The sequence below is a fragment of the Rhinoderma darwinii genome, unplaced genomic scaffold (assembly GCF_050947455.1).
Source record: "Rhinoderma darwinii isolate aRhiDar2 unplaced genomic scaffold, aRhiDar2.hap1 Scaffold_558, whole genome shotgun sequence".
Lineage (NCBI taxonomy): Eukaryota > Metazoa > Chordata > Amphibia > Anura > Rhinodermatidae > Rhinoderma > Rhinoderma darwinii.
In genome coordinates this window covers 1-109,234 of record NW_027464109.1, presented here as the reverse complement: position 1 = coordinate 109,234, position 109,234 = coordinate 1, and the positions used below count along the sequence as shown (strand labels likewise).

General features: G+C 47.4%; 3 protein-coding genes and 1 long non-coding RNA gene across 6 annotated transcripts in view; 2 read left to right on the top strand and 2 right to left on the bottom strand.

Moving 5' to 3' along the window:
* The window catches only part of GAREM2 (GRB2 associated regulator of MAPK1 subtype 2), an 81,292-nt gene extending 56,134 nt beyond the window's left edge, over positions 1-25,158 (top strand). The window contains exons 3-7 of one of the 3 annotated variants that reach the window (XM_075848940.1): positions 17,185-17,315; positions 21,800-22,960; positions 23,337-23,390; positions 23,483-23,655; positions 23,918-25,158. In XM_075848940.1, coding sequence (XP_075705055.1) covers positions 17,185-17,315; positions 21,800-22,960; positions 23,337-23,390; positions 23,483-23,655; positions 23,918-24,914 — 2,516 coding nt within the window. In that variant the 3' untranslated portion in view covers positions 24,915-25,158. Of the gene's footprint in view, positions 1-17,184; positions 17,316-21,799; positions 22,961-23,333; positions 23,391-23,482; positions 23,656-23,917 lie in introns of all 3 variants that reach the window. The other 2 variants (XM_075848939.1, XM_075848941.1) reach the window with 2 other exon arrangements.
* A 3,874-nt stretch (positions 25,159-29,032) lies between these two features.
* Positions 29,033-44,824, bottom strand: HADHA (hydroxyacyl-CoA dehydrogenase trifunctional multienzyme complex subunit alpha). The gene is made up of 20 exons (XM_075848938.1): positions 44,700-44,824; positions 39,798-39,839; positions 37,687-37,757; positions 36,666-36,799; positions 35,367-35,505; positions 34,571-34,690; positions 34,391-34,493; positions 34,052-34,174; positions 33,628-33,746; positions 33,473-33,529; positions 32,720-32,829; positions 32,231-32,365; positions 31,627-31,798; positions 31,460-31,546; positions 31,195-31,335; positions 30,951-31,019; positions 30,676-30,871; positions 30,245-30,359; positions 29,880-30,025; positions 29,033-29,443 (listed from the first exon to the last, which is right to left on the bottom strand). Exons 1-20 carry the CDS (start codon positions 44,749-44,751, stop codon positions 29,298-29,300), a joined length of 2,277 nt encoding a protein of 758 aa, XP_075705053.1. The 5' UTR covers positions 44,752-44,824; the 3' UTR covers positions 29,033-29,297.
* Positions 44,825-45,007: 183 nt separating this feature from the next.
* On the top strand, positions 45,008-90,421 carry HADHB (hydroxyacyl-CoA dehydrogenase trifunctional multienzyme complex subunit beta). The gene is made up of 16 exons (XM_075848937.1): positions 45,008-45,115; positions 74,273-74,335; positions 75,414-75,455; positions 79,234-79,333; positions 79,808-79,852; positions 80,781-80,880; positions 80,955-81,042; positions 81,118-81,305; positions 81,948-82,128; positions 83,300-83,421; positions 83,522-83,601; positions 83,678-83,725; positions 84,099-84,186; positions 86,492-86,566; positions 86,916-87,080; positions 89,980-90,421. The coding sequence occupies exons 2-16, from the start codon at positions 74,281-74,283 to the stop codon at positions 90,013-90,015; spliced, it is 1,413 nt and encodes a 470-aa protein (XP_075705052.1). The 5' UTR covers positions 45,008-45,115; positions 74,273-74,280; the 3' UTR covers positions 90,016-90,421.
* A 499-nt stretch (positions 90,422-90,920) lies between these two features.
* LOC142723845 (uncharacterized) lies at positions 90,921-93,415 on the bottom strand. The gene is made up of 3 exons (XR_012875708.1): positions 93,371-93,415; positions 93,187-93,273; positions 90,921-91,057 (listed from the first exon to the last, which is right to left on the bottom strand). It is a non-coding gene; the product is annotated as an uncharacterized LOC142723845 (long non-coding RNA).
* Positions 93,416-109,234: the final 15,819 nt, after the last annotated feature.

The window sequence follows — 109,234 nt, the reverse complement described above, 5'->3', positions numbered from 1 at the left end:
TACATTATCTGTAATCAGAGAGTTATCTCTGTGTTATCTGTGGTGTTACATAGGACTGCAGGTAACATCTACTACATTATCTGTACTCAGAGAGTTATCACTGTGTTATCTGTGGTGTTACATAGGACTGCAGGTAACATCTACTACATTATCTGTACTCAGAGAGTTATCACTGTGTTATCTGTGGTGTTACATGGGACTGCAGGTAACATCTACTACATTATCTGTACTCAGAGTTATCACTGTGTTATCTGTGGTGTTACATAGGACTGCAGGTAACATCTACTACATTATCTGTACTCAGAGTTATCACTGTGTTATCTGTGGTGTTACATAGGACTGCAGGTAACATCTACATTATCTGTACTCAGAGAGTTGTCACTGTGTTATCTGTGGTGTTACATAGGACTGTAGGTAACATCTACATTATCTGTACTCAGAGAGTTGTCACTGTGTTATCTGTGGTGTTACATAGGACTGCAGGTAACATCTACTACATTATCTGTACTCAGAGAGTTATCACTGTGTTATCTGTGGTGTTACATAGGACTGCAGGTAATATCTACCACATTATCTGTACTCAGAGAGTTAGAGAGTTATCACTGTGTTATCTGTGGTGTTACATAGGACTGCAGGTAACATCTACATTATCTGTACTCAGAGTGTTAGAGAGTTATTACTATGTTATCTGTGGTGTTACATAGGACTGCAGGTAGAATTTACTACATTATCTGTACTCAGAGAGTTATCACTGTGTTATCTGTGGTGTTACATAGGACTGCAGGTAACACTACTACATTATCTGTACTCAGAGAGTTATCACTGTGTTATCTGTGGTGTTACATAGGACTGCAGGTAACACTACTACATTATCTGTACTCAGTGTTATCACTGTGTTATCTGTGGTGTTACATAGGACTGCAGGTAACACTACTACATTATCTGTAATCAGAGAGCTATCACTGTGTGTTATCTGTGGTGTTACATAGGACTGCAGGTAACATCTACTACATTATCTGTACTCAGAGAGTTATCACTGTGTTATCTGTGGTGTTACATAGGACTGCAGGTAACATCTACTACATTATCTGTACTCAGAGACGTATCACTGTGTTATCTGTGGTGTTACATAGGACTGCAGGTAACACTACTACATTATCTGTACTCAGAGAGTTGTCACTGTGTTATCTGTGGTGTTACATAGGACTGCAGGTAACATCTACTACATTATCTGTACTCAGAGAGTTATCACTGTGTTATCTGTGATGTTACATAGGACTGCAGGTAACATCTACTACATTATCTGTACTCAGAGAGTTATCACTGTGTTATCTGTGGTGTTACATAGGACTGCAGGTAACATCTACTACATTATCTGTACTCAGAGTTATCACTGTGTTATCTGTGGTGTTACATAGGACTGCAGGTAACATCTACTACATTATCTGTACTCAGAGTTATCACTGTGTTATCTGTGGTGTTACATAGGACTGCAGGTAACATCTACTACATTATCTGTACTCAGAGAGTTATCACTGTGTTATCTGTGGTGTTACATAGGACTGCAGGTAACATCTACTACATTATCTGTACTCAGAGTTATCACTGTGTTATCTGTGGTGTTACATAGGACTGCAGGTAACATCTACTACATTATCTGTACTCAGAGTTATCACTGTGTTATCTGTGGTGTTACATAGGACTGCAGGTAACATCTACATTATCTGTACTCAGAGAGTTATCACTGTGTTATCTGTGGTGTTACATAGGACTGCAGGTAACATCTACATTATCTGTACTCAGAGAGTTGTCACTGTGTTATCTGTGGTGTTACATAGGACTGCAGGTAACGCTACTACATTATCTGTACTCAGAGTGTTAGAGAGTTATCACTGTGTTATCTGTGGTGTTACATAGGACTGCAGGTAACATCTACATTATCTGTACTCAGAGTGTTAGAGAGTTATTACTATGTTATCTGTGGTGTTACATAGGACTGCAGGTAGAATTTACTACATTATCTGTACTCAGAGAGTTATCACTGTGTTATCTGTGGTGTTACATAGGACTGCAGGTAACACTACTACATTATCTGTACTCAGAGAGTTATCACTGTGTTATCTGTGGTGTTACATAGGACTGCAGGTAACACTACTACATTATCTGTACTCAGTGTTATCACTGTGTTATCTGTGGTGTTACATAGGACTGCAGGTAACACTACTACATTATCTGTAATCAGAGAGCTATCACTGTGTGTTATCTGTGGTGTTACATAGGACTGCAGGTAACATCTACTACATTATCTGTACTCAGAGAGTTATCACTGTGTTATCTGTGGTGTTACATAGGACTGCAGGTAACATCTACTACATTATCTGTACTCAGAGTTATCACTGTGTTATCTGTGGTGTTACATAGGACTGCAGGTAACATCTACTACATTATCTGTACTCAGAGAGTTATCACTGTGTTATCTGTGGTGTTACATAGGACTGCAGGTAACATCTACTACATTATCTGTACTCAGAGTTATCACTGTGTTATCTGTGGTGTTACATAGGACTGCAGGTAACATCTACTACATTATCTGTACTCAGAGTTATCACTGTGTTATCTGTGGTGTTACATAGGACTGCAGGTAACATCTACTACATTATCTGTACTCAGAGAGTTATCACTGTGTTATCTGTGGTGTTACATAGGACTGCAGGTAACATCTACTACATTATCTGTACTCAGAGTTATCACTGTGTTATCTGTGGTGTTACATAGGACTGCAGGTAACATCTACTACATTATCTGTACTCAGAGTTATCACTGTGTTATCTGTGGTGTTACATAGGACTGCAGGTAACATCTACATTATCTGTACTCAGAGAGTTATCACTGTGTTATCTGTGGTGTTACATAGGACTGCAGGTAACATCTACATTATCTGTACTCAGAGAGTTGTCACTGTGTTATCTGTGGTGTTACATAGGACTGCAGGTAACGCTACTACATTATCTGTACTCAGAGTGTTAGAGAGTTATCACTGTGTTATCTGTGGTGTTACATAGGACTGCAGGTAACATCTACATTATCTGTACTCAGAGAGTTATCACTGTGTTATCTGTGGTGTTACATAGGACTGCAGGTAACATCTACATTATCTGTACTCAGAGAGTTGTCACTGTGTTATCTGTGGTGTTACATAGGACTGCAGGTAACGCTACTACATTATCTGTACTCAGAGTGTTAGAGAGTTATTACTATGTTATCTGTGGTGTTACATAGGACTGCAGGTGACACTACTACATTATCTGTACTCAGAGTTATCACTGTGTTATCTGTGGTGTTACATAGAACTGCAGGTAACATCTACTACATTATCTGTACTCAGAGAGTTATCACTGTGTTATCTGTGGTGTTACATAGGACTGCAGGTAACACTACTACATTATCTGTACTCAGAGAGTTATCACTGTGTTATCTGTGGTGTTACATAGGACTGCAGGTAACACTACTACATTATCTGTACTCAGAGAGTTATCACTGTGTTATCTGTGGTGTTACATAGGACTGCAGGTAACACTACTACATTATCTGTGCTCAGACAGTTATCTCTGTGTTATCTGTGGTGTTACATAGGACTGCAGCTAACATCTACTACATTATCTGTACTCAGAGAGCTATCACTGTGTTATCTGTGGTGTTACATAGGACTGCAGGTAACATCTACTACATTATCTGTAATCAGAGAGTTATCACTGTGTTATCTGTGGTGTTACATAGGACTGCAGGTAACATCTACTACATTATCTGTACTCAGAGAGTTATCACTGTGTTATCTGTGGTGTTACATAGGACTGCAGGTAACATCTACTACATTATCTGTACTCAGAGAGTTATCACTGTGTTATCTGTGGTGTTACATAGGACTGCAGGTAACATCTACTACATTATCTGTACTCAGAGAGTTATCACTGTGTTATCTGTGGTGTTACATAGGACTGCAGGTAACATCTACTACATTATCTGTACTCAGAGACGTATCACTGTGTTATCTGTGGTGTTACATAGGACTGCAAATAACATCTACTACATTATCTGTACTCAGAGAGTTATCACTGTGTGTTATCTGTGGTGTTACATAGGACTGCAGGTAACATCTCAGACATTATCTGTACTCAGAGAGTTATCACTGTGTTATCTGTGGTGTTACATAGGACTGCAGGTAACATCTACTACATTATCTGTACTCAGAGAGTTATCACTGTGTTATCTGTGGTGTTACATAGGACTGCAGGTAACATCTACTACATTATCTGTACTCAGAGACGTATCACTGTGTTATCTGTGGTGTTACATAGGACTGCAGCTAACATCTACTACATTATCTGTACTCAGAGAGTTATCACTGTGTTATCTGTGGTGTTACATAGGACTGCAGGTAACATCTACTACATTATCTGTTCTCAGACAGTTATCACTGTTATCTGTGGTGTTACATAGGACTGCAGGTAACATCTACATTATCTGTACTCAGAGTGTTAGAGAGTTATCACTGTGTGTTATCTGTGGTGTTACATAGGACTGCAGTTAACATCTACTACATTATCTGTACTCAGAGTTATCACTGTGTTATCTGTGGTGTTACATAGGACTGCAGGTAACATCTACATTATCTGTACTCAGAGAGTTATCACTGTGTTATCTGTGGTGTTACATAGGACTGCAGGTAACATCTACATTATCTGTACTCAGAGAGTTGTCACTGTGTTATCTGTGGTGTTACATAGGACTGCAGGTAACGCTACTACATTATCTGTACTCAGAGTGTTAGAGAGTTATCACTGTGTTATCTGTGGTGTTACATAGGACTGCAGGTAACATCTACATTATCTGTACTCAGAGAGTTATCACTGTGTTATCTGTGGTGTTACATAGGACTGCAGGTAACATCTACATTATCTGTACTCAGAGAGTTGTCACTGTGTTATCTGTGGTGTTACATAGGACTGCAGGTAACGCTACTACATTATCTGTACTCAGAGTGTTAGAGAGTTATTACTATGTTATCTGTGGTGTTACATAGGACTGCAGGTGACACTACTACATTATCTGTACTCAGAGTTATCACTGTGTTATCTGTGGTGTTACATAGAACTGCAGGTAACATCTACTACATTATCTGTACTCAGAGAGTTATCACTGTGTTATCTGTGGTGTTACATAGGACTGCAGGTAACACTACTACATTATCTGTACTCAGAGAGTTATCACTGTGTTATCTGTGGTGTTACATAGGACTGCAGGTAACACTACTACATTATCTGTACTCAGAGAGTTATCACTGTGTTATCTGTGGTGTTACATAGGACTGCAGGTAACACTACTACATTATCTGTGCTCAGACAGTTATCTCTGTGTTATCTGTGGTGTTACATAGGACTGCAGCTAACATCTACTACATTATCTGTACTCAGAGAGCTATCACTGTGTTATCTGTGGTGTTACATAGGACTGCAGGTAACATCTACTACATTATCTGTAATCAGAGAGTTATCACTGTGTTATCTGTGGTGTTACATAGGACTGCAGGTAACATCTACTACATTATCTGTACTCAGAGAGTTATCACTGTGTTATCTGTGGTGTTACATAGGACTGCAGGTAACATCTACTACATTATCTGTACTCAGAGAGTTATCACTGTGTTATCTGTGGTGTTACATAGGACTGCAGGTAACATCTACTACATTATCTGTACTCAGAGAGTTATCACTGTGTTATCTGTGGTGTTACATAGGACTGCAGGTAACATCTACTACATTATCTGTACTCAGAGACGTATCACTGTGTTATCTGTGGTGTTACATAGGACTGCAAATAACATCTACTACATTATCTGTACTCAGAGAGTTATCACTGTGTGTTATCTGTGGTGTTACATAGGACTGCAGGTAACATCTCAGACATTATCTGTACTCAGAGAGTTATCACTGTGTTATCTGTGGTGTTACATAGGACTGCAGGTAACATCTACTACATTATCTGTACTCAGAGAGTTATCACTGTGTTATCTGTGGTGTTACATAGGACTGCAGGTAACATCTACTACATTATCTGTACTCAGAGACGTATCACTGTGTTATCTGTGGTGTTACATAGGACTGCAGCTAACATCTACTACATTATCTGTACTCAGAGAGTTATCACTGTGTTATCTGTGGTGTTACATAGGACTGCAGGTAACATCTACTACATTATCTGTTCTCAGACAGTTATCACTGTTATCTGTGGTGTTACATAGGACTGCAGGTAACATCTACATTATCTGTACTCAGAGTGTTAGAGAGTTATCACTGTGTGTTATCTGTGGTGTTACATAGGACTGCAGTTAACATCTACTACATTATCTGTACTCAGAGGGTTATCACTGTGTTATCTGTGGTGTTACATAGGACTGCAGGTAACATCTACTACATTATCTGTACTCAGAGAGTTATCACTGTGTTATCTGTGGTGTTACATAGGACTGCAGGTAACATCTACTACATTATCTGTTCTCAGACAGTTATCACTGTTATCTGTGGTGTTACATAGGACTGCAGGTAACATCTACATTATCTGTACTCAGAGTGTTAGAGAGTTGTCACTGTGTTATCTGTGGTGTTACATAGGACTGCAGGTAACATCTACATTATCTGTACTCAGAGAGTTATCACTGTGTTATCTGTGGTGTTACATAGGACTGCAGGTAACACTACTACATTATCTGTACTCAGAGAGTTATCACTGTGTTATCTGTGGTGTTACATAGGACTGCAGGTAACACTACTACATTATCTGTACTCAGTGTTATCACTGTGTTATCTGTGGTGTTACATAGGACTGCAGGTAACACTACTACATTATCTGTAATCAGAGAGCTATCACTGTGTGTTATCTGTGGTGTTACATAGGACTGCAGGTAACATCTACTACATTATCTGTACTCAGAGAGTTATCACTGTGTTATCTGTGGTGTTACATAGGACTGCAGGTAACATCTACTACATTATCTGTACTCAGAGTTATCACTGTGTTATCTGTGGTGTTACATAGGACTGCAGGTAACATCTACTACATTATCTGTACTCAGAGAGTTATCACTGTGTTATCTGTGGTGTTACATAGGACTGCAGGTAACATCTACTACATTATCTGTACTCAGAGTTATCACTGTGTTATCTGTGGTGTTACATAGGACTGCAGGTAACATCTACTACATTATCTGTACTCAGAGTTATCACTGTGTTATCTGTGGTGTTACATAGGACTGCAGGTAACATCTACTACATTATCTGTACTCAGAGAGTTATCACTGTGTTATCTGTGGTGTTACATAGGACTGCAGGTAACATCTACTACATTATCTGTACTCAGAGAGTTATCACTGTGTTATCTGTGGTGTTACATAGGACTGCAGGTAACATCTACTACATTATCTGTACTCAGAGTTATCACTGTGTTATCTGTGGTGTTACATAGGACTGCAGGTAACATCTACTACATTATCTGTACTCAGAGTTATCACTGTGTTATCTGTGGTGTTACATAGGACTGCAGGTAACATCTACATTATCTGTACTCAGAGAGTTATCACTGTGTTATCTGTGGTGTTACATAGGACTGCAGGTAACATCTACATTATCTGTACTCAGAGAGTTGTCACTGTGTTATCTGTGGTGTTACATAGGACTGCAGGTAACGCTACTACATTATCTTTACTCAGAGTGTTAGAGAGTTATCACTGTGTTATCTGTGGTGTTACATAGGACTGCAGGTAACATCTACATTATCTGTACTCAGAGAGTTATCACTGTGTTATCTGTGGTGTTACATAGGACTGCAGGTAACATCTACATTATCTGTACTCAGAGAGTTGTCACTGTGTTATCTGTGGTGTTACATAGGACTGCAGGTAACGCTACTACATTATCTGTACTCAGAGTGTTAGAGAGTTATTACTATGTTATCTGTGGTGTTACATAGGACTGCAGGTGACACTACTACATTATCTGTACTCAGAGTTATCACTGTGTTATCTGTGGTGTTACATAGAACTGCAGGTAACATCTACTACATTATCTGTACTCAGAGAGTTATCACTGTGTTATCTGTGGTGTTACATAGGACTGCAGGTAACACTACTACATTATCTGTACTCAGAGAGTTATCACTGTGTTATCTGTGGTGTTACATAGGACTGCAGGTAACACTACTACATTATCTGTACTCAGAGAGTTATCACTGTGTTATCTGTGGTGTTACATAGGACTGCAGGTAACATCTCAGACATTATCTGTACTCAGAGAGTTATCACTGTGTTATCTGTGGTGTTACATAGGATTGCAGGTAACATCTACTACATTATCTGTACTCAGAGAGTTATCACTGTGTTATCTGTGGTGTTACATAGGACTGCAGGTAACATCTACTACATTATCTGTACTCAGAGACGTATCACTGTGTTATCTGTGGTGTTACATAGGACTGCAGCTAACATCTACTACATTATCTGTACTCAGAGAGTTATCACTGTGTTATCTGTGGTGTTACATAGGACTGCAGGTAACATCTACTACATTATCTGTTCTCAGACAGTTATCACTGTTATCTGTGGTGTTACATAGGACTGCAGGTAACATCTACATTATCTGTACTCAGAGTGTTAGAGAGTTATCACTGTGTGTTATCTGTGGTGTTACATAGGACTGCAGTTAACATCTACTACATTATCTGTACTCAGAGGGTTATCACTGTGTTATCTGTGGTGTTACATAGGACTGCAGGTAACATCTACTACATTATCTGTACTCAGAGAGTTATCACTGTGTTATCTGTGGTGTTACATAGGACTGCAGGTAACATCTACTACATTATCTGTTCTCAGACAGTTATCACTGTTATCTGTGGTGTTACATAGGACTGCAGGTAACATCTACATTATCTGTACTCAGAGTGTTAGAGAGTTGTCACTGTGTTATCTGTGGTGTTACATAGGACTGCAGGTAACATCTACATTATCTGTACTCAGAGAGTTATCACTGTGTTATCTGTGGTGTTACATAGGACTGCAGGTAACACTACTACATTATCTGTACTCAGAGAGTTATCACTGTGTTATCTGTGGTGTTACATAGGACTGCAGGTAACACTACTACATTATCTGTACTCAGTGTTATCACTGTGTTATCTGTGGTGTTACATAGGACTGCAGGTAACACTACTACATTATCTGTAATCAGAGAGCTATCACTGTGTGTTATCTGTGGTGTTACATAGGACTGCAGGTAACATCTACTACATTATCTGTACTCAGAGAGTTATCACTGTGTTATCTGTGGTGTTACATAGGACTGCAGGTAACATCTACTACATTATCTGTACTCAGAGTTATCACTGTGTTATCTGTGGTGTTACATAGGACTGCAGGTAACATCTACTACATTATCTGTACTCAGAGAGTTATCACTGTGTTATCTGTGGTGTTACATAGGACTGCAGGTAACATCTACTACATTATCTGTACTCAGAGTTATCACTGTGTTATCTGTGGTGTTACATAGGACTGCAGGTAACATCTACTACATTATCTGTACTCAGAGTTATCACTGTGTTATCTGTGGTGTTACATAGGACTGCAGGTAACATCTACTACATTATCTGTACTCAGAGAGTTATCACTGTGTTATCTGTGGTGTTACATAGGACTGCAGGTAACATCTACTACATTATCTGTACTCAGAGAGTTATCACTGTGTTATCTGTGGTGTTACATAGGACTGCAGGTAACATCTACTACATTATCTGTACTCAGAGTTATCACTGTGTTATCTGTGGTGTTACATAGGACTGCAGGTAACATCTACTACATTATCTGTACTCAGAGTTATCACTGTGTTATCTGTGGTGTTACATAGGACTGCAGGTAACATCTACATTATCTGTACTCAGAGAGTTATCACTGTGTTATCTGTGGTGTTACATAGGACTGCAGGTAACATCTACATTATCTGTACTCAGAGAGTTGTCACTGTGTTATCTGTGGTGTTACATAGGACTGCAGGTAACGCTACTACATTATCTTTACTCAGAGTGTTAGAGAGTTATCACTGTGTTATCTGTGGTGTTACATAGGACTGCAGGTAACATCTACATTATCTGTACTCAGAGAGTTATCACTGTGTTATCTGTGGTGTTACATAGGACTGCAGGTAACATCTACATTATCTGTACTCAGAGAGTTGTCACTGTGTTATCTGTGGTGTTACATAGGACTGCAGGTAACGCTACTACATTATCTGTACTCAGAGTGTTAGAGAGTTATTACTATGTTATCTGTGGTGTTACATAGGACTGCAGGTGACACTACTACATTATCTGTACTCAGAGTTATCACTGTGTTATCTGTGGTGTTACATAGGACTGCAGGTAACATCTACTACATTATCTGTACTCAGAGAGTTATCACTGTGTTATCTGTGGTGTTACATAGGACTGCAGGTAACACTACTACATTATCTGTACTCAGAGAGTTATCACTGTGTTATCTGTGGTGTTACATAGGACTGCAGGTAACACTACTACATTATCTGTACTCAGAGAGTTATCACTGTGTTATCTGTGGTGTTACATAGGACTGCAGGTAACACTACTACATTATCTGTGCTCAGACAGTTATCTCTGTGTTATCTGTGGTGTTACATAGGACTGCAGCTAACATCTACTACATTATCTGTACTCAGAGAGCTATCACTGTGTTATCTGTGGTGTTACATAGGACTGCAGGTAACATCTACTACATTATCTGTAATCAGAGAGTTATCACTGTGTTATCTGTGGTGTTACATAGGACTGCAGGTAACATCTACTACATTATCTGTACTCAGAGAGTTATCACTGTGTTATCTGTGGTGTTACATAGGACTGCAGGTAACATCTACTACATTATCTGTACTCAGAGAGTTATCACTGTGTTATCTGTGGTGTTACATAGGACTGCAGGTAACATCTACTACATTATCTGTACTCAGAGAGTTATCACTGTGTTATCTGTGGTGTTACATAGGACTGCAAATAACATCTACTACATTATCTGTACTCAGAGAGTTATCACTGTGTGTTATCTGTGGTGTTACATAGGACTGCAGGTAACATCTCAGACATTATCTGTACTCAGAGAGTTATCACTGTGTTATCTGTGGTGTTACATAGGACTGCAGGTAACATCTACTACATTATCTGTACTCAGACAGTTATCACTGTGTTATCTGTGGTGTTACATAGGACTGCAGGTAACATCTACTACATTATCTGTACTCAGAGACGTATCACTGTGTTATCTGTGGTGTTACATAGGACTGCAAATAACATCTACTACATTATCTGTACTCAGAGAGTTATCACTGTGTGTTATCTGTGGTGTTACATAGGACTGCAGGTAACATCTCAGACATTATCTGTACTCAGAGAGTTATCACTGTGTTATCTGTGGTGTTACATAGGACTGCAGCTAACATCTACTACATTATCTGTACTCAGAGAGTTATCACTGTGTTATCTGTGGTGTTACATAGGACTGCAGGTAACATCTACTACATTATCTGTACTCAGAGAGTTATCACTGTGTTATCTGTGGTGTTACATAGGACTGCAGCTAACATCTACTACATTATCTGTACTCAGAGAGTTATCACTGTGTTATCTGTGGTGTTACATAGGACTGCAGGTAACATCTACTACATTATCTGTTCTCAGACAGTTATCACTGTTATCTGTGGTGTTACATAGGACTGCAGGTAACATCTACTACATTATCTGTTCTCAGACAGTTATCACTGTTATCTGTGGTGTTACATAGGACTGCAGGTAACATCTACATTATCTGTACTCAGAGTGTTAGAGAGTTATCACTGTGTGTTATCTGTGGTGTTACATAGGACTGCAGTTAACATCTACTACATTATCTGTACTCAGAGGGTTATCACTGTGTTATCTGTGGTGTTACATAGGACTGCAGGTAACATCTACTACATTATCTGTACTCAGAGAGTTATCACTGTGTTATCTGTGGTGTTACATAGGACTGCAGGTAACATCTACTACATTATCTGTTCTCAGACAGTTATCACTGTTATCTGTGGTGTTACATAGGACTGCAGGTAACATCTACATTATCTGTACTCAGAGTGTTAGAGAGTTGTCACTGTGTTATCTGTGGTGTTACATAGGACTGCAGGTAACATCTACTACATTATCTGTACTCAGAGTGTTAGAGAGTTGTCACTGTGTTATCTGTGGTGTTACATAGGACTGCAGGTAACATCTACATTATCTGTACTCAGAGAGTTGTCACTGTGTTATCTGTGGTGTTACATAGGACTGCAGGTAACATCTACATTATCTGTACTCAGAGAGTTATCACTGTGTTATCTGTGGTGTTACATAGGACTGCAGGTAACATCTACATTATCTGTACTCAGAGTGTTAGAGTTGTCACTGTGTTATCTGTGGTGTTACATAGGACTGCAGGTAACATCTACATTATCTGTACTCAGAGTGTTAGAGTTGTCACTGTGTTATCTGTGGTGTTACATAGGACTGCAGGTAACATCTACATTATCTGTACTCAGAGTGTTAGAGAGTTGTCACTGTGTGTTATCTATTTTTGTGGTTGCCGCGTTTTCTCAGCTGGGGATATAAATATTGCGCTGCTGATTTTGAGAACATATTATTACTAGTGGGGGAGGGGACGGCTGCTATTTTGTAGGATTTCGGGGGGTTAACCCTTGTAGATCTCTGCGGGGGATGGGGAAGGACTGCTGATTTTTTTGTTCTTTTCATTTCTTTGATCAGTTACTGCCGGAGGGGAGCAGCGTCTTTTTGTTGGTCATTTTCTTTGCATCACACCTTTTTTTTAGATATTTTCTTTCTTTTTCAAAATCTCTGCATGCTGTCAGTGATTGGACACCTGTTTACCTTATACGGTTTAGGATCCGGTACTAACTTAGTCCTGCTGGCAGAAACATGTAAGAAGTAGGGGACTGCAGTATGACACCTTGGGTTGTTTCTAGTCTGTAACCATGGAGACACTGTGGTCTGCACAGGACCTGTATACACCAAACGGCAGATTTATTTCTAAGCCTCTTTGCAGAACTGCGTTATATTTTTATTTTAGATGCCTTACAGCAATAATGAATGGTTGCAAATATGGACATATCCTTTAAGAACCGATACAGGCAGCGGGGGGAAAGAAATAAGAATTGTTATACATAAGCCGCTCCCTGTGCTCCTCCCCCTTTTTAGGCTCCTCCTACTCGATCTATGTGCGGCCGTTTCCTGATAAATATTACTATTGGTTTAGTTGCTGGCAATTTATAATTGTTCTTTTCTTCCTGTAACGGAAATGATCTCTCCATGAGAAAACAGTAGCCAAAGGAAACAAGCAGAGCTGCAGTGTAAAGCATGGGAGAGTGACCGAGCAGCTGTCTAAGCCTGTCATGAGTCAGGAGGTGGATTTCAGACTATTTCATACTCCGATAGACAAAGCAGCTAAGCTGGAGTCACCTAGCCGTGCCCTAATGGAGCAAAGCTTCAGTGTAAAGCATGTGGATATACACGGCAGAAGACTGAGCCTCGTGAGTGGTATTTGGACCTGCGACCTCCATTGGACTCCATGGATTTATTTAGACACCATGTAATCCGGTTCTCCAGCAAATAATTGTAGAGTGACCCTAATAATGATAGCCGGCCCTGCCCCGCCCCGGGGTCACCCCCAGCAGCAGTATATATGGGGTTAATAATATGTATTTATACAGCAGGGGGGGGGGGGATAATGTGTCTGATAATTTGCCTTCCTGATCCGGGACTCCATTAACGTCGGCCTCGAGGGTCTCCCTGGGACCTGCCCCGCGACTGATCGGAAACAGATTGATGGAGCGGCGTCTCCTCTCCAGGTGGTGGATCCACAACGTTACGTTCATTCGCCGCAGGGGGGGGGGGGGGCATTATTCCTGGAAATCTTCTCATCGGTTTTATGGTTGTAATCGTCCTCGGGGGACAAGGAAGTGACCACTTAGTGTTATTGAGAGCTGCCCCCCCCCCCATATCTGCTGATCTGCGGAGTGATGAGTGCCGGCGGACAGAACATGGCGAGAGCACATTGTCAGGACCCCACGGCTCTCAGGTCCACGGCTGAAGGATCCGTCGTATTTAAGGAAAAATAATAAAAAAAATAGCGCAGGGTGAACGCTTTGCGTTGGTTGTGACAGTCCGGTTACTACATTGTAGCAATTTGTGGTTCTTTCTTTCCATGACAACTATTTTCCCACACCAGTAATTAGAAACCAGTAGGTGTAATCTCCCTTTTTTCTGCATTATTTGGCAGGTGCATACAGTCATGTGACAACCAAGCTCCACCCAGCAGGATGGGAAAGATTTTTGTCAGTAGGACCTGAAGGGATCCTGTTAGTGAATTATATACCTGTAGCTGCTGTGCGCTGCCCGTGCAGGGTCTTATATATGTGACAGGTATTACTGGATTGGTCCAACTTGATCTGGATCTTAAAGGAACCGTCTATACATTGCGTATTGTAACCCCCGGAGACTGAAGAATAAAATGTAGAAGTCTTTTTTGTTATCTCCCATCATGCTTCATTTCCTACTGCCATTTAAAAATATTTCCCATTGTAGGCGGAGCTTGGTAGTTGTGTCATCTGACCAATTTACTCCTAAATATAGAGAATTACATGGGTTTTTTTTGCCACGGGAAAATAGTTGTCAAGGAGAAAATTTTTATTAACTAATGGTGTACTTATCTTAGAGGGGGGCACATGACTGCTATAAGGTGCGAGGGGGCATGGCACTGAAGGGATTGCCCTGCCCATATAAACCTGAAAGTTTTTAACAGAGATTCAGTTTGTACCCCCCCCCCCCTCCCGCTCCCTTGTGGTGATTTTACAGGGTCCATCCAAATTTCTGAGTTCAGGAAGGAGTCAGCGGAGACTAATTATCCCAATAAATGAGGTGACTCTGCCGTCGCCCCTCACACCGAGACGCCTGGGGCTGTAAACGTCTCGCCTTGAAGAATTATCTTCCCTAGGGGTGACAGGAGTGGCATTGTGCCCGCTGCCGTGCCCGCTGATATACAGAGCTGGCTGGTATATAATAGTTATACGGGTTCAAGGTGGTAATGACAGTGGGAACTTCCATAAACTGGAATTTAATCCGGATGACCGAGCCGATGTCTTAGTTATTAACCCCAAAGGGGCAACTGACGGATGAAAGGTCCATTCCCCGTAGATCAGACCCATAAATACAATGTTACTGATGAGAACTGCAAATTATATCATGTCTCAATGTCTGAGAGGAATCTATTCACCCTGAATAGAATGCAAGAACTGCAGTGAAGACTGACACATAAGTAGAACAATAGGAAAAAGGATGCAGGGGGCATAGAGCTGTATATAACAAAGCATTGTGGATCCTGTGGGTTCTGGGTAAAACTGTATACTGTCCTGCCCGCAGTGTATTATATGGATTGATCGGGGGAGGGGCACTTGGCTGGGCAATGGTTGGAGGGCGCTGGGACTTGGAGCTATGGTGACCTGAAGATCACCGTCCTTGTCACTCAGACAAGTTCCCAGACGCCTCTCCAGCTTGTAATAACTTTCCCGGCTCAGCGCCATTGTTCTCAGGACGATCCCAGGACTCGGCCATTGTCTGCTGCGGCATCTGAGGGTAGGCCTCAAACAATGTCCCATTCAGGCCGCAGTGAATCCAGTCCTAAACCCGACCGTGCGGCCCGGGCTACAGCAAGGCCTGAGGGGCAGCAGAACAGGAACTGCGGAGCTGCTGCAGAACATCACAAACGGCGTTGTTGAGACTTGTAGTTCTACAGCTGATGGGTGCGATCATCCATCACCACTAACCGAGACTATACAACATACAAAAGGGAAATAACATCAGGGCGTGCAGATAGACACCTATTTGCTGGCGTGGGAAAATAGTTTTCACGTAGATAATAGCCAAGTATTGCTACAATGTAGAAACCATACTGTAACAGGGAATACAGGGAGCACAAAACCTTTACACTGTGCAGGGGAGGGACAGTTTGGTCCTTGGTGTCAGTCTTCACTGATTCTCTTGAATTTTATTCATGAACCAGGAGGTGCAGGATGAGCAGTGCGTGGAATGAATTGTGGCTTTGTGGAGTGACTTGTATGTCGTTGTATAATGAGGGGTTTGCTCAATACCTGCTCCAAGTGCGGAGGAACCTTCCCAGCTCCAAGTGTGAATGGTGAGGAAGTAGGAGGAATAATAATGACAATGAGGCCCCTTGTCCGGCGGCTGAATACCGGAGACGGCCAGTGATTTGCAGCCGTGGCTTCCAGAAGATGGATGAGCGCTGCTCCTCATGTCACATCCACCCCGACCTCAGACACAAACATCTTACACCCCAATATTCAGCCCTTTATGGTCAGACTTTACTGGAGTGACTGGTGCTGAAGGACAGCGACAACCTGAGCACAGTTACAAATGACCGGTGCGCCCTCAAGTGGTCACCAAGGGGAAATGCACTTAAAGGGCTTATCCAGTTTTATGTAAATAAAAATAATCATTATATCATGAAAAGTTCTGCAATTTTCTAACATAGTTTGTGTTTCAATTCCTAATCATTTTCAAGACCCCTGCTTGCTGGCAGTGAATTGGAACCTTCATAGCATTGTAGCCATCAGATTAGAGATGGTTACAATGTATCAGTCTGGACAGTGAAGTAAACGCAGCGTCAGCACCAATCATCTCTCTCCTGATCTGACTCTAGGCTGGTCGCTCTTACCTGCACTGATATATTGTAACAAACCCTCCCATGTGAGAGCAGGAATAGGTCGGGATGGATTTTCTTTCTCTGAATGTAAATGATGAATGTTTCTGTTCACTGACAACAAGCAGAAGACTGGAAAATGATGAGGAATTGAAACACAGTCTATTTGAAAATTGCAGAACTTTACAGAAGACTGGACGGGCCCTTTAAGTCTCGTAGTTTGGTGTGGTTGGTCAGTAGATAAATAATGCCGCCTCCTGTGTGACCCGATGACCGCAGCCACGTTACTAGTCATCCGTTACTATATCGTCTCTTCTTTTATTCCCCAGGAAAGTTTAAGCTTCTGGATCAGGACCGGGACGTGCGGGAGCCGGTGCAGTATTTCAGCAGCGTAGAGGAGGTGGCGAGCGTCTTTCCTGACCGGGTCTTCGTCATGGAAGCAATCACATTCAGCGTCAAGGTCAGCGCTTCTGGGGTCTGTCATGGGGAGGGGGACTAGGATATATAAAGGACCACTGGTGATATGAAGAGGGCCGGCTCCAGGTTTATTTGGGCTCTTGGGCGACACAGACTTAGTGGGCCCCTTTGCGGGGGAACTCACGGCAGCAGTAAAATGCCACTTTGTGCCCCCATATAGTAGTTAGGCCCTGTTTATGCCTCCATAAAGAAGTTAGGCCCCCAGTTTGTACCCCCATAAATTTAGTGCCCACTGTAGATAGTGCCGCACAGCCACCCTTCCTGGTAGTGCCACACAGCCCCCCCTTCACGTAGTGCCACACAGCCCCCTCCCTGGTGGTGCCACGCAGCCCCCCCCCCTCCATGGTGGTGCCACGCAGCCCTCTCCCTCTAGGTAGCGCCTTTGGGGCTCCCTCTAAGAGTGGAATCCCCATCCAGAGCATTGGCAATGCTCTGGCCGGGGATTCCACTTCAGGAGGAGCCCGTGATGTCACTGTCCATATATGGACAGTGATGTCAGGGGCAACCCCAGAGCCATAGTCCCGGGCAGAGCGCTATTAGCACTCTGCCTGGGAGTCTGTAGCATAGTAAATGGCAGAGCAGGGAGAAACCTCCCTGCTCTGCTGTAGAGTTCAATAGTATCTGCATCCTAAGGACACAGATACTGTTGAATGTGACATCGCTACCTCTGTAGCAGCCATCGCAGCTGCTCTCAACACTACTGGGCATGGGGGGGCTCGTGACGGGGGGCAGCATGGGTCCTCTCATGCCGCAGGCCACGTAGCAGCCGCTATGGCTGCTACAGCGGTAGCTATGCCACCTCCCGGACAGGCACTCCCTCTAGAAGCGGAATCCCATCGGCAACACATTGGCCGGAGATTCCACTCCTGTAGAGCCATGACGGCAGCGTTAGCACCCGGCGGCCGAGTGGGCCCCCCCGAAGTGTAGTGAGAGGAATCTATTGCCCGGGTTCGCTGGGCGCTGACGTCAGCCCTGGGTATGAACCTGCAGGGATCAGTAAGGTTAGCAAACAAGATCTGGGGGAACGTTGCTGTTCTCTCCTACAAGGTATAAAAGGGGGTCCCAGGCCTAAGATGGGGCAGTGGTAGTATGAACCCGCATCTGGAAAGGGCTCCTCTCTTTTATAGTTTCATCATGAGGGAGGGGGTCTCCAACTGGGAACCCCAACCCCCAATGAGCTGATGAAGCAATGTTTATGCTCGGCCAATGTGCACTCCTGCCCTCAGCTTTCCCTAACAGAGGGGGGAACACGCAGTACTATGGGAAAATGACTGTCTTCATAGAGCTCAGAAAATCCCATCTGATATTTTGGGATTGTGACTCCTCAATGTCCAGCCTTAACACCCATTTGTTTTTTTTTCTAAATAGTTCTAAAATTCTGTTCTGAATAATTTCACAAAATATGTTTATAGCGTTCGGAGTTCCATTATTCTTATACAGAGCTCCCAATCCCCTACATAGATATAGAATTACATGAAAATCTGCTGCCTGCAGTCACCACTAGGGAGAGCTCTCTGCATACTGTGTTATTATTGAGTTCAATGTACAAACAGAATGCAATAAGCTCATCCGCTCCCCCTAGTGGTGACTGCAGACAGTAGAATCTTATCATGTAACGCTATGGGAGCTATATATATATATATATATATATATATATATATATATATATATATATATATATATATACACACACAGTGAAGGAAATAAGTATTTGATCCCTTGCTGATTTTGTAAGTTTGCCCGCTGTCAAAGACATGAACAGTCTAGAATTTCTAGGCTAGGTTAATTTTACCAGTGAGAGATAGATTCTATAAAAAAAAACAGAAAATCACATTGTCAAAATTATATATATTTATTTGCATTGTGCGCAGAGAAATAAGTATGTGACCCCCGACCAACCATTAAGAGTTCAGCCTCCTCCAGACCAGTTACACGCTCCAAATCACCTTGGTGCCTGCATTATAGACAGCTCTTACATGGTCACCTGTATAAAAGATTCCTGTCCACAGACTCAATGATCAGTCTGACTCTAACCTCTACAACATGGGCAAGACCAAAGAGCTTTCTAAGGATGTCAGGGACCAGATCATAGACCTGCACAAGGCTGGAATGGGCTACAAAACCATAAGTAAGACGCTGGGTGAGAAGGAGACAACTGTTGGTGCAATAGTAAGAAAATGGAAGACATACAAAATGACTGTCAGTCGACATCGATCTGGGGCTCCATGCAAAATCTCACCTCGTGGGGTATCCTTGATCCTGAGGAAGGTGAGAGCTCAGCCGAAAACTACACGGGGGGAACTTGTTAATGATCTCAAGGCAGCTGGGACCACAGTCACCAAGAAAACCATTGGTAACACATTACGCCGTAATGTATTAAAATCTTGCAGTGCCCGCAAGGTCCCCCTGCTCAAGAAGGCACATGTACAGGCCTGTCTGAAGTTTGCAAATAAACATCTGGATGATTCTGAGAGTGATTGGAGAAGGTGCTGTGGTCAGATGAGACTAAAATTGAGCTCTTTGGCATTAACTCAACTCGCCGTTTTTGGAGGAAGAGAAATGCTGCCTATGACCCAAAGAACACCGTCCCCACTGTCAAGCATGGAGGTGGAAACATTATGTTTTGGGGGTGTTTCTCTGCTAAGGGCACAGGACTACTTCACCGCATCAATGGGAGAATGGATGGAGCCATGTACCGTCAAATCCTGAGTGACAACCTCCTTCCCTCCACCAGGACATTAAAAATGGCCCGTGGCTGGGTCTTCCAGCACGACAATGACCCGAAACATACAGCCAAGGCAACAAAGGAGTGGCTCAAAAAGAAGCACATTAAGGTCATGGAGTGGCCTAGCCAGTCTCCAGACCTTAATCCCATCGAAAACTTATGGAGGGAGCTGAAGATCCGAGTTGCCAAGCGACAGCCTCGAAATCTTAATGATTTACAGATGATCTGCAAAGAGGAGTGGGCCAAAATTCCTCTAACATGTGTGCAAACCTCATCATCAACTACAAAAAACGTCTGACTGCTGTGCTTGCCAACAAGGGTTTTGCCACCAAGTATTAAGTCTTGTTTGCCAAAGGGATCAAATACTTATTTCTCTGTGCACAATGCAAATAAATATATATAATTTTGACAATGTGATTTTCTGTTTTTCTTTTTATATAATCTATCTCTCACTGGTAAAATTAACCTAGCCTAAAAATTCTAGACTGTTCATGACTTTGACAGTGGGCAAACTTACAAAATCAGCAAGGGATCAAATATTTATTTACTTCACTGTATATATATATATATATATGTATGTAGTGAGCTCCCCTAGTGGTGGCTACAGGGAGACAGAACGTTATCATGTAACTCTTTGGGAGCTGTATATATCTGTATGTACTTAGCTCCCCCTAGTGGTGACTGCAGGCAGCAGAATCTTATCATGTAACTCTATGGGAGCTGTATATATCTGTATGTAGTGAGCTCCCTCTAGTGGTGACTGCAGGCAGCAGAATGTTATCATGTAACTCTATGTGAAGTTTATATATCTGTACGTAGTGAGCTCCCCCTAGTGGTGGCTGCAGGCAGCAGACAAATATCATGTAACCCATCTATGCAGGTGATTTGGAGCTTTGTATCAGAAAAATGTGGTATGTGGACCCACTAGGCCGGTCCGCCGTAGCGGAGTAGCAGCTGGCCAAACAATAGTCAATGATAGTCTTTAGAACAAGAGTACCTGTATAGGAGATTTGGCAGACGGTTGGCACAGATGACACTTGGCACAGATGGTGAACTCGACTCCGACACTGGAACAAACACAATTACAGGACACGGGAACACAGGACACAGCTAAGGGACCATTTGCAAATGAACATGGGAAGACACAACACCGCTCAGGCAAGGAGGAAGAGGGCAGAGTCCTTTTTATAGAGCAGGGTGCGTAGGAATGGGGTAGGGACTGTATTACAGGTGTGCACGCTGGCCCTTTAAGACCTGGAATGGGCGCGCGCACGCTAGGGGAAGCAGTGGAGCATTGCAACCGCGTGTGCTGGCGTCTCCGGGGAGGGAGACGCTGACAAACTCCAAGTGTCCTGCGATTGCGGGCTGCCGGTGAGTATAAAGTGCCGGCGATCAGCGACCGCGGGCTCAAAAGTATGAAAACCAGATCAGACAACTGGAGGTGTGGCCTTTAAAAACCAATCAGATCACAGCTTTTATCATCACACGCTCATTGATCTACTTGGCTGTCAAGGTCTAGTCCACCAGCTCTTGTCATACGCGGTTACATTGATCTACGGCCAGTTTTACGTTCCAAATCATAGAACACAACGAGAGACTCGATTCGCTTATTATTCATAAATCTCATTTATCAAATGCGAATCTTCAACCTGGCGATATAATTTGGCGCTGCTAATGGCACCGATACGTAATGGTGAGGAAAGTGGGATGTGATATTTTAGTAACGCTCTTCTTTATTCTAGGTGGTCTCGGGGGAGTTCAGTGAGGACAGCGAGGTTTACAACTTTACCCTTCATACAGGGGACGAATTAACCCTTATGGGTCAGGCAGAGATCCTCTGCGCCAAGACGGTAAAGGAGAAGTCTCGTTTTAACACCATCTTGAGAAAACTGGGCAAAACCGGCACCATGGGCAAACAGGTGAAGGGTAAAATGCCCTGTCTCATCTGCATGAACCACCGCACCAACGAGAGTTTAAGCCTCCCGTTCCAGTGCAAGGGCAGCTTCAGTACCCGCAGCCCCCTGGAGCTACAGATGCAGGAGGGAGAACATACCATCCGAAGCATCATCGAGAAGGTGCGGCTACCCGTCAATGTCGTGGTCCCCACTCGTCCTCCTCGTAACCCGTGCGACCTCCACATTATCCGCGAAGGTCATCGGTACAAGTTGGTCAGTATAATTTCGAAGACTGTGGTTCTGTGTTGTCTACTGCGTAAACAGGAGGTGAACCCCTTCCACTTCCTGCTGTTGACGGACATGCCTCGATTTTCTCTTCCCGAGGGTCTTCTCTGTGGAGACCCTCATTTTGACAAGTTGGTGAGAGACTGTGCTCATTCCTGCCAAGAGCAAAGGTTTAACCCGGATGAGTATTCCAAGGCCGTCCGGGAGACCAAGACAGACTTTGCGGAGGAGTGCGCCAGTCCACGGAAAATCCGTGTCTGCCTGCAAGGCTTCTCCGCTGGATCCATCAACTACACCCGAGAAGAGCTCAGTCAAGGTCTACAGCGCCTTTCCTTATGTGTTTACAGTGGGACGATCCCGGGGGACACGAGCCCCCAAGATTGCCGGGAGGTTCCAAACCAAGTCTTGGGGTCTTCTTCTGACAACTCGGACTTAGACAGAGAGTACATGACCCCAGATTGGGTAGAACATGATTTTAGGACTCAGGAACAACTAGAGATACCGTACGAAGAACTTTGGACAAACCAGAATATTGAGAATTATTCGGAGCCCAGCAGCAAGCCTGTCGGCTTAGAAAGTGGCAACAAGACTCAACAAGACCTTATCTGCTTTGCCACTTCTCCGGCTCTCTTGGAGGGGAAGTCATGTTCACCTCCTCCAGCCTTAAATGTTGAAGAAGCAAAGACGGACACACCGCCACCGGTACCGCCCAAATCAGACGCAGTAAGTAAGAACATTTTCTAAGGGTACCCAGGTCGGAGCTAAAATAATGAGATTAAGCAGGTATTGGGTTGGGCCCCAGACCTGGCACCTCCAAGGGAGCTGTTTCTTTCGTAGAGTGGGGGTGGAGTTCTTAAGGTCTCACGACTTGTGATTCAGATTAGGGATTGGTGGGAAGAAATGAGTTCTGAGGAGATTGATTTGGAAAGTTGCCCTCGCCCATCACCAGCAAAACCATCTGTGAGTCCAAACACACCAGGGCCCATGATACCTCTTGTGGGCCCGGGTACCCCAGTCCGACCCGGGATGGAGGATGAGGGAGATCTATGTAAGATGTCAGTGGAGCAGTAAGTAATGAACCCCCTGTCCCTTCCAGCAGTGGTACAGAGCAAGATGTATGGGACCGGTGAGTTCTGGACACATGGACTACGAGGTATCTATACAAATAGCCCGGTGACTCGATGATTGACGACTGCCCGACTCCGGATGATGGTGGTTGGTAAGATCTTCTCTTATGTTTTACAGGTGAGGGAAGAATGTCGTCATCTCAATGCCCCTCCTGTTCCCCCCCGTGGTGGCAGATTCTTTTCTTCATCCTCCAGCCCACCGGTCCCACCTCGCCTCCCGAAATCCCAGCTCCCGCAGACCCACTCCCCAAGTCCAGGCCTGTCCTACTACTCATCGGGGCTCCATAACATGTAAGTAACGGCCCGGCCATCGGTCTTTGAAAATAGTGAGGAAAAGTCTATTAGAAAGTGTCAGAACTTTTTATAACACCGAGATGAAGACTGGACGAGCTGGTGAATCGTAATCATGAGAATGACCATGCGGTTAATCTCCCTGGTGGCAGGAGGCACAGGGACTACAACCCCAGTAGTAGCAGCATATGAGATGGCCGTAGGTACGATCGTCTTCAATGAGTCTGAAATCTTCTCCGTCTTCTTTTTGTCTTCCTTATAGATCAGGGACCCGCAGTGGGAGCTGCTCTCCATCCCCGGACTCCTATTCGTTATATTGCTATCCTTGTACATGGGGAGACTGCAAGTCCGGAGATGCATCGAACCACCAGATGTCCAGCAGCATGGCCGCCACGGCTCAGCCCAGCCAGACCTCTTGGTCAGATTCTTGGGTCTATGCAGATACCGGGCCAAGTGTGGCCAGCGGTCGCTCTACTCCTCTTCTCAGCACAGACACCACTATTAAGACCTATTACAGTTGTCCCAGGTTGAAGCCTCCTCATGTCCAAAAACGATTTGCTCCATTTGGAGCCTTGAATCCATTTGCCAACCCGGCCTTCGCTACAACTCCCTCATCTTCCGGGGAATGGTTAGACCCAGTGGAGCATCCGAAATCAACATGTTCTTCCGTCTCTGATGCCCTTGACCCCTTTGATGTAAGTAATAGTCAAAGCACCTCTCCAGATTCCTCCTCCATTGGGTCTGAGCTACGTTTCATGCCAGAGTCCGTATTCAAAAGCGGTGGAGGGACAGGAACATGTCCGGCCCCTCCGCCCAGGCCGGCCAAAGGGTTTGAGGCGGAGAATATTGTAATCAGGAGCACAACCCCATTATCGCCAACCATTGTAAGGGGGGCAGAAGGAGGCATCACAAGAGTGTACCTTACCCAAGGAGTCATCGAGGTACCACCAATGTCATCCAGAAGCACAATGGACGCATCTTCTCCTCACACACCAGGGATGCCAAGAGGGCTTGCGGGAGACCCTGTTACATGGCACCCACCTCCCGATCTATCAGCTCTGTCTGTAGAGGAGGTGTCAAGGTGTCTCAGGTTCATCGGCCTTTCCGAAGACGTTGTGAGCTTCTTCGTAAGGGAACGTATAGACGGCAGCATCTTTGTGCAGTTGACGGAGGAGATCCTTTCGGATGATTTCAAGCTGACGAAGCTACAAGTGAAAAAGATTATGCAATTCATAAAAGGTTGGAGGCCGAAGATTTAAGGAACGGGGGCCACCAAGCCCCAACTTTTTAATGCTGTCAGGTCACATACGATGAGCCCCGGGCCTTAGACTAAGGACTATTTTTTATCAGTGAACTCCTTGGACGCTCCTTATTTTGTGGACTCCGTTTTTAATTATGAATAGATCCTTTCGACAGTTCACGTAGCACAATTTGCACAAAAATATAACACAAAGGTCAAGCCAGCCGCTGGAAAGTTTAATATTAAAGGCGTGTATTAAAAAATTTAAAATCGACACAGAGCTTTGGGTTGACTTTATGGTTTCCACTCACCATACATTGATTATTAGGTATAAAGGCCTCCAGACTGGCGCAGCTTTTACATGAATCCTCCCCCTCTGTTAAAGGCGGTGTCCACCTTGGAACCCAAATGGTCCCAATTGATTAAAAATGAGAAATTAGGCAACTTTGCAAATAGTCTTAATTAAAAATGTCCTACGGTTTCATTTCTACAAACAAGGGCTGACTATGCGTCTCCATAGTAACAGACTACAAACAAACCCTGTGTAGTCTGATCCTGCCTTCTTACTCCCTTTTTACTTCCCTAATGTACTTTTACCATAAAATAGGGGACAAATAGAAAGAAATACAACAGCAGGACCAGCATTTTTTTTTCAATTAGGACCTATTGCAAACTGGTCTGATTTCTCATTTTTGAGGCTTGGGGCAATGAACAAAAATGTGATTGCGAAGTTGTACATAAGTCCAAAGATAACATTGGGGAGCTGAGCACCCACAATTCCTCTTGGTCCCTGTATAAGTATTCCCCCACCCACCATATGCCACCTCTGACTTGCTTTATAGAACAGCCCAGCTTCTATCTGCCCTCTTTATTGTAGAAATCTGATGTCCCCCTGATGCCTTTGCCCTGGCATCATTCAGTGGCCACATCACACCTATCAGATTATAGTTGAATTCCAAAATGTGAATAGGAAGCTGGAAAGAGACACAAGTGCAGGAAAAGGCCCAGGAGAGGCTGGAGACTGTACCTGGTGCAGCAGCACTCAGCCTGTCACAAGCAGTAAGTAAACTATCCTACTGCAGGAAGGGGCAGAGATGATTGGTTGCTAATAGTCTTACTGAGTGTAATACACACCATGGTGTATCTCCTGATGTGGCAGAGGGGCAGCTTTGTTAGTGTTCGCCCACATGGGGCAGTAATGGAGGAAAATTTTAACAATGGGGGAATGGGGTTACAATGCCCGCCGTTATTTTTTTGTCCACATTGTGTGAATGGATTTTGGTAAAACCCCCATTACCTCTAATGTTACCTCCAATCATCATCTACAGCTGAAGATCACGAGCAGCGCCTCTCGGAGGCCGTTTATATTTTCTTCAAACAATAAGAACAGACGCAAAGAACCCACGTCGTGGTAAGTGAGCGATTTGTCCTGCTCGTTCAGCCTTCAAGTGGAGGTTTCCAATTTCATATAAATACAGCTTAAAGAAGCACTCCTGCACTTTTTTTTGCCTATGTAGTGCAGCCTAGTCTATTATAAAGAAATAATGTAGAGCAGGGGTAGTCAACTACTTTTATCAAAGGTCCACATACCGGGCTAGGGCCACGCACGGATGTCATGGTGCCGACCTGCTCGGTCCCAGTGTCTTACAGACTGCAGGCCTAACGTGGCCTGTAGCCTAATCAATGACAGAGCAGGGAGCGGATAGTTCTCTGCTCCACCATAGCATTCAATTGTATCGACGTCCTGAGGAAGGCAATACAATATAGGCCCCATGCACACAATCGTGTTCGGTCCGTGATATACGATCCGCATGTCCCGGACCGAACACAGTGCATGGAGCCGGGCTCCTAGCATCATACTTATCTATGACGCTAGGTGCCACTGCCTGTCCCGTACTGTAATCATGTTTTCAGTACGGGACAGTAGTTCCGTCAATAGGCAGTGACACCTAGCGTCATAGAGAAGTATGATGCTAGGAGTCCGGCTCCCTGCACTGGGTTCTGTCCGGGACACGCGGATCGTATATCAAGGACCGAACACGGGTTGTGTGCATGGGGCCTAAATGTGGCAGTCGTCCGAGGATCTGGAGCACCAGGCCAAAAATCCAAGGCTTCTGCCCCGGATAGCCGATGCCACTGGTACGGACAACTGCCGCTTTCAGTCCAGACGGCAGCCCGCAAGTGGAGGGACCCTGATGTAGAGGATCCTGTGTATACCTGTCGTGCTGTTTATGGGTTTGATGTCATCTTGTTTCCTTCTTCCCCCCTCCGATATGGTTCACCAAATGCAGCCTACATTTCCCAGCATATTTCTGGCTTTGCATAGGCACAGAGTCTCAGCCCACTGCACTTGCTCTACTCTGAGTCCTCTCTAAGTGCAGCAAGTGATCAGCGACCTAGAACTTCTGACCTCACAATGCAGTCAGTGTAATCCTATATGATGCAGCTTGAGCCTGTCTCCGGCTAGTAAAACATCAGTGACACAGAAGTTCAGGGACTCACATTGTAGTCTGTGTAGCCCATGTGACGCAGCTCAACCTGCCTCCTGCTTGTGATAGGTTTCCTTTTACACGGGAGACAGTGAGGAGCAGCATCTCACAGAAATACACTTGACTCTGCACACAGCACTCAGATAGTTTAGACAGTCCATGTAAGTCAGAGGAGTTTATATAACTCTGCAGATAATCATTGTACAGACTCCTATTATATCACTGCTCCCTCAGATAGGGCAGAAATGATCTCTACAGCAGCAATATATGCGTAGGGGACATACAGAAGAACATGGAGGGTGGAGTTTGGAAGGGACTCAGAGCTGTCAGGAGGGATTTGATTGGTGATTATGTAAACCTGTAGTTCACAGGAAGCCATCTACCCAGGGAAGAGTGACCTGCCTACACATGACAGCATGGTCTATTCTGGTGGTCATACCTAAAAAGAGAAACCAAGCGATGCACAGCGCCACCTAGTGCAAGATAAACCGGATAGGTTAGATGAATAAATTACAAGGAGAAGCTCTTGCACTCACCTATGTAAGTTGTACAGTTCAGGCACAACAGTGGTGTAAGCATGTATAATTACTGGAGTCAGCCGCAAAATCCAAAAACCGGTAGCATAAGAACGGCACCGCATAGAGCGAAGGCTAGAACAAAAAATTGATGGATATAGATGAAAGCGCTACGGATAAAGGAGTAGATCCAATATTTTTAATTTTGAGGATATTTCATCCATGGCTACGCGTTTCAACACAGTACTGTACCAGTAATAAAAATGCTGCCATTAAAAAGTACAACTAATCCCGCAAAAAACAAGTCCTCACACAGCGATGTCGATGGAATAAAAAAAAACGTTATAGCTCTTTGAATGGGACTATAGAAAAACGAAAAAAATAAATAAATAGCCGGTCATTAGGGCCTAAAATACGCAGGTCACTAAGGGGTTACGCAGGATTGGGGAAAAAAAAATAAAATAAAAAAATGGCTCCGGCCTTCTAAAAACAGGGCCATAGCGGTCCACAGAATTGCAGCTCCGGCCCATTCACTTCAAACCAGACAAGCCATAGACAGGGGTGGACGCAAAGCGCTATGTATTTCCAAATCTGACAACCTCTCTAAAAAGAAGCCCTCCGGCATAAGCGCAGCCAGCAATAGATTAGTGACCGACTCTGCATTGTGAGGACAGAAGTTCTACGTGTATTCCTATATGATGCAGCTTCAGCCTGTCTATACCGTGCTGCCCCGGTTTTAAATCACAGTCGTCCACAATATTCCATAGTTAAATAAAATGCCTACCTCCCCACCATATGCCAAAAAGACGCTCTTGGCTTACGTAGGGGTAATTGAGCTTCATAGCTACAGGTTAGGAGCTTTCCCCATGCAATGTTCTCTATGTGAATACTGCCCAAGTCAGATTTATCAACAGGTGGTGTGCCATTGACGCATTGGGTGCACGCAGCGCTGGAGTGGTCACCGGTGCTCCCCTCGTAGGGTGCGCCGGTATGAATATATCACGTAGTGTCGCTTTAAAAGGAAAACCAAAAATGAGGTTTCACCCCACTTTCGGGGAGGATTTAATATTACAAAGGTTTTCTAGCACATTAGGTGTAGCGTTATCAATCGGAGGAAAGAAAGTGACACCGACCTCTGAAAACGGTTTATTAATGGCGTCCGTCCACATGACATGGAATGAATGTGCGGCTGCAGCGCCGTCCTCTGCCACTGGGGACATCACGAGTTAAAAAGTCTTAGGATTAAGTGCAAAAAATATTCAACTCTTCTGAAAAGCGCCAAACATGGCAGGAACATGGAGTGACCACTTAGATGTAAGGCACGTGCGGCGCCGGTACCTCCTCCATACATTCACCGGTCTACTAGATGCTCAGACACTAGGGGGCGCTCTAGGGGGGCTAGTGGTGGAACTTCTTGCTAGGGTCCTTGGCGTGGTCGAGCAGCAGCTGGCAGGGCGTGAAGTGGCTCCCGTACACGTTCTCGTACTTCCTCATCTTCTCCACAAGGTTATTTGCCCCATAAGCGTCGGCGTATCTGAAGGGACCTACAGGAGACGAGCGGCATTAGTCACCGAGAAACCGCAGATCCTCTACAGAACCATCAGATAGTGGAGCACAAAGACGACAGATATTCTAAGACCACTTACGCAAATCATGGTTGTATAATAACGAGAGACTACGCAGCTTTCTGATACACAAAGAGGTTGTGCAGCGCCTCGCTCTTCCGCCGGATCGGACATCGGGTGTAGAAAAACGCTGCTGCGCGCCGGACGCCTCCGCCACGGTCCCGCCTGGCGTGCAGCAGCGCCTCCCCATGCTGGAAGTCATATCCGGCAGGAGAGACTTTAAAGTTTCAATTCCATAGCATTTTTCAAAATCGACTTGCTGTCAGTGAATTGAAACACTGGTTTACATCAAAATATCGAATTTAGAGACGGAAGTGAAATTTTACCGAGAGCTGCGACTCCTTCACCCACTCACCTCCGAGACACGGTGGGAAACCAAGTCCAAACACGGCTCCGATGTCTCCCTCCACCGGGTTGCTGAGGATCCCCTCCTGCAGGCACAGGACGGCTTCATTCACAAAGCGGGTGACCAGGCGCAGCTGGATGTCCTCGTCCGAGGAGCTGCAGAGCACAAGAATACAGTCACGTGACTCGCAGCCTATAGACGGGGGCATAGCCACCAGTACAGGCGGTAACCGGTCACAGACACCAAATAACTGGAGTGTAAAATGACAGAAAGCATGTACTAGATGCTCTACTGCTCATCCACCTGAACTTCCACTAGGGGGTGCACTTTCAAATTCCATAAAGGCACGCGCGGAGACTCCTGCAGTCACTTACACGTCGGGTCTGGCCTGCAGCTTGTATTTCTCCAGGATCTCCTCGACTCCGGAGTTCACGGATCTTTCCTTCACCCCCTGCTGGTACACGTAGAAGCCTTTCCCGGACTTACGACCTGAAAAAGGGAGGAATATAAGAAATGTAGAGGTTTCTGGCGGTCGTTACCAGGACCAGGCACAGACCACGTATAAACAAGACATCAGTACAGGTGGCGGATACGATCCCTGTAGATCTAGTAATGATCAAGGCTAATTTCTTCCAAAAACCGCGCCACTGGTTGAGCGCTTCTCGGTTATGAAGACGTCCCAGACTACGGGCAGGACATGGTGAGCGGGCACCGGGCTCATCTCGCTCGTGGCATCTTCTCCAGCTGGTGGTTCGGCCACATTACATCTGACGTTACAATCCTGACCGGAGGGCCGGACACTTACCCAGGAATCCTTTCTGCACCATGGCTTTGAGAAAGTCAACATTGCCACCGCCAAACCGCTCGCCGAAAGCCTTGCCCAGGTCCTCTGCTACATGGGCAGCCACGTCAATGCCCACCTCGTCAGCCAGAGTGGAGGCGCCCACCGGAAAACCAAAGCCGGTGGTGAGGGCATCCAGCTTCTTGGGTGACACCCCTTCCTAGTAGAGAGAAGAGAGGCCAGTGACACACGGCTCACCCCACAGGGGACAATATATCCTAGCGGGTGACGCCACTGACCTGCAGGACACGCACCACCTCCGCCATCATAGGAGCCAAGCACCTGGTGGTGTAAAAGCCGGGCCCGTCCTGAAAGAGGAGAAACGGGAGGTTCGTAAACCCAACAATAGAAGGAATCCCTCAGCACGCCCGTGTGGCGAGTGGTCTATTCAGCCCGCACAATGCTAGCACTGCCTGGTCTGGTCTTTCATGGACCCCCCGAGGTGTGCGGTTATACCTGTGAACGGTCACTAGGGGCACCCACCTTCACTACGATGATGACCTTCCCCTGCTTGAGGCCGACGGCTACGGCGGAGGCCGCTGTGTCCTGGGACGTCTTCTCCGTAGTGATGATTTCCAGCAGCTGCATCTTATCCACGGGAGAGAAGTAATGCATGCCGACCACCTGGGCAGAAGAGCTGACAGTTATTCTCCGTATTCCCAGCAGGAAACGACGGCGCACAGCGATGAGAGACTGAACCCTCCCCAGTTACTGAGTGATTCCTGGGGGGGGGGGGGGGGTCACTCACCTTGTCGGGTCTCTTACTGACTGCAGCGATCTGAGAGATGGGGAGCGCGGACGTGTTGCTGGCGAATATACAGTGCGGGGGCACGACCTGGAATAGCAGAGCTGGGTCAGCGAGGGTTGTGTTATACAGTATTAGCGCAGGGTACGGGCAGCGGAGGGGACACTCACCGCTTCCACCTCCTGCAGGACTTTGTGCTTAATCTTGCGGTCCTCGAACACGGCCTCTATCACCATGTCAGCGCCCTCAAACCCCCGGTAATCCAGCTGCCCCGTCAGGTTACTCATGATGGTGTCCCGCTCAAACGAGGTCACGCTCCTCTTCTTCACCTTGTCATTGAGGCTGCGGGAGACGGCACAGGATCACAGCAAGAGGAAAATCAACACTTCTCACAGCGGAGGTTTTGTTACAGTTATATCTAACGGCCTGAGAGGCAAATAAAGCAGTAGAACCGCTCTCCGGTCCTCATAGTGTTCTACATTGCATCAGCCTGGAGTCCATGTTTAGCTCACAAAGCTTCATCTAGACTGGATTGATTTGTAACAAACCCTCAGCTGTGAGAAGTCTTAGGTCACTACGACTCTGGCCCTGCGTTACCTTACAGACGTTACTCTGTAGGGAGCGGGATTATATATGTGTGCGCAGGTACACTTAATGTTTCCACTCTCTGACAGCAAGCAGAGCTCTTCAAACATGGTGAGGAACGGAGACCGTGTAGAAGAAGCATATCAGAATCTATCAGGCTGGTGCTGCCCGGGCGCCTCCGGCTCTCACCCTTTGAACACCTGCTGTTGTCCTCGGCCCAGTCCCTCCACGGTGCTGTCCTTCAGGATGGTCTTCACGCCTTTATCCACGGTGACCTGTGCGATGCCGGCGCCCATCAGCCCCGCCCCCAGGATGGCCAGGTTCCTGCAGAGAGGGGACGTGAGAACAAGCAGCACATAGCAGAGGTGATCGAGAACCATGACCCGGCTGTTTAACCCTGTAGATGCCACAGGCAAGAGTGACCGCGGCACCCAAGTAGTTGTACAGGAGGGGGTTCCCCGTGTAAGCCGATCAGTGACCCCACAAAGTGATCACAGGGGGCGATCGCTTGGTAAGGCCCTCAGGTCTGCCATGTAGGGGAGATTATTAGACCCTGCTGGGGGGGAGGGGGCTGGCGGACACATCTGAATGGCCGATACGGTATCACCCCTGCGGCGGGCCGTGGCTTCCCGGATGATCCCCCCGGCACATATTATCTGATTGTCACGATTCACTTACTTGACTTCTTTCTGTGGAGTCCCAAACTTGTTCTTTTTGCACTGGACTTGGCCGTGGTAGAGACCGATGAGCGCTCTGGACTCGCTGGTCATGGCCAGTTCAGCAAAACCCTGCCAGGAAGAAAACGGAGGACTCAATGACAGGATGAGTAATGAATGACGGCCGGGTCATACACAAACCCAAATATTCATCATCATCATCATCATCATCATCGGGTCATGAAGAGATCGGAAACCTTCGAATAGACTGTTTCATGCCTCAACATTCTCAAAATCTCTGCTTGCAGTCAAGTGAATGCAAACATTTACGTAGACACTGAATACTTGCCCTGACCTTCTAGTTCTCGCAGTGGGTTTGTCACAATGTATTAGTATAAGGAATTCTCTACGAGCAGCACAAATCTCTCTCCTCTGCCAGAGGCGCTGCCGGAGACATTTACAGCCGGGGGCCCAGGACAAGAGATTTGTACACGCTGGATGCAATTGTAGCAAATCTTCAGATGTGAGAAGTATTAGGTCTGCAGGTTTTCAGCTTCCGGATGTAAATATTAAGGTTGCCATTCACTGACAGCAGGCAGAACTTGAGGCATTGAAACAAATATATTAGAAAGTTACAAGATTTGCGCTAAAAATGAATGTTTTATCCACAACCGGGCCGAATGCTACAAATAATAGAACTCCACTGTAACAGCTGTAATACTACAATGTCACCATTAGGTGGCGATCCCTATCCTTAGATCACACATCTCCATACCTGAGACTCCGCCAGGTACCCGGCCTCCGAGCCCTGCTCCACTCCAGTCTTCACCACCTGTCAGAGAACAACACGGAGGTCGTCAGGAGAGAACACGTTACCCGCTATTCATTAGGAGTGACGGCGTCCGACCACAGCCGCCCTATATGCAGTACCTCGATAATCTTCAGGGGGGCTGGATACAGTCCCTTCGTCTGCCCCCTCACTTTCTTCTCTACCATCTTGTAGATTTGCTGCCTTACGAACGAGACGGACATGATGTAGTCTGTGATCTCTGGAATTGTAAAGGAGGACGGGTGAGAAGGGGAGCGATCCGCAGGTGGTGGTGGTGGGGGGACCACCGTTCATTTCTCTAGAGACTATGGTGGTCATGTATGTGTGGGGTTATAGGGCGTTCAGGTGGGGTCCGGGATCCAGAGCTCTCCCCCCACCACTGCTTTGGACAACTTTGATGTGACGTGTATGACTATATAGTGAAATGTTGCCTTCTGCACACTGACCACTAGAGGGCAGCACATACAGATGGGATTCTCTGTAGAATGTGGAGACCCCCGGGAATGAGGGGGCGCTGCTGCTTACTTGCTATCATCCCCTTGTGCTTCTTCAGGGAGATTCTCTTGTCGGCGATTCCTCTGGCGTAGTCCACGGCCACTTCTTCCAGATACTCCATGGTGCGCTCCTCAGGACTGGCCAGGCCGGGACCTGTCACAGACAGAACATTAGTGACGTCCATATTGTGCGGTGTGAATATTCCAGACATCTCCACAGCTCCCATACGACTGGTCACCCAGCTTTCCCAGACTTCTGAGCGGCACTGAGTCTGGGTATACAGCGCCCTCTACAGAACCGCGGCAGAACTAGGGAGCTCAGTGACCATAGATCATGATAAAGGAGGTGACCGGGGACCGCTCTACACACCCAGGGGGTCCACCAGCTGATCCACCAGACCCATCCTCTTGGCTCGGTCAGCGCGGATGTTCCGGCCGGTCAGCATCATGTCAAAGGAGGTCGGAAGCCCCAACTGCAGGAGGAACGAGGAGAGAAGATCAGACGGATCCATAACCTGCGGAGCGAGGGGTCCCACGAGCGGCCACGCACCATCTGAGGGAGTCTCTGAGTCCCCCCAGCACCGGGCAGGAGTCCCAGCAGAACCTCAGGGGTCCCCAGGACGGTCTTCTTGTCTTTCGTAGCCACGCGATACTGGCAGGCGACGGCCACCTGCAAAAGACGAGCACAGACGTCAGACAAGGACGCGACATCTACCCGCGCCACGTCATCTCCTCATACCTGGGGGAGGGGAATCTGTGCGCACCGGGGCGGAGCACCCCCACTGTTATTATCTGGTATTACCCAAGTAAACGTTTAATCATTGCATAGATTACAAGCTCTGCAACTTCCCGATTCAATTCAATCTCTTTCCATTTTCAAGATCTCTGCCGGCTTTCAGTGAATAGAAACAAGCAGAGGGTGAAAACTCATTCTGTATCACTGTATGGTAGTAATCAGAACTAGGTCTTGGTTATGTGATGGACATCTGATAACTGCACTGTAACGAGCCCTGCACCTGTGTGTCCATCACATGACCAGGACAGAGCTGCACTGTAACGAGCGTGGCACCTGTGTGTCCATCATGTGACCAGGACAGATTTTCATAAAGTTTTCCACTAAATGACAACAAGCAGAGATCTTGAAAACAGCAAGGAATTGATACAGAAAAGTATATTGTAAAACCTTCCACCGATATACTTTGTAATCCTTATTTGATAAAACTGGAATACCCCATTAACTTCAGGGGCGCTACTGAACAAAAAGGGGTTCTCCAAACCAGTGAGAGCCCCAATAACAACATATGAACAAGACCACAGCGCCCCTAGTGTCCAGGTAAGGTACATACCTCCAGGCCTCCTCCCAGGCAGGAGCCGTTGATTGCAGCCACTATGGGTTTTGGGGACTTTTCAAGTTTTTCAAACATCTTCTGTCCGGCCTCCGACAACTGAGAGACTTCCTGAGAACTCCGACACGACTCGATCATACTGCAGACGACACGTCAGGGGAGGAGTCAGAGCTGCCGGCCCTCACACAGGCCGCCCCTCCCCCTGCAGATATCCCATTATGACCGCAGGCCGCCCCTCCCCCTGCAGATATCCCATAATGACCGCAGGCCGCCCCTCCCCCTGCAGATATCCCATAATGACCGCAGGCCGCCCCTCCCCCTGCAGATATCCCATAATGACCGCAGGCCGCCCCTCCCCCTGCAGATATCCCATAATGACCGCAGGCCGCCCCTCCCCCTGCAGATATCCCATAATGTCCGCAGGCCGCCCCTCCCCCTGCAGATATCCCATAATGTCCGCAGGCCGCCCCTCCCCCTGCAGATATCCCATAATGACCGCAGAAAGCCCCTCCCCCTGCAGATATCCCATAATGACCGCAGAAAGCCCCTCCCCCTGCAGATATCCCATAATGACCGCAGAAAGCCCCTCCCCCTGCAGATATCCCATAATGTCCGCAGGCCTCCCCTCCCCCTGCAGATATCCCATAATGACCGCAGGCCGCCCCTCCCCCTGCAGATATCCCATAATGACCGCAGGTCGCCACTCCCCCTGCAGATATCCCATAATGACCGCAGGCCGCCCCTCCCCCTGCAGATATCCCATAATGACCGCAGGCCGCCCCTCCCCCTGCAGATATCCCATAATGACCGCGGAAAGCCCCTCCCCCTGCAGATATCCCATAATGTCCGCAGGCCTCCCCTCCCCCTGCAGATATCCCATAATGACCGCAGGCCGCCCCTCCCCCTGCAGATATCCCATAAAGACCGCAGAAAGCCCCTCCCCCTGCAGATATCCCATAATGACCGCAGGCCGCCCCTCCCCCTGCAGATATCCCATAATGACCGCAGGCCTCCCCTCCCCCTGCAGATATCCCATAATGACCGCAGGCCGCCCCTCCCCCTGCAGATATCCCATAATGACCGCAGGCCGCCCCTCCCCCTGCAGATATCCCATAATGACCGCAGGCCGCCCCTCCCCCTGTAGATATCCCATCATGACCGCAGGCCGCCCCTCCCCCTGCAGATATCCCATAATGACCTCAGTCTATAAGGGGTTAAGTAGCGGAGGGTCTCTGATCTCTGCACTTACAGGGCAGGAATGTGTTAACGTCTATTATAGGACTCGTTATAATGACTCACTTGATGTCGGCCCCAGCGATGAAGCAGCCGGGTTTGGCGGAGATGAGGACGGCGCTTCTCACCGCGTCATTGGCCCAGATCTCATTCATCACATCACTGAACTCACCTTGGAGCTGCCTGGACAGCGTGTTCACCTGCGGGAGACAGAGCGAGAGGGTCAGGTGAGCGGGCGATGCATAAATATACACACCCTGAGGACGAGAGGGTCAGGTGAGCGGGCGATGCATAAATATACACACCCTGAGGACGAGAGGGTCAGGTGAGCGGGCGATGCATAAATATACACACCCTGAGGACGAGAGGGTCAGGTGAGCGGGCGATGCATAAATATACACACCCTGAGGACGAGAGGGTCAGGTGAGCGGGCGATGCATAAATATACACACCCTGAGGACGAGAGGGTCAGGTGAGCGGGCGATGCATAAATATACACACCCTGAGGACGAGAGCGTCAGGTGAGCGGGCGATGCATAAATATACACACCCTGAGGACGAGAGGGTCATGTGAGCGGGCGATGCATAAATATACACACCCTGAGGACGAGAGGGTCATGTGAGCGGGCGATGCATAAATATACACACCCTGAGGACGAGAGGGTCAGGTGAGCGGGCGATGCATAAATATACACACCCTAAGGATAAGGTGGTCCTGTGTTTGTGTCTGAAGAAACGCCTTCTAATACGCAACATTAAAAAACATTGCGCCTCAAACAGTGAAATTCCTTTAATCCGGCATCTGATAATCCAGCACGGAACTGGTACATAGTCTGGATTTCTACAAGACCAGGAACAATGAGGGGGAAACCACGCCGGCAGCACACTGGAGTCATTTTGGGTCCCTGATCTTCCACCTATAGTTTTATTCGTTTTTCTAGGACCATCCAATTGTCCAGAATTTCTGATAATCCGACAACTATCACGTCCCATTGATGACAGAATTAAAGGAATTTCACTGCCCAGATCTTATTATAGCGTCTTGTCCAACTGAGAAAACCACCCCCACCCTCTATAAGAACCCGACCTTGGAATTTGGGGTGTTGAAACGGACAACGGCGACATCTTTTTTGACCTCATAGTTTACGTGTGTCCTCGCTGCAAAGATATAGAAGAAAAATATCACATGTTATAATGGTTAGTCCTAAATCAATCACCACGGATCACATATAGAATAATCCGCATACTTATCCTGTATTATACTCCAGAGCTGCACTCACTATTCTGCTGGTGGAGTCACTGTGTACATACATTACATTCCTTATCCTGTACTGATCCTGAGTTACATCCTGTATTATACTCCAGAGCTGCAGTCACTATTCTGCTGGTGGAGTCACTGTGTAAATACATTACATTACTTATCCTGTACTGATCCTGAGTTACATCCTGTATTATACTCCAGAGCTGCACTCACTATTCTGCTGGTGGAGTCACTGTGTACATACATTACATTACTTATCCTGTACTGATCCTGAGTTATATCCTGTATTATACTCCAGAGCTGCACTCACTATTCTGCTGGTGGAGTCACTGTGTACATACATTACATTACTTATCCTGTACTGATCCTGAGTTACATCCTGTATTATACTCCAGAGCTGCACTCACTATTCTGCTGGTGGAGTCACTGTGTACATACATTACATTACTTATCCTGTACTGATCCTGAGTTACATCCTGTATTATACTCCAGAGCTGCAGTCACTATTCTGCTGGTGGAGTCACTGTGTACATACATTACATTCCTTATCCTGTACTGATCCTGAGTTACATCCTGTATTATACTCCAGAGCTGCACTCACTATTCTGCTGGTGGAGTCACTGTGTACATACATTACATTACTTATCCTGTACTGATCCTGAGTTATATCCTGTATTATACTCCAGAGCTGCACTCACTATTCTGCTGGTGGAGTCACTGTGTACATACATTACTTATCCTGTCCTGATCCGGAGTTACATCCTGTATTATACTCCAGAGCTGCACTCACTATTCTGCTGGTGGAGTCACTGTGTACATACATTACTTATCCTGTCCTGATCCGGAGTTACATCCTGTATTATACTCCAGAGCTGCACTCACTATTCTGCTGGTGGGGTCACTGTGTACATACATACATTACATTCCTTATCCTGTACTGATCCTGAGTTACATCCTGTATTATACTCCAGAGCTGCACTCACTATTCTGCTGGTGGAGTCACTGTGTACATACATTACATTACTTATCCTGTACTGATCCTGAGTTATATCCTGTATTATACTCCAGAGCTGCACTCACTATTCTGCTGGTGGAGTCACTGTGTACATACATTACTTATCCTGTCCTGATCCGGAGTTACATCCTGTATTATACTCCAGAGCTGCACTCACTATTCTGCTGGTGGAGTCACTGTGTACATACATTACTTATCCTGAGTTACATCCTGTATTATACTCCAGAGCTGCACTCTCTATTCTGCTGGTGGAGTCACTGTGTACATACATTACATTACTTATCCTGTACTGATCCTGAGTTATATCCTGTATTATACTCCAGAGCTGCACTCACTATTCTGCTGGTGGAGTCACTGTGTACATACATTACATTACTTATCCTGTACTGATCCTGAGTTATATCCTGTATTATACTCCAGAGCTGCACTCACTATTCTGCTGGTGGAGTCACTGTGTACATACATTACATTACTTATCCTGTACTGATCCTGAGTTACATCCTGTATTATACTCCAGAGCTGCACTCACTATTCTGCTGGTGGGGTCACTGTGTACATACATTACTTATCCTGTACTGATCCTGAGTTACATCCTGTATTATACTCCAGAGCTGCACTCACTATTCTGCTGGTGAAGTCACTGTGTACATACATTACATTACTTATCCTGTACTGATCCTGAGTTACATCATGTATTATACTCCAGAGCTGCACTCACTATTCTGCTGGTGGGGTCACTGTGTACATACATTACTTATCCTGTACTGATCCTGAGTTACATCCTGTATTATACTCCAGAGCTGCACTCACTATTCTGCTGGTGGAGTCACTGTGTACATACATTGTGTGTGTAGGTGGGCAAGTGTATAACATACATATATATATATATGTGTGTGTGTGTAGAGAAGTCGCGGTCACTTACACTGCAGGGCAGGAGACATGGATAAAGATCTGGAGGTAAAACCTGTAAAATAGAGAAACCTGGTGATTATCTAGAAGCTTCTGTGCAGTAACGCGGGGTCTGGTACTGGAAACAAAGTATTATAGAGGTGGGGGCTGGAGGTTTAGTATTATACAGCCAGCAGGGGGCGCTCACCAGATGTCAGGTCAGTGGTTATAATGAGGCCTGTACATCACACACGAGCTGCCCCCGGCCCCTGCTGTACTTTGCCCCGTCCCGTCACCCTCTGGCACGTACACACCTGCACTATGCGCCACTGCACGGTCACCACGCTGACACAGCAGAGGCGGTAACACTGCGGCTCCAGGACTGACACGCCATCTAGTGGCCACTGCCCAGAATATTGTGCACAAGTAATTCCATTCTACGGGGCCCCCCACCTTGTTACCGTATTAAGTGGGTTCTCCTCTCCATTATTACAGAGGTTCTCATCAGATCCCCCCCCATCAGATAGAAGCCGCCGCGGCTGTGATCAGATGATTGCCGCAGGCCCCGCTCCTCCTCCTAGCGGTAATAAGAAGCATTGGCCAATGAAGTAACATTGTGGCCGGGCTCTCCGATCACAACCAATGGAAGCGAATAGGGGTGTCATTCTGACAAGTAGCACCCCCTCCCCCACATCCCTGTATCGGTTTCAGGTTTGGCCCCACATCCAGGATCAGATGCCACCGCCGGGCACGCTGCCAGAAGAACGCCCGCTACAGAGCATCATTTTAGAGATCTCTGCTTGCGGTCAGTGAAAAGGAACATTCTCCTTTACAAAGAGGTTGAAAGTCTGACCGGATACTTCACAGCTGAGGCTTTGTTACAATGGATTTGTAGCCGTCACCTGTATAAGGAATGTAAATACGAGCGACACAAGACGCTGAAACTCCACATTGCCGACAACCTTTCCCCTACATCCAGGAGAAGACGCCAACGCCGGGCACGCTGCCAGGAGAACGCCCTCTACAGAGCAGGCGCGTAATACCAGCGCACGCTCCACACTGCTACACCAGCACAGCAGTAACGAGGGAGACACTAGATCACAGGTTCTAATAGAAGCAGCAGTGCAGGGGTCAGCGATGAGGGGGAGGGGGAGACCAGTAATCAGAGGGGGAGGGGTTTTCCACAGATCTCGTCTGTCGGCATCCGTCATGAAATCAGCGCTGACAGACGAGTCCAAAGCGGAGACTATTTTATTATACACACCGGACTGGGCGAGTTTTAGGCGGTTGTGGGAAAACGCTGCAAAGTAAGAACGAGACCAAAAGTAGAAGTGTTAATGGATCTAAAAAAAAACAAAATAACAAAAAACTAACAAGCTGCAAAGTGAATGAACAGAAGAGAAATCTAAACCTTATCAATATTCGTTATGACCGCCCTTTGCCTTCATACAGTATCACTTCTAGGTTCTTGTACAGTTTTTGCAGGAACTCTGCCGGGAAGTTGTTGCAGATCTTCTGTGGTTGTCGCCTCCTCACATCCTTCTCTTCATGTGATCCCAGACAGACTCCATGATGTAGAGATCAGGGCTCTGGGGGCCAAATCATCACTTCCAAGGCTCCTCGTTCTTTACACTGGAGATATTTCTTAATGACATTGGCTGGATGTTGGGGGTCGTTGTCCTGCTGCAGAAGAAATTTGGAGCCAATCAGACGCCTACCTGATGTTATTACATGATCGATAATTATCTGCCTGTATTTCTCAGCATTGAGGACACCAAATCCAGATCTCCATATACTGAAATGCAGCACCAGCAAGAACCCTCCACCAGACCCTCCACCGAGCTACACTGCTGCCTGCAGACCCTCATTATTGAACCGCTCTCCAGGACCCTCCACCGAGCTACACTGCTGCCTGCAGACCCTCATTATTGAACCGCTCTCCAGGACCCTCCACCGAGCTACACTGCTGCCTGCAGACCCTCATTATTGTACCGCTCTCCAGGACCCTCCACCGAGCTACACTGCTGCCTGCAGACCCTCATTATTGTACCGCTCTCCAGGACCCTCCACCAGACCCTCCACCGAGCTACACTGCTGCCTGCAGACCCTCATTATTATACCGCTCTCCAGGACCCTCCACCGAGCTACACTGCTGCCTGCAGACCCTCATTATTGTACCGCTCTCCAGGACCCTCCACCGAGCTACACTGCTGCCTGCAGACCCTCATTATTATACCGCTCTCCAGGACCCTCCACCAGACCCTCCACCGAGCTACACTGCTGCCTGCAGACCCTCATTATTATACCGCTCTCCAGGACCCTCCACCATCTTCACTGCTGCCTGCAGACCCTCATTATTGTACCGCTCTCCAGGACCCTCCACCATGCTTCACTGCTGCCTGCAGACCCTCATTATTGTACCGCTCTCCAGGACCCTCCACCATGCTTCACTGCTGCCTGCAGACCCTCATTATTGTACCGCTCTGCAGGACCCTCCACCATGCTTCACTGCTGCCTGCAGACCCTCATTATTATACCGATCTCCAGGACCCTCCACCATCTTCACTGCTGCCTGCAGACCCTCATTATTGTACCGCTCTCCAGGACCCTCCACCATGCTTTACTGCTGCCTGCAGACCCTCATTATTGTACCACTCTCCAGGACCCTCCACCATGCTTCACTGCTGCCTGCAGACCCTCATTATTGTACCGCTCTGCAGGACCCTCCACCGTGCTTCACTGCTGCCTGCAGACCCTCATTATTGTACCGCTCTGCAGGACCCTCCACCGTGCTTCACTGCTGCCTGCAGACCCTCATTATTGTACCGCTCTGCAGGACCCTCCACCATGCTTCACTGCTGCCTGCAGACCCTCATTATTGTACTGTCTCCAGGACCCTCCACCATGCTTCACTGCTGCCTGCAGACCCTCATTATTGTACTGTCTGCAGGACCCTCCACCATGCTTCACTGCTGCCTGCAGACCCTCATTATTGTACCGCTCTCCTTCACCTTCTGTTACACCAAATATATCACATGTCCAGAGCACCTGCTGACATTTTTCTGCACCCCTGTTCCTGTGTTTTCGTGCAGAGTTGAGTCGTTGGCCTTGTTTCTATGTAGAAGGTTTGGCTTTTTATCCTCAATTCTCCCATGAAGACATTTCTGGGCAGACTTCTCAGAACAGTAGACGGGCGTATCTGGGTCCCACTGATTTCTGCCAGTTCTGAGCTGATGGCACTGCTGGACATCTTCCGATTTTGAAGGGAAGTTAGCATGATGTGTCTGATCTGCTGCACGGTTTCGTTGGCCGACGACCGCGTCTACGTTGCCCGTTTCTTTGTATTTCTTCAAAAGAGCATGAACAGCACATCATGAAACCCCAGTCTTTGCCTGGGAGAGACCTTACTGATGCAGTATAACTACCTTGTGCTTAGTTGCTGCGCTCAGTCTTGCCATGGTGGACATGTGACATGAAACGGTCTTCCACAACCTCACCTCTGTAGCAGAGCTTGGCTGTTCCTTACCCAGTTTTAAGCCTCCTACACAGCTGTTTCTGTTAATGATTGTATTTTAACCTACGTATGAAAACGATCATGACTTTGTGCAAGTGTACCTAGAGGAATTGAAGCGGTTTTGAAGGCAAAGGGTGGTCACACCGAATATTGATTTGAACTTTTGTTGTTTTAAATAAAATACAAATAAAAACTAACATTTCTGCTTTTGGAATCGTTCTTACGTTGCAGTTACCCCACAACTTCATATATATACACACACACACACAGCTGTGTAATATCAATAACCTGCAGGGGGCAGCACAGCTCACCCCACCCAAGGTCACAGGAGTGGTGGGAGATTCAGGTGTGAAGAGGGCACCAGCCCCTCCCCCATCACTGCAGCCTCCTCTGACCTGTGATTACAGCTCTAAGGATGCTGGGAGTTGTAGTCGGCACACAGCTGGCGATCATTCACTATAAGGGCTCGTCCACACGTAGCGGGTGATATTTAACTAATGTCATCCGGACACCGCGTAAATATTCCGACCAGAAACTGACCTGCGGTGCGTCCACGAGGAAAACGGACGGAATTGCTGCGTTTTTCAGACTTGCCACCATCCCCCAACATTGAGAAAAACGCAGCAAAATCCGCACCATTATCTGCAGCCAAAGACGCAGGAGACGGTGCGGTTTTTCCGCGGAACGATTCCGTTACGTGTGGACAAGTCCTAATCCGCCAGCATCTCTCCGGAGGTAAATTACGGGGGACCTCAGTGCCCGTACCCCCCCCCAGATCACGAGTCTAGACTGAATCCTCAGATCCTATGATAACACTTCCTGTCCGGAAACCTCCTTGACACAGGGACTGATATAACCGGGCGGAGCGGCTGGGACTTGTATCCACATGTCCGTATAACTATGCTGGACAGGACACACCAGGAAGGGTTGTCATAGGGAGAACGGAGCTACAGATGGGGGAGGGGCACTCACCCCAATTCCATACTACAGTCTATAGGGACGGGGCGTGCGACTATACACCCGCCCTGCACACCCCACAACACCCAAAGCTCAGCCAGATAAGGGGGCACTGCCAGAAATAAACCTCACGTGTGCGATATACGTGGCGATGAATGGACGGTGACGCAGAATGGCGATTTTTTCTGCACCGTATTGGCCATACATTGGGTCACATGACTGAGATTTATATATTGGGTCACATGACTGAGATTTCTGATTCTAGACGCAGCCACGAGGGATTTCCGAGCAGTTGTAGAAATATCCATGGGTGCGAATACTTTTGCACATATAGAGCGGTCTGTCCGCAGCCCCTAGTCATATCCCCTGTGCGCATGCTCAGTGTATGAGGGGGATGCAAGAACTTTCCCTCTGAGTGTCACTAGTACCGAGCTCTCACCCCGCTCGCTGCCCCCCTCCCGGTACCTGTCTTCCCGCCCAGTCGGGCCAGCGCTCCGATACTCCTCACAGCCGCCATGTTGTCCGGGGTGACACTGACAGGCCGCAGCTGCCGCCGGGTGTCCTCCTAACAGGGGTTGGGCTGTCCACGACAGTGCCTGACGCCAAATAACTGAAGATGACTGGACAAACAGAGAAAAAAACAGCTATAATATCATCGTAATGACTGGTAGAAATCACTCCCGGTCACGTCTTCTTCTCACGGGAGATTATAACGTGTTCGGAGGTGGTGAGAAGAAACAGGCGCGCACAGGACAGCCCCAAGAGGAGGTGACGCGGGGGCCTTAGGCTGGATGACGTCACGCACCGCTGACAGAACCCTGACACCTCCGGAGACGGTTGAGAAGAGCGCGGCGCCGGTGATATCACGTGACAAGCACCCGGTAATTATAACTGTGTATGGTAAATGGGGGTGTAGCATTGTGCAGCATATACAGTGAGGCGGGGCCCCTGAGGCAGCCCCGTGTAGGGGCCCCTATTAATCCCTGCGACCCTGACGATGATTGGCCTTCTGTTTTTGTAATTTTCTCTGTATTTTTTCCACTATAACCCCCAACATGTTCCTACTGGTAATCCGCACCCCCTTTTGCAGGCACCCTTGATGCCCGGGTTGTCCGTGGTGGGGGAGGGGTCATCATCAATTTGGCGTTCACAATGAACGAGACTTTATGCGACTTTTGACCTATTTACGACTTTCCTACGCCATTCCCCCTAAGTATTAGGAAGGCTCTATTGGTGCAGCTTTGGCTGCGATTGGAGTTGGGGTGAGCTGTATATGGAGGGTGACCACCGCCTCCTCTCTGCTGGGATCAGGGGGGACTGGGCACACCCATTCTCCGCATTGCTGGGGGTCCCAGTCCTCCCCGCTCAGACATTGATGGTACGGCCCCCCCCCATAACGCCGCTTCCTGTCGGTGGCAGCCGCTGGCCATTTAATACGTATGGGGGCAGCCGACCTCCCCGACATTTACCTGGCTGACCTCTGCACTGCTGCTTATATTAGAACATGTGACATAGTGTCACCCCTTATCTGCTGTGCTGGTGTAGCAGTGTGGAGCGTGCGCTGGTATTATGTGGCTGCTCTGTAGAGGGCGTTCTAGCAGCGTGCCCGGCGGCGGCGTCTTCTCCCGGCAGCGTGCCCGGCGGCGGCGCCTTCTCCCGGCGGCGGCGTCTTCTCCCGGCAGCGTGCCCGGCGGCGTCTTCTCCCGGCGGCGTCGGCGTCGTCTCCCGGCGGCGGCGTCTTCTCCCGGCAGCGTGCCCGGCGGCGGCGTCTTCTCCTGGATGTAGGGGAAAGGTTGTCGATAATGTGGAGCTTCAGCGTCTTGTGTCGCCCGTATTTACATTCCTTATACAGGTGACGGCTACAAACCCTCAGCTGTGAGAAGTCATGTCAGGACAGGGGAGGTTTGTTTACATGGTTGTCTAAACTGGATCCAGTGTAACAAACCCTCAGCAGTGAGAAGTATTAGATCAGGTTTTCGAACTCTGTCAAAAAAAAAAAAATCCTTTTCACTGCCAGCAAGCAGAGGTCTTAAAAATAATGAAGAACCAATCTATAAAGTATATTGCAGTTGCAAAACATGCCATTGATTTACTTGTCACGTGAACCCCTTTCAGGACCCGCCCCGTGCCGTATAAAGCTGGCACCATGCCGCCTGATATTTCTGCTTCTGCCCATCACTACTCAGAGATTTCAACGTGGAAATACCCCCACCACACAGCCGGGTGCTGGGTATCTCAGCTCCTGGTTCTGTGTTGGGTACAGGGGGCGCTGGGTATCTCAGCTCCTGGTTCTGTGTTGGGTACAGGGGGTGCTGGGTATCTCGGCTCCTGGTTCTGTGTTGGGTACAGGGGGTGCTGGGTATCTCGGCTCCTGGTTCTGTGTTTGTACAGGGGGTGCTGGGTATCTCGGCTCCTGGTTCTGTGTTTGTACAGGGGGTGCTGGGTATCTCAGCTCCTGGTTCTGTGTTGGGTACAGGGGTTGCTGGGTATCTCAGCTCCTGGTTCTGTGTTGGGTACAGGGGTTGCTGGGTATCTCAGCTCCTGGTTCTGTGTTGGGTACAGGGGTTGCTGGGTATCTCAGCTCCTGGTTCTGTGTTGGGTATCTCAGCTCCTGGTTCTGTGTTGGGTACAGGGGTTGCTGGGTATCTCAGCTCCTGGTTCTGTGTTGGGTACAGGGGTTGCTGGGTATCTCAGCTCCTGGTTCTGTGTTGGGTACAGGGGTTGCTGGGTATCTCAGCTCCTGGATCTGTGTTGGGTACAGGGGGTGCTGGGTATCTCAGCTCCTGGTTCTGTGTTGGGTACAGGGGGTGCTGGGTATCTCAGCTCCTGGATCTGTGTTGGGTACAGGGGTTGCTGGGTATCTCAGCTCCTGGTTCTGTGTTGGGTACAGGGGTTGCTGGGTATCTCAGCTCCTGGTTCTGTGTTGGGTACAGGGGGTGCTGGGTATTTCAGCTCCTGGATCTGTGTTGGGTACAGGGGGTGCTGGGTATCTCAGCTCCTGGTTCAGTGTTGGGTACAGGGGGTGCTGGGTATCTCAGCTCCTGGTTCTGTGTTGGGTACAGGGGTTGCTGGGTATCTCAGCTCCTGGTTCTGTGTTGGGTACAGGGGTTGCTGGGTATCTCAGCTCCTGGTTCTGTGTTGGGTACAGGGGTTGCTGGGTATCTCAGCTCCTGGATCTGTGTTGGGTACAGGGGGTGCTGGGTATCTCAGCTCCTGGTTCTGTGTTGGGTACAGGGGGTGCTGGGTATCTCAGCTCCTGGATCTGTGTTGGGTACAGGGGGTGCTGGGTATCTCAGCTCCTGGTTCTGTGTTGGGTACAGGGGGTGCTGGGTATCTCAGCTCCTGGTTCTGTGTTGGGTACAGGGGGTGCTGGGTATCTCGGCTCCTGGTTCTGTGTTGGGTACAGGGGGTGCTGGGTATTTCAGCTCCTGGATCTGTGTTTGGTACAGGGGTTGCTGGGTATCTCAGCTCCTGGTTCTGTGTTGGGTACAGGGGTTGCTGGGTATCTCAGCTCCTGGTTCTGTGTTGGGTATAGGGGTTGCTGGGTATCTCAGCTCCTGGTTCTGTGTTGGGTATAGGGGTTGCTGGGTATCTCAGCTCCTGGTTCTGTGTTGGGTACAGGGGGTGCTGGGTATCTCAGCTCCTGGTTCTGTGTTGGGTACAGGGAGTGCTGGGTATCTCAGCTCCTGGTTCTGTGTTGGGTACAGGGAGTGCTGGGTATCTCAGCTCCTGGTTCTGTGTTGGGTACAGGGGTTGCTGGGTATCTCAGCTCCTGGTTCTGTGTTGGGTACAGGGGTTGCTGGGTATCTCAGCTCCTGGTTCTGTGTTTGGTACAGGGGGTGCTGGGTATCTCAGCTCCTGGTTCTGTGTTGGGTACAGGGGGTGCTGGGTATCTCAGCTCCTGGTTCTGTGTTGGGTACAGGGGGTGCTGGGTATCTCAGCTCCTGGATCTGTGTTGGGTACAGGGGTTGCTGGGTATCTCAGCTCCTGGTTCTGTGTTGGGTACAGGGGTTGCTGGGTATCTCAGCTCCTGGTTCTGTGTTGGGTACAGGGGTTGCTGGGTATCTCAGCTCCTGGTTCTGTGTTGAGTACAGGGGTTGCTGGGTATCTCAGCTCCTGGTTCTGTGTTGGGTACAGGGGGTGCTGGGTATCTCAGCTCCTGGTTCTGTGTTGGGTACAGGGGGTGCTGGGTATCTCAGCTCCTGGTTCTGTGTTGGGTACAGGGGTTGCTGGGTATCTCAGCTCCTGGTTCTGTGTTGGGTACAGGGGTTGCTGGGTATCTCAGCTCCTGGTTCTGTGTTGGGTACAGGGGGTGCTGGGTATCTCAGCTCCTGGTTCTGTGTTGGGTACAGGGGGTGCTGGGTATCTCAGCTCCTGGTTCTGTGTTGGGTATCTCAGCACATGTTCTGTGACCTTGACTTGCTGTGACCTTGTATTGTTAATGCCACACGTGGTGCCCGTCCTGGAACTGGGGGAAAGGTGACCGGCATCTGAATCACCCGCCGGGGGAGGGGAGGAATGTCAGTGTTAACCCCTTCTCTGCTCCTGGATGTGATAGGAGGCCATGCTGGAGGAGAATAAAGATGTGGCCCCCTCCCCCCCATGTCTAATATTAGGGCGCTGGTCACACCAAGCAGATTTATTGCAGCCACTTCTGAGACTGAAAATTCGTTGTATTCATGTGAACGAGGTCCAAACACCCGACACCCGGAGATCAGAACAAACCTCCACGTTCTGCTGAACATCTCCCGCACGGGATCGGGGACGCTGCAGGTCCTCACCTCCGCACGGGATCGGGGACGCTGCAGGTCCTCACCTCCGCACGGGATCGGGGACGCTGCAGGTCCTCACCTCCGCACGGGATCGGGGACGCTGCAGGTCTTCACCTCCGCACGGGATCGGGGACGCAGCAGGGCCTCACATCCGCGCCGCGCACCTCCTACTCTGGAATGTAGAAGAGGGGAAATGCGCACGGGGCCCCCGGCGGTTCACTGGGGAAATCCACAATGTGTGCGTCCCCCATAGGAACAACCGACCCTGTTCAGCAGAGGTGTCCATGTGATCAGCATCCGTTGCGTGGCGCCATCTGCTGGGGGATGGGAGATTCATCACAACGACCCGGTTCCTCATTAAAGGGGTATTCCCAACTCAGACATTTATGGCTCCGCTGTTTTCGGAACTTTTATTGAACAGAATGGAGAGAACCACGCAGCCCCCTCTCCACCGGACCCCCGCCTGGTGTGATCAGCGTCCTCCTCCATAGATTGTAAGCTCTTGTGATCAGCGTCCTCACTCCTCTCCTCATAGATTGTAAGCTCTTGTGATCAGCGTCCTCACTCCTCCTCTCCTCATAGATTGTAAGCTCTTGTGATCAGCGTCCTCACTCCTCCTCTCCTCATAGATTGTAAGCTCTTGTGATCAGCGTCCTCACTCCTCCTCATAGATTGTAAGCTCTTGTGATCAGCGTCCTCTCTCCTCCTCATAGATTGTAAGCTCTTGTGATCAGCGTCCTCACTCCTCTCCTCATAGATTGTAAGCTCTTGTGATCAGCGTCCTCACTCCTCCTCATAGATTGTAAGCTCTTGTGATCAGCGTCCTCACTCCTTCTCCTCATAGATTGTAAGCTCTTGTGATCAGCGTCCTCACTCCTCCTCTCCTCATAGATTGTAAGCTCTTGTGATCAGCGTCCTCACTCCTCCTCATAGATTGTAAGCTCTTGTGATCAGCGTCCTCACTCCTCCCCTCCTCATAGATTGTAAGCTCTTGTGATCAGCGTCCTCACTCCTCCTCTCCTCATAGATTGTAAGCTCTTGTGATCAGCGTCCTCACTCCTCCTCTTCTCATAGATTGTAAGCTCTTGTGATCAGCGTCCTCACTCCTCCTCTCCTCATAGATTGTAAGCTCTTGTGATCAGCGTCCTCACTCCTCCTCTCCTCATAGATTGTAAGCTCTTGTGATCAGTGTCCTCACTCCTCCTCTCCTCATAGATTGTAAGCTCTTGTGATCAGCGTCCTCACTCCTCTCCTCATAGATTGTAAGCTCTTGTGATCAGCGTCCTCACTCCTCCTCTCCTCATAGATTGTAAGCTCTTGTGATCAGCGTCCTCACTCCTCTCCTCATAGATTGTAAGCTCTTGTGATCAGTGTCCTCACTCCTCCTCTCCTCATAGATTGTAAGCTCTTGTGATCAGCGTCCTCACTCCTCTCCTCATAGATTGTAAGCTCTTGTGATCAGCGTCCTCACTTCTCCTCATAGATTGTAAGCTCTTGTGATCAGCGTCCTCTCCTCTCCTCATAGATTGTAAGCTCTTGTGATCAGCGTCCTCACTCCTCTCCTCATAGATTGTAAGCTCTTGTGATCAGCGTCCTCACTCCTCTCCTCATAGATTGTAAGCTCTTGTGATCAGCGTCCTCACTCCTCTCCTCATAGATTGTAAGCTCTTGTGATCAGCGTCCTCACTCCTCCTCTCTCATAGATTGTAAGCTCTTGTGATCAGCGTCCTCACTCCTCTCCTCATAGATTGTAAGCTCTTGTGATCAGCGTCCTCACTCCTCCTCTCCTCATAGATTGTAAGCTCTTGTGATCAGCGTCCTCACTCCTCTCCTCATAGATTGTAAGCTCTTGTGATCAGCGTCCTCACTCCTCCTCCATAGATTGTAAGCTCTTGTGATCAGCGTCCTCACTCCTCCTCTCCTCATAGATTGTAAGCTCTTGTGATCAGCGTCCTCACTCCTCCTCTCCTCATAGATTGTAAGCTCTTGTGATCAGCGTCCTCACTCCTCCTCTCCTCATAGATTGTAAGCTCTTGTGATCAGCGTCCTCTCTCCTCCTCATAGATTGTAAGCTCTTGTGATCAGCGTCCTCACTCCTCCTCATAGATTGTAAGCTCTTGTGATCAGCGTCCTCACTCCTCCTCTCCTCATAGATTGTAAGCTCTTGTGATCAGCGTCCTCTCTCCTCCTCATAGATTGTAAGCTCTTGTGATCAGCGTCCTCTCTCCTCCTCATAGATTGTAAGCTCTTGTGATCAGCGTCCTCACTCCTCCTCTCCTCATAGATTGTAAGCTCTTGTGATCAGTGTCCTCCTCTCCTCATAGATTGTAAGCTCTTGTGATCAGCGTCCTCACTCCTCCTCATAGATTGTAAGCTCTTGTGATCAGCGTCCTCACTCCTCCTCTCCTCATAGATTGTAAGCTCTTGTGATCAGCGTCCTCACTCCTCCCCTCCTCATAGATTGTAAGCTCTTGTGATCAGCGTCCTCACTCCTCCTCTCCTCATAGATTGTAAGCTCTTGTGATCAGCGTCCTCACTCCTCCTCTCCTCATAGATTGTAAGCTCTTGTGATCAGCGTCCTCACTCCTCCTCTCCTCATAGATTGTAAGCTCTTGTGATCAGTGTCCTCACTCCTCCTCTCCTCATAGATTGTAAGCTCTTGTGATCAGCGTCCTCACTCCTCCTCCTCATAGATTGTAAGCTCTTGTGATCAGCGTCCTCACTCCTCCCCTCCTCATAGATTGTAAGCTCTTGTGATCAGCGTCCTCACTCCTCTCCTCATAGATTGTAAGCTCTTGTGATCAGCGTCCTCACTCCTCCTCTCCTCATAGATTGTAAGCTCTTGTGATCAGCGTCCTCACTCCTCCTCTCCTCATAGATTGTAAGCTCTTGTGATCAGCGTCCTCACTCCTCCTCTCCTCATAGATTGTAAGCTCTTGTGATCAGCGTCCTCACTCCTCTCCTCATAGATTGTAAGCTCTTGTGATCAGCGTCCTCACTCCTCCTCTCCTCATAGATTGTAAGCTCTTGTGATCAGCGTCCTCACTCCTCTCCTCATAGATTGTAAGCTCTTGTGATCAGCGTCCTCACTCCTCTCCTCATAGATTGTAAGCTCTTGTGATCAGCGTCCTCACTCCTCTCCTCATAGATTGTAAGCTCTTGTGATCAGCGTCCTCACTCCTCTCCTCATAGATTGTAAGCTCTTGTGATCAGCGTCCTCACTCCTCTCCTCCTCATAGATTGTAAGCTCTTGTGATCAGCGTCCTCACTCCTCTCCTCCTCATAGATTGTAAGCTCTTGTGATCAGCGTCCTCACTCCTCCTCTCCTCATAGATTGTAAGCTCTTGTGATCAGCGTCCTCTCTCCTCCTCATAGATTGTAAGCTCTTGTGATCAGCGTCCTCACTCCTCCTCTCCTCATAGATTGTAAGCTCTTGTGATCAGCATCCTCACTCCTCTCCTCCTCATAGATTGTAAGCTCTTGTGATCAGCGTCCTCCTCTCCTCATAGATTGTAAGCTCTTGTGATCAGCGTCCTCCTCTCCTCATAGATTGTAAGCTCTTGTGATCAGCGTCCTCCTCTCCTCATAGATTGTAAGCTCTTGTGATCAGCGTCCTCCTCTCCTCATAGATTGTAAGCTCTTGTGATCAGCGTCCTCACTCCTCCTCCTCATAGATTGTAAGCTCTTGTGATCAGCGTCCTCACTCCTCTTCTCCTCATAGATTGTAAGCTCTTGTGATCAGCGTCCTCACTCCTCCTCTCCTCATAGATTGTAAGCTCTTGTGATCAGCGTCCTCACTCCTCCTCTCCTCATAGATTGTAAGCTCTTGTGATCAGCGTCCTCACTCCTCCTCTCCTCATAGATTGTAAGCTCTTGTGATCAGCGTCCTCCTCTCCTCATAGATTGTAAGCTCTTGTGATCAGCGTCCTCCTCTCCTCATAGATTGTAAGCTCTTGTGATCAGCGTCCTCCTCTCCTCATAGATTGTAAGCTCTTGTGATCAGCGTCCTCCTCTCCTCATAGATTGTAAGCTCTTGTGATCAGCGTCCTCACTCCTCCTCCTCATAGATTGTAAGCTCTTGTGATCAGCGTCCTCACTCCTCTTCTCCTCATAGATTGTAAGCTCTTGTGATCAGCGTCCTCACTCCTCTCCTCATAGATTGTAAGCTCTTGTGATCAGCGTCCTCACTCCTCCTCTCCTCATAGATTGTAAGCTCTTGTGATCAGCGTCCTCACTCCTCCTCTCCTCATAGATTGTAAGCTCTTGTGATCAGCGTCCTCACTCCTCCTCTCCTCATAGATTGTAAGCTCTTGTGATCAGCGTCCTCACTCCTCCTCTCCTCATAGATTGTAAGCTCTTGTGATCAGCGTCCTCTCTCCTCCTCATAGATTGTAAGCTCTTGTGATCAGCGTCCTCACTCCTCCTCATAGATTGTAAGCTCTTGTGATCAGCGTCCTCACTCCTCCTCTCCTCATAGATTGTAAGCTCTTGTGATCAGCGTCCTCACTCCTCTCCTCCTCATAGATTGTAAGCTCTTGTGATCAGCGTCCTCACTCCTCCTCTCCTCATAGATTGTAAGCTCTTGTGATCAGCGTCCTCACTCCTCTCCTCCTCATAGATTGTAAGCTCTTGTGATCAGCGTCCTCACTCCTCCTCTCCTCATAGATTGTAAGCTCTTGTGATCAGCGTCCTCACTCCTCCTCTCTCATAGATTGTAAGCTCTTGTGATCAGCGTCCTCTCTCCTCTCCTCATAGATTGTAAGCTCTTGTGATCAGCGTCCTCCTCTCCTCATAGATTGTAAGCTCTTGTGATCAGCGTCCTCACTCCTCCTCCTCATAGATTGTAAGCTCTTGTGATCAGCGTCCTCTCTCCTGTCCTCCTCATAGATTGTAAGCTCTTGTGATCAGCGTCCTCACTCCTCTTCTCCTCATAGATTGTAAGCTCTTGTGATCAGCGTCCTCACTCCTCTCCTCCTCATAGATTGTAAGCTCTTGTGATCAGCGTCCTCACTCCTCCTCTCCTCATAGATTGTAAGCTCTTGTGATCAGCGTCCTCACTCCTCCTCTCCTCATAGATTGTAAGCTCTTGTGATCAGCGTCCTCACTCCTCCTCTCCTCATAGATTGTAAGCTCTTGTGATCAGTGTCCTCCTCTCCTCATAGATTGTAAACTCTTGTGATCAGTGTCCTCTCTCCTCTCCTCATAGATTGTAAGCTCTTGTGATCAGCGTCCTCCTCTCCTCATAGATTGTAAGCTCTTGTGATCAGCGTCCTCACTCCTCTTCTCATAGATTGTAAGCTCTTGTGATCAGCGTCCTCACTCCTCTCCTCATAGATTGTAAGCTCTTGTGATCAGCGTCCTCTCCTCTCCTCCTCATAGATTGTAAGCTCTTGTGATCAGCGTCCTCACTCCTCCTCTCCTCATAGATTGTAAGCTCTTGTGATCAGCGTCCTCACTCCTCCTCTCCTCATAGATTGTAAGCTCTTGTGATCAGCGTCCTCACTCCTCCTCTCCTCATAGATTGTAAGCTCTTGTGATCAGCGTCCTCTCTCCTCCTCTCCTAATAGATTGTAAGCTCTTGTGATCAGCGTCCTCTCCTCATAGATTGTAAGCTCTTGTGATCAGCGTCCTCCTCTCCTCATAGATTGTAAGCTCTTGTGATCAGCGTCCTCTCTCTTCCTCATAGATTGTAAGCTCTTGTGATCAGCGTCCTCACTCCTCTCCTCATAGATTGTAAGCTCTTGTGATCAGCGTCCTCACTCCTCCGCTCCTCATAGATTGTAAGCTCTTGTGATCAGCGTCCTCACTCCTCCTCTCCTCATAGATTGTAAGCTCTTGTGATCAGCGTCCTCACTCCTCCCCTCATAGATTGTAAGCTCTTGTGATCAGCGTCCTCACTCCTCTCCTCCTCATAGATTGTAAGCTCTTGTGATCAGCGTCCTCACTCCTCCTCATAGATTGTAAGCTCTTGTGATCAGCGTCCTCTCTCCTCCTCATAGATTGTAAGCTCTTGTGATCAGCGTCCTCTCTCCTCCTCATAGATTGTAAGCTCTTGTGATCAGCGTCCTCACTCCTCCTCTCTCATAGATTGTAAGCTCTTGTGATCAGCGTCCTCACTCCTCCTCTCTCATAGATTGTAAGCTCTTGTGATCAGCGTCCTCACTCCTCTCCTCCTCATAGATTGTAAGCTCTTGTGATCAGCGTCCTCACTCCTCCTCTCCTCATAGATTGTAAGCTCTTGTGATCAGCGTCCTCACTCTTCTCCTCCTAGATTGTAAGCTCTTGTGATCAGCGTCCTCACTCCTCTCCTCATAGATTGTAAGCTCTTGTGATCAGCGTCCTCTCCTCTCCTCCTCATAGATTGTAAGCTCTTGTGATCAGCGTCCTCACTCCTCCTCTCCTCATAGATTGTAAACTCTTGTGATCAGCGTCCTCACTCCTCTCCTCCTCATAGATTGTAAGCTCTTGTGATCAGCGTCCTCACTCCTCTCCTTCTCATAGATTGTAAGCTCTTGTGATCAGTGTCCTCACTCCTCTCCTCATAGATTGTAAGCTCTTGTGATCAGCGTCCTCACTCCTCCCCTCCTCATAGATTGTAAGCTCTTGTGATCAGCGTCCTCACTCCTCCTCTCTCATAGATTGTAAGCTCTTGTGATCAGCGTCCTCACTCCTCTCCTCCTCATAGATTGTAAGCTCTTGTGATCAGCGTCCTCACTCCTCCTCTCCTCATAGATTGTAAGCTCTTGTGATCAGCGTCCTCACTCTTCTCCTCCTAGATTGTAAGCTCTTGTGATCAGCGTCCTCACTCCTCTCCTCATAGATTGTAAGCTCTTGTGATCAGCGTCCTCTCCTCTCCTCCTCATAGATTGTAAGCTCTTGTGATCAGCGTCCTCACTCCTCCTCTCCTCATAGATTGTAAACTCTTGTGATCAGCGTCCTCACTCCTCTCCTCCTCATAGATTGTAAGCTCTTGTGATCAGCGTCCTCACTCCTCTCCTTCTCATAGATTGTAAGCTCTTGTGATCAGTGTCCTCACTCCTCTCCTCATAGATTGTAAGCTCTTGTGATCAGCGTCCTCACTCCTCTCCTCATAGATTGTAAGCTCTTGTGATCAGCGTCCTCTCTCCTCCTCATAGATTGTAAGCTCTTGTGATCAGCGTCCTCACTCCTCCTCTCTCATAGATTGTAAGCTCTTGTGATCAGCGTCCTCACTCCTCCTCTCCTCATAGATTGTAAGCTCTTGTGATCAGCGTCCTCACGCCTCTCCTCCTCATAGATTGTAAGCTCTTGTGATCAGCGTCCTCTCCTCTCCTCCTCATAGATTGTAAGCTCTTGTGATCAGCGTCCTCACTCCTCCTCTCCTCATAGATTGTAAGCTCTTGTGATCAGCGTCCTCCTCTCCTCATAGATTGTAAGCTCTTGTGATCAGCGTCCTCCTCTCCTCATAGATTGTAAGCTCTTGTGATCAGCGTCCTCACTCCTCCTCTCCTCATAGATTGTAAGCTCTTGTGATCAGCGTCCTCACTCCTCTCCTTCTCATAGATTGTAAGCTCTTGTGATCAGCGTCCTCACTCCTCCTCCTCTCCTCATAGATTGTAAGCTCTTGTGATCAGCGTCCTCACTCCTCCTCTCTCATAGATTGTAAGCTCTTGTGATCAGCGTCCTCTCTCCTCTCCTCATAGATTGTAAGCTCTTGTGATCAGCGTCCTCCTCTCCTCATAGATTGTAAGCTCTTGTGATCAGCGTCCTCACTCCTCCTCCTCTCCTCATAGATTGTAAGCTCTTGTGATCAGCGTCCTCACTCCTCTCCTTCTCATAGATTGTAAGCTCTTGTGATCAGCGTCCTCTCTCCTGTCCTCCTCATAGATTGTAAGCTCTTGTGATCAGCGTCCTCACTCCTCTTCTCCTCATAGATTGTAAGCTCTTGTGATCAGCGTCCTCACTCCTCTCCTCCTCATAGATTGTAAGCTCTTGTGATCAGCGTCCTCACTCCTCCTCTCCTCATAGATTGTAAGCTCTTGTGATCAGCGTCCTCACTCCTCCTCTCCTCATAGATTGTAAGCTCTTGTGATCAGCGTCCTCACTCCTCCTCTCCTCATAGATTGTAAGCTCTTGTGATCAGTGTCCTCCTCTCCTCATAGATTGTAAGCTCTTGTGATCAGTGTCCTCTCTCCTCTCCTCATAGATTGTAAGCTCTTGTGATCAGCGTCCTCCTCTCCTCATAGATTGTAAGCTCTTGTGATCAGCGTCCTCTCTCCTCCTCATAGATTGTAAGCTCTTGTGATCAGCGTCCTCACTCCTCCTCTCCTCATAGATTGTAAGCTCTTGTGATCAGCGTCCTCACTCCTCCTCTCCTCATAGATTGTAAACTCTTGTGATCAGCGTCCTCACTCCTCCTCTCCTCATAGATTGTAAGCTCTTGTGATCAGCCTCCTCTCCTCCTCATAGATTGTAAGCTCTTGTGATCAGCGTCCTCACTCCTCTCCTTCTCAGATTGTAAGCTCTTGTGATCAGCGTCCTCCTCCTCATAGATTGTAAGCTCTTGTGATCAGCGTCCTCACTCCTCCTCTCCTCATAGATTGTAAGCTCTTGTGATCAGCGTCCTCCTCTCCTCATAGATTGTAAGCTCTTGTGATCAGCATCCTCCTCTCCTCATAGATTGTAAGCTCTTGTGATCAGCGTCCTCACTCCTCCTCTCCTCATAGATTGTAAGCTCTTGTGATCAGCGTCCTCACTCCTCTCCTTCTCATAGATTGTAAGCTCTTGTGATCAGCGTCCTCACTCCTCTCCTCATAGATTGTAAGCTCTTGTGATCAGCGTCCTCACTCCTCCTCCTCTCCTCATAGATTGTAAGCTCTTGTGATCAGCATCCTCACTCCTCTCCTCCTAGATTGTAAGCTCTTGTGATCAGCGTCCTCCTCTCCTCATAGATTGTAAGCTCTTGTGATCAGCGTCCTCCTCTCCTCATAGATTGTAAGCTCTTGTGATCAGCGTCCTCACTCCTCCTCTCCTCATAGATTGTAAGCTCTTGTGATCAGCGTCTTCTCTCCTCCTCATAGATTGTAAGCTCTTGTGATCAGCGTCCTCACTCCTCCTCATAGATTGTAAGCTCTTGTGATCAGCGTCCTCACTCCTCCTCTCCTCATAGATTGTAAGCTCTTGTGATCAGCGTCCTCACTCCTCTCCTCCTCATAGATTGTAAGCTCTTGTGATCAGCGTCCTCACTCCTCCTCTCCTCATAGATTGTAAGCTCTTGTGATCAGCGTCCTCTCTCCTCTCCTCATAGATTGTAAGCTCTTGTGATCAGCGTCCTCACTCCTCCTCTCCTCATAGATTGTAAGCTCTTGTGATCAGTGTCCTCACTCCTCCTCTCCTCATAGATTGTAAGCTCTTGTGATCAGCGTCCTCACTCCTCCTCTCTCATAGATTGTAAGCTCTTGTGATCAGCGTCCTCTCTCCTCTCCTCATAGATTGTAAGCTCTTGTGATCAGCGTCCTCCTCTCCTCATAGATTGTAAGCTCTTGTGATCAGCGTCCTCACTCCTCCTCCTCATAGATTGTAAGCTCTTGTGATCAGCGTCCTCTCTCCTGTCCTCCTCATAGATTGTAAGCTCTTGTGATCAGCGTCCTCACTCCTCTCCTCCTCATAGATTGTAAGCTCTTGTGATCAGCGTCCTCACTCCTCCTCCTCATAGATTGTAAGCTCTTGTGATCAGCGTCCTCACTCCTCTCCTCCTCATAGATTGTAAGCTCTTGTGATCAGCGTCCTCACTCCTCTCCTCCTCATAGATTGTAAGCTCTTGTGATCAGCGTCCTCACTCCTCTTCTCCTCATAGATTGTAAGCTCTTGTGATCAGCGTCCTCACTCCTCTCCTCCTCATAGATTGTAAGCTCTTGTGATCAGCGTCCTCACTCCTCCTCTCCTCATAGATTGTAAGCTCTTGTGATCAGCGTCCTCACTCCTCTCCTCATAGATTGTAAGCTCTTGTGATCAGCGTCCTCACTCCTCTCCTCCTCATAGATTGTAAGCTCCTGTGATCAGCGTCCTCACTCCTCCTCTCCTCATAGATTGTAAGCTCTTGTGATCAGCGTCCTCACTCCTCCTCTCCTCATAGATTGTAAGCTCCTGTGATCAGTGTCCTCCTCTCCTCATAGATTGTAAGCTCTTGTGATCAGCGTCCTCCTCTCCTCATAGATTGTAAACTCTTGTGATCAGTGTCCTCTCTCCTCTCCTCATAGATTGTAAGCTCTTGTGATCAGCGTCCTCCTCTCCTCATAGATTGTAAGCTCTTGTGATCAGCGTCCTCACTCCTCTTCTCATAGATTGTAAGCTCTTGTGATCAGCGTCCTCACTCCTCCGCTCCTCATAGATTGTAAGCTCTTGTGATCAGCGTCCTCACTCCTCCTCTCCTCATAGATTGTAAGCTCTTGTGATCAGCGTCCTCACTCCTCCCCTCATAGATTGTAAGCTCTTGTGATCAGCGTCCTCACTCCTCTCCTCCTCATAGATTGTAAGCTCTTGTGATCAGCGTCCTCACTCCTCCTCATAGATTGTAAGCTCTTGTGATCAGCGTCCTCTCTCCTCCTCATAGATTGTAAGCTCTTGTGATCAGCGTCCTCTCTCCTCCTCATAGATTGTAAGCTCTTGTGATCAGCGTCCTCTCTCCTCCTCATAGATTGTAAGCTCTTGTGATCAGCGTCCTCACTCCTCTTCTCATAGATTGTAAGCTCTTGTGATCAGCGTCCTCACTCCTCCGCTCCTCATAGATTGTAAGCTCTTGTGATCAGCGTCCTCACTCCTCCTCTCCTCATAGATTGTAAGCTCTTGTGATCAGCGTCCTCACTCCTCCCCTCATAGATTGTAAGCTCTTGTGATCAGCGTCCTCACTCCTCTCCTCCTCATAGATTGTAAGCTCTTGTGATCAGCGTCCTCACTCCTCCTCATAGATTGTAAGCTCTTGTGATCAGCGTCCTCTCTCCTCCTCATAGATTGTAAGCTCTTGTGATCAGCGTCCTCACTCCTCCTCTCTCATAGATTGTAAGCTCTTGTGATCAGCGTCCTCACTCCTCTCCTCCTCATAGATTGTAAGCTCTTGTGATCAGCGTCCTCACTCCTCCTCTCCTCATAGATTGTAAGCTCTTGTGATCAGCGTCCTCACTCTTCTCCTCCTAGATTGTAAGCTCTTGTGATCAGCGTCCTCACTCCTCTCCTCATAGATTGTAAGCTCTTGTGATCAGCGTCCTCTCCTCTCCTCCTCATAGATTGTAAGCTCTTGTGATCAGCGTCCTCACTCCTCTCCTCATAGATTGTAAGCTCTTGTGATCAGCGTCCTCACTCCTCTCCTCCTCATAGATTGTAAGCTCTTGTGATCAGCGTCCTCACTCCTCTCCTTCTCATAGATTGTAAGCTCTTGTGATCAGTGTCCTCACTCCTCTCCTCATAGATTGTAAGCTCTTGTGATCAGCGTCCTCCTCTCCTCATAGATTGTAAGCTCTTGTGATCAGCGTCCTCACTCCTCCTCTCCTCATAGATTGTAAGCTCTTGTGATCAGCGTCCTCTCCTCTCCTCCTCATAGATTGTAAGCTCTTGTGATCAGCGTCCTCACTCCTCTCCTTCTCAGATTGTAAGCTCTTGTGATCAGCGTCCTCCTCCTCATAGATTGTAAGCTCTTGTGATCAGCGTCCTCACTCCTCCTCTCCTCATAGATTGTAAGCTCTTGTGATCAGCGTCCTCCTCTCCTCATAGATTGTAAGCTCTTGTGATCAGCGTCCTCCTCTCCTCATAGATTGTAAGCTCTTGTGATCAGCGTCCTCACTCCTCTCCTCCTCATAGATTGTAAGCTCTTGTGATCAGCGTCCTCACTCCTCCTCTCCTCATAGATTGTAAGCTCTTGTGATCAGCGTCCTCACTCCTCTCCTTCTCATAGATTGTAAGCTCTTGTGATCAGCGTCCTCACTCCTCTCCTCATAGATTGTAAGCTCTTGTGATCAGCGTCCTCACTCCTCCTCCTCTCCTCATAGATTGTAAGCTCTTGTGATCAGCATCCTCACTCCTCTCCTCCTAGATTGTAAGCTCTTGTGATCAGCGTCCTCCTCTCCTCATAGATTGTAAGCTCTTGTGATCAGCGTCCTCCTCTCCTCATAGATTGTAAGCTCTTGTGATCAGCGTCCTCACTCCTCCTCTCCTCATAGATTGTAAGCTCTTGTGATCAGCGTCTTCTCTCCTCCTCATAGATTGTAAGCTCTTGTGATCAGCGTCCTCACTCCTCCTCATAGATTGTAAGCTCTTGTGATCAGCGTCCTCACTCCTCCTCTCCTCATAGATTGTAAGCTCTTGTGATCAGCGTCCTCACTCCTCTCCTCCTCATAGATTGTAAGCTCTTGTGATCAGCGTCCTCACTCCTCCTCTCCTCATAGATTGTAAGCTCTTGTGATCAGCGTCCTCTCTCCTCTCCTCATAGATTGTAAGCTCTTGTGATCAGCGTCCTCACTCCTCCTCTCCTCATAGATTGTAAGCTCTTGTGATCAGTGTCCTCACTCCTCCTCTCCTCATAGATTGTAAGCTCTTGTGATCAGCGTCCTCACTCCTCCTCTCTCATAGATTGTAAGCTCTTGTGATCAGCGTCCTCTCTCCTCTCCTCATAGATTGTAAGCTCTTGTGATCAGCGTCCTCCTCTCCTCATAGATTGTAAGCTCTTGTGATCAGCGTCCTCACTCCTCCTCCTCATAGATTGTAAGCTCTTGTGATCAGCGTCCTCTCTCCTGTCCTCCTCATAGATTGTAAGCTCTTGTGATCAGCGTCCTCACTCCTCCTCTCCTCATAGATTGTAAGCTCTTGTGATCAGCGTCCTCACTCCTCCTCTCCTCATAGATTGTAAGCTCTTGTGATCAGCGTCCTCACTCCTCTCCTCCTCATAGATTGTAAGCTCTTGTGATCAGCGTCCTCACTCCTCCTCTCCTCATAGATTGTAAGCTCTTGTGATCAGCGTCCTCACTCCTTCTCTCCTCATAGATTGTAAGCTCTTGTGATCAGCGTCCTCACTCCTCCTCTCCTCATAGATTGTAAGCTCTTGTGATCAGTGTCCTCCTCTCCTCATAGATTGTAAGCTCTTGTGATCAGCGTCCTCCTCTCCTCATAGATTGTAAACTCTTGTGATCAGTGTCCTCTCTCCTCTCCTCATAGATTGTAAGCTCTTGTGATCAGCGTCCTCCTCTCCTCATAGATTGTAAGCTCTTGTGATCAGCGTCCTCACTCCTCTTCTCATAGATTGTAAGCTCTTGTGATCAGCGTCCTCACTCCTCTCCTCCTCATAGATTGTAAGCTCTTGTGATCAGCGTCCTCACTCCTCCTCTCCTCATAGATTGTAAGCTCTTGTGATCAGCGTCCTCACTCCTCCTCTCCTCATAGATTGTAAGCTCTTGTGATCAGCGTCCTCTCTCCTCCTCATAGATTGTAAGCTCTTGTGATCAGCGTCCTCTCTCCTCCTCATAGATTGTAAGCTCTTGTGATCAGCGTCCTCTCTCCTCCTCATAGATTGTAAGCTCTTGTGATCAGCGTCCTCACTCCTCCTCTCCTCCTCATAGATTGTAAGCTCTTGTGATCAGCGTCCTCACTCCTCTCCTCCTCATAGATTGTAAGCTCTTGTGATCAGCGTCCTCACTCCTCCTCTCCTCCTAGATTGTAAGCTCTTGTGATCAGCGTCCTCACTCTTCTCCTCCTAGATTGTAAGCTCTTGTGATCAGCGTCCTCACTCCTCTCCTCATAGATTGTAAGCTCTTGTGATCAGCGTCCTCTCCTCTCCTCCTCATAGATTGTAAGCTCTTGTGATCAGCGTCCTCACTCCTCCTCTCCTCATAGATTGTAAACTCTTGTGATCAGCGTCCTCACTCCTCTCCTCCTCATAGATTGTAAGCTCTTGTGATCAGCGTCCTCACTCCTCTCCTTCTCATAGATTGTAAGCTCTTGTGATCAGTGTCCTCACTCCTCTCCTCATAGATTGTAAGCTCTTGTGATCAGCGTCCTCACTCCTCCTCTCCTCATAGATTGTAAGCTCTTGTGATCAGCGTCCTCACTCCTCCTCTCCTCATAGATTGTAAACTCTTGTGATCAGCGTCCTCTCCTCTCCTCCTCATAGATTGTAAGCTCTTGTGATCAGCGTCCTCACTCCTCTCCTCCTCATAGATTGTAAACTCTTGTGATCAGCGTCCTCTCCTCTCCTCCTCATAGATTGTAAGCTCTTGTGATCAGCGTCCTCACTCCTCTCCTCCTCATAGATTGTAAGCTCTTGTGATCAGCGTCCTCACTCCTCTCCTTCTCATAGATTGTAAGCTCTTGTGATCAGTGTCCTCACTCCTCTCCTCATAGATTGTAAGCTCTTGTGATCAGCGTCCTCACTCCTCCTCTCCTCATAGATTGTAAGCTCTTGTGATCAGCGTCCTCACTCCTCCTCTCCTCATAGATTGTAAGCTCTTGTGATCAGCGTCCTCTCCTCTCCTCCTCAGAGATTGTAAGCTCTTGTGATCAGCGTCGTCCTCCTCATAGATTGTAAGCTCTTGTGATCAGCGTCCTCACTCCTCCTCTCCTCATAGATTGTAAGCTCTTGTGATCAGCGTCCTCCTCTCCTCATAGATTGTAAGCTCTTGTGATCAGCGTCCTCCTCTCCTCATAGATTGTAAGCTCTTGTGATCAGCGTCCTCACTCCTCCTCTCCTCATAGATTGTAAGCTCTTGTGATCAGCGTCCTCCTCTCCTCATAGATTGTAAGCTCTTGTGATCAGCGTCCTCCTCTCCTCATAGATTGTAAGCTCTTGTGATCAGCGTCCTCACTCCTCCTCTCCTCATAGATTGTAAGCTCTTGTGATCAGCGTCCTCACTCCTCCGCTCCTCATAGATTGTAAGCTCTTGTGATCAGCGTCCTCACTCCTCCTCTCCTCATAGATTGTAAGCTCTTGTGATCAGCGTCCTCACTCCTCCCCTCATAGATTGTAAGCTCTTGTGATCAGCGTCCTCACTCCTCTCCTCCTCATAGATTGTAAGCTCTTGTGATCAGCGTCCTCACTCCTCCTCATAGATTGTAAGCTCTTGTGATCAGCGTCCTCTCTCCTCCTCATAGATTGTAAGCTCTTGTGATCAGCGTCCTCTCTCCTCCTCATAGATTGTAAGCTCTTGTGATCAGCGTCCTCTCTCCTCCTCATAGATTGTAAGCTCTTGTGATCAGCGTCCTCACTCCTCCTCTCCTCATAGATTGTAAGCTCTTGTGATCAGCGTCCTCACTCCTCTCCTCATAGATTGTAAGCTCTTGTGATCAGCGTCCTCACTCCTCTCCTCCTCATAGATTGTAAGCTCTTGTGATCAGCGTCCTCACTCCTCCTCTCCTCATAGATTGTAAGCTCTTGTGATCAGCGTCCTCACTCTTCTCCTCCTAGATTGTAAGCTCTTGTGATCAGCGTCCTCACTCCTCTCCTCATAGATTGTAAGCTCTTGTGATCAGCGTCCTCTCCTCTCCTCCTCATAGATTGTAAGCTCTTGTGATCAGCGTCCTCACTCCTCTCCTCCTCATAGATTGTAAGCTCTTGTGATCAGCGTCCTCCTCTCATAGATTGTAAGCGCTTGTGATCAGCGTCCTCACTCCTCCTCCTCTCCTCATAGATTGTAAGCGCTTGTGATCAGCGTCCTCACTCCTCCTCTCCTCATAGATTGTAAACTCTTGTGATCAGCGTCCTCACTCCTCTCCTCCTCATAGATTGTAAGCTCTTGTGATCAGCGTCCTCACTCCTCTCCTTCTCATAGATTGTAAGCTCTTGTGATCAGTGTCCTCACTCCTCTCCTCATAGATTGTAAGCTCTTGTGATCAGCGTCCTCACTCCTCCTCTCCTCATAGATTGTAAGCTCTTGTGATCAGCGTCCTCACTCCTCCTCTCCTCATAGATTGTAAGCTCTTGTGATCAGCGTCCTCACTCCTCCTCTCCTCATAGATTGTAAGCTCTTGTGATCAGCGTCCTCTCCTCTCCTCCTCATAGATTGTAAGCTCTTGTGATCAGCGTCCTCACTCCTCTCCTTCTCAGATTGTAAGCTCTTGTGATCAGCGTCCTCCTCCTCATAGATTGTAAGCTCTTGTGATCAGCGTCCTCACTCCTCCTCTCCTCTCCTCCTCATAGATTGTAAGCTCTTGTGATGAGCGTCCTCCTCTCCTCATAGATTGTAAGCTCTTGTGATCAGCGTCCTCACTCCTCTCCTCCTCATAGATTGTAAGCTCTTGTGATCAGCGTCCTCCTCTCCTCATAGATTGTAAGCTCTTGTGATCAGCGTCCTCACTCCTCTCCTCCTCATAGATTGTAAGCTCTTGTGATCAGCGTCCTCACTCCTCCTCTCCTCATAGATTGTAAGCTCTTGTGATCAGCGTCCTCTCTCCTCATAGATTGTAAGCTCTTGTGATCAGCGTCCTCTCTCCTCATAGATTGTAAGCTCTTGTGATCAGCGTCCTCACTCCTCCTCATAGATTGTAAGCTCTTGTGATCAGCGTCCTCACTCCTCCTCATAGATTGTAAGCTCTTGTGATCAGCGTCCTCACTCCTCCTCATAGATTGTAAGCTCTTGTGATCAGCGTCCTCACTCCTCCTCTCCTCATAGATTGTAAGCTCTTGTGATCAGCGTCCTCACTCCTCTCCTCCTCATAGATTGTAAGCTCTTGTGATCAGCGTCCTCACTCCTCTCCTCATAGATTGTAAGCTCTTGTGATCAGCGTCCTCACTCCTCCTCATAGATTGTAAGCTCTTGTGATCAGCGTCCTCACTCCTCTCCTCCTCATAGATTGTAAGCTCTTGTGATCAGCGTCCTCACTCCTCCTCATAGATTGTAAGCTCTTGTGATCAGTGTCCTCACTCCTCTCCTCATAGATTGTAAGCTCTTGTGATCAGCGTCCTCACTCCTCTCCTCATAGATTGTAAGCTCTTGTGATCAGCGTCCTCTCTCCTCATAGATTGTAAGCTCTTGTGATCAGCGTCCTCTCCTCATAGATTGTAAGCTCTTGTGATCAGCGTCCTCACTCCTCCTCTCCTCATAGATTGTAAGCTCTTGTGATCAGCGTCCTCACTCCTCCTCTCCTCATAGATTGTAAGCTCTTGTGATCAGCGTCCTCACTCCTCTCTCCTCATAGATTGTAAGCTCTTGTGATCAGCGTCCTCACTCCTCTCCTCCTCATAGATTGTAAGCTCTTGTGATCAGCGTCCTCCTCTCCTCATAGATTGTAAGCTCTTGTGATCAGCGTCCTCACTCCTCCTCTCCTCATAGATTGTAAGCTCTTGTGATCAGCGTCCTTACTCCTCTCCTCATAGATTGTAAGCTCTTGTGATCAGCGTCCTCACTCCTCCCCTCCTCATAGATTGTAAGCTCTTGTGATCAGCGTCCTCACTCCTCCTCTCCTCATAGATTGTAAGCTCTTGTGATCGGCGTCCTCACTCCTCCTCTCCTCCTCATAGATTGTAAGCTCTTGTGATCAGCGTCCTCCTCTCCTCATAGATTGTAAGCTCTTGTGATCAGCGTCCTCACTCCTCCTCTCCTCATAGATTGTAAGCTCTTGTGATCAGCGTCCTCTCTCCTCATAGATTGTAAGCTCTTGTGATCAGCGTCCTCACTCCTCTCTCCTCATAGATTGTAAGCTCTTGTGATCAGCGTCCTCACTCCTCTCCTTCTCATAGATTGTAAGCTCTTGTGATCAGCGTCCTCACTCCTCCTCTCCTCATAGATTGTAAGCTCTTGTGATCAGTGTCCTCACTCCTCTCCTCCTCATAGATTGTAAGCTCTTGTGATCAGCGTCCTCCTCTCCTCATAGATTGTAAGCTCTTGTGATCAGCGTCCTCACTCCTCTCCTCCTCATAGATTGTAAGCTCTTGTGATCAGCGTCCTCACTCCTCTCCTTCTCATAGATTGTAAGCTCTTGTGATCAGCGTCCTCACTCCTCCTCTCCTCATAGATTGTAAGCTCTTGTGATCAGTGTCCTCACTCCTCTCCTCATAGATTGTAAGCTCTTGTGATCAGCGTCCTCACTCCTCTCCTCCTCATAGATTGTAAGCTCTTGTGATCAGCGTCCTCACTCCTCCTCTCCTCATAGATTGTAAGCTCTTGTGATCAGCGTCCTCACTCCTCCTCTCCTCATAGATTGTAAGCTCTTGTGATCAGCGTCCTCACTCCTCTCCTCATAGATTGTAAGCTCTTGTGATCAGTGTCCTCACTCCTCTTCTCCTCATAGATTGTAAGCTCTTGTGATCAGTGTCCTCACTCCTCTCCTTCTCATAGATTGTAAGCTCTTGTGATCAGCGTCCTCCTCTCCTCATAGATTGTAAGCTCTTGTGATCAGCGTCCTCCTCTCCTCATAGATTGTAAGCTCTTGTGATCAGCGTCCTCACTCCTCCCCTCCTCATAGATTGTAAGCTCTTGTGATCAGCGTCCTCACTCCTCTCTCCTCATAGATTGTAAGCTCTTGTGATCAGCGTCCTCACTCCTCTCCTCCTCATAGATTGTAAGCTCTTGTGATCAGCGTCCTCACTCCTCCTCTCCTCATAGATTGTAAGCTCTTGTGATCAGCGTCCTCACTCCTCCTCTCCTCATAGATTGTAAGCTCTTGTGATCAGCGTCCTCACTCCTCTCCTCATAGATTGTAAGCTCTTGTGATCAGCGTCCTCTCCTCCTCATAGATTGTAAGCTCTTGTGATCAGCGTCCTCACTCCTCCTCTCCTCATAGATTGTAAGCTCTTGTGATCAGCGTCCTCGCTCCTCTCCTCATAGATTGTAAGCTCTTGTGATCAGCGTCCTCTCCTCCTCATAGATTGTAAGCTCTTGTGATCAGCGTCCTCACTCCTCTCCTCCTCATAGATTGTAAGCTCTTGTGATCAGCGTCCTCACTCCTCCTCTCCTCATAGATTGTAAGCTCTTGTGATCAGCGTCCTCACTCCTCCTCTCCTCATAGATTGTAAGCTCTTGTGATCAGCGTCCTCACTCCTCCTCTCCTCATAGATTGTAATCTCTTGTGATCAGCGTCCTCACTCCTCCTCTCCTCATAGATTGTAAGCTCTTGTGATCAGCGTCCTCACTCCTCCTCTCCTCATAGATTGTAAGCTCTTGTGATCAGCGTCCTCACTCCTCTCCTCATAGATTGTAAGCTCTTGTGATCAGCGTCCTCACTCCTCCTCTCCTCATAGATTGTAAGCTCTTGTGATCAGCGTCCTCTCTTCTCCTCATAGATTGTAAGCTCTTGTGATCAGCGTCCTCACTCCTCTCCTCATAGATTGTAAGCTCTTGTGATCAGCGTCCTCACTCCTCTCCTCATAGATTGTAAGCTCTTGTGATCAGTGTCCTCACTCCTCTCCTCCTCATAGATTGTAAGCTCTTGTGATCAGCGTCCTCACTCCTCTCCTCCTAGATTGTAAGCTCTTGTGATCAGCGTCCTCACTCCTCTCCTCCTCATAGATTGTAAGCTCTTGTGATCAGCGTCCTCACTCCTCTCCTCCTCATAGATTGTAAGCTCTTGTGATCAGCGTCCTCACTCCTCCTCTCCTCATAGATTGTAAGCTCTTGTGATCAGTGTCCTCACTCCTCTCCTCCTCATAGATTGTAAGCTCTTGTGATCAGCGTCCTCACTCCTCTCCTCCTCATAGATTGTAAGCTCTTGTGATCAGCGTCCTCACTCCTCTCCTTCTCATAGATTGTAAGCTCTTGTGATCAGCGTCCTCACTCCTCCTCTCCTCATAGATTGTAAGCTCTTGTGATCAGCGTCCTCACTCCTCCTCCTCTCCTCATAGATTGTAAGCTCTTGTGATCAGCATCCTCACTCCTCTCCTCCTGATAGATTGTAAGCTCTTGTGATCAGCGTCCTCACTCCTCTCCTCCTGATAGATTGTAAGCTCTTGTGATCAGTGTCCTCACTCCTCCTCTCCTCATAGATTGTAAGCTCTTGTGATCAGCGTCCTCACTCCTCCTCTCCTCATAGATTGTAAGCTCTTGTGATCAGCGTCCTCACTCCTCCTCTCCTCATAGATTGTAAGCTCTTGTGATCAGCGTCCTCACTCCTCTCCTCATAGATTGTAAGCTCTTGTGATCAGCGTCCTCACTCCTCCTCTCCTCATAGATTGTAAGCTCTTGTGATCAGCGTCCTCTCTCCTCCTCATAGATTGTAAGCTCTTGTGATCAGCATCCTCACTCCTCCTCTCCTCATAGATTGTAAGCTCTTGTGATCAGCGTCCTCACTCCTCCTCTCCTCATAGATTGTAAGCTCTTGTGATCAGCGTCCTCACTCCTCCTCTCCTCATAGATTGTAAGCTCTTGTGATCAGCGTCCTCTCTCCTCCTCATAGATTGTAAGCTCTTGTGATCAGCATCCTCACTCCTCCTCTCCTCATAGATTGTAAGCTCTTGTGATCAGCGTCCTCACTCCTCCTCTCCTCATAGATTGTAAGCTCTTGTGATCAGCATCCTCACTCCTCCTCTCCTCATAGATTGTAAGCTCTTGTGATCAGCGTCCTCACTCCTCCTCATAGATTGTAAGCTCTTTTGATCAGCGTCCTCACTCCTCTCCTCCTCATAGATTGTAAGCTCTTGTGATCAGCGTCCTCACTCCTCTCCTCCTCATAGATTGTAAGCTCTTGTGATCAGCGTCCTCACTCATCTCCTCATAGATTGTAAGCTCTTGTGATCAGTGTCCTCCTCTCCTCATAGATTGTAAGCTCTTGTGATCAGCGTCCTCACTCCTCCTCTCCTCATAGATTGTAAGCTCTTGTGATCAGCATCCTCCTCCTCATAGATTGTAAGCTCTTGTGATCAGCGTCCTCACTCCTCTCCTCATAGATTGTAAGCTCTTGTGATCAGCGTCCTCTCTCCTCCTCATAGATTGTAAGCTCTTGTGATCAGCGTCCTCACTCCTCCTCTCCTCATAGATTGTAAGCTCTTGTGATCAGTGTCCTCACTCCTCTCCTTCTCATAGATTGTAAGCTCTTGTGATCAGCGTCCTCTCTCCTCATAGATTGTAAGCTCTTGTGATCAGCGTCCTCACTCCTCTCCTTCTCATAGATTGTAAGCTCTTGTGATCAGCGTCCTCACTCCTCCTCTCCTCATAGATTGTAAGCTCTTGTGATCAGCGTCCTCACTCCTCCTCTCCTCATAGATTGTAAGCTCTTGTGATCAGCGTCCTCACTCCTCCTCCTCATAGATTGTAAGCTCTTGTGATCAGCGTCCTCACTCCTCCCCTCCTCATAGATTGTAAGCTCTTGTGATCAGCGTCCTCACTCCTCCTCTCCTCATAGATTGTAAGCTCTTGTGATCAGCGTCCTCACTCCTCCTCTCCTCATAGATTGTAAGCTCTTGTGATCAGCGTCCTCACTCCTCCCCTCCTCATAGATTGTAAGCTCTTGTGATCAGCGTCCTCACTCCTCTCCTTCTCATAGATTGTAAGCTCTTGTGATCAGCGTCCTCACTCCTCTCCTCATAGATTGTAAGCTCTTGTGATCAGCGTCCTCACTCCTCTCCTTCTCATAGATTGTAAGCTCTTGTGATCAGCGTCCTCACTCCTCTCCTCCTCATAGATTGTAAGCTCTTGTGATCAGCGTCCGCACTCCTCCTCTCCTCATAGATTGTAAGCTCTTGTGATCAGCGTCCTCACTCCTCCTCTCCTCATAGATTGTAAGCTCTTGTGATCAGCGTCCTCACTCCTCTCCTCCTAGATTGTAAGCTCTTGTGATCAGCGTCCTCACTCCTCTCCTCCTCATAGATTGTAAGCTCTTGTTATCAGCGTCCTCACTCCTCCTCTCCTCATAGATTGTAAGCTCTTGTGATCAGCGTCCTCTCCTCTCCTCCTCATAGATTGTAAGCTCTTGTGATCAGCATCCTCACTCCTCTCCTCCTAGATTGTAAGCTCTTGTGATCAGTGTCCTCACTCCTCTCCTCATAGATTGTAAGCTCTTGTGATCAGCGTCCTCACTCCTCTCCTTCTCATAGATTGTAAGCTCTTGTGATCAGCGTCCTCACTCCTCTCCTCCTCATAGATTGTAAGCTCTTGTGATCAGCGTCCTCACTCCTCCTCTCCTCATAGATTGTAAGCTCTTGTGATCAGCGTCCTCACTCCTCCTCTCCTCATAGATTGTAAGCTCTTGTGATCAGCGTCCTCACTCCTCCTCTCCTCATAGATTGTAAGCTCTTGTGATCAGCGTCCTCACTCCTCCTCTCCTCATAGATTGTAAGCTCTTGTGATCAGCGTCCTCTCTCCTCCTCTCCTAATAGATTGTAAGCTCTTGTGATCAGCGTCCTCTCTCCTCTCCTCCTCATAGATTGTAAGCTCTTGTGATCAGCGTCCTCCTCTCCTCATAGATTGTAAGCTCTTGTGATCAGCGTCCTCCTCTCCTCATAGATTGTAAGCTCTTGTGATCAGCGTCCTCTCTCTTCCTCATAGATTGTAAGCTCTTGTGATTAGCGTCCTCACTCCTCTCCTCATAGATTGTAAGCTCTTGTGATCAGCGTCCTCACTCCTCCTCTCCTCATAGATTGTAAGCTCTTGTGATCAGCGTCCTCACTCCTCTCCTCATAGATTGTAAGCTCTTGTGATCAGCGTCCTCACTCCTCTCCTTCTCATAGATTGTAAGCTCTTGTGATCAGCGTCCTCACTCCTCCTCTCCTCATAGATTGTAAGCTCTTGTGATCAGCGTCCTCACTCCTCCTCTCCTCATAGATTGTAAGCTCTTGTGATCAGCGTCCTCACTCCTCTCCTTCTCATAGATTGTAAGCTCTTGTGATCAGCGTCCTCTCCTCTCCTCCTCATAGATTGTAAGCTCTTGTGATCAGCGTCCTCTCTCCTCCTCATAGATTGTAAGCTCTTGTGATCAGCGTCCTCACTCCTCCTCCTCTCCTCATAGATTGTAAGCTCTTGTGATCAGTGTCCTCACTCCTCCTCTCCTCATAGATTGTAAGCTCTTGTGATCAGCGTCCTCACTCCTCCTCTCCTCAGATTGTAAGCTCTTGTGATCAGTGTTCTCACTCCTCCTCCTCATAGATTGTAAGCTCTTGTGATCAGCGTCCTCACTCCTCTCCTCCTCATAGATTGTAAGCTCTTGTGATCAGTGTCCTCACTCCTTCTCCTCATAGATTGTAAGCTCTTGTGATCAGCGTCCTCACTCCTCCTCTCCTCATAGATTGTAAGCTCTTGTAATCAGCGTCCTCTCTCCTCATAGATTGTAAGCTCTTGTGATCAGCGTCCTCTCTCCTCATAGATTGTAAGCTCTTGTGATCAGCGTCCTCACTCCTCATAGATTGTAAGCTCTTGTGATCAGCGTCCTCACTCCTCCTCTCATAGATTGTAAGCTCTTGTGATCAGCGTCCTCACTCCTCTCCTCATAGATTGTAAGCTCTTGTGATCAGCGTCCTCACTCCTCTCCTCATAGATTGTAAGCTCTTGTGATCAGCGTCCTCCTCTCCTCATAGATTGTAAGCTCTTGTGATCAGCGTCCTCTCTCCTCCTCATAGATTGTAAGCTCTTGTGATCAGCGTCCTCACTCCTCTCCTCATAGATTGTAAGCTCTTGTGATCAGCGTCCTCACTCCTCCTCTCCTCATAGATTGTAAGCTCTTGTGATCAGCGTCCTCACTCCTCCTCTCCTCAGATTGTAGGCTCTTGTGATCAGCGTCCTCTCTCCTCCTCTCCTCATAGATTGTAAGCTCTTGTGATCAGTGTCCTCTCTCCTCCTAGATTGTAAGCTCTTGTGATCAGCGTCCTCACTCCTCCTCTCCTCATAGATTGTAAGCTCTTGTGATCAGCGTCCTCTCTCCTCATAGATTGTAAGCTCTTGTGATCAGCGTCCTCTCTCCTCATAGATTGTAAGCTCTTGTGATCAGCGTCCTCACTCCTCTCCTCCTCATAGATTGTAAGCTCTTGTGATCAGCGTCCTCACTCCTCCTCCTCTCATAGATTGTAAGCTCTTGTGATCAGCGTCCTCACTCCTCTCCTCATAGATTGTAAGCTCTTGTGATCAGCGTCCTCTCTCCTCTCCTCATAGATTGTAAGCTCTTGTGATCAGCGTCCTCACTCCTCTCCTCATAGATTGTAAGCTCTTGTGATCAGCGTCCTCACTCCTCTCCTCATAGATTGTAAGCTCTTGTGATCAGTGTCCTCACTCCTCCTCTCCTCATAGATTGTAAGCTCTTGTGATCAGCGTCCTCACTCCTCCTCTCCTCATAGATTGTAAGCTCTTGTGATCAGTGTTCTCACTCCTCCTCCTCATAGATTGTAAGCTCTTGTGATCAGCGTCCTCACTCCTCCTCTCCTCATAGATTGTAAGCTCTTGTGATCAGCGTCCTCACTCCTCCTCTCCTCATAGATTGTAAGCTCTTGTGATCAGCGTCCTCACTCCTCCTCTCCTCATAGATTGTAAGCTCTTGTGATCAGTGTCCTCACTCCTCCTCTCCTCATAGATTGTAAGCTCTTGTGATCAGCGTCCTCTCTCCTCCTCTCCTCATAGATTGTAAGCTCTTGTGATCAGCGTCCTCACTCCTCCTCTCCTCATAGATTGTAAGCTCTTGTGATCAGCGTCCTCACTCCTCCTCTCCTCATAGATTGTAAGCTCTTGTGATCAGCGTCCTCTCTCCTCCTCTTCTCATAGATTGTAAGCTCTTGTGATCAGCGTCCTCTCTCCTCATAGATTGTAAGCTCTTGTGATCAGCGTCCTCACTCCTCCTCTCCTCATAGATTGTAAGCTCTTGTGATCAGCGTCCTCTCTCCTCATAGATTGTAAGCTCTTGTGATCAGCGTCCTCTCCTCATAGATTGTAAGCTCTTGTGATCAGCGTCCTCACTCCTCCTCTCCTCATAGATTGTAAGCTCTTGTGATCAGCGTCCTCACTCCTCCTCTCATAGATTGTAAGCTCTTGTGATCAGCGTCCTCACTCCTCCTCATAGATTGTAAGCTCTTGTGATCAGCGTCCTCACTCCTCCTCTTCTCATAGATTGTAAGCTCTTGTGATCAGCGTCCTTACTCCTCTCCTCATAGATTGTAAGCTCTTGTGATCAGCGTCCTCACTCCTCCTCTTCTCATAGATTGTAAGCTCTTGTGATCAGCGTCCTCACTCCTCTCCTCATAGATTGTAAGCTCTTGTGATCAGCGTCCTCACTCCTCTCCTCCTCATAGATTGTAAGCTCTTGTGATCAGCGTCCTCACTCCTCCTCTCCTCATAGATTGTAAGCTCTTGTGATCAGCGTCCTCTCTCCTCTCTCACGCTTCTCTCCTTCTTCTTGCAGGATCTAGGATGGCGTTCATGTTGAGAGAAAGCTCCCGGTTCCTGCCGGCCACGTCCAGACTGGGTAGGATTTCTTGTATAGAAACGTCACAATCCGTCATATTCCTGTTCTCGCTGTCAGATGACTGAGCTGGTTTTAATGTTTTGAATTTGCTTAACCCCTTAATGGCCGTGGATCATTCGGTTTGTGGCCGCTGTATCTGCCGGGAATTCTGCGCAAGTATTGGCACCAAATTGTGGTGCAGTCTTTTTGCCAGGATCGCGCGCTGCGCAAATTTGCCGATCATCGCGGGATGATGTTTTATCCCAGGATAGCGCGGCAGCCCGTGATTGGCCCGTGATCGGCTGCAGCGGCGGTCACATGGGATGAAACCTCCTCCCAGGATGAAGAAACCGACTCTTGAGTTGCGATTTTTGTGGCGGAATCCAGAACTGGATCCAGGAGAGCCGACCTAGAAGGCTTTTCTTTATAGATTTCTTCTTTAAGACGCAAAAAAAAAGTTCTGGCGACGATGGAAAAATGAAATCAAAACCTTTGGTCGTTCACTTTTTCCCGCGCCACGACGTGCTATTGGTGGGGGAGGTGGTAATCGGAGTGGGCTCAAGCCCCCCGGGTGGACTAATAAAATGTGCTAAAAAAAAAGTTTTGATAGAGTTTTTAATATTGAAAAAAACAAAAAAAAAAAACCTTTTCCCACTTTTCATCTGAAGTAATGTCAAAAATAAAATGGTTATTGCCGCGTCCGTGAAAGGCAAACTATTCCAATATGACGTTATTTAACATGCACTGAATGCTAAAAAAAATATATGAAATACCAGAATGTCACTTCATATCCCATAAAAAATGATCACAAAGTCTCATGTAGAAACCATAGAAACTACAACTCACCCCACAAACAAAACAAAAACAGCCCTCGTATCCTCACCGGAAAATAAAAAGAAGTTATAGCTATTATTTTAATTTTTAAAACGAAAATCAATAAAATTGCTGGATCCTGAAGGGGTTAAGGCCCAAAATAGGCCGGTCACTGAAGGGTTAACATAAGTTACCGCAGAACTTCAGTAAGTGGGTTGAGCGCAGGACGTGACGGCCTCCCTGTAAACGAGCAGCGATTCCTAATTCTCCTGTGTTTGTATTTCAGCGATCCGATCCGTCAGCTGCTCCGCCCCCCTCCAGTCTCCAGGTAACCCCGCCCCCTCCTACATATTCTGAGGCGTGTACAGATCTCTGGGACTTGTAGTTCTGCACAGCGATGCCCCCGTGTTACACACTGACCAGAACGTCCTACCTCCGCTCCATAGAAGTGAATAGAAACGTCCTGCATGTACATCAGGAGATTCTTTCTATACCGGTGCTGATGCTCCTCCTGTAAACTATTATCCCCCTGACCAGGCAGAAATGTCCACAACATCGTTGCAGCTTTATAAACGCTGGAGGACCTGCCAGTTCTACCTGGACGACAGCCGCCTGTGGGTAATAGTGTACGGCAGGATGACAGGCGCCGGTGGGTAATAGTGTACGGCAGGACGACAGGCGCCGGTGGATAATAGTGTACGGCAGGATGACAGGCGCCGGTGGGTAATAGTGTACGGCAGGACGACAGGCTCCGGTGGGTAATAGTGTACGGCAGGATGACAGGCGCCGGTGGGTAATAGTGTACGGCAGGATGACAGGCGCCGGTGGGTAATAGTGTACGGCAGGATGACAGGCGCCGGTGGGTAATAGTGTACGGCAGGACGACAGGCGCCGGTGGGTAATAGTGTACGGCAGGATGACAGGCGCCGGTGGATAATAGTGTACGGCAGGATGACAGGCGCCGGTGGATAATAGTGTACGGCAGGACGACAGGCGCCGGTGGATAATAGTGTACGGCAGGACGACAGGCGCCGGTGGATAATAGTGTACGGCAGGACGACAGGCGCCGGTGGATAATAGTGTACGGCAGGACGACAGGCGCCGGTGGATAATAGTGTACGGCAGGATGATAGGCGCCGGTGGGTAATAGTGTACGGCAGGATGACAGGCGCCGGTGGATAATAGTGTACGGCAGGATGACAGGCGCCGGTGGATAATAGTGTACGGCAGGATGATAGGCACCGGTGGGTAATAGTGTACGGCAGGATGACAGGCGCCGGTGGATAATAGTGTACGGCAGGATGACAGGCGCCGGTGGATAATAGTGTACGGCAGGACGACAGGTGCCGGTGGATAATAGTGTACGGCAGGATGATAGGCACCGGTGGGTAATAGTGTACGGCAGGATGACAGGCGCCGGTGGATAATAGTGTACGGCAGGATGACAGGCGCCGGTGGATAATAGTGTACGGCAGGATGACAGGCGCCGGTGGATAATAGTGTACGGCAGGATGACAGGCGCCGGTGGATAATAGTGTACGGCAGGATGACAGGCGCCGGTGGATAATAGTGTACGGCAGGATGACAGGCGCCGGTGGATAATAGTGTACGGCAGGATGACAGGCGCCGGTGGATAATAGTGTACGGCAGGACGACAGGCGCCGGTGGGTAATAGTGTACGGCAGGCTGACAGGCGCCGGTGGGTAATAGTGTACGGCAGGACGACAGGCGCCGGTGGGTAATAGTGTACGGCAGGACGACAGGCGCCGGTGGGTAATAGTGTACGGCAGGACGACAGGCGCCGGTGGGTAATAGTGTACGGCAGGACGACAGGCGCCGGTGGATAATAGTGTACGGCAGGACGACAGGCGCCGGTGGGTAATAGTGTACGGCAGGATGACAGGCGCCGGTGGATAATAGTGTACGACAGGCGCCGGTGGGTAATAGTGTACGGCAGGACGACAGGCGCCGGTGCGTAATAGTGTACGGCAGGACGACAGGCGCCGGTGGATAATTGTGTACGGCAGGACGACAGGCGCCGGTGGATAATGGTGTACGGCAGGACGACAGGCGCCGGTGGATAATGGTGTACGGCAGGACGACAGGCGCCGGTGGATAATGGTGTACGGCAGGACGACAGGCGCCGGTGGATAATGGTGTACGGCAGGACGACAGGCGCCGGTGGGTAATGGTGGACGACAGGCGCCGGTGGGTAATGGTGGACGACAGGCGCCGGTGGGTAATGGTGGACGACAGGCGCCGGTGGGTAATGGTGGACGACAGGCGCCGGTGGGTAATGGTGGACGACAGGCGCCGGTGGGTAATGGTGGACGACAGGCGCCGGTGGGTAATGGTGTACGGCAGGATGACAGGCGCCGGTGGATTATAGTGTACGGCAGGATGACAGGCGCCGGTGGATTATAGTGTACGGCAGGATGACAGGCGCCGGTGGGTAATAGTGTACGGCAGGCTGACAGGCGCCGGTGGGTAATAGTGTACGGCAGGCTGACAGGCGCCGGTGGGTAATAGTGTACAGCAGGCTGACAGGCGCCGGTGGGTAATAGTGTACGGCAGGCTGACAGGCGCCGGTGGGTAATAGTGTACGGCAGGCTGACAGGCGCCGGTGGGTAATAGTGTACGGCAGGCTGACAGGCGCCGGTGGGTAATAGTGTACGGCAGGCTGACAGGCGCCGGTGGGTAATAGTGTACGGCAGGCTGACAGGCGCCGGTGGGTAATGGTGTACGGCAGGCTGACAGGCGCCGGTGGGTAATGGTGTACGGCAGGCTGGCAGGCGCCGGTGGGTAATGGTGTACGGCAGGCTGACAGGCGCCGGTGGATAATGGTGTACGGCAGGACGACAGGCGCCGGTGGATAATGGTGTACGGCAGGACGACAGGCGCCGGTGGATAATGGTGTACGGCAGGACGACAGGCGCCGGTGGATAATGGTGTACGGCAGGACGACAGGCGCCGGTGGATAATGGTGTACGGCAGGACGACAGGCGCCGGTGGATAATGGTGTACGGCAGGACGACAGGCGCCGGTGGATAATGGTGTACGGCAGGACGACAGGCGCCGGTGGATAATGGTGTACGGCAGGACGACAGGCGCCGGTGGATAATGGTGTACGGCAGGACGACAGGCGCCGGTGGATAATGGTGTACGGCAGGACGACAGGCGCCGGTGGATAATGGTGTACGGCAGGACGACAGGCGCCGGTGGATAATGGTGTACGGCAGGACGACAGGCGCCGGTGGATAATGGTGTACGGCAGGACGACAGGCGCCGGTGGGTAATGGTGGACGACAGGCGCCGGTGGGTAATGGTGGACGACAGGCGCCGGTGGGTAATGGTGGACGACAGGCGCCGGTGGGTAATGGTGGACGACAGGCGCCGGTGGGTAATGGTGGACGACAGGCGCCGGTGGGTAATGGTGGACGACAGGCGCCGGTGGGTAATAGTGTACGGCAGGCTGACAGGCGCCGGTGGGTAATAGTGTACGGCAGGCTGACAGGCGCCGGTGGGTAATAGTGTACGGCAGGCTGACAGGCGCCGGTGGGTAATAGTGTACGGCAGGCTGACAGGCGCCGGTGGGTAATAGTGTACGGCAGGCTGACAGGCGGCGGTGGGTAATAGTGTACGGCAGGATGACAGGCGGCGGTGGGTAATAGTGTACGGCAGGCTGACAGGCGCCGGTGGGTAATAGTGTACGGCAGGCTGACAGGCGCCGGTGGGTAATAGTGTACGGCAGGCTGACAGGCGCCGGTGGGTAATAGTGTACGGCAGGCTGACAGGCGCCGGTGGGTAATAGTGTACGGCAGGCTGACAGGCGCCGGTGGGTAATAGTGTACGGCAGGCTGACAGGCGCCGGTGGGTAATAGTGTACGGCAGGCTGACAGGCGCCGGTGGGTAATAGTGTACGGCAGGATGACAGGCGGCGGTGGGTAATAGTGTACGGCAGGATGACCGCTGGGAGGGAGTGCTGCCTGGTGGGTGATCTGCGGTTCTCAGTCTTGGCCGGTGGTCCGCCGTCTCCCGTGTGACCGGAGAACCTCCTGTACGTATCCGGTTTATTTATTCGCCTCTTTGTGTCTTTCATGTTCCAGCCGTCCAGACAAAGACTAAGAAGACCCTGTCCAGGCCGGGCGTGAAAAACGTGGTGGTGGTGGATGGAGTCCGCACCCCGTTCCTGCTCTCCGGAACCACGTAAGTCCGCGAGGTGTCGGCTGCTCCCCTCAACCCTAGAGAGGATTCCCCTCCGCGGCAGCTGATGCTGGAGCGGCACAACCTCATCCGGGTCAGGGCGGGTCCTCTCCATCTCAAGCATTATACAGGTCACCGGCTGCACGTCATAAAGCGGTGGTGCGGCTCTCCAGATGTTGATGAACTACAAGTCCCAGCAGGCTGTCAGGGCTTGCTGGGAGTTGTAGTTTCACATCAGCTGGAGAGCGGCAGCGTGCACACCTGTCATAAAGGAATCTGCTGAAAAATGAATGCACCTGCAGCTGTCGGGTCAGGCCCTGGTCATCCAGCAGGGGGCGGTGTCTGTCACATGTCCAGTTATTGGATGCCGGATTAGAGGACTTTTATTGTATATTGGGGTGATGGGTAGAGCCTGACTGACTGTGTGATAACCCCGACTGCTCATGCGGTATTAACCCTTGCCTTTCCTGCCCGCAGATACACGGACCTGATGCCCCATGACTTGGCCAGGGCAGCGCTGCAGTAAGTGGACCCCCCCCCGCACCCGCAGATTATCACGCAGCCCCCTGCTAATCATTGATCCAGGTCTGAAGGGGTTACATGTACACTGCACTTTCTGCGGAGACTGAAGCAGAGATGAAATCTTCTGTCACCCTGTGCTCTAGTGCGTTGCATTGTAGGAGATGTATTTATAACAGGACAATATTTAAACACTACATCTCCCACAATGCACCTCAGCAAAGTACGCGGTGTACAGACCAGACCAGCGGAAAGGTGTGAGAGTCCGCAGCCCGAGAGCAGAATTGTGACCGCAGCTCTGGATGCGACCAGAGGATTTTGACTAAGGCCTTGTTCACACGGCAAACGCTAGCGTTTTTGTAAAGCGCTTATTAATTAGAGGCGGTTTTGTTGCGTTTTTCAGCGCGTTTCCTCCTTCAGGAATTTTGAGGCAGATTTTGACCTGCCTACGCTCTGAGCGCCGCGGGCGAAAAACGCTTTCTCTGCCTCCCATTGTTGTCAATTGGATGTCCGAGGCGGAAAACGCCTGAAGAAAGGGCATGACGCTTCTTTTTCCTGCGAGCGTTTTTTTCCGCTGAAGAAAAAAAACCTGTCTCGCATTAAAATCGATGGGAGGCGTTTTTTGGCGCGGTTTTCACGTCAAAAAGTGCGCTAAAAAACTCAAAGGCCTATTTAGGACTCCCATTGAGAATTGGGCGCGTTTTACGTGCCAGGAATTGACCTAATGCTGTTTTTTGAACGCGACGCGTTTCCATGCGCTACAATTGAGGTCAATGGGAAGCTCAAAGCGCGTGTTTTCAGGCAGGTAAAACGCGTCATATACACTCCGTGTGAACACTGCCTTAACCTCCCGTGTAGATGTAACCCGTTCAGCGCTGGAGCTGCGGTGATTTCTCTGCTCGGCGTAACGTGGTCTCCTTGCTATAATCAGGGGTTTGCTGAACCGGACGAGCGTCCCCCGCGAGCTGGTGGATTACGTGGTGTACGGCACCGTCATCCAGGAGGTGAAGACCAGCAATGTGGCTCGGGAGGTGAGTATCCGGGCGGTGGACGCTGAGCTGCGTGCCCGGCTGCCGGCTGATGTACTGCGTCCTGTCTCCTCCAGGCTGCGCTCGGCGCCGGCTTCTCCGATAAAACCCCGGCTCACACCGTAACCATGGCCTGCATCTCCTCCAACCAGGCCATGACGACAGGTGAGTGCCCGCCGCCGCAGGAAAGGGTTAACCTCGCTGGCGGGTGGAGTAACGTTCCAGTTGTCTCGTGCGCAGCTTTCGGCCTGATCGCCTCGGGTCAGTGTGACGTGGTGGTGGCCGGCGGCGTGGAGTTCATGTCCGACGTCCCCATTCGTCACAGCAGGAAGATGAGGAAGACCATGCTGAGTCTGAACAAGGCCAAGACCCTGGGACAGAGGCTGTCAGTCATCTCCGGGATCCGGCCCGACTACTTTGCTCCAGAAGTAAGTGGGCGAAGATTAATAAAGACTTTTTACAGGGGGTTTACCAATTTATTTATTTTTTTTTAAAGGTCTGTTTGCTGTCAGTGAATGGAATCATTCATTCAATCATCCGTCCTAGTCCTGCTAACATCGCACAATCACAGCAGCAGTACCTATTCCCGCTGTCCTGAAGGTTTGGCACAGCCTGGAGACCAGACCGTTACATTACCTGGACTGGATACAATTGTAGCAAACCCTCAGCTGTGAAGTATTTTACACGTCTTTTGGATAGAAACTAAAATGTTTTCCATTCACTGACCGCAAGCAGAAGTGTTAAAAATGCATGGTTTTTGAGGAAATGCTAAGTATATTAGGAAGTTGCTGAGGTTTTTATTATACAGTCATTAAGTGATCTCGACCCCCGGACTGGACGAGAGCTCGCACACAAATGATTGGGATCGGGGATGCAGGGTGGGATTTCCTTCGTTAAACTTAGAAGGAATGGGGAGGTGTAAGTGTCAGTGTTTACTGCAGCTCTTGCATTCTATTCGTGCACCAGGAATGTCAGGATGAACAGAGCTATAGGTCTAAGTATAAGTAATCAGCTGGAGGTGCTAGTATTATGTATGTATGTGATATATTGGGAAGCTTCGCTCTCCTCAGCTCCCGGCCGTGGCTGAATTTTCTACCAGCGAGACGATGGGACACTCCGCAGACCGACTGGCCGCCGCCTTCGCCGTGTCCCGTGTAGAACAAGATGAATACGCCCTGCGCTCGCACACCCTGGCCAAGAAAGCACAAGACGCCGGTCACCTGTCGGACGTCATCCCCGTTAAAGTGCCAGGTAACGGTCCCTCCTCATGGTGCAGTAAAGTGAGACCCTCCGCCGCTGCGTCTGGCCCTGCAGGTACTGGGTGTCCCACACACGGCATCCGTGTCCGGCCGGCCTCCCGTTATAGGAACACGACCTACAATCTGTCCAGGTTCCAGGGATTTCTAGTCTTGTTTTTCCGCTTCCTCGCTTTACGGTAGAAGTCGTAAAGATCTTCTACGTCCGTCCTATACGCACGGGTTTTAGGTTTTCCATTATGATATCAGCTTAATTCTGTGCCCGAGTGAGGCCTCTTCCCTATGTGTCGATCACTTAAAGGGGTCATCCAGTTTAGAAATCCCATTGTCATCCACCCTATTAGAGAATTCTGGGTAATAGCGGGGGGGGTCCTCGTCTCTTGGTCACAGTGGAGAGCGGTTACATAGAGCGTCTCTGGAGGACCTGTCCTGTAGTCTACAGATCACACATTGCTATGAATGGCCACTGTGTAATACTTCATTTCCCCTGTGGTGGCGCTGCAGGGAAACTGAACGTTTACTACCAGGATTCCCCACAGATCACAGCTGATCGCTGGAGGATTGGGATTGTCCAAAGCCAACAAGTTTAAAAATACTCAGAGCGAGGACTCCAGGTGTATAAAAGCCTGATTAACGACGTTTGGCGGTCGTACGTGACCAGACGTTTGGCGTGCGGCACATTCTCCACGTGTTTCCCGAGTCGCCTCGCTCTCCGCCGGTCAGGCCGTTCCTTAACGCTGCGCACGAGAACTGAGGGAGCGGAATATGAGCCGCAGCTCCTACCGTGGCCCGGGCAGTAATCCAGCGGGCGCTGCGCCCGTTATCAGCTCAAGTGACAGAGAAGGGGGAGAGTTAAAGGGAAAGTGTCCGTGTGGCTGATGCCTGAGGACCGGGCTGGCGCTGTATAAGGCCGGATTCACACCAGTATATCACGGACCAAACACGCTCGTGTGCATGAGGCCTAAGAGATGTGACGGGGTTGTTGCCTAGCAACAGACAATACAAGCCTCGGGTGACCACCGCTGATCGCCCTCTTCCTGTGTGACCTTCTGTTGTCATTGACAAAAGACCCTCATTATAGTAACTCTGCTTCCTGACTAATACGGAAGGGCGGGCTCCCCTTCATGACATCCATATACCCAAGTAGGCGACTTCTCTGATTCCAGGTAAAGAAACCATTGAAAAAGATAATGGGATCCGTCCGTCCTCCATGGAGCAGATGGGGAAGCTGAAGCCGGCGTTCGTCAAACCTCACGGCACCGTGACCGCGGCCAACTCCTCGTTTTTGGTAAGAGTTTTGTCGGCTTCAGGTGTGAGACGCTGCGCCGCTGTTGGGGAGGGATTTAGTGCAGCAGTCATGTGACGTGTGCTTTACTTCCTGCGGTTAGACTGACGGAGCCTCCGCCGTGTTGATTATGTCTGAGGAGAAGGCCCTGGCCCTGGGGTACAAGCCTAAAGCCTATCTGCGGTGAGTGCACCCCTCTGTGACCGGGGAGACATAACACCCCACAACCGGAGACTGACACTGTGTTTCCTCTTCACAGGGACTTTGTGTATGTGTCACAGGACCCCAAAGATCAGCTCCTGCTGGGGTGAGTACCCACAATGCACAGGGTGAGGCTCCGAGCTGAGAGCCACGGTCCGTCTCTGTGACTCTCCATAACCGGGGTCCTGTCTAGTGACGGCCGATGCGTCCAGACAGAGAATCAATGGCGAGGCGGTGCGCGCGCGGTTCTTTCTATTACATCCTATGGGAGTCGTGGAAACAGCTGAGCGAGCCGTGGCCTCTCCATACGTTCCCCACCAATATACAATTAGATCACCTATGGGGTCAACTCTAAGGCTGAATTCGCACCTCGCAGATTTTACCCTTAGCGAGATCTGCGACGTGTGAACTCCGCCTAGGATAGCGGCAGCCGCAGTATAAAGGGGGTCACTGATCTGTATCTTGTTTTTGTATCTCAGCCCGACCTACGCGACCCCCAAAGTGCTGGAGAAGGCCGGCCTCACCGTGGCTGACATCGACGTCTTCGAGTTCCATGAAGCCTTTGCCGTAAGATAAAACTCCGTCTTCTAGATCTGTGTGTATGTAGACTGGCGGGCGCGGGTGCTGCGTCGTTGACTGGCGGGTGCTGCGTCGTTGACTGGCGGGTGCTGCGTCGTTGACTGGCGGGTGCTGCGTCGTTGACTGGCGGCCGCGGGTGCTGCGTCGTTGACTGGCGGGTGCTGCGTCGTTGACTGGCGGGTGCTGCGTCGTTGACTGGCGGCCAGTGGATGGGAAAACCGTGAGAAATAGAGATTTAAAGAAACAGCGTGCCCTGAAAAAGGTGCAGTGTGGACTGGATTTTCTAGAATTGCGTTCGTTCTAGTCCCCAGATCCACTTTCTATAACCCCGCTGGAGAGTTCCTCCATCTGTCCTCCTCCACTACCCCTGCATGAAGTTACACGGTGGAGCTTCCTGATATCTGTCTGTGAATAGAACTCTCCCGGCTTCTCTGCGGCGTTTGGTCTGGACGGGAGGTGTCGGTGTTACTATATAAAGAACTCGTCCAGTCTGATGTCAGTCAAGCTGGATCAGAGACGTTCTGCAGCTTTTCAACTCCGTACATTTTTTTATTTTTTTTTTAAGATCTCTGCTAGCTGTTAGTGAATGAGAACTTATTTTACTTTCAGAGGTTAAAAAAATCATCCTGAACTAATGTTTCACAGCTGAGGGTTTGTATCCGGTCCAGACAATCCCCCGTGAGCTGAATAGCCTGGACTCCAGACCGAAATGTGTTCAGCTCACAGAAGATTGTCTAGACTGATACATTGCAACAAACCCTCAGCTATTAGAAATATTAGGTCAGGACAGGTATTCTAGCGCCTGAATATAAAAAAATAATAATTTTAATTCACTGACAGCAAAAAAAAAAAAAAAAAAAAAATATCCTGAGGAATTGAAACACAAAGTCTATTCGGAGGCTGAAGAAGCTTTTTATTGCGCGATGTCCGTAGTTTCCACGAGCGGAGCGGCCCTTCAGGTGATTTCCATGTGCCGGGTGCGGGTCGGGGCTCTGTGTGGGTGAGATTTTGGCAGGATCGAGGGGTCGAGTCCTTTCCTGTGCTTGTATTTACTGATCCTGCACTCAGCGCAGCACATCAGACACCTGCATTTATTTTGTAGTATCTCTGTTTGCTCAGGGTAATTCAATGCAAAAACGGAGCCATCTGCCGGGTCCTGCCTGGTATAGTAGAAAGACCTTTAAAGAGACAGGCGCACATTAGTGTTATCCTGGCATGGACTATATATAACCTGGGGACTGACCGTACAATCCTGGCATGGACTATATATAACCTGGGGACTGACCGTACAGTCCTGGCATGGACTATATATAACCTGGGGACTAACCGTACAGTCCTGGCATGGGCTATATATAACCTGGGGACTGACCGTACAGTCCTGGCATGGACTATATATAACCTGGGGACAGACCGTACAGTCCTGGCATGGACTATATATAACCTGGGGACTAACCGTGCAGTCCTGGCATGGGCTATATATAACCTGGGGACTGACCGTACAGTCCTGGCATGGACTATATATAACCTGGGGACAGACCGTACAGTCCTGCCATGGACTATATATAACCTGTAGACTGACCGTACAGTCCTGCCATGGACTATATATAACCTGTAGACTGACCGTACAATCCTGGCATGGACTATATATAACCTGTAGACTGACCGTACAGTCCTGGCATGGACTATATATAACCTGGGGACTGACCGTGCAGTCCTGCCATGGACTATATATAACCTGTAGACTGACCGTACAGTCCTGGCATGGACTATATATAACCTGTAGACTGACCGTACAGTCCTGCCATGGACTATATATAACCTGTAGACTGACCGTACAATCCTGGCATGGACTATATATAACCTGTAGACTGACCGTACAGTCCTGGCATGGACTATATATAACCTGGGGACTGACCGTGCAGTCCTGCCATGGACTATATATAACCTGTAGACTGACCGTACAGTCCTGGCATGGACTATATATAACCTGGGGACTGACCGTACAGTCCTGGCATGGACTATATATAACCTGGGGACTGACCGTACAGTCCTGGCATGGACTATATATAACTTGGGGACTGACCGTGCAGTCCTGCCATGGACTATATATAACTTGGGGACTGACCGTACAGTCCTGGCATGGACTATATATAACCTGGGGACTGACCAGTGACGCCAGGCTGCCCGCCTGTCTGTAATGTATACGTAGCTCAGAGCTCTGCTCTCATTGGCTGAATATTCTGTGTATTTTCTGCGCTCATCATAATAATAAATCCGTCCTCTCCTTCCGCAGGGACAGATCATCGCCAATCTCAAAGCAATGGAGTCTGACTGGTTTGCACAGAACTGTATGGGACGAAAGACCAAGGTGAGGCTATGACGTGTATATACCGGAGTAACGTTCCTCTATACTGGCATGGGACTGCTGCTAATCTGGCATGGGACTGCTGCATGCCGGATTAGCAGGAATTTCCTTGTATAGGGGACCACAGCAGATCTGTGAGTGTTGGATCACGGGGCGGTCTGTGACGTGGACGTCGGTATAGTGATATTGGTGATATCCTGCCGACGCGTTTCCAACCTGTCTGTGATCCTCAGATGTGGAGGCTCCTGCTCTATAATGGTCTCGAGTGCCGGATTATTGGAATTTTTGCTGTGGTGATTATTCGCAGGCTGATATCCGTTTCTGGATCATAATGAGATCTGCTGCGTTTCAGGTCGGAGCTCCCGCCTTGGAGAAGCTTAACGTTTGGGGTGGTTCGCTGTCCTTGGGTCACCCGTTTGGAGCTACGGGCTGCCGGCTCGTCATGGCAGCCGCCCACCGGCTGAAGAAGGAGGGAGGACAGTACGGACTGGTGGCAGCGTGTGCAGCCGGAGGACAGGTGAGCTCTGCTACATTATATAGCATGTTCTTATACGTCACTATACCGGGGCGAGCGGTTCAGAGGGTGAGGACTGATCGTCCGAGTACCTGGTCTGTTCACACGTAGAAATCCAGTCCTGTCTAGACAATGCTCTGTGAGCAAAACAGCCGGGACTATAGACTGACACATTGTAGCAAACTATTGCTGCAGCTGCTCCTGTGTGTTCATCTCACAGCATTACCTGGACTGATACAATTCTATCCATCAGCTGAGAGCAGGTCTAGATATGTAGGGGTTTGCTGTCAGTGAATGAACTCTCGTTTACATTCACAGGTAGCAAACCAATATATTAAAAATGGTGAGAACTTTGAAATACAAAGTATATTAGAAAGTTTTAAAACTTTTCATTCCCTGACTAGGACTTTTGTCGTGTCCGGCCCCTCACTAGGACTTTTCTCGTGTCCGGCCCCTCACTAGGACTTTTCTCGTGTCCGGCCCCTCACTAGGACTTTTCTCGTGTCCGGCCCCTCACTAGGACTTTTCTCGTGTCCGGCCCCTCACTAGGACTTTTCTCGTGTCCGGCCCCTCACTAGGACTTCTCTCGTGTCCGGCCCCTCACTAGGACTTTTCTCGTGTCCGGCCCCTCACTAGGACTTTTCTCGTGTCCGGCCCCTCACTAGGACTTTTCTCGTGTCCGGCCCCTCACTAGGACTTTTCTCGTGTCCGGCCCCTCACTAGGACTTTTCTCGTGTCCGGCCCCTCACTAGGACTTTTCTCGTGTCCGGCCCCTCACTAGGACTTTTCTCGTGTCCGGCCCCTCACTAGGACTTTTCTCGTGTCCGGCCCCTCACTAGGACTTTTCTCGTGTCCGGCCCCTCACTAGGACTTTTCTCGTGTCCGGCCCCTCACTAGGACTTTTCTCGTGTCCGGCCCCTCACTAGGACTTTTCTCGTGTCCGGCCCCTCACTAGGACTTTTCTCGTGTCCGGCCCCTCACTAGGACTTTTCTCGTGTCCGGCCCCTCACTAGGACTTTTCTCGTGTCCGGCCCCTCACTAGGACTTTTCTCGTGTCCGGCCCCTCACTAGGACTTTTCTCGTGTCCGGCCCCTCACTAGGACTTTTCTCGTGTCCGGCCCCTCACTAGGACTTTTCTCGTGTCCGGCCCCTCACTAGGACTTTTCTCGTGTCCGGCCCCTCACTAGGACTTTTCTTTGCTCTTGTCAGAGCTGCTTGGATTGTTCTGACCTCCTTATGTCCTGATATTATCCTTGGTTTGACTAATAATGGGACTGACATAAAACTGTACGGCTGGGGGTTAATAATTGTCAGGACTGTAAATCCCTGTACAGAGTCCTACACCATAAAAAGTCAAAGGGGGTAAATACTTTTCTATTTTGATATGTTGTGTGATACAGAATTATCCGTGAGCGGTTCTGGTCATCCCGATATGAGGAAGTGTCTGGTGTATACGGCTCTCTCTCTAACCTGGGCCGGTGTATACGGCTCTCTCTCTAACCTGGGCCGGTGTATACGGCTCTCTCTCTCTAACCTGGGCCGGTGTATACGGCTCTCTCTCTCTAACCTGGGCCGGTGTATACGGCTCTCTCTCTCTAACCTGGGCCGGTGTATACGGCTCTCTCTCTAACCTGGGCCGGTGTATACGGCTCTCTATAACCTGGGCCGGTGTATACGGCTCTCTCTCTATAACCTGGGCCGGTGTATACGGCTCTCTCTCTATAACCTGGGCCGGTGTATACGGCTCTCTCTCTATAACCTGGGCCGGTGTATACGGCTCTCTCTCTATAACCTGGGCCGGTGTATACGGCTCTCTCTCTATAACCTGGGCCGGTGTATACGGCTCTCTCTCTCTATAACCTGGGCCGGTGTATACGGCTCCCTATAACCTGGGCCTGTGTATACGGCTCCCTATAACCTGGGCCTGTGTATACGGCTCTCTAACCTGGGCTGGTGTATACGGCTCTCTATAACCTGGGCCGGTGTATACGGCTCTCTATAACCTGGGCCGGTGTATACGGCTCTCTAACCTGGGCCGGTGTATACGGCTCTCTAACCTGGGCCGGTGTATACGGCTCTCTATAACCTGGGCCGGTGTATACGGCTCTCTCTCTATAACCTGGGCCTGTGTATACGGCTCTCTCTCTATAACCTGGGCCGGTGTATACGGCTCTCTCTCTATAACCTGGGCCGGTGTATCCGGCTCTCGTGACTCCCCGTCTACTATATTTATTCTTCTCTCCCCCTGCTCGAATTGTTCTGTCCTGTGTTCCTGGAGACTTGTCTGTAGTAAATGTCACTCATGGTGTGCAAAAAGCGGCAGCCCCTATGTTCTTAGCATGGTGGGGGGGGGGGGGGGGGTCTCAATGTTTGGAAACCCCACCTCACCTATCAGACATGGTGTATGGACAATCAGTGTTATCATGGGGAAAACTCCCTTCCATCTGTGGGGCAGCGTTCAGCTGTATAAGTCTGCTCCGGAGCCTGTGTTGTAGATTGTCATACTTGATGGGAATATTTGCGCTGTTGTTTATCCCATCGAAGTGACGACAGCGCGTATATATTGCGTCCCGCCAAAGAAATGTGACATGAACATAACCTTACCGGTCTGGCCAGCACACCGTCAGTTTCCGTTCCACACCCCCCTCCCCATGAGTTTCCTCTTTTCCCTTTCTCCCCGGTTAGTTTGCAGTTTTTGTATAGTGTCTATTTTGCGATGCCCCAGGTAACCTCCCGCTCCCTTCAGTGTATATGGTAATGAACTAATTACATTTTTAGACCATTTGACTTTTTACTATAAAAAGTTTATGGCATTTACCTTGCACCATGTCCTGCCTGTAAGACTTGTATGTTAATAGAATTGTTTTTAATTATTTTTTATTTTATTTTTTTCCACTTGCAGGGCCATGGGATGATTGTAGAGGCTTATCCCCAGTAACCTGACCCTGTATTACTGCATCATGAGAAACACCAGAGCTATGCACTAATAACTATGAATGTCTCCTTCCCATTTTGCAGCGCTGTAAATAATAAAATTTTTTCTTAGTTGCCTTGTCTGCAAATTTGGAAATAAGTGAGGGATTTATACGGAGCACAGGACAAGTCCCACCGGCTTCTCTGCTGTTTATTACCACATGTGGGGTCAACCACGGGCCCATGGCGGTTCCCTGCTTTCTTAGCAATGTGCTGGCAATGAACTATTCCTGTTGCCTTATAACCGCAGCTACTTTCAGAGCGTGTGTAGAAAATACAAAACCACTTCAGGGACTGAGTTTGTGCCTGAGAAAGTGAGGAGAGAAGCAGAATTTTTCAGGAATTAATAAAAAAAAAAAAATTGAAAAAAATGTGTCCGTTTCTTTTGAGCAGAAATGTTTTGTTTTTTTTCTTTTGTGTTTTTTTTTATTTTTTTTTTTTAAAATCACAAAAACACTTATCTACAACCAAAAATTCTGGTTCTCTTTTTGCATTGACTTTCCTGGAATATAAACTTTTGGGCTAATCCAGTGAACTATTCTTTGTAGTCGAGAAGATTTGACTTCTGGTTTTTTCATGTCTGGTGTATGCGCTCTATCTCCCATCATGCAACACAGCAGAGGGTATCCTCTGCAAACGCTGACCTGGCAGGAGGCAGCAGTGAGATGTGAGGTTTTGCTGCCAGACAAAACTAGTCACACCCAAAGCTGTATTTAAAACTTAGAGTATGAGACATTTATGTAAATGAGGGTTGGGACAAGAGTAGCGAAACAAAGTTTTCACTGGTACTTTATTTATATTTTTTAGCTTGCTATAAGACATCCCTGTTATTATGGATCTATACACATTTTTTTTATTTTTTGCCCACCCAATCATTTCCAGGACTTAAACGGTCCTTACAGAGGAGGGCAGAGCGGGTCCCTGATGATTTTGCTTGAGATGGGACGGCATCAGCTGATATCCATCTGTTGGTAAATCTCTGAAGTTTTTGGTTCGCTCTTCTGCTCCTGGAAGACAAGAATACAAAGACTTTTAGTGGTGGGACTTTCTTCCTCGTCTTCGTCTTCAGATGTGCCGGTCGAGATCCTGGACTCTAGATTCTATGCAAATCTTTTTGTAATGGGATCGTCAATCTTTATTTGCTAGAATCAGCCAATCTCCCAGCAAGGGGCCACCAATTTTGAAGTTCTTCTTTTGGACTCTCGGACTCCCTACTCTTTCGAGAGTGCCATATGGTGTTGTGTTGGGCGTGCTCGGTAATCGCCGCTCATCAGACTCCATCCAATCTCCACACAGCACAAGGGAGGGTTTGTCTTCTCTAGAAGTTTTCCCAATCGCCACCATTGGTTTTTCCCCCACGATGCCGTGTTAGAAGATAGGAAAAAGTTAATAATATCCAGGGACGGTAGGGACTATGGACGGCACGTAGACCAAAAAGAGGACCATGGACTGCAAGGAAAACTCATAATGGGCCAAATCTAGTCTGGACTTTCTCTTACATGAACCGTTATCGCTCCCTGCAACGGGGGATTCCGGAATTGATTTGGCCTTGCAGCCCCCTTGTGAACGGATGGCGTCCTCAAATCTCCTATCCTGTATTAACCCCTTCCCGTCGTAAACCACTGTCAGATTTTAATGAAAAAAAGATTCCTCCATTTTGTTTTTTGCGTTTCGTTTTTACGGAATTCACTGTGCAATTAAAACAGCAGGTTAACTTTATTCTGCGGGTCAATATAATTACAGCGATACCAAATATATGTAGTTTTTGTTTTTTTTCTTTATTTTATAACTTTTTACAAGGTAAAAAATGAAGTGGAATAAATTTAATGTATTTTGTGTCGCCAAATTCTGAGAGCCAGAACTTTATTTTTCCGTTGATTTAAGTGGGGTGAGGGCTTATTTTTTTGCGGGATAAACTAGTTTTTAATGACACCATTTTGGGGTACATGTAAAGTTTTGATCACTTTTTTTAAATTTTTTTTTTTAATTTCACATCTTTTTGGGGAGATTAGGTGACCTAAAAATAGAGATTCTGGTGTTTTACAATTTTTTTTTTTTTTTTTATTATATTTTTTCTTTTTTATTAGCTCCCCAAGGGTATTTCAACCAGTGATCGTTGGATCGCTTGCACTATATACTGCATTACTAATGTATTACAGTATATCGTCTTTCTGACCAGCATCTATTAAGCCCTGCCGGGCCTTAGTAGGAGCACAAAGATGGCGGACCTTCATTAGGCCCCCAGGCTGACGTCGCAACCGCACGATTTCATTGTGGGGGGGGGGTGCGCGATGAGCTGCTAGAGGGGGTCGTCCCCCTCTTTCTGACAATTTAAATGCTGCGGTAGCTATTGACTGTGGCATTTAACGGGTTAAATAAGCGGGATCCTGCTCGTTTACTGTGTAGTGTCAGCGGTAACATACAGCTGACACCTGCATCGTATGGTGTGAGTTCACACCGTGAGCCCATACTTCCCCCTACGCGGCTGCGACGTAACCATACGTCAAATGTCGGGAAGGGGTTCAATACGGTGACGTGAGTGATACCACCCGAACCCACACGTTACGTATGTTTTGTTTGCCGATTGACATAATTCTACTCGTTTTGGACTACCAACTATCACATCAAGCGTTGATCTTGTCATTTGACACTTAGTCTATTTTGATTATTAGTTTGGGTCCCTGATGAACCTGCCAACTTTCAGGGGAAACGCGTTGGAACCCAGTTTGCTACATCTATTTTTGTCAATCAGAGCCGCAACTCTGGACGCGTCGGTATTTTCTCAATCATTCTCAGCCTACCCATTGTTGTGCACGTGTTGAAGGTAATTTATTTATCTTGGTCCCAACTTTTGTACCAGATATACAGGTTGGAGTCCCCCTTTGTGTAGGGACTTGACTCCGGCTAGGTAGGGTGATCCGATAGGGTAGATCCGGGTCAGTAAAGGAGAAATCTATTTTAACATATCGTCTGACGTAAAGATGTCGGTTGTGTCTGGGAGCTCGGCCCGTCGTGTTACCCAAATCCAAGGAGCCTTGGTACTCCGTATAGCACCGTTCACTCCATCGGATTTACTTTGGGATTTTCACGCCGTTCATTTCCCTATGGTAACCGTTGAGGACGATGATCGCCTTACCACATTGTAGGAGTTCTCTTCACCGCAGGCCAGAAATGGAAATTGAGCTTGAAGTTTTTGGAATCCTTTGTACAACGTTTCCCGAATCTGAAAGGATAAATAAGACTCTAAATATCCGCCACCAGTGAGATTCATGACCTCCATGTTTATCTCGCTGCAAGTTCGATAATATTTATCCACTTACTTTCTTGTCCAGGAGACATCCAAAGATCAAGATGACCAAGCCCTGAAGAAGAAGAAGTAAGACATGAGGTTGAAGGGAGTTTATCTACAAGAAACCAATTTCCTCTTGGACACCGGACCGGATATTATACATGTAGATACACCAACCAATACCGGACATCAAAATAAAATCAACTACTTATGTGGCACCAGGGGTATAAAACCTACCCAGACTAAGATATACGTAACTGGAGGTAGATACCAGCACTGGATAAAAATCAACCACTATGGCCAAAGAAGGTGACTTCACGCACTAAGAGTCCCTGCTCCTCTGTACTGCGAAGACTCTAGTAAAACCATAGCATGAGGACAGTGCAAGTACCCCTTCCGAACGTGGCGTGTACCCCATGGGGCACGTGTACCACAGGTTGAAAACCTGAGGTGTAGATGACTAATGACTAATATTTTTGAGAGGAAATTGTTTACTTATATTTGGAAATTTTCCGAATTCATAGATGAAAAACACTCGTGTATTATTGGCGAGGAGTTCCTTGAGCCTGCGTTTCTTGGAATGCTGCTATATGATAAAGAATATAATATTTATGGTATTGGTTACCAGATCTTACCTGGAAAGAATTAAGGATCTGAAGAACGTAAGGAAAGTATTCATGGACCTCCTCTAGCAATGTAGAGGTCTCCAGAAGCCAGGTTATGCCAAACACAGATGTTAAAATTGTAAGCGCCTTGGCCACCAAGGATTTTCTGTCGTCTTCCTCTGGCTTCTCAGGGGCAGGAGGATGTAATAATTTCCAGACCATCACACCAATGGTGAAGGAGTTCAGTACAACCACCAGAAGAACGGGCCCGGAAAAGGCAAATACGGCTCCGTCTTCTCGATTCAAAAAACAACTCCCCTCTTGAATATAACCTTCTTTTGGATAATCCATAATTATCGTCACACTGGCAACGATGAGTGGACAGATATAGCCGATCCCCACCATGGCCAAAGTCACAGCAACTTTGATGAGCTGGAGAAAGGTGAAGACTAGCAGGTAAAGGAGAATGAGCCCCTGGAAAAACATCCAGAATAATGTGGCGAGATAGAAGAAGTGCTGGAAGAAGGCGGCTGAGATGCACAGCTCGTTGTTGTGGCTCTCGGTTATGAAAGTAGATACTAAGAACCAAACATCCGCAATCAACATGGACGCGCAAATGTTGATCAAGGCCACCTGGCGATAAAACGTAATATCGTCCTTCACCACAAACTTCCACTCTATGATGTAGACTACGATGGATATGAGTAGAGACAGGATGGACAAACTAACTCCAACCTGGCTGAAAGTCTCTGATCCCTCATCCTCGAAAACACCAAGTGACCTCAAGACCGAGAAGGCCGCCATATGTCTAGATCTGCAGACAACACTGTCGTTTACAAGGAATGTCTGGCAGCCTTCTGTTGACCATCCTCCAGCGCCTTCAAACAGACTGTTGTCCCAAAATACACATTGAGCAGTAGCAATTTCTGTCTTGTTGGGGTCCTTCCTACGAACGAAAACCATATCTAATTTGGCTTGCGTCAAAGTCTGGTTCCCAATCTTAATGGTGTTGACTACAACGTCGCTTCCAACACTGTGGCCATATCCTTTCACGCTGTCTCCAAAATTCAAAGGAAGAATTTTGCCGAGGTTCCTAAGGACCATATTTATCACAATGACGTTACTACGGTTCCTCAATGCAATATCTTTTATGACCACTGCAATGTTGGGTGTTGTGTTGAAGGATGTGTCGTAGTCGATCCATTCTAATTGGTTCGTGACCGCGGTCCTCATTTGGACGTTGGGCTGGAAGAACGTGAAGATGTTTGAGTCTGGATCAAAAAGTCTGGATATATTTTCGACTGACTGCAGGAACATAGAACTGAGGGAAGGTTCTCCTGTAAGTGCTTGTGACCAGAAGGTCTCGATGTTAAAACTCAGCAGCTGACTACACACAGCAACAAGATCCTGGATGGAGGGAAGAAGAAAATCAATCCATGATCTCCAAAAACATCAACAAATTCATACAAAAGCATTATACGTGAAGAGGAGACAATCCTGCCCAAATAAGTGTACTGTTACGCCGGTGATGGTGCTCAAGACCGCACCACCAGACAATTGCTAGCACATGGGTGAAGCCCGTATCAACATAGAAAACGAAAGGCACAAGTAACTCCCCAATGGATGAGCGGAACCGATCACCGAAGGCAGTAGAAGGTGGAGACGATGTACAAATGGAGTGGATGGCAGACGAATAATATGCAAGCCGATAACAGACAGTGGACAAGAATTCACAGCACTGACTGACCCAATCTGAATACTAATCCACAGAAGGGTAAGACAACAGCTTGGCAGCAGACCAAATGCAGGAAAACAAGCCAGAGATCCTACTGATCCCAGGATACATGTTAGACCACTATACAAAAACTAGATCTCTCAGAAAACCAACAGGTTGCAGAGTATAAACAAACACATATACAAGAACAAAGTCACAAACAAGAATCTGAAGACAGCTAGCACATGCCAGAAACAGTATAACCAGCACCTGGGTAATCCAGCCCTGAAGTATATATAAGCCCATGAAAAGTACTCCACCCTAATTAACCAGGCAAAGATAAATGATGACCAAATCCAGACTCAGACCAAAGGCTACCAAACAGAGAACTGAAATCCTTGATTAGCAGCAGTCCTGCTGAGACTCGTAACAAGTACAACCTAAGGGTCGTGGAAACCAGGAGTAGAGTAGTTGGTGGTGGTGGTGACCATTGTTGGTTTCTTACAAATCCAAGAAGACAGAGGTGAGTATTTAGGGACTGATAAAAGTTAAAGAAGGGGAACTACAAGTGATGTGGTATGTATGTGTGTGTGTGTATATATATATATATATATATGAGTGTGTCGCGCTTTCATCCCGTTCATACTTACCGCCATGGTAGCGGCGTAGAGCTGGATGTTATGTTCTACAGCAGTCATGGAGAGCACTCTTATGGTCTCCACCATAGTGATAATATCGGAGGCCTGGCTGATGTAGTTTAGGCTTGACATCGTGTAGTTCCTTAATCTCTTCATCGTCAGTGGAATATCTGACTCCGGTATTCCCAGTCCGCCGCCGAGCCTCTGACGGAAGAATAGAAGAAACATGACACTTTAGTGAAGCTGCAATTATGAACATCTCAGAATCCTCGGCTTTACTTATTTTGTACTGAATTACATATCTAATACTCTAGTCCCATCCAGAGCTGCATTTCCAATTGTCTAAGGTTGCAGACATTAACCTCTTAATACCAACAGCTTCTGGTTAAGAGGAGAAGATACAGTGTGTGTGTGTTAGTGATTTAATATGAAAATATCTCTCATCATGCAAGCTACCGGAGTGTATTATGGTTTCTCAGCTAAATTGTATCTAGACCTGACACATGGCAGCCAGCTTCAATTTTAAGTGCAGCTTTGGATGTGACTGGAGTATAAGCCAGAATGTAGCTCAAAATCAGTGCAAGATAAAGAAAATAATTTACATAGTCACTCATGGAGATGATATGTTAATAATCCGATGACTATCCCGGGTTGTAGAGCAGGTAATGGACTGACCTGAGCCTGCTGAAATAGAGTCCGGAGCCCGGTGTCCGCACAAGAGGGTCGTGGACTCGCCCACTGACCATTCATTAAACAGCTTCTGGTAATTGTTCCTGTTTTACCGCTGGCACAGAGGATTTCAGCGTCGTATCCGGCTTTAGTCACCTTCCATCTTCCATCACTGTCATCAGAACAAAACGCGTCTGTGCCTGGACAGTAAATACAGAAGATGCGTGAGGTGGAAATTATATTATTTGGCTGAGAGCCGCGCTGCTCAATACAGATTCATTACAGCTTTAATAACCTCATTAATGTGAAAAAAAAAGTGAATTGAACAAAAAACTGACTCTCCATTCACTGACGTCTTGGGGAGCTTGTGCTTATACACAGAAGCCAATCTGAAAAAGAAGAGCTTCATTGTAAAGCATGGGAGAAGAAACAAGCAGCTGCCTGTGCCTCTGATGAAACAAAAAGGTGGATTCACTACCTCTGACTCCAATAGACACAGCAGCTAAGCTGGGGTCACTAATCATAGCTGGGTCCTAATGAAGCAGAGCTGCAGTGTAAAGCAAGAGTGAGATAACAGCAGCCAGAGCTTTGAATGGGACTACAACTACCTTCAACTCAAAAAAACAAAGCAGATAAAGAGGAGTCACAGATTATCGCTGTGACCTCATGGAGCAGAGCTGTAGTGTAAAGCATGAAAAAGGATCGAGCTGGAGACAAGATTGATTTAAAATTTATCTTAGACTCCCAATAGATAATTCATTTAAGCAGAAGTCACAGATCATAGCTGTGACCTAATAACACAGGATAAAAAGGTACAGGATATAAAGTACCTAATTTTCAGGCACAGATATATTTAAAATAACACAACTGGAACACGGCTTTATAGGACTTGTCCCCTGAACATGACCTCTTACTAAATAGTGGCCGAGCCCAAAAAATAACTAATCAATGACTGTAACGGTCTTACCCTTAATAAAGGAAACGTGGACTCGAGACTCCACAGCGTTATCCATATCATCCTGGAAAATACATCTGTAATCCATATCCTCCACAGGAAGCGTGCGTATCAAGAGGGGGTAACACAGCCAATCACCTCTGTACACGGGAACTAAAGGGAAGAATCACATATAGCCACACTCCTGATCTAAAGACTTATCCATAGGGGGCAGTGTTATAGTAGTTATATTCTTGTATATCGGGGGCAGTATTATAGTAGTTATATTCTTGTATATCGGGGGCAGTATTATAGTAGTCATATTCTTGTATATAGGGGGCAGTATTATAGTAGTTATATTCTTGTATATAGGGGGCAGTATTATAGTAGTTATATTCTTGTATATCGGGGGCAGTATTATAGTAGTCATATTCTTGTATATAGGGGGCAGTATTATAGTAGTTATATTCTTGTATATAGGGGGCAGTATTATAGTAGTTATATTCTTGTATATAGGAGCAGTATTATAGTAGTTATATTCTTGTATATAGGAGCAGTATTATAGTAGTTATATTCTGGTATATAGGAGGCAGTATGATAGTAGTTATATTCTTGTATATAGGAGCAGTATTATAGTAGTTATATTCTTGTATATAGGGGCAGTATTATAGTAGTTATATTCTTGTATATAGGGGCAGTATTATAGTAGTTATATTCTTGTATATAGGGGCAGTATTATAGTAGTTATATTCTTGTATATAGAGGGCAGTATTATACTAGTTATATTCTTGTATATAGGGGGCAGTATTATAGTAGTTATATTCTTGTATATAGGAGGCAGTATTATAGTAGTTATATTCTTGTATATAGGGGGCAGTATTATAGTAGTTATATTCTTGTATATAGGGGGCAGTATTATAGTAGTTATATTCTTGTATATAGGGGCAGTATTATAGTAGTTATATTCTTGTATATAGGAGTAGTATTATAGTAGTTATATTCTTGTATATAGGGGCAGTATTATAGTAGTTCTATTCTTGTATATAGGCGGCAGTATTATAGTAGTTATATTTTTGTATATAGGGGGCAGTGTTATAGTAGTTATATTCTTGTATATCGGGGGCAGTATTATAGTAGTTATATTCTTGTATATAGGGGCAGTATTATAGTAGTTATATTCTTGTATATAGGGGGCAGTATTATACTAGTTATATTCTTGTATATAATGGCAGTATTATAGTAGTTATACTCTTGTATATAGGGGGCAGTATTATAGTAGTTATATTCTTGTATATAGGGGGCAGTATTATAGTAGTTATATTCTTGTATATAGGAGCAGTATTATAGTAGTTATATTCTTGTATATAGGGGCAGTATTATAGTAGTTATATTCTTGTATATAGGAGCAGTATTATAGTAGTTATATTCTTGTATATTGGAGGCAGTATTATAGTAGTTATATTCTTGTATATAGGGAGCAGTATTATAGCAGTTATATTCTTGTATATAGGGGCAGTATTATAGTAGTTATATTCTTGTACATAGGGGGCAGTATTATAGTAGTTATATTCTTGTATATAGGGCCAGTATTATAGTAGTTATATTCTTGTATATAGGAGCAGTATTATAGTAGTTATATTCTTGTATATAGGAGTAGTATTATAGTAGTTATATTCTTGTATATAGGGGCAGTATTATAGTAGTTATATTCTTGTATATAGGAGCAGTATTATAGTAGTTATATTCTTGTATATAGGGAGCAGTATTATAGTAGTTATATTCTTGTATATAGGGGGCAGTGTTATAGTAGTTATATTCTTGTATATCGGGGGCAGTATTATAGTAGTTATATTCTTGTATATAGGGGGCAGTATTATAGTAGTTATATTCTTGTATATAGGGGGCAGTGTTATAGTAGTTATATTCTTGTATATCGGGGGCAGTATTATAGTAGTTATATTCTTGTATATAGGGGGCAGTATTATAGTAGTTATATTCTTGTATATAGGAGCAGTATTATAGTAGTCATATTCTTGTATATAGGGGGCAGTATTATAGTAGTTATATTCTGGTATATAGGGGGCAGTATTATAGTAGTTATATTCTTGTATATAGGGGCAGTATTATAGTAGTTATATTCTTGTATATAGGAGTAGTATTATAGTAGTTATATTCTTGTATATAGGGGCAGTATTATAGTAGTTCTATTCTTGTATATAGGCGGCAGTATTATAGTAGTTATATTTTTGTATATAGGGGGCAGTGTTATAGTAGTTATATTCTTGTATATCGGGGGCAGTATTATAGTAGTTATATACTTTTATATAGGAGCAGTATTATAGTAGTTATATTCTTGTATATAGGGTGCAGTATTATAGTAGTTCTATTCTTGTATATAGGCGGCAGTATTATAGTAGTTATATTTTTGTATATAGGGGGCAGTGTTATAGTAGTTATATTCTTGTATATCGGGGGCAGTATTATAGTAGTTATATTCTTGTACATAGGGGGCAGTATTATAGTAGTTATATTCTTGTATATAGGGCCAGTATTATAGTAGTTATATTCTTGTATATAGGAGCAGTATTATAGTAGTTATATTCTTGTACATAGGGAGCAGTATTATAGTAGTTATATTCTTGTATATAGGATGCAGTATGATAGTAGTTATATTCTTGTATATAGAGGCAGTATTATAGTAGTTATATTCTTGTATATAGGAGTAGTATTATAGTAGTTATATTCTTGTATATAGGGGCAGTATTATAGTAGTTATATTCTTGTATAAAGGAGGCAGTATTATAGTAGTTATATTCTTGTATATAGGAGTAGTATTATAGTAGTTATATTCTTGTACATAGGGGGCAGTATTATAGTAGTTATATTCTTGTATATAGGGAGCAGTATTATAGTAGTTATATTCTTGTATATAGGGAGCAGTATTATAGTAGTTATATTCTTGTATATAGGGGGCAGTATTATAGTAGTTATATTCTTGTATAAAGGAGGCAGTATTATAGTAGTTATATTCTTGTATATAGGGGGCAGTATTATAGTAGTTATATTCTTGTATATAGGAGCAGTATTATAGTAGTTATATTCTTGTATATAGGAGGCAGTATTATAGTAGTTATATTCTTGTATATAGGAGCAGTATTATAGTAGTTATATTCTTGTATATAGGAGCAGTATTATAGTAGTTATATTCTTGTATATAGGGGGCAGTATTATAGTAGTTATATTCTTGTATATAGGGGCAGTATTATAGTAGTTATATTCTTGTATATAGGAGCAGTATTATAGTAGTTATATTCTTGTATATAGGGGCAGTATTATAGTAGTTATATTCTTGTATATCGGGGGCAGTATTATAGTAGTTATATTCTTGTATATAGGGAGCAGTATTATAGTAGTTATATTCTTGTATATAGGGGCAGTATTATAGTAGTTATACTCTTGTATAAAGGAGGCAGTATTATAGTAGTTATATTCTTGTATATAGGGGGCAGTATTATAGTAGTTATATTCTTGTATATAGGGGGCAGTATTATAGTAGTTATATTCTTGTATAAAGGAGGCAGTATTATAGTAGTTATATTCTTGTATAAAGGAGGCAGTATTATAGTAGTTATATTCTTGTATATAGGGGGCAGTATTATAGTAGTTATATACTTGTATATAGGAGCAGTATTATAGTAGTTATATTCTTGTATATAGGAGGCAGTATTATAGTAGTTATATTCTTGTATATAGGAGCAGTATTATAGTAGTTATATTCTTGTATATAGGAGCAGTATTATAGTAGTTATATTCTTGTATATAGGGGGCAGTATTATAGTAGTTATATTCTTGTATATAGGGGCAGTATTATAGTAGTTATATTCTTGTATATAGGAGGCAGTATTATAGTAGTTATATTCTTATATATAGGGGCAGTATTAGGGCGGGTTCACACATGGCGGAATTGCACTTAAATTCCGCTGCGGACACTCCGCAGCGTTAATCCGCAGCGGAGCCGTTTCTACATTGACTTTCACTTTAATTTAGCAGTGTTCGTTTACACGATGCGTACAATTCCGCTGCGGAGCATAGGCTGCGGAGCGGAATTTGGTGTCCGCAGCATGCTCTGTCTGTTGCGGAGCAGTGGCGGACTCATGGCGGAATTTCTCCATTGACTTCAATGGAGATTCAAAGTTCCGCAATGAAGTCCGCAGCTGTCATGCACATGTCATGTGTGCTGCGGATGCGTCTTGCTTTTTTTACTTGACATTTCTTCATTCTGGCTGGACCTATGTATTTCTAGGTCTACAGCCAGACTGAGGAAGTCAATGGGGCTCCCGTAATGACGGGAGCGTTGCTAGGAGACGTCAGTAAATAGTCACTGTCCAGGGTGCTGAAAGAGTTAAGCGATCGGCAGTAACTGTTTCTGCACCCGGGACAGTGACTACCGATCTCAATATACATGTATCTGTAAAAAAACATATAAGTTCATACTTACCGAGAACTCCCTGTTTCTGTCTCCAGTCCGGCCTCCCAGGATGACGTTTCAGTGTAAGTGACGGCTGCAGCCAATCACAGGCCAAGCACAGGCTGCAGCGGTCACATGGACTGGCGCGTCATCCAGGGAGGTCGGGCTGGATGCCGAAGGAGGGACGCGTCATAAAGACAACGGGCGGTAAGTATGAATTTCTTTTACTTTCACTAGGGAAAGTGCTGTCCCTTCTCTCTATCCTGCACTGATAGGGAGAAGGGAAGCACTTTTCCCGCAGTCCGCAGCAGCTAGTCCGCATCAATTTTCTGCACATTTTGTGCAGATCCGCAGCCGTAATCCGCAACCCGGATTAGGTGCGGCATTGATGCGGACAGTTGCGGAGGAATTCCGCCATGTGTGGTCATGCCCTTATAGTAGTTATATTATTGTATATAGGAGCAGTATTATAGTAGTTATATTCTTGTATATAGGGGCAGTATTATAGTAGTTATATTCTTGTATATAGGGGGCAGTATTATAGTAGTTATATTCTTGTATATAGGGGGCAGTATTATAGTAGTTATATTCTTGTATATAGGGGGCAGTATTATAATAGTTATATTCTTGTATATAGGAGCAGTATTATAGTAGTTATATTCTTGTATATAGGAGCAGTATTATAGTAGTTATATTCTTGTATATAGGAGCAGTATTATAGTAGTTATATTCTTGTCCATAGGAGAGGATAGACGTGTGCTTGTGAGCTCCCTGTTAGGACTATGCATGGCTTCTGACCCAGGTGGAGGGGAGGGGTCCTGGGCTGATGATCCTGGGAAAGCCCAGAGTCTGGAGTTTGGCCTGCAGCATGGAGATGGTGGAGGTGATGATCTGGAAATGGTGGCTGGTGAGTCAACTGAATCTCATGATGTTGGTGAATTGTGCACAAAAATGACAAAGAAAAATATCTTTAAAATGGAAATGCAAGTTCGCAAATTGAGAACTGAAATTAACCAAGAGACTGATCCAAAGGCAAAGCTGATGAAATGTGAGTGTCTGGATGTTTGCACACGTGAGCTGGTGATATTGAAGGAGAGATTGCAGAAAGAATCATGCACAGTACCCAAAATAAAGAACTGGGCAATTGAGAACAAAAGGGAGACCAGAGCCCAAACTGTGAAGAGAAAAAATATCATTGCAAAAAAAGACACTGACTATAAGACTGTGTATAATATTGTGGAGCAGGGAAATCCTGGAAGATATGAGTGTGCAGTGGCTGGAGGATCACATCTCTCATCATGTGTGGGGTCTGTGCAATCAGTCAACACAAATGCTGCTAAAGCTGCAGAGAAATGTGTGCCAGCTGACGAGGGGTTAACTGCAGTAGACTCTATGTGCAGTACTGATGAAGTGAATGCGAGTGGCACTCCGGGGAGTGAGCAAGAAAGTGCCTCATGTCCTGATATTATAAGTGAGACCTCGCTCAGCGCGGTGATTGACAGTCTGATATCTGATGAACCAGCGGCACAGGCTGAGGCGGACATTGCAGACCCTGTTCTGGAGGTTCAGCCGTCCGCAGTGTCGGTGAATGGAGTGCAGGTTACACAGCGATCAGGAGCAGACACAGGAGGATCTGCAGTACAATCAGCTGAGGAGAGGTCCAGTCCTGACCCACCTGCTGACAGACCTCAGTACAGGAGACTGTTCTCCAGCGTCACAAGACCGCCTAACCCCGCACCTCAGAGGAGGAACGCGGTCAGAATCAGGTACTCAGGACCAGAGGAAAACCTCCCCTCCAGACTCTACATTGGGAAAGTTTTGTTGAAGGAGTTTATGAAGTTTAAAGCTTCTGAGGTGTTCGCTCTGATCCACGTTCCCTCCAGCAGGAATTATGACATCAGTTTCAAGCTGCAATATAGTCTAGACTTGTTCTGGAGTATTTATAATGATACAAAGGAGCACGCGATGTGGGAGCATCTACATGTCATCCAGCTGACTAAACCCCAGGTAGTCACCGCCACCGTCCTGTTCCAGTCTGAGGTGGTGGCTCTGGCAGATTTGCAGCACTGGTTGAGCAGATATTGTGAGGTGAAGAGACTGCCAACAAAGATCTATGATGAGGAGGAGATCTGGAATGGAGGATATTCTGTCAAGATCCAGCTGGTTCAGGAGAATGGAGTGACCAGACATCTGCCGCACTCATTCTACCTGGGCTCGGAGAGAGGCGTATGTTACTACCCTGGTCAACCGCGACTGTGCCATAGATGTGGGGGCAGACACCTGGCATTCAACTGTTCCCGTATTAAGTGCTCACTATGTGGTCAGTTTGGGCATGTGAAGGACGATTGTACAGGGCCTGTCATCTGTAACCTGTGCTTAGGACCTGGACATACATTCCGGGAGTGTCCGCATGCAGAACATAATAAGGAGGAGACCTTTAAAGAAGCCATGGAGGAAGAGCAGGAGGATGTCTCCATATGTGTAGATACAACCCCAGAACCTGGAAGTCCCAACGATGATGTGAGCCAAAGTACCAGAGACCCTGCTCCAGAGACGAATGTCCCATCTGTGGATGCTGCACAAGTGTCACCAGCCACTGAAAATAGAGGTCATGCTAAAACTAAAATATCCAGTCACTCTGTCACCAAAGCATCTAAACATCTGCCCAACACCAGTAAAGAACCAGCTGATACAGCCGCAGCGACCAGTAAGGAACCAGCTGATCCGGCCGCAGCGGCCAGTAAAAAACCAGCAGATCTAGCCGCAGCGACCAGTAAAAAACCAGCTGATCCAGCCGCAGCGACCAGTATCGATGAGGAGGGATTTCAGACGGTTAAAAGGAGAAGTAAAACAGATAATTCTTCTAGGAAAAAAATCACTACTGCAAAGAAATCACCGGAGTCTCCAGTGCTGGCGATAACTGGGGGACGTTACTGTGCGCTGGGAGAAGATGACCAGGAAGAAGAAGCAGAGATGGAGCAAGTCTCCTCACACAACCCAGACAACGAACCTCAGGATGAAGATGCTGACCCCCCAATGTCCACCAAAAGATGGGGTGTTACAGGACATAGTAGTGGAAGAAGGAAAAAAAGTAGGAAAGACATGTAACCCGGATGAGGCTGAAAATCACCCCCTTTTAATGTGAACAGTGTGAAGAATAGGAGCAGGCGGCAGGCGATATTCCAGCGTCTGTCTGAGGTCAAATCTGATATCATCTTTATACAAAAGACTTATCTACAGAGTAATGTCCCTGCTGTGTCCCTGTCCCTGCAGTCACCACATCTAGTGGGACAGTGAAACTCTCAGCTGCTGTATGGAGACTTCTACCCCGAACTCCGTTTATAACATAGAGGTTCACTATATGTCATAAATGTGGTGACCGTGTCCCATCTGTGGTGTGCGCGATGCTGCCCGGGCACCAATAAAGAAGAACTCTCCTGTAATACTGTCTAGAATAATATCATGAAAAATAGTTGAAACAATCTATACTGGAGCAATATTCATATATTATGGTTTGTTTAATGATTGTGATGTTATTAAGAGACATACGTTTATTTTCTTTATCTGTTATGAGTGTATTGCAAAGGTATTGTAATAATTTGTTGCAAGTTTTCAAATAAAAAAGATAATTATAGTAGTTATATTCTTGTATATAGGAGCAGTATTATAGTAGTTATATTCTTGTCCATAGGAGAGGATAGACGTGTGCTTGTGAGCTCCCTGTTAGGACTATGCATGGCTTCTGACCCAGGTGGAGGGGAGGGGTCCTGGGCTGATGATCCTGGGAAAGCCCAGAGTCTGGAGTTTGGCCTGCAGCATGGAGATGGTGGAGGTGATGATCTGGAAATGGTGGCTGGTGAGTCAACTGAATCTCATGATGTTGGTGAATTGTGCACAAAAATGACAAAGAAAAATATCTTTAAAATGGAAATGCAAGTTCGCAAATTGAGAACTGAAATTAACCAAGAGACAGATCCAAAGGCAAAGCTGATGAAATGTGAGTGTCTGGATGTTTGCACACGTGAGCTGGTGATATTGAAGGAGAGATTGCAGAAAGAATCATGCACAGTACCCAAAATAAAGAACCGGGCAATGGAGAATAAAAGGGAGACCAGAGCCCAAACTGTGAAGAGAAAAAATATCATTGCAAAAAAAGACACTGACTATAAGACTGTGTATAATATTGTGGAGCAGGGAAACCCTGGAAGATATGAGTGTGCAGTGGCTGGAGGTTCCCAACTCCCATCATGTGTGGGGTCTGTGCAATCAGTTAACAAAAATGCTGCTAAAGCTGCAGAGAAATGTGTGCCAGCTGACGAGGGGTTAACTGCAGTAGACGCTATGTGCAGTACAGATGAAGTGAATGCGAGTGGCACTCCTGGGAGTGAGCAAGAAAGTGCCGCATATACTGACATTGTAAGTGAGACCTCGCTCAGCGCGGTGATTGACAGTCTGATATCTGATGAAACAGCGGCACAGGCTGAGGCGGACATTGCAGACCCTGTTCTGGAGGTTCAGCCGTCCGCAGTGTCAGTGAATGTAGTGCAGGTTACACAGCGATCAGGAGCAGACACAGGAGGATCTGCAGTACAATCAGCTGAGGAGAGGTCCAGTCCTGACCCACCTGCTGACAGACCTCAGTACAGGAGACTGTTCTCCAGCGTCACAAGACCGACTAACCCCACACCTCAGAGGAGGAACGCGGTCAGAATCAGGTACTCAGGACCAGAGGAAAACCTCCCCTCCAGACTCTACATTGGGAAAGTTTTGTTGAAGGAGTTTATGAAGTTTAAAGCTTCTGAGGTGTTCGCTCTGATCCACGTTCCCTCCAGCAGGAATTATGACATCAGTTTCAAGCTGCAATATAGTCTAGACTTATTCTGGAGTATTTATAACGATACAAAGGAGCACGCGATGTGGGAGCATCTACATGTCATCCAGCTGACTAAACCCCAGGTAATCACCGCCACCGTCCTGTTCCAGTCTGAGGTGGTGGCTCTGGCAGATTTGCAGCACTGGTTGAGCAGATATTGTGAGGTGAAGAGACTGCCAACGAAGATCTATGATGAGGAGGAGATCTGGAATGGAGGATATTCTGTCAAGATCCAGCTGGTTCAGGAGAATGGAGTGACCAGACTTCTGCCGCACTCCTTCTACCTGGGATCGGAGAGAGGCTTATGTTACTACCCTGGTCAACCGCGACTGTGCCATAGATGTGGGGGCAGACACCTGGCATTCAACTGTTCCCGTATTAAGTGCTCACTATGTGGTCAGTTTGGGCATGTGAAGGACGATTGTACAGGACCTGTCATCTGTAACCTGTGCTTAGGACCTGGACATACATTCCGGGAGTGTCCACATGCAGAACATAATAAAGAGGAGACCTTTAAAGAAGCCATGGAGGAAGACCAGGAGGAAGTCTCCATATGTGTAGATACAACCCCAGAACCTGGAAGCCCAAGTGAGGATGTGAGCCGAAGTACCAGAGATCGTGCTCCAGAGACGAATGTCCCATCTGTGGATGCTGCACAAGTGTCACCAGCCACTGAAAATAGAGGTCATGCTAAAAGCAAAATATCCAGTCACTCTGTCACCAAAACATCTAAACATCTGCCCAACACCAGTAAGGAGCCAGCTGAGCCAGTCGCAGCGACCAGTAAGGAACCAGCTGATCCAGCCGCAGCGATCAGTAAAAAACCAGCTGAGCCAGTCGCAGCGACCAGTAAGGAGCCAGCTGATCCAGCCGCAGCGACCAGTAAGGAACCAACTGATCCAGCCGCAGCGAACAGTAAAAAACCAGCTGAGCCAGCCGCAGCGACCAGTATGGATGAGGAGGGATTTCAGACGGTTAAAAGGAGAAGTAAAACAGATGATTCTTCTAGGAAAAAAATCACTGCTGCAAAGAAATCACCGGAGTCTCCAGTGCTGGCGATAACTGGGGGACGTTACTGTGCGCTGGGAGAAGATGACCAGGAAGAAGAAGCAGAGATGGAGCAAGTCTCCTCACACAACCCAGATGACGAACCTCAGGATGAAGACTCTGACCCCCCAATGTCCACCAAAAGATGGGGTGTAACGGGACATAGCAGTGGAAGAAGGAAAAAAAGTAGGAAAGATCTGTAACCAGGATGAGGCTGAAAATCACCTCCTATTAATGTGAACAGTGTGAAGAATAGGAGCAGGCGGCAGGCGATATTCCAGCGTCCGTCTGACGACAAAACCAATGTCATCTTTATACAAGAGACTTATCTACAGAGTAATGTCCCTGCTGTGTCCCTGCAGTGACCACATCTAGTGGGACAGTGAAACTCTCAGCTGCTGTATGGAGACTTCTACCCTGAACTCCGTTTATATCATAGAGGTTCACTATATGTCATAAATGTGGTGACCGTGTACCCTCTGTGGTGTGCGCGATGCTGCCCGGTCACCAATAAAGAAGAACTCTCCTGTAATACTGTCTAGAATAATATCATGAAAAATAGTAGAAACAATCTATACTGGAGCAATATTCATATATTATGGTTTGTTTAATGATTGTGATGTTATTAAGAGACATACGTTTATTTTTTTTATCTGTTATGAGTGTATTGCAAAGGTATTGTAATAATTTGTTGCAAGTTTTCAAATAAAAAAGATAATTATAGTAGTTATATTCTTGTATATAGAAGCAGTATTATAGTAGTTATAGTCTTGTATATAGGAGGCAGTATTATAGTAGTTATATTCTTGTATATAGGAGCAGTATTATAGTAGTTATATTCTTGTATATAGGGGCAGTATTATAGTAGTTATATTCTTGTATATAGGGGCAGTATTATAGTAGTTATATTCTTGTATATAGAGGCAGTATTATAGTAGTTATATTCT

Bases quoted from the DNA above. Each gene is read 5' to 3' on its own strand.
- HADHA (XM_075848938.1), bottom strand. From the start codon at position 44,751: ATGGCGGCTGTGAGGAGTATCGGAGCGCTGGCCCGACTGGGCGGGAAG. The intron at 34,691-35,366 runs GTATGTACCTTA...CGTCTTTTGCAG, and splicing joins GCCTGGGAGGAGGCCTGGAG to GTGGCCGTCGCCTGCCAGTA. The intron at 33,747-34,051 runs GTAAGCAGCAGC...TTACAATTCCAG, and splicing joins GCACAAGGGGATGATAGCAA to AGATCACAGACTACATCATG.
- HADHB (XM_075848937.1), top strand. From the start codon at position 74,281: ATGGCGTTCATGTTGAGAGAAAGCTCCCGGTTCCTGCCGGCCACGTCC. The intron at 79,334-79,807 runs GTAAGTCCGCGA...TCCTGCCCGCAG, and splicing joins TTCCTGCTCTCCGGAACCAC to ATACACGGACCTGATGCCCC. The intron at 87,081-89,979 runs GTGAGCTCTGCT...TTCCACTTGCAG, and splicing joins CGTGTGCAGCCGGAGGACAG to GGCCATGGGATGATTGTAGA.